The sequence below is a fragment of the Typopeltis vanoorti genome, chromosome 17 (assembly GCF_054136105.1).
Source record: "Typopeltis vanoorti isolate ZY-2024b chromosome 17, IOZ_Tvanoo_1.0, whole genome shotgun sequence".
Classification (NCBI taxonomy): Eukaryota; Metazoa; Arthropoda; class Arachnida; order Uropygi; family Thelyphonidae; genus Typopeltis; species Typopeltis vanoorti.
Genome location: NC_143565.1, coordinates 45,529,243 through 45,659,236, shown reverse-complemented (window position 1 = coordinate 45,659,236; position 129,994 = coordinate 45,529,243). Strand labels below are relative to the sequence as shown.

Genomic DNA, 129,994 nt, shown 5'->3' with positions numbered 1-129,994 from the left:
GATTTAACGGAACTACTGTTAATCGCGCTTCACTACTCTAAAAAAACACATCAATAAGGTACTGATATCTTTCCTTGTTTACTTTTCTCAAACTAGTTAATCTCAATATAATTCTTCTCAGGGCAACATAGAATTAAGACGTAATCCTAGACTAACTGGAACTAATCAGAATTTTGCATTGAATGTCCAGTTCTTTATTTATCCGGTTACGGCATTAATCTTCCTTTACAACACAGCTGACTTCACTTGCAGCTAAGTATGTGATTCACTATGTTCTGGCTCACTTCTAAACACTATTCTCATGAATTTCTGCCTAGAGAACTTATAATTTTCTTCCACTTCTTTTGCTTGTATCCTACCCTCCTTCCCGCTCCGCAAAAACTCCCTCTCTTTTTCTAATTAAAAATCTTCTATTGCCTCCTTTTCCCTTTCTCGTTCCAAGGTCACGCACTCTTCGACTCGTGCTTGTTTATTTCATGCGTCTCCATGACAACGCATGAACGTAAACATTTCACTAATGTAATACAACGCTCTACTCTTACATAACTGATTACATAACATTAAAATTTCACAAATAAGAATAAACAGAATATTCGAGCTACATAATCTGCTCTTTCATTACGTATACAATTATTTATAATAATACTTTTCGTTACATCATATATATATTTTAGTTATTATAAATTCTACACATATTGCCTAATAAATTAATAGTAGGTTAAGTTTAGAATAAATAATTAAATAGTAATCCTTAATTAAGGAATAATAAATAATTTTTATACAAATCATGATTAATATATAATAAGCAATGTTAAATGTGAATGAAAAAAAATAAATTACACAACATAGTTTCATTCACAATTTAACAAATAGAGTTGACAGAGACCAAAGAGCACAAGAAGGAGTCATGATTTGGATTCATAACTCCGTTTCAAAACAGTTAAAACATTATAAATTATGGAATGAAAGAATAATAGAAGCTAGAATAAAAATAGATAGAGGCTATTTAACAATAATTGATTTATATGCCCCAGAAGAGGGAAGAGAACAAGATATATTGATTTTTATAATCAGCTACAAAACACATACAATAAAATAAATAAAAATGATTACGTAATTTTAGCAGGAGACTTAAATGCAAGAATTGGAAACACGAAAATTAATAATAATATAGGAATACATGGAGAACATACTCTAAACAGGAATGGTAAAAAATTGATTGACTTTGTAGTTTATAATAACCTAAAAATAATGAATTCCTTCTATAAACATAAAGACATACATAAATATACTTGGGCAGCAAGAGGATGGAAATCAATATTAGATTATTTATACTAAATGAAAAGACATCAAAATTTTCACTTGATGTTAGAGTTCACAGAGGATATGAAATAAGCAGTGACCACTTCCTTGTTAAAATAAAATTAAGATTTCCACCTAAATGGCTACAAGTAACAAGAACAGAAAGAAAAATTGAAAAATTTGTTTATAAAACTAGACTATTGAATGACACAAATGTACAATGGCTATATGAACAAAGAATTAACCAATATCTAGACAAAATAAAACAAAATGAAGAAATAGAAATAGAATGGCTTAATATAAAAACGATACTAAATGCAGGAGCAAATGAAAGCTTAGGAAAGACCAAAAAATTCAATAAAAAGAAAAAACTGAAGATCTGGGATGATATAATGAAAGAAATAATCAAAAAGAAAAAAAAAAGCCTGTCACAAATGGTTAAGCAGAAAAAGATTAGAAGATGAAATAGAATATAAAAGAATAAGAGCCATAGCCAAAAGAGAAGTCAGAAAAAGACATACAGAATCATGGAACAAATTTATTTCTAATTTAGAACATGATTTATACAAAATAAGACCCAATGTATATAAAATTTTGAAACACTTAAGTGCAGATATCAAAGAAAACATAAAATTAAACACTGAATTGAAATTAGAAGAATTTCTAAATTACTACACAGAATTGTGGATAGACAAATATTTTAAAAAAGGCAACTGGCAAACAATTAACGAAAATGAAAAGGAAATAACTAAAGAAGAATTAGAAATCAGCCTGAAAGAAACAAGAAACGGAAAATCACCTGGAGAAGATAAACTAGGTTCAGAACTATATAAATATGCAGAAACTAGATTCAAAGAAAGACTCTTATTATTTTTAAATAAAATTTATTCAACTGGTATCCTCCCCCCAATAGAATGGAAAAAAGCAATTGTGATTCCTATCTTTAAAAAAGGTAATAGAGATGACCCTAAAAACTATAGAGGCATCAGTATACTAAATTCCTGTTACAAAATATATAGCAGAATCTTAAATAGCAAGCTAATGAAATATTCCGAAAACTTTATTTTAGAAGTACAGAATGGATTTAGAAAAGGACGATCATGTATAAACCCGGCCTTTTGCCTAAAATTAATAATAGAGAAAAGAAGAGAATACAATTTAGAAACATATATTGCATTTATTGAACTTTGAAAAAGCATTTGACAAAGTTAAAAGAAACATATTATTTAACATATTAAAAGAAAGACAAATACTAAATAATATCCTAAAAGCTATCACAAGTATATATGAAAATAATCAAATACAAATAAGATTTCACGAGCTATCATATACGAGAGAGATAAACCAAGGGGTCCGACAGGGATGTCCCCTCTCAGCAACTCTTTTTAATATCTACTTAAATGAAATAATAATAAAATGGAATAAAAATTTACATCAAGGAATTAAACTTTCTTCTACAGTAAACTTAAACACTCTCCTCTTTGCCGACGACCAAATAATAATTACAAATTATGAAGATAAACTACAGAAAGCTATTTTAGATCTAAATGAGATATCCAAAGATTATGGTATGATAATATCAACAGAAAAATCAAAAACTATGGCCTTTAAAGGACAAGATCCAGCAAGAACTAAAATAGTAATAGATAACAAGATCTTAGAACAAGTGAATTCATTTAATTACCTAGGATGTACGATCACATATGAAAATGAAAAATAAACGAAAATAATCTAAATATTATTTTATCGAACGAAAATCCTCAACCTGCGCTATTTAGTTCAGTTTCAGGCTTCTAATAAGCATGGAAGTGGTCTATTAGAAGTCTGAAACTGATTAAACTGAATAGCGCAGGTTGACAATTTTCTAATCATTACCACGCCTATATACAGGGGCATCGAGAGAAAACGCTGGGCTGGGGGAAAAAGTTCTTAGCAGGCCCTCAAAATAAATAAACAAATAAAACAATTATTTTTATATTCTCCTGTTTTTCAATACCAAAAAATTAATATGCAGTATTAAGCTAGAAAAATCAAAATCAAAATTGCACACACAAAACTTATAATAATATAATAGCAACAATTAATATTTATTTCTTACAAAAACTTTTGGCAACTTTACTATATAACAAATAATCGCATTTATATTAGAGCTTTCCTGACTTTATTACTTGTAATAGTATGATCATAATCTAACTGTTTGGCTAACACTGCTTCAATTACCAAAGTACCTAGACTATGAGACGATTTTGGCCATTACACTGAATGACCTTTCCGTCTGGACCAGAGTTATAGTGTGCAAAATATCCTGAGCGCAATGTAAATGTTAAGGACTTAATGTAAATTAGAATAACATTTAAATCAGTCCACATTTCCGCAGTTAAATTTGAAGATAAAATTTCTTCCACTGCTTTTTTTAATCCACCTAAATTATTTCTGAACACGACATCTATTCTTGCTGACTAACATGTGTTAAATAACCGTGCAGGGAACTTCCAATATTTTGTTTTTTAATAATCTAATCTTTGAGGGCTTGAAACTAAAAATATTGTACAATTTTTGGACTTTCCCGAAAAAACTAATTGCTTCAATACAAACTTCCGCAGCTTATATGTCACAAAGATTCATTGAATGACAAGCACAGAGAGAATATGTATTGCCAAAGAATTTGTTTTCAAAGTAAAACTTTGAACACCTTTATAAGAGTCACTTATATTGGCTTCATTGTCTTAACCCTGGCCATGGCAATCGGCGCTATTGGGATTTTGTGTTCTTCAAAAGTACTTAAAATTAAGTTGGCAATCGCTTCTCCCGTTTTCTGGTTACAATTCCAAAAACCGCCTCGTCCACTTGAAATGATGTACAATATTATTTCATTTATACCAATATCATGATTGTTTATTGTTCTTATTAAGTCTGAATGAGTATCTATCTTGCCGAGTCAACTGTTGTTCTGATTTTTTAGTGCATTGTTGTTTATTATCTTGACCTGATTTTGGCTCTTCGTTTTACAAATCAAAAATTGTTCATTTACTGTAATTGTACTTATGCTCTCTATAACTCCTAGGTTCTCCAGAGTTCTTTGATTCTTTTTTCTTTCTTGTTCTTTCCGTTTTGTAGTCCCTGATTGTGATGGTCGCTCATTCTTGAAAATTTAATTTTTATCAGATATGTGAAGAGCCAAAGGCTTCAATTCGGCGACATATGACTTGCTTAAGTTAAGGGATATTACATCCCATATCGTTTCTTAGCCGAATAAGAAACTCAAAGAGTTTCATGCCGAATATAGTAGAAACTATATAAAGTTCGGCGATTCCAAGCGTAAGCAAATACCTGAATAAGCAGCAACTGACCTTAAAGGTAGTGCAAGCTGAGGCAACTCATGTCTAAGGTGGAGCAAGCCATTTTATTTGATTTTTAAAAAAATAAATAAAAAAGTAGTATATACGGAAATCGAATAAACAGTAAATTTATATTTACATAATAAACTTCACCTAATGATCACGTGTTCTTCACATGTATTTATTTACATTGATAGTCTTACAAATGAACGGACTATCCACTGACCAAAGTCTAAACATACCTTTACTGTGAACAACTCTGGGAGCTCATGCTACAGGGAAAACAGAGGAAAGCATTTCGCCTAGTAACCAAGGACGCTGTTTATTACGATCCTTAAACACACTAAAATAGACAATCGAATAAATATTGCCGGGTATTTAAAATTATATATTTTGAATTCTCTCGGTAAATTGTTAATCGTTTAAGAATAGTGTAATGTTTTCTGTGAGCAATACTATATTAAAACATTATATTAATATATTAGTACTAACTTGGCACTTAGAAATTACGGGCCCCAGGGAATCTTATCCCCTCCCCCTTTCTCGACGTACCTGTAAATATATTATAGGTTTTCAAGCATTCATGGCTGGCATTCCCCTAAAATTAATCAAATTAATCAAAGAATTTTTATTTCCTACGATTTTCTACTTACCAATTTTAATATCCTGGAAATATCATTATTATTTGTGTTCGGTAATCCGCGTGGGGGGGGTGAAACAGTAATATTCTTTTGAGATAACGAAACAAAACAATTCACACTACTCCTGGAATAATTGTTTGATTCGTGGAGAAAGAAATATAAATCTACCACTGACTTTGAAACTGCCTAACACCGAAAATTTCACTCTGTCTCAAACAAATGTTCAGTCCTTCAGGTCCATTGTCAAAGCTATTAAGTAAGACTTGTTCTGCTTCATCTATCCATCCGTGCATCTCATCCATCTCTCTCTCTCTCTCTCTCTGTCTCTCTCTCTCACACACATAGTACATATAGCGTGACATCACTCAAAGATACAGTTGACTACCTGCCATCATTCTTTTCTTTTAGTTCCTACACAGATTGATTTTCTACACACACACACACACACACACACACACACACACACACACACACACACACACACACACACACACACACACACACACACACACACACACACACACACACACACACACACACACACACACACACACACACACACACACACAGTGAAAGAGAGAGAGAGAGAGAGAGAGAGATCTACTACCATCATTCATTTCTTCCAGTTCCTACATACATTGATTGATTTTTTTCCCTGGGGACTTCAAGGCCAATCCATTATTTTTTAAATTTGCCTCTCTTCTCTAATTCCGCTAATTAAACAGATCGGGATATAACTTCCTATTCACTGAATACTGGGTAATTCTCATTCCGTAACTCGACTTCTTAAGATGGTCTCCTTGGAAATAAACTGTAGTTTTTCAGTTCTCTTAAGGGTAACTCAGATCACTATATTATTTAACGTTTCTGCACCGACGACCATTCTTGATGCAGCATTCTCCAGTATCAAATCTTGTATTACAGGAGTGCAAAATATGATGATTACCATAACGTATTCTCCTCCTTTCCATAGTCCAATTACTGAATCAGTTCTCTTGATCAAAACGCCTCTTCAGACTGCATTAGAGAAATAGTTCTTACTGGAATGAAAGCCTTCATTTCCATCCGCAATACAATGTTCTATCACTGTCCTAGTCAGGATTCTCGAATAAGTATACTGTGGAAGTGGTTCGAGGCGAAAGGTCCATCATCGCATTAAGCCTACACTGCAGTTCGAAACAGATGCAAAAATAAATAAATCGCTTCTTCAAGCTTTTTTGTTCAACAGTCATTTATCCAATAACACAAAAAGAAGCCTACATTCTTCTTATTCACCCATAGTCTCTGTTGCCTTTTGGAGTACTGTAAAGGTGGCAGTCTTGATGTTGTCTCTCCAGTAGTTTCCGTCTTGAGATCTCTTTAACAGTGTGGAAAACTACGAATTTGTTCATAGTTTTCCACACTGTTAAAGAGATCATTATTTTAAGAATAAAGACGAGAAGACTAAAAGGACTACTAAAATAGTCTACTATTTATATTTTTAAATTCCATCGCATATCTTTTGACAGTTTTACGAATCAAAAAAGCAACCCCTTCCTTGCTGTGTTCCTGAATAAAGCAAAAGTTTACCCTCGTCTGTAATGGTTGTGACTATCTGCTATCACAAAAGTCCTATGGCATACCAATTGTAGTTGGGAGATTGGTAGTGGTAGCTTTAGTTGACCACTTTTTTTTTTAATTAGTCAACTCAAATTTAAGGGTAATTGCTCCTTACTTTCCAGGTGGCAATAATAAAACTTCTCCTGAACTGTAGTGAGTTCTTTTTTGTGGGTCCGTATACTACCAGCACAATTTTTCAACAGCATTTCTGGCAATCCTAAAAGGTGTTGCGGTCCTTATTTGTCTAGCGTTCGACCCTAGCATAGAATGCTGTAAAACCCACCCCATATTGTTAAATTGGTAGATATAGACAAGTGACAACAAGAAGAAAGAAGAGTAGGGACCAGTTTTCAGATAATATAGATGTCTATTACATGAAGTAAAGTATGATCCAGAATCAGGTTCCTCAGGCTCCCTGCTCCCATACTCACTAAGGTGAGCCGTTGAGGACGACCTGCATTTAGCACATTTAAAAAAAAAGTTTGATTAAATTAACAAACGATAATGCCTTTCAACTGGTCACATTTCATTTCTCTCATGAACACTGGATTAGGTCAGCAACGAAAGCTTCTTTGCCACTCAAGGGCTTACCATTATTTTACTTGTTATCAACAGCGTGGGTTCCGGGAGTCTCAATCTACACCAATTTTAGTCTTTGCTACCCACTATTGAACACAAGACAAGGAAATGTTTGGAGCAATTCACATGGTTCTTTTTGACATTTCTGGGACATTTAATAGACTGATACAGAGGTCTGTTCAGCTAACTACTGAACAGACTTTTACTTCTGTACTCCTTACATTAGTGTTACCATCTTTCTTTGCTCCTCTGATTATGATGGTCATTGACTTCAAGTCTTATTAATGGCTTTGCTGGATTGAACTAATATGCTCAATCCCTCTCCCTGATTTCACAAACCCTGCAGAGCACAATCACTACAAGCCTCAAGATCTTAAAAAATAACCAATGCCGTGTAAACTGAACTCATTGTTATTCTTTAGTGGGATTAGGATAAATTTTGAGCTTAGTGATATCAAAGCACTCTCATGTCTAACTTTGCATAAAGTATTATGCTAAGAATGATCACATATCATTCTTTGTATGTGAACTTCTTGGAATGAAGTTAGACAAGAAGATCACATGTTAATCTTACTTTGGTAATACCCGTATTTCCAGTAACACGATCAGATTTTCTTTCATCTTCAATCTTCAGTCTTCAATCTTACATCTTCAATCTTTCTTGGCACAAACACATCTTATCTTTAGCTTATGCAGCCGTCATAAAGCTAATTGTACTGTTTTACTCTAGATACTTCTTCCACAATACAATGTGCTATCACTATCCTAGTCACGATTCTCGAATAAGTATACTATGAAAGCACGCACACACACACACACACACACACACACACACACACACACACACACACACACACACACACACACACACACACACACACACACACACACACACACACACACACACACACACACACACACACACACACACACACACACACACACACACACACACACACAGTGGGAATATTATTATTATTATTTTATTATTATTACCTGACACCTTCAAGGAGTCCAAAGACTCATCGAGGTAGGGTACCTACTCCACCCATCTCCACCACTTAATCCACAGATTACAAATTATATATTTAGTTTAATCCTTTATCTAAGTGTAAGCAAACAAAGTTTGTACCTGAAGTATCTTCAGGACTGGGGCAACTCGTGTCATAGGTGGACTGAGTTCTCATCACTTTCCTTAGTATCCCATAATGCAAAGCACATCTCCTTGTGGACATGTATAATGCTATGCATCATGAGAAGGTCGAATAATGGTCGAAACCCAGTCCGGTTTCGACCTTCGTTGAGGTCTCTTCAGTCGGAGCCAGACCCAGAGGTGATACTAAGTTTGAAACAATGCAAGTCATATTTCCATATGCCAGTTGCCAAAAGGTGTCACACCTTATTATTAACTACATTGTATCACCTATGCCATCTACTGCCCACTGCCATCACTAGTATTTTTTGTCTATAAATTGAGTGTTGTCAAGGTCGATTTGTCTGTATAAAGGATGAAAAACCCGAGTTACCGGGAGGAAAAACCCTGCTACCGCCGTATGAGATTGGCTATCTCAGCTTTAATTGAAAAAAAAACCATATAAAGATTCCTCTCATCACGACTAGAATCGAACTTAGGCCTTTTCCAATCGAAGGGCGCAACTTATCGTCGTTCCATTTGCGTTACGGATTGAGTATTTGAGCTAAATGTATGTGTGTGTGTGTGTGTGTGTGTGTGTGTGTGTGTGTGTGTGTGTTTTCATTAACAACAACCAGTTTTGGATTCAGTGACCCCCCCCCCAAAAAAAAAAAGAAAGAAAGAAAGTCTTCTGAAAATGTTTCTTACACTAATAGGGCATTACATAATTCATGAATGGATCCTTATATTTATAAATAAATAACTAATTTACTTTCAATGTAAATCTTATAGTTTAGGTGGCGTTTTTTATGAAATGGAACGAACGTTGTGCATGTGCTTGTTGCTACTGTCATAAGGGTATTGGTATTTACGCTAAAAATAATTTTCGAATGGAGGGAGTTTTTAAAATTATCGATAGGTTTGTAATTTGATTAATAATTTATTATGTTGCATTCATAAGCAGATTTCATGTATGTTGGATTGATTACATAGATTTTCTTGTTTGTGTCAGCAATAGTATGAATTTGGCATGTATATTGATAATATTGGGGTAGTCGAGAGTGATATCCAGTTATATGACTTGAAAATAAGTTATTATTATTATTACTTGACACCTCCAATATTCATGCAAGTTGGTTGGCTGTTTTAGATTTACGGCAGAAGCAATTAACGCTATGAGCTGAGTGTATTATGTCAATAAATTGCGTTTTAGTCGATTTGCCGGAAGAAGACTATGTGTTTCTGGGGAAAAAAAAAAAAAAAATCCCGCCACTGCCTTGCAAGATTGGCTGTTCCCCATTCATTTGAAAAGCCCGTGTAAAGGTTTTTTATATCCTAAACGGGATTCGTTTCCAGGTCTTTCCAACCAAAGGGCATCGTTTATACTGGTTATGTGGGTGAGTGTCATTTCAATGTTGCCAAACGTAAGAGTTAAGCATTTTTGAGTTATTAGTGTCAAATAGCTATTGTTGTGATAACTGAGAAATCAACAAAGCTACATGAAATGCACCTTTCACTTGAGTAACAACACCAGAAGTAACGTCACCAAGCAAAATTCAGATAAAAAATGTCAAATTTCAGAAAACAATGTTAAACTACCACAAAACAAATGATATAATAAGAACTGTACACTGCAATGGATACCTTCTTCTTCTTTGAGTGCCATCTCCTATTGGAGGTCGGTGACTACCTTGGCAAATTTTGAGCGATCCTCAGCCACTCTAAATAGTCCCTCAGAGCTCATGCCAGTCTGATGTCTGCCAGCCAAGATTTTATTCATCTTCCTTGGCCTCTTCTTTCATTTATCTTCCCCTTTATAAGCAATTGAAGTATTTTATATTTTTCATTACGAAGTAGGTGACCAAGATATGCAGTTTTCCTTCTTTTTATGGTATCTAAAAGTTAACGTGATTTTCCCATTTATTCCAGTACTTCCTGATTGGACGTTTTTGCTGTCCACGGGATTTTTAACATTCGTCTGTTATAACCACATCTCAAAGGCTTCAAGTTTTTTTTTATTGATGTTGTCTTCAAGGTCCAAATTTCTGCACCGTACAGCAGTATAGACCATACATAGCATTTAACCATGCATGCTCTAAGTTTAAGTTGTGGTTACACAGTGTTGATTTCATCAGGAGAAAATATTTTCTTGCCATTTCAATTCTAACTTTTATTTCCATTTCTGAATTGCATTCATTTAACCAGCATCTGAGATATTTAAACTTTGTCACTCTTTCTATTTGTTTCCCATTTAAAGAAAGTGATGAATTAAGAATTGGTTTCTTGCTTATGACCATGTAGTTTTGGTGATATTTATTTTTAATCCCATTTTTTCACTCTCTTCATTCACTAGTTCCAGAAGATTTTGAAGATCCTGAATATTGTCAGCCAGGAGAGCTGTGTCATCAGCATATCGGATGTTACTGATGATTTCATCATTTACATTAATCCCTTCCTCTCTTCCTTTTAAGATTTTTTGAAATATGGCTTCTGAGTATATGTTAAAAAGAAGAGGTGACAGCACACATCGTTGCCTTACTCCTCGTTTGATGTTAATGGGGTCTGTAATAATGTCATCAACTTGAACAGATGCCTTTTGGTTCCAATATAAGTTTTGAATGATCCTGATGTCTTTACCATCTAATCCAATTCTCTTTAATAGTGCAATCATTTTATTATGTTGAACTTTATCAAATGCTTTCTCAAATTCAATGAAGCAAATGAATACTTCCTTGTTTTGATCAATACATTTTTGGAATAAGATTTGAGAGCAGAAAAGAGCCTCTCTTATTCCCAAACTGTTTCTAAAGCTGAACTGGGTATCACTGATGGTGTCTTCATATTTTCTGTATATTCTTTTTTGAATTATTTTCAGGAACATTTTGAGAACATGACTCATTAGGCTGATCATTCTATAGTCATTACAAGTTTTCGCATTTGCTTTTTTAGGTGGCATGATGAAGGTCGACTCTAACCAGTCTTGTGGGAATATGCCTTTATCGTAGACCTTATTAAATAGCTTTATTAATATAGCAATGTTGTCACCTTCTAATAACTTTACTATTTCTGCTGGTATTCTATCAGGGCCTAAGACTTTACCATTTTTAGCTGAGTTCAGCGCACATTCTACCTCTGATCTTAGAATGCATGGAGTGTCTGTCTATTCATAAGTATTTTCTGGGTTCTGTCTGTTATCAGAAAAGATATTATTTTTTGGATATTATTTCTCCCTTTTTGTTTCGAAGGACACATAGTTGTTTTTTGTTAAATATACCTGAGGTCTCCTTCATCTTTTTGTGTAGATTAATACTGTCATGCTTTTCTTGTAGAATTTCAATTTCTCTACATTTTTCATTCATCCAGATTTCTTTTTGCTTCTTTGATCTTGCCTTTAATAATTTTTGGAACCTCTTTATATTTTGTTGAACTATGATTTTTATATGATCTGCGTTGATCCATGAGAGAAAGAATTTTGTCAGTTATCCAATCTTTCTTTTTTACTGCTCTATCAGGACACAAGGTATTAGTACATTTCTCTATGAAGACAGATTTTAATTTGTCCCATGATTCATCAACCCTCATGATGTCATCATTATTGATAAGTGCTATCACTTGATTCAGATCGTGACTCAATTTGTTTCTTATCTCTGGATTTTTTAACTTTCCTAAATTGAACCTTTTTTTGTTGATGTTTCTGAAGTATTGCTTTCAGTCTAATTTTTAACACTGTCACCAGTAGATTATGATCAGAAGCAATATCCGCACTAGGATAGGTTTTTGTGCTCTTTATGGAACTTTGAAATTGTTGATTAATTAGCAAGTAATCAATATGGTTTCTGACTATATTTGTATTATTATCTTGTGGTGATCGCCAAGTATATAGCCTTCGGGATGGTAGCTAAAACCGTGTTTGTGACTATTAGCTCCTCTTCTTGGCAGAATTGAATAAGACTGTCTCCTCTTTTTTTTTTGTGTTTTTCATTAGTTCTTTTAATTGGTCATAAAATTCTTCGATCTCGGTATCACTCGTCAGCAGTAGGGGCATAGACCTGTATAAGATTAATATCTAGTGGTTGACCTTTTAGTTTTAATAACATCATCCTATCTAAGTAGGGGGTGAAGCTCAACAGTGACTTATTGGCATCTTTGTTTAATATTATTCCAACTCCATTTTGATGGTTGTTTTCACTACTTCCAGAGTGGTACATTGTCATGTCATTAACTTGAATGTTGCCTGATCCTGGCCACCTAACTTCACTCATTCCTAAAATCTCAATTCCAAGTCTTTTCATTTCCTGAATAGCATTTCTTAGCTTACCTGCTTTGTACAGGGTTCTGACATTCCAAGTTCCTAGTTTTAGTGAACGCATGATTTTGAGCCTGGAGATTCTTCCCAACCCTGTCCCAATTAAGGGACGCCGGGAACTCGTGGCCATTTGTGTAGATTTGCTTGCCATGGTGGTTAGTCTGGAGAGAATACAGCAGTAGTTTCTCCATTTGCTTTCTGCTCCACGGTATTACAGACGTACACAATAAACTGTATTGCCATCTGCAATTTTCTAATCACAAGCTTTACCACCATCATGAGACTTCAACCTTGTGTCATTACTGACAAAGCTGCTTCCCTTTGTCAGAGGATTGAATCCTTTAATTTTCCTTGTAACCCTAGGTAGGGGCCCTAACCAGGTACTGACAGCCGGAGCCAGCTGAGCCGGGTTGTATATAGTCTGCTCCTCTAAAGATTCTTCCGCACATTTCACCGTTGGGATATGAATCCTCCTCTGTTGTTCTTCACAGAGGTCCGTTAGCATCCTTGTAGGGAGTGTACCCTACGGAAGGTTCCAGGGAGCATGATGGGGATGTGGACTTGCCTCATTCCCCGAACATCACCAGAAGTAATGTCACCAAGCAAAATTCAGATAAAAAATGTCAAATTTCAGAAAACAATGTTAAACTACAACAAAACAAATGATATAATAAGAACTGTACACTGCAATGGATACCAGCTCATGTAAATATTGAAAGTAATGAAAGAGCAGACAAACTAGCCAAAGAAGCAAGATACCGCAAAAATTACACCCACTATCTCTGATGATAACTCTGTCGCCAAGGAGCGATGAAACATGCATGAATTGTCCAGGAGTTGAGCTAACACCTGCCCATATCTATTTTTGTCCAGCAATTGCTGCTGCTTCTCTACAGAAAATTGACAATAACCCTAGAGAAAAGCTCTACTCCATCAAAGTTCAATAGATTGCCAAAGCAGTTCTACAGATCCACGATCATATCTAGAAACCCTTCAATGGACTCGACAACAACAAACAAACGATGTAAAAATATTAACAATAATACCAAGAACAAAATAAATCACATATAAGATCTGATAATGTTGGAGTCTTGACAAGTAACAGACTGATTTGGAGGAAAATTGTAGATAGGAAGTTAATAATGTTGTAAATTTTTCATGTAGTACTATCATGATAAATTTAGTTATCTTACACTTGTAGATAGGAAGTTAATAATGTTGTAAATTTTTCATGTAGTACTATCATGATAAATTTAGTTATCTTACACTTGGATAAAGTGTAACTTTATCCAAGTGTAAGCAAACAAAGTTTGCACCTGAAAATATCTTCAGGACTGAGGTAAGGTGGTGCAACTCATGGCAAAGGTGGACCAAGCTCTCATCACTCCTTGTCTCAGTATCTCCCATAATGCAAAGCACATCTCCTTGTGGACATGTATACTGCTATGCATTAACGGAATCTTAGACAAGTATAAAATTCTTTATACTTGTCTAAGGCAAAAGATCTGATTTCTGGTATCTTTACCTTTCCTAAAACCTGCTTCTTCCTCAGGCAGCTTTGGCCTCAATCCTTTTAGAATGATCTTTAATAAAATCTTGCTTGCATGAGAGATTAAACTAATAGTTCTTGCAATCCTTCACATTTCCTTTCTTGTGCAGTGGTATGAAAACTAGCTGCTTCTAATCTCTAGGCCATGATCTTGTCTCTATCATCCTTGTAATCAATCTATGAAACACTTATCCCTCCATCCCCTGTGGCCTTAACTCTGTTGGGATTTCATCTGTGCCCGGAGCCTTATTATTGTTGGTAAACTGTTTAATTGCTCTTTCAACCTCATGCCTAAGTGGAGGAGGTTCAAGATCAAAATTTTCTTGGTAAGAGGGCTCCAAATTTTCCTTATCTTTTCTGCTGTACAAACTCTTTCCAGTTCTTCTGTTATTACTACTCCATTCCTGTCTTTGATGATATTCAATTTGGGCTTAAACTTGTGCTTTAGGTCACAAACTAAACGAAACAATCTTTTATAATTGTGCCTCTTCATCTGTAATTCTATCTCACTATCATAAAATTTCTGACATGTACCCTCAAGAGGTGTACAGGATATTATGATAGTACTACATGAAGCTTGGGGGAGACTAGACTCCTGTCAGGTGCGTCCCTTGGGTGGCAGATGAGGAAAGCCACAACAGGTTGCTCTGAATAAAGAATAAGGAGCCGTGGACCAATGAGTGTGGCAGAGGAATGGCAAGCCTCACATAGTGTTGGTGAGAAATCTTCTATGTGGTCAGCAAAATATGATAAGTATATAGCTACTGTAAATATCAGATCTCTATACAAAGCAGGAGAACTCCAAATTCTACAAGAGAATCTGGGATATTATAGGAATCTCAGAAACTCACTGGACAGGAGAAGAATGCCTAAACATACCAGAAGGCAAATTATTCTATTTGGGAAGAAGAGTGTACATAGAGAAGGAATTGCAATTCTAATAAAACAAAATCTTACCAAGTATAACAGATATTAAACCAATCTCATCCAGAATAATAGGAATTAGACTAAATGCCAAAGAAAAAGGATTACACATAAAGGTTATTCAGATTTATGCACCAGATACAATTTACAATGAAGAAGACATCGAACTGTTCTACAATGATCTCCAAAAAGAAATAGATAATACTAACTCCAGAAACATCTTTTTCATAATCAGAGATTTTAATGCTAAGATAGGAACTTTCAGAGAACAGCTAAAAGATGTAATGGGGAAATTTGGAATTGGAACCAAAAATAAAGGGGAGAAACTATGCTCAATTTCTGCAAAGAAAACAACCTTGTCATCTCAAACACAGTGTTTTACCATAGACCTAGTTTTTAAATACACCTGGACCTCACCAGATAGAGAAATACAAAATTATGCAGATTATATCCTAATTAAAAATAAATGGAAAACCTCAATCAAAAACGTTAGAACACCCAAAAGCCTAGAGCTGGATACAGACCATGAACTCCTCTCTGCAACAATACGGATAAAATTCAAAGTCAACTATAAAAGAAATAGAATTGATAAACTCCACATGGAAAAGTTAAAAAAATAACCAAATAAGATTAGACTATAGTAGGAAAATTGAAGAAAGAAATAGGACTCAAACAGATGAAACCAAAAACTTTTGGAAAACAGGAAAAGAAATATTAATTAACTTTGCAAGGGAAAACTTTAGGAATTTATAAGAGACCAATAATAAATGGATAATATCTGAAATTTTAGAAAAATGTGAAGAAAAAAGAAAACTAAAAACAAAAATGAAAAGGCATACCTCAGAAGAAAACAAGAAGAAATATAAACAATTCAGAAATGAAATTGATAAACTCTGCAGACAGGCTGAAGAAAACTGGCAATGAAGCATATGAACACCTTAACTCCAAAACATTACATAATACAAAGAAATTACAAAAAACTTCTCACCACTACTTCTAACAATAATTAACCATCATGGGGAGGAAACAGGAAATCCAAATGCGATAAAAAGCAATATGGATGGAACACTACCAAGAAACCTTTAAGAATGAAGGCAATAACTACCTAATAACAGTCCCACAGTAACTTAGTGGTAACCACAGTAACATTCTCATTGGAAATGGAGAATGCTCTAAAGCAGATGAAATCTTGAAAACAAAGCACCAGGGATAGACCAAATTCCATCAGAACTCTGAAAGAAGGAAAGCAAACAACTTTAAAATTCCTTACCACACTTTTCAGTGAAATCATTAAATCAAGAAAAATACCAGAAGATTGGAGAACAGGAATTATCATACCAATTTACAATGAAGGTGATAAGAAAAATTGTAAAAATTACAGACCATTCACATTACTCAGCCATGCTTACAAACTATTTACAAGAGTATTACATAACAGAATAAAGAGCATATATGAGATCATTCTTGGCGATGAACAGGCAGGCTTCAGAAAGAATCACTCCCCATTGGATCAGATCTTTGTAATACAAAGACTAGCAGAATTATACTGGGAACATAACAAATATCTATTACTGTTTTATAGATTTTAAACAGGCATTCGACTCAATAAACAGAGTCACTTTATTAAGAATATTAAAACAGAAACAAATCGATGAAGATACCCTAGCCTTCTTAGAAAAATATTATAGTCTCACAGAAGCAATAATTAAATTCAACAGTATAACAACAGATAAAATAGAAATAAAATAGTCAGTAAAGGAGTATGCCAAGGATGTCCCATATCTCCATACCTTTTTAACATCTACCTAGAGGATATGGTTAACCAAGCCTTGAAAGGAGAAAAAGGGGTCAACCTAAATGGTTATAACCTTAATAATATGAAATATGCAGATGACATTGTAATGATAGTGGACACAAAAGAAAAAATGGTGAACCTAATAACCAAACGAAACAATATGGCTAAAGAATACAGCATAACCATAAATACAGACAAAACAAAAATTTTGATAATTGGAAAAAACGAAGAAAAAGTAAATTTCTCCTTGAATGGATCAACATTAGACCATTACAAACAGCCTTGCAATGGCAGGATTTGAACATGCACCATTGGCTAACCAGGCTGGCAAAAACAGTATAGATGAATGTTGGGAATCTGTAAAGATGGTTTTTCCAATGAAAGTAGTCTTCTTGTAAACTGAAAACTTGATCTTTGTGGAATATTATGTATAAATTGAAAAATTATTATTTTTTCATGTAATGAATTATAGTGAATCAGTATCGTGAAAAATATTGTGACAAAGAAGAATGAAGATGAATGATTGTAATGGAAGGTCAGACAATGGTATAATGTATGGGAACTCAGTGATGAGTGTTTATACAGAGTAGGTGATGGTTTGCTTGAGAGGGGAACAGTAAGAAGTGTTATGGAGGCTGTGCAAAGAGAAGAAAGTGCAGAAGTGAACTGTTGGTTGGAACAAATAATTTATGATGTGTGAGAAGCCCTGAGAATATGAATATATAGGATAAATTTGAAGATGAGAGAAAATGTTTTTGTTAGAGATGATCAGCATTTGAGTGAGTGGCAACATGAAGTAGAGTAAATTGCTGTTGAGAAAAGAAGAGTTTGGAAATCAGAATAATAGTTGCTAGGCTATGAATGCAACCTACCAGGATTGCTGTGGGATGAATGATGGTGGTACGAGAAGCTTAGAGGTCTCATTGGAAGTAACATAGGTAGAGACTGATTTCAGTTGCTGAGATAACACGCAAGTTATCTGCTGAAGTTATAGTAGACATGTTCATTTAATATTTTCTTAGTCTATTTGATTATGTGGGGATTGGGAGTAGTGTTGATAGTGAAAGAGGAGAAACAGGTATTTCAGGAACACGAAGTGTTGGAAATTTTAAGTAATCTTGTTGATGTTAATGAGGTTCTGAGACTATCTCATTATATAAGGGAATGTGCAAAGGAGCTGACCTTTTGCTCTTGACTTGGTTGTTCAGCAGGAGTGTTCTTGCTTGCAGTAGGAAAACAGTTTCAGAAAAGTTGGAAGAAAAAATAGTGCTACTGCATAAGGGAGAATCTAAATCATTGGTGTCAAACTATAGTCCACTTTGGCAATTAGGTGTAGTGAAAATGTTAGAGGAAGCTGATTAAAAATTTAAATCATTTAAAGAATTAAATTTTAAATAATGATTAAAGGTTAGAGTGCAAAGTTGGATTTAGAGAGCATGGTTTGTTAAGAGAAGGCCTTGTTTCAGTAACCTGGTTATATCTCATTAGTGACAAGTATATTAGACTAGAGATTTATACAATATTCAGAAGAATACCTCTGAATTCTTCTAGAAAGGTATTCAAGGAATTAGTAATGTGGGATTTATATTGTGATGTGAGGTGATTCCAGCTTCTCAACACTATATCTTTTTATCTGGTTTTGGTTACCTTTTATTTGTTTTTAGATTCAAGGTAGCGATGACCATCTTATGGTCACTACCAGTATGTACTCTTGGGAAAGATCTAGTCTTAGGAAGGTTAACTGATACTTTGTGTTGTCCAAGCAAATATATAATCAATTAAATTGTGAGTGAATCCATTAGGTGAAGTCCATGTCCATTTTCTTGATGGTTTATGAAGATATAAAGTATTAATAATTGTTAAATCATTTTGAATGGCAAATCAGATAAGTTTGTATCCTCTTTCATTGGTTTTACCAAAACCAAATTCTTCACAATGAAGGAGAAAATTCCTTTCAGTATCTGTACCAATTTTTGTATTCCAGTCTCCTTCGACAATGAGATAGTCTTTGTGTGGAATTTCTTTTATTATTGATTTTATTTGTTCATAGAAGTCATTAATATATTCTTCATTGTATAATGATGTAGGTGCACAGACCTGTATTATATTGATACATTTATTGTTTTTTTTCTTTAAGTCTGACAAGATCTATTCTGCTATTTATAGATTTTGCGAATCTACAGATAATGTTACATGAAGTAAGGCATAGTCCAGCATCAGGCACCTTGGTTTCGCACTCCTGTACTCACTAAAATGAGTCTTAGGAAATGATAGTTCCACTGTAATGCTAATCAGGCTACATCTTGATTTCTGTACACAGATCTGGTCACCTGGGTATCTGTGATCAGGAAATTTTTAAGAGTACAGAGCCAAGTGACTAAGCTGTCTCAGCACTGGATTGTTTATCATAAGGATATGTAACAACTTTGCAACTTTAAGCAAATATGCTCTGTAGAGCTTGGCTGATAGGCGGAGATGATATGAGGTAAGGAAATGAAAAGGTTTTTTTGAATGGTGAGTTAGGAAAATGTTTTGCCAGTGTGAATGATTCATTGCTGGATGTTTTCAAGACTAGGTATTATGATGTATACTGTAATCTGTTAGATTTTTTCCTTAAGTAATCAGTTTTCTGACAGAGGTCAAGAATAAATTTTAATACCAGAAATAATACTATTTTTTATATATTTTATATTGTCATATCTTGTTTGACAGTATAGTATGGTACGAATACTGATAGGTGGATTATTATGAATATTTTATTTTTTTTAGTGCTTTCACTTTAATACAGACAGTTCAACAATCATGTGATGAACAGAGGAGAAAAGTTGAATTAGCTTGTAGAGAATATCAGACATTTCTTAATAGATGGTAAGTTTTACTAATTTAATTGCAGTATCTTGATTTCCTGACATAATTTTTATAACATTTTTTATTCACCTTCAAAGTTGCTTACATTTCTATATTTGTATTTTGTCAATGTTTTGAAATTTTTAAAATGTATTCTCTTATTGTTTCTTGATAATAGTTTATGCAGCTGATTAGATTAGATAAGTAAAATTTTATTGCAAAATAATGAAGCTATGTAATGATTGCAATAAATATAATGTTATTTGTTATTTTATACATCAGTTTGTTTCTTTTAAGTGTAATATAATAATATTATTATATGACTATAAATCAAGAGAATCGAAACAGCCACATGTAATCAACATTTTTATTGCACTTAGCTGCTGAGAGGCAATTTTCATTCACAGAATTACCCCTCTTATCAGGCTGTTCCTTAGTTATACAAAAACATATTTTAGTATATGTTGTCATTTCCTAAAAAATTTAAAGTCATGTGTGACCAATGTATAAGTTTATCTACAAGAATATACAAAAACCAAATATCACTATCAAGTAGCAAATGGGTTTTCATGTTGTAATGCATGACAGTTTTTTTTATTTTTTATTATTACATTTGATAACATGTTGGCAAGATAAAAATTATTTTATAATTTTGATTTTTCTTAACTTCATATTTTAATATTTTTAGCTTAATTTCAAAATAAAATAAATCAATCCAAAGTTTTGAGATATGCCAAAAAAGTGCAAAAATGAGGAAGTAGCAATTATTGTTCAAAGCAGATTTCATATAGGATATCAGATGCTTGTAGACTGATGAGGAATTTAGAAAGTATACATGAATCACATTTTAAAAGAAGCGCTGAGGAAAATACTCTACCTTCAGGTAGCTCAAACATAATCAAGGTTGATAACTCAATTTTAAAGTGTTCTAAAACAAGAAAATTAAATGAGATTGTATCTAGATTGGTCCTGAAGATAGAAAATTAAAAATGAATTTCATATGGATTAGACCAGGATTTTGTAGAAAGATTTTTATAGAAAAGGTGATGTTTTATTTTTTAAATCAAATTAATTCTTCCTCCCTTATTATTTTAGTATCTAAAAAAAGTTTAAAATTTCTTTACAGGAACTCTCCAACAAGAAAATGTAGTCTACCATCACAGCAAAGCACTATAAATCCAAAGGGTAAGGTATATTTTATTAAATTTGCAAAATTACATTAGTCAAGAAATTGCCCATCCCTCCTCCCCAACCGAAATTAATTTAGGTGATCTTAATATATTTTGAGCAACTGAATTCAAATCTGCAATCCAAAAAATTCCATCACATAAGGATGATTTTTTTCTATTTTTTAAAATTATTATTATTTTTATAGATACATATAACTTTTCATAGGTTTTGGGGATATTTTACTGTGAATTAATTATACTAGCATTTTATTTTCACTTGATTGCCCTTTAGTTAATGTTATGATTCTTGAGGCTTGCGATTCTATGAGTCTTGAGACACTGCTCCTAAGTAGTACTGTGGAAGAGAAACTTCAGAAGAACAAGCTCGAATTTTTCCTTTACAAAAAATAGTTGAGAACTCATGGGAATATAACAAGGATCTCTACTTTTGTGGATCTGGCAAAAGTATAAGACAAAGTGTGCAGAGAAAACCTTTTCAAAATGTTACAATTATATGGGGAAATGAAATGTTACACAGAACAATACATACTCTACATTTAAGTTGTAAGTCAGCAATTTTGAATTGAAGGAAATATAGGAAGATAGTTTGATGTGAAATCAGTTATAAGAGTGCACATAATCTCCACTCTTATTCATCATCTATATGGATCATATTATGAAAGAAAATAATATTAAACTTGATATTAGAATTACAGATGTCAAACTTAGATATTTGCTTTATACAGATGATGTATTCCTGAACACATCTGCTGCAGGTCTCCAGGATTTGCTAACTAAAATTGAATAACAGCTTTAACAAATTTGACATGAAAATCAGCAATAAAAAGACAAAGACAGTGGAAATAGGCAGAAACATATTGAAAAGATCAACTGTATTCTGAATGGAGAACCTATAAAACAAGTAAAACATTTATGCTATTTAGGCACAATGTTTCGTGAAGATGGCAAATGAAATATAGAAATAGACAGCAGAATTAGCAAATCTTGTATATGGTAGAGGGGTGCTTAAGGGTCAAAGCTGTATAACTGAGAGGAGACCTCCACATAGCCTATAAAGGAATGCGGAGAACTGACCAGGGCTTCTGACCTAATGTCCAATCCTCACCTTCTCGTGGTGCACCCTGTTGGGTATCTACCCGGATACTGAACGAATGAGGATGGGCTGGAAATTTGGGATTTATCCGACCAAATTGTATTCTTATTGGCTTAAACAAATATAGAAAATGATGGTACAACATGACAAAATTTCATGCTGGCTGGGGCGTCACCCGATTAAACAAGGCCCCCATTGTTTTCGCCAGGGAACCAGGACGAACAGCGAAAAGTCAGCTACTGGAACAAATCCTAAAACACATCCCAACTCAACATCCCCCAGAGTTAAAGATTGGTACTATCAACATAAGAAGCCTGAATGGCAAAGAAATGGAGCTAGCTGAAGAATTAGATAAGTACCAGATCGACATAATAGGGGTGACTGAAACAAAAAAGACAAAAACTGGTGAGATCTTTCTGAGCAATAAATACAAAATGTTATATTCAGAAAATGACAATCAAGGAAATGAAGTAGTAGCCATAGTATTCAACACAAAATACGAGGCTAATCTTCTGGCAGGCAGTCTCAAGGTAGAAGTAGAACCTTCTACTAAGGTACTACTTCTACTAAAGAAGTGTTACGTATATTATGGAGGAATTTTTTGATGCTTTAGAAAAAGAAACTGACACAATGAAAAAGGAAAAGTTGGTCCTTGTTGGGGATCTAAATAGTAGAGTAGGAAATGATTGTCAGACATACAAAAATATTTTGGGAAAATTTGGAGTAAAGAGCAAAGCCAATAATAATGGCAAATACCTGTTGGATTTCTGCTCAGGACATGGACTGGTTATTACTAACACCTTTGTTGTGTCTCATTTCTTTTAAATCATATATTTTATGTGTTTCCTTAAAGCCTTGCCTATGTGAGGCACGTGGTATCTCTGGGACACAAAGGAATAGGGTCGAGCCAAAGCCTATGTGTAGACACTTCGTTACCAACCTCTCGTTTAGTCCTAAGAAAATTTATTTATTGAAGCTGCACCACTTAGGACTATTAGATTAATTAGAATGTTAATCAAGAAGTTGGTATGAAGTGAACAAAGGTAACACGAGATATATGCAATCGTGACCGTATATAATTATTTTCTATTCGTATTCTATTCGTAACTAATTTTACAAGTGGTGCATCGAATTCCATAAAGAGACAAAGTAGGTTAAAGAATAGCAAGGTTTATTTAAGTAAATGTACATACTACTAATAATACAAAATAAAAGGTTTCATTCAAACTTAGTTAAAGAATATATCAAATCTGATAACGCCAACACTTTCCACAGAAAAGCACATTAAATTTTTAGCAACTTTAATTACCATACACAAAGCATAAATCCTACACCATAATCTTAAATTTTTGGAATCTCCGTTAACAATCACTCCTTGGGTCAAATCCTCTTAAACATATTTTAGACATACTCAATATTCAAACTCTTATTATACTTATTCCACTTATAATATTCTACACAATAACTCTCTTTCCTATAGTCCTTTCTAAGAAATCTCTCTGAGTCCTTCGTTTTTAAGTTTACATACATTAATTCCATGGATTACACACAAGAACAAATAACAAATTATCTACTTATCTATTCACGACGGCTCCGTTCCTTTGTTACACTAAACTCCTACTTCACTGCCTTGTTTTTATAACATGGTTTAGGCTTCCGATCATCGATATGCTAACGTGATCTTCTATTTGACCTCTTTTGTTACAGCTTTCCGGACACATACTTTCCTAGACGTTCCATGTGGCATAGCCTGCTGCAGTATCTCGTGATTAGACTTCCTGCTGAAAACAGTCCAATCGCATGCCAGCGTTGGACCTCCTACCACAGAGCTCTGATCATCACGAGGTGAAAACTAAGAAACAAGAGAGGGGGGGGTTCTAACCCTTTTATACTTTCTCCCTACTGGCCATCACTGTAACTTTGGCCGTTCACCCAGCACGTAGAATTTGTAGTCACGTGCATCTGACCTCATACTGTCCGATTCTCTCCCGCCACTTCTAGTTACGTTCTGCGAGCACGAGACTGCTTGGGGCAGCTGTCTGCTTTGTCCCCCGAACTTCGAGCTTACGTTTACACAGATTATGTTGGTCTGGCCTTGCATGTTATTTCACAATAAAGGTTATTTTACACTAAAGGTAATGTTAATCTTAACTCAGTATTAAATTATACAACTAATATTGGCACTCTTTTCCTACATATTCCTTTTTTTTATATCCAGTAAGTAACATCTCATTATTCTACAATTCTTTCTTTTCTTTTCTTATTAATGCATTCAAAACTATTCATACCTAGATAACAGGCATAATCTTATGTTTCTTATTGGGTGTTTGCTCTGTTAGACACTGATGAGGTAAATTTCAATATTCTAACTTATCAGGGTATAACACCATGTCCCAACATAAAAATGTGCAAAAATTCACATGGAGAGAAGAGGCAAGGAATAAGAAAAGTCTCATTGACTATGTTATTGTTGATAGTGATGTTTTCTCCCTGGTGCAGGACACCAGAGTGTACAGAGGATTTGAAATTGGAAGCGATCACTATTTAGTATTGAGCAGGATAAAATTGAATTTCATATTGAAAAGAATAACATGTAAGAAAGTTTTAAAGCGAATAAAAGTTGAGCAGCTCTCAGGTGTGAACTGTAGAGTAAAATACACAAAGATTATTGAAGAAAAACTGAAAGAGCTTGAGAACAGGAACCAAACCTTGGAGATGAGTGGCAAGCCTTGAAGAAAACCCTGATTGATTCAGCCAGAGAGGCATGTGGTGAGGTTGTCTGCAAGGATAGAAAAATTAGATCTCCATGGTGGACACAAGAAGTTAAAGAGGCAGTGAAGAAAAAGAAGAAAGCATAACAAAAGTTCCTGGCAAATAAAGTCAACTTATGATCTTAGAGAATACAGAGACAAATGTAAGAAAGCTAAACACTGTGTAAAACTAGTTAAACAAAAGTCATGGGAGGACTTTGGCAAGAACATAGAAAATAAATATCAAGAAGGTGGTAACATATTCTGGAGGTTGTTGAAGAAGCTTAGAAATGGAGGAAAGAGTGCTGTAAAAGGAGTTAGAGATGATAAAGGTGACATGAAAATGGGAGAAAAAGATAACCTTGAAGTATGGAGTAATTACTTTGAAAAAGTGCTAAATGAAACAAGCAGTGATAGCACAGTGGTAAAAAACACTCAACAGGCATACAGTCAAGAATACATATCCATACTTGAAGTAGAAAAAGCCATTAAAGGTCTGAAATGTAGAAAGGCAGCAGGAGTAGATGATATTCGACTAGAAATGCTGAAGTATGGTGGTATAAAAGTCTTACAGTGGATGCACTGCATAGTTCAAAAGGTCTGGACAGAGGAACAAATTCCCGATGATTGGAGTAGAGCTCTCATAGTACCCATATATAAAAAGGGAAATAAAACTGAATGTGAGAATTACAAAGGTATTTCTCTAATGAGTGTTCCTGGCAAGATTTATGCACGTATACTTGAGAAACGGTTGAGAAGAATTGTGGAAGAAAAGCTTGGTGAAGAACAAGCTGGATTCAGGTCAAATAGAGGCTGTCAGGATCAGTTCTTTACTTTACGACAAATAGTTGAGAAAGCATGGGAAAATAACAAAGATCTGTATTTAAGTTTTCTCTTTCTGGAAAAGGCATATGACAAGGTGCCAAGAGAGAAGCTATTCAATACGCTACAGTTATATGGTGTCAATGGGACATTATATCAAGCAATACTTAGTCTTTATTTGAGTTGTAAGTCAGCAGTTAGAATTGAAGGAAGTACAGGAAGATGGTTTAATGTTAAATCTGGTGTGAGACAAGGATGTACATTATCCCCTCTGTTTTTCATTATCTATATGGATCACATTATGAAGGAAAGTGGTATTAAACATGATATCAGAATTGGAGATGTTAATGTCAGCTCTTTGCTTTATGTGTGAGAGACAATGTTATACTTCTAAATAAATCTGCTACAAGTTTGCAAGACTAAATTGAATAACTGTTGTAACAGATATGGTATGAAGGTCAGCATGACAAAGACAATGAAAATAGGTAGAATTGTTGAAAATGTCAAATATGTTGTGAACGGGGATCCTGTGGAACAAGTAAAACATTTCAGCTACTTAGGCATGATTTTTACTGAAGATGGTATATTAAATATGGAAATAGACAACAGAGTCAACAAAGCTGGTATGGTAGACAATCGAATAAATTCATATGGAATAAGAGAGAAATTAGTCGGAACACTAAACTAGCTGTATACAAGACAGTGTTCACACCAGTTTTAACTTATGGATCTGAGAGCTGGGTCAGAAGTAAAACACTTGACCAAAGACTAGAGACCACAGATATGAGAGTCCTGAGAAAGATTAGAGGCATGAAGAGATGGCATCAATGGCAATATCAGATTAAAAACAAGGACATTAGGAAAGAACTTGACATTGTCAGCATCCAGGAATGCGTTAGCAGAGCTTATCTCATGTGGTATGGTAACTTTGGGCGAGGAAAGATTAGCAAAACAAGTGTTCTCTGCCAGGTTGGCAGGAAAACGACCCAGAGGAAGACCAAGATATAGGTGGATGGATACGGTACTATGTGCCTTAGGCAATAGAAATATAAGATCTGATAATGTTGGAGTCTTGACAAGTAACAGACTGATTTGGAGGAAAATTGTAGATAGGAAGTTAATAATGATGTAAATTTTTCATGTAGTACTATCATATCCTGTACACCCCTTGAGGGTACATGTCAGGAATTTAATGATGATGTATATGGTGGAGAGCCAGTTAAATAATTTTTTATGGAATAAGAAAGCAATTATTCAAAGCTATGAACTATCTATCTGCTAAACAGTGTTTAGTATTTAGCTATATACTGAACCAATTTTAACTTATGGATACGGGAGCTGAGTTAGAAATGAAACATTTGATCAATGATTGGAGATCACGGATATGAGAGTTATGAGCAAGATTAGGAAGTGAACAGATGTCATCAATGGCATTATCATATTAAAAGTGAGAATATTAGAAAAACTTGCCATTCTTTGCATTCACAAATGTGTTAGCAGAGCTAATTTCAGGTGGAATGATCATTTAAACAGAATGGAAGAGGAAAGGTTAGCAGATGTCTTTGTCAGGATAGTAGGAAAAAGACCAAGATGTAGGTTGGATTGATATAGTAGCCAAAAGTGCCTTAGAAGAGAAAAAATGTAGGATCTGATAATATTGAAGTCTTGACAGATAGGAGATTAATGAAGTAACTTTTTCATATAGTAATAATCTACTCTTTATTGTAACTCAAAACAGAGAGTCTTCAATTAACCAACCCGTGCATGTCAGGTAATTCTAGTAATTTTTTTTTATAATTTGACTCCAATTATTTAACCCTTCAATTATCAGAACTTGCTGTTTTGATAATTGAAGAGTCAGATATCCTGTATACCCCCCCCCCCCCAAAGGGCACATGTCAGGAATTTGGTGGTGATAAAACTTCAAGAAATTCCTAATGAGACTGAGGAGACAGACAATAAAAACCCATTTTAGGTGGTCAAGCAATGTCATTATATCTTATATTGAGAACTAATAACTCTCCAGATCCTCATAAATGGTCTAACAATACTAAATCTGAGTTTACGTAATGTAATGTGAGAAAAATTTACACTTAAGTGTTATAATTGCAACAAGTTACAATACCTATCTAAAGACTATAACTCAGGATAAGATAGTTTATTATTCACAAATTGATATTACTACATTGCCACATACCAGTGATGAATCTTGGATAGTATTAGAGTTTTATTGAAAAACATACCTTGTAATTTATTAGATACAGCAGCACACATTTTTCTTCTTTCTTTGACACTTTTTAATAAAATTGAAGTATTGACTCCAGATGATAGAATATTAAGATATCAAATTAAGTTGACAGGTATCTTTGAAGCTTGAATTTCTACTTCTAAAACAGATTAATGTATTTCTTTTTATTTCTTGTTTTACTTTGCAGGTTTCTACAGAAAAGAAAATCAAGAACACACAAATAACCCTTTTTTTTTTTTCAGAAACTTCTAATCATAAAATATGGGTTATTCGTGTTCTTGATTTTCTAAAGGGGTATTGGTTTATCTGCAATCTCTTGGATAACACCATTTCTTTTTTTGTGTGGACTGGAATACAGTTTTAATAAATAATCTGTTTCCAAGATGCAAGATTTAGATGTTTACTTTGAAGTTTCTGATGTCAAACAAGATGAAATGGTCAAAATTGAAGCATTAATTCAGGTGAGAAAGAAAATTTACAGACAATAACAGAAAGACTAGTAGAAAATGCAATATAATTTTCACACCAATGAAAAGAAGCTTTTTTTTTTACCTTTTTTAGTTTTACTTTTTTTTTTTTTTTTTACAAGATAACAAGATTGGCCAGCCTGGCTGGCCGAGTGGTTAGTGTATCTGCTGTCCAGCCAAAAGGCTGCGGGTTCGAATCCCACCATGGGCATGGATGTTTGTGATTGTATGTGGAAATACTAGTAGTAGTCGCGGTAGATGGCGTTGGTGTAGTTGCGATCAGTTGGTGGAGACAGAGTTGTAGATGAGTCCTCCCACAATGAGTCTTTGGACTCCCTGGAGGTGTGAAATAATAATAATTATGAAAAAGCTGGAATAATAGAGACGCATAGTCCAAAATCCTTTTATTCTTATAGAAAAACTTAATGGAAGTTTAAGATTTTTCGATCTGAGAGAAATCAGTCTTTTAAAACCTATTGATTTCCCTCTTAGTAATTAAAGAATTACTAATTGATTCAAAGGAGCAAAATATTTCACTAAGATAGATTTGAACTCTGTTCTGTCAGATATGTTAGATAAAGGAGTTGCTTGTTTCCTAGATAATTTGCTTATATACTCAAAGGAATATCTCATAGAAATATCTTATTGAAAGTTCTTTCAAGACCATCATCATCAAATTCCTGCCATGTACGTACAGGATATGATATTACTACATGAAAAAATTACATCATTACTAACTTCCTATCTACAATTTTCCTCCAAATCAGTCTGTTACTTGTCAAGATTCCAACATTATCAGATCTTATATTTCTATCGTCTAAGGCACTTTGTACCGTATCAATCCACCTATATTTTGGTCTTCCTCTGGGTCGTTTTCCTGCCAACCTGGCAGAGAACACTTATTTTTCCTAATCTTTTCTCTCCCATTCTATTTAAGTGACCATACCACATGAGATTAGCTCTGCTAACACATTCCTGGATGCTGACAATGTCAAGTTCTTTCCTAATATCCTTATTTTTAATCTGATATTTCTATTGATGCCATCTGTTCACGCCTCTAATCTTTCTCAGGACTCTCATATATGCAGTCTCTAGTCTTTGGTCAAGTGTTTTACTTCTGACCCAGCTCTCAGATCCATAAGTTAAAACTGGTTTGAACACTGTCTTGTATACAGCTAATTTAGTGTTCTGACTAATTTCTCTCTTATTCCATATGAATTTATTCAATTGGCTTCCCACCATACCAGCTTTCCTGATTCTGTTGTCTATTTCTATATTGAATTTATCATATTCAGTAAACCATCTTTGACATTTTCAATGATTCTGCCTATTTTTATTGTCTTTGTCTTTTTATTGCTGACCTTCATACCATATCTATTACAACAGTTATTCAATTTAGTCAGAGAATCTTGCAGACTTGTAGCAGATTTATTTAGAAGTATAACATCATCTGCATAAGGCAAAGAGCTGACATTAACCTCTCCAATTTTGATATCATGTTTAATACCACTTTCCTTCATAATGTGATCCATATAGATAATGAATAACTTAGGGGATAATGTACATCCTTGTCTCACACCAGATTTAATATTAAACCATCTTCCTGTACTTCCTTCAATTCTAACAGCTGACTTACAACTCAAATAAAAACTAAGTATTGCTTGATATAATGCCCCATTGACAGCATATAACTGTAGCATATTGAATAGCTTCTCTCTTGGCACCTTGTCATATGCTTTTTCCAAATCGACAAAACTTAAATACAGATCTTTGTTATATTCCCATGCTTTCTCGACTATGTCATAAAGTGAAGATCTAATCCTGACAGCCTCTATTTGGCCTGAATCCAGCTTGTTCTTCACCAAGCTTTTCTTCCACAAATCTTCTGAACTTTTTCTCAAGTATACTTGCATAGATCTTGCCAGGAACACTTAGTAGGGAAATACCTCTGTAATTCTCACATTCAGTTTTATTTCCCTTTTTATATATGGGTACTATGAGAGCTCTACTCCAATCATCGGGAATTCGTCCCTTTGTCCAGGCTTTCTGAACTATGCAGTGCAGCCACTGTAAGACTTTTATACCACCATACTTCAGCATTTCTAGTCGAATATCATCTACTCCTGCTGCCTTTCCACATTTTAAGCTTTTGATGGCTTTTTCTACTTCAAGTATGGATATGTATTCCTGACTGCATGCCTGGTCATTGTTTTTTACCACTGTGCTGTCATCACTGCTTGTTGAATTTAGCAGTTTTTCAAAGTAATTACTCCATACTTCAAGGATATCTTTTTCTCCCATTTTCATGTCACCTTTATCATCTCTAACTCCTTTTACAGCACTCTTTCCTCCATTCCTACGCTTCTTCAACAACCTCCAGAATATTTTGCCACCTTCTTGATATTTGTTTTCTATATTCTTGCCAATGTCCTCCCATGACTTTTGTTTAGCTAGTTTTACACAGTATTTAGCATTCCTGCATTTGTCTCTGTATTCTCTAAGAGCACAAGCTGACTTATTTGCCAAGAACTTTTGATATGCTTTCTTCTTTTCCTTCACTGCCTCTTTAACTTCCTGCGTCCACCATGGACTTCTAATTTTTCTATTCTTGCAGACAACTTCACCACATGCCTCTCTGGCAGAATCAATCATTGTTTTTTTTCAGAGTTTGCCACTGAATCTCCAAGGTTTGATTCCCGTTCTCAAACTCTTTAATTGTTTCTTCATTAATCTTTGTGTATATTAGTCTACAGTTCACATCTGAGAGTTGCTCAACTTTTATTTGCTTTAAAACTTTCTTACATGTTATTCTTTTCAATATGAAATTCAATTTTATCCTGCTCAATACTAAATAGTGATCGCTTCCAATTTCAAATTCTCTGTACACTCTGGTGTCCTGCACCAGGGAGAAAACATCACTATCAACAATAACATAGTCAATGAGACTTTTCTTATTCCTTGCCTCTTCTCTCCATGTGAATTTGTGCACATTTTTATGTTGGAACATGGTGTTAGTAATAACCAGTCCATGTCCTGTTCAGAAATCCAACAGATATTTGCTATTATTATTAGCTTTTCTTTTCTCCAAAATATTTTTGTATGTCTCACTATCATTTCCTACTCTGCTATTTAGATCTCCAACAAGGACCAACTTTTCCTTTTTCATTGTGTCAGTTGCTTTTTCTAAAGCATCAAAAAATTCCTCCACTTCTACCTTAGTAGAACCTTGTGTGGAACCATAGGCACAAATAAGTCTCATTGTCCACTTCCCCATTCTCATATTTGCCCACATTACTCTACTTGAGACTGCCTGCCATTCAAGAAGATTAGCCTCGTATTTTGTGTTGAATACTATGGCTACTCCTTCTTTTCCTTGATTGTCATTGCCTGAATATAACATTTTGTATTTATTGCTCAGAAAGATCTCGCCAGTTTTTGTCTTTTTTGTTTCAGTCACCTTTATTATGTCGATCTGGTACTTATCTAATTTCTCAGCTAGCTCCATTTCTTTACCATTCAGGCTTCTTATGTTGATAGTACCAATCTTTAACTCTGGTGATGTTGAGTTGGGGTGTGTGTTTTCAGATTTGTTCCAATAGCTGACTTTTCGCTGTTCGCCCTGGTTCCCTGGCGAAAACAATGGGGGCCTTGTTTAACCGGGTGATGCCCCAGCCGGCATGAAATTTTGTCATGTTGTGCCATCATTTTTTATTTTTGGTTTAACCAATAAGAATACAATTTGGTCCGCTAAATCCCAAATTGCCAGCCCATCCTCGTTCATTCAGTATCAAAGTAGATACCCAACAGGGTGCACCACGAGAAGGTGAGGATTGGACATTAGGTCAGAAGCCCTGGTAGGTTCTCCGCATTCCTTTAATGGCTATGTGGAGGTCTCCTCTCAGTTATACAGCTTTGATCCTTGTTCAAAATGTCATTTCTTTTTAAGAGGTTGAATATTTAGCTCATCAATTTAGTAAAGCAGGAATTCTTACTCAATCTAATATAAATGTTATTATCTGCTAAACCTCCCAAAACAGTAAGTCTGTAGATACGTTGGCAGGATTAATTTTTATTTTGAGTTTATTCCAAATTGTTCTGAAATGCTATTACCTTTGGTAATTTAATAAAGAATGGAATTAAATTTAGATAGAAGATGAACAAAAAAGTGTATGATTCCTTGAATTTAGCACACTAATCAAAGTATGTTAAATCTATTCAAAATTTGGAGAAACATTTTCTCCTTTCTGCAGATGCTTTTAATGATTGCATTGCTTCCATATTAGAACAAAAAGAAGGAAGAGATCATTTTAAACCTGTTGCCTTTTTTTTAAGTAGAAAATGTTCAGCTAATATAAATTATTCTGTTCCAGAGAAACAGGTACCAGCAGTTGTCTTTTTTCTAAGAAAATTTTGAAATTTTTTTTGCTAGGTCAAACATATTATTCATAGATCTGATCAGCAGCCACTTTAATTTTTATCCTCAATGAAAGATAAAAACCAGTGTATAATTAGTTGGGCTCTAGAACTGCAAGAATGACATTTTTATTATGTTCCAGGTAAGAAAAATGTGGCAGATTATCTGTGTAGATCTTTAGAGTCAGATACTAAAGAACAGTTTTAATAATGAGGATTTTCAGATTAACAAGAAAGATGAGTTGTTGAGAGATTAAGATTAAATGAAGATTAAGGATAAATTGTCCTAACTTTCAAATTTGGGAAAAATCTGTTAAAGTTGAAGCACAGGAGGAGAATCTCATGTTGAAAAATGCATATGAAAAAATTTAAAAGGGTAAATGTACAGAGGAATTTTCTTTCCTTGAATAGCTGGCCTGTTTGGTCAGGTAGATAGCATACCTGCTCTCCAACCAGTAGATTGTGGATTCAAATCCCATTTTGGGCATGGATGTTTGTAAAAGCTTGCTCTGGATGAGATTGTACAGCTCTTTGAGTTTATAAGACCTGTAACAAAAAAATTGCTCTATTTAGGTGTAGATGGTTTATTCTTATCAAGACAGATTGATGAGGATAGAATTAAAGTGAGAATTATAATTACAGTTATGATGCAACCTTGAAGTCTCTATACTTTTCTTCAGCTATTTATGATTCTGATCTAGCTGTTCATCAATTATTTGAGAGAACCTGGAAGAAATAAGGATAAGTATTTTGGAGAGTTACGAGGAGTGATACTAATTCATATGTAATATCCTGTCACCTATCAAAGTAGATCAACCTTTAGAGATAAGACACCTCTACAACCCTTTCCTATACTAGTTAGATATTTCAAGTTGTAGTTGTTGATATAATGGGACCCTTACCCACAATAAAGAGAGGAAATAAATGCATGCAGCTATTGGTATGCCATGATGCTTGCAAAATGCACTGTGAAGGATCAAACTGCTAAAGCTGTAGCTAATTCATTTTTGAAGCTGATAATTTCAAAGTATGGCCTTCTCAAGCACTTTTATCTGAACAAGAAGCAAACTTTATAGCAGAACTTTTGCTGTAATTGTATATGTTTGCTGTGAGCAATTAAATATGAAGTTTTTTTACTACATCTCACCACCCTCAAAGTAATGAAATGTGTGAAAAGCTAAATAAGATTAAAACAGACATTTTCCAAGCTAACTAGTGATGTCTGTTTGAGACTCTTACTTGCCAACAGCTTTATTTGCATGTTGAACAGCAGTTCATTCTGCTATAAAGGAAAAACCTGCTTTTTAATTATGTGATTTTGATCGTAACTTTTCAAATGAGTTAACATGTTTACATATTTACTCAGGATTCTCAGATATTGATGCATATCTTGAGGTAGTAGAAGGAAAGAAACCTCAGTTGTTCATGAACTTGTTTGAGACTCTTACTTGCCAACAGCTTTATTTGCATGTTGAACAGCAGTTCATTCTGCTATTTACACACACACACACATATATATATATATGTGTGTGTGTGTGTGTGTGTGTGTGTATATATGTGTGTGTATATATATATGTGTGTGTATGTAGAAAGTATTTTACCTTGGGTATGATAAATGTTAAAAATACCAAGCAATTTTAAACCTGGTTTTACTCCATTTCCCAAGTAAGCAAACAGACAAACAAGTCAATTTTGCGCCTGCAAGTGATGCAAGTCTAGCTGATCCTACAAGTCAGTCTTGCACTACCTGTAGGATCAGCTAGACTTGCATCACTTGCAGGCGCAAACTTGACTTGTTTGTCTGTTTGCTTACTTTGGAAATGGAGTAAAACCAGGTTTAAAATTGCTTGGTATTTTTAACACACACACACACACACACACACACACACATATATATATATATATATATATATATATATGAATCTGATGTTTGCTGATATTAGAAAACTTGTCTCCAGTTAATTTTAAAATACAGTCGTCAATGTAGACGTCTGACCACTCGAAACTTATTTTATCGTGCTGAAGGGTGAATGCTGGCTGTATCCTGTGTGGTGCATTATTATGAACAGGTTTTCTGCAGCTTCTATGGGTCCCCTATATCTTAATATTATACCTCGATTTATATGCCTGTCTTTATGAGGGTCGGATTTTTCATCAGGTTCGGCCAATGGGTTATGTTATCTGTTTTTGGTTTCTTTTTATCTTCTTCCTCTGGGCTTATGGGATGCTTTTCTGTGGCATTAGTAGCCTCTATTTCCTCTGCGTCTTCTTCCTTTTTTTTAGTTTCCCGGTTATTACACTTCTTTTTTTCTTGTTTTTCTGTGCCGAAAATTCTGTAGTGGCGACTGTAGAGATTTCCATTCCTTCCTCTTTTTTGTCTTCTTTGATGTTTTCTGCATTAGAATCTTCTCTTATGTTGTGGTCATTCTTTTTCTTTACCTCTGCTGAGGTTTCTATGGCGGCGGCTGGGTTTTCTGTCATCGTGACAGTTCCGCCGTTTAGTACGGGGAACTCCTCTTCATTTGCCGATTCTGATTTCTCCTGTTCTGGTTCTCCTATTTCCCTAGATTTGGCAGGTATGACAGTGCCTCCTATTCTTTCGGCATGCGTAGTGTTGGCACAAGCGTTTATCTTGTGTGTTAGTTCCACATTTCAGGCAAGGTGCCTGGCACTCATCTAGGTTATGTCCTGCCACCATGCAGTTCCTGCATTTGTTCTTGTGGCAGTCTTTACCTAGATGCTCCAGAGAACCACACTTATAACACTGTTTCTTAACTCTAGGGTAGTTAACTACTATCCTGGCAGAGCCTAGAAAGACAAAATTGGGGATTTTGGCCTTCATTTCCATACGGAAAGTTACCTCACCAGTCTTCCCGTTGGAGAAGTGTGTATCGTTGGCGATTTTTACATCGCATACGACTCCCCATTTCGAAAACACTTTGTTGATTATTTCGGTCCCCCCCCCTCCCCCCAAATATTCTACAGGGAACCTCTCTATCCTTATTGTCTTAGAACACTCCCTGCTACAAAGAGGAAAAATTTTTTCCCTTGACATTCTAGTCCTTTGGTTAACTTGTTCCTGGTTTCCACATTTGATACTACTACTACCTGGAACCTGCTTACCCCATAAAGGGTAAAGCCAACTATATTTTCTGCCCCTACTGCTTCGCTAAGAGCTTTCGCCAACATCCTCTTCGGTATGTCGGCGTCCGCTTCGATGCCAAGGGACCTGACTAGCGGTGAAAACAAAGTCATGACTTAGAGAGAAAAAAAACTAAGTCCCAGAAAGGAAGGACCTTCAGAACCAGGGCCAAGCGTTCCCTGTTTGCCGAAATCTCCTGCTAGACTAGCTAGAGGCGGAAGACTGCAAAACAGGCTCCAGGCAAAATTAGACAAATTAGACAAAATTAGAAAAAAATAGATTGCAAACAATCTTACCACCAGGATCAGAGACTGGATTCTGGAACATGGAGCTCTCTCTCAGGGTCGCTGGAAACAGGAACTTCTGGCAATTAGTGAGTAGGTAGACCTAGTTTTTTAGGACACCTTCTTGGCAATTTTCATAGCAGGGATGTAAGTTCTGTTCACTACAAACTTGGTATTAACTAGGTTTACCTACTCACTGATGAGACCTCAATAAAGGTTGAAACCGGTTTGGGTAGTGACCTTCTCTCATAATGTAGAACAGTAATACAGCTCCTAGTAGCTAAGTTCACATTATGGGTAAATACCAAGAATAGTGATCAGAGCTTGCTCCCCTTACTATGAGTTGCCTCAGTTTGCACTACTAAATGGGTCAGGTGTTGCACTATCCAGGTATTTGCTTACGCTTGGAATCGCCGAACTTTATATAGTTTCTATATTCGGCATGAAACTCTTCAAGTTTCTTATTCAGTTAAGAAACAATATGGGATATAATATCCCTTAACTTAAATAAGTTCATGTCGCCGAATTGAAGCCTTTGGCTCTTCATATAATTAGTTATTCAGTTGATTTTCTACCATCTCAACTTTGTTAATTCTGCTGTTTATTTCCATATTTGATTTGCTATCGTCACTAAAAATTGTGCCTAAATAGCTGAAATGTTTTGCTTGTTCTATAGATTCTTCATTCAGGATATCAATTTTTCCGTATTTTCTTTTGTCTTTTTATTATTAGTTTAATGCCAAATTTATTATAGCAGTTATTCAGTTTAGTCATGGAATCTTGTACTGGATTTATTTAGAAGTATAACATTATCTGCATAAAGTAAAGAGCTGAGATTAACATTTACGATTTTAATATCAGGTTTAATACCAGTTTCTTCATAATGTGGTCCATATAAATGATGAATAACAGTGAGAATGAAGTACACTCTTGTCTCACATCTGATTTAATATCAAGCCAACTTCCTGTACTTTCTTCAGTTCAAAACTGCTGACATATTTCTTGATATAATGTTCCATTTACACCATGAACAGCTTTTCTGTTGGCACTTTGTCATATACCTTTTCCAGATCTACAAAACTTAGATACAGAACCTTATATTCCCATGATCTCTCAACTATTTGTCTTAAAGTGAAAATTTGAAAAAAGGAAAAATTTTATAACATTAAAACAAGATATCAATCTAAATTTTCAGAAAATTCATGCCAACAAATCCATAACAATAACTGTAAGAGATCATTTAGGTAATTACCTAAATGATCTCTTAAATAATTTCACTAAATATAAATCTAATGAAAAAAATTGTAATTTAGGTGTGTTGATGTCAGAATATCATAAATGTGTATACCAAGATTCAGAAAGTTCAAAGGAACCCACATCATCTTATAACTTAGATACTAATGATCAAGATATCCACCCTTCTAAAATTGTTAGTGAAGGGTTTACGCTAATTCATAATTCCACAGAATTGAATAAACTATTGGAAAGGTATGAAAAGGATATGAATAATTTTGCTCATATTCACAATAGGGATTTGCATCTTGGATTTATTTCACCTTGATTAAGATGATTTTCAAGAAAGTGATAATTCACACAAGTTATAGCTGATAAATTTCATGAAAATAGTCTACAAAAGCAATATAATTTGAAGCCAAAATCACATTCATAAGAAGTAGTGTGATTTTTTGTTAAAATTAAAAGTATATTTATTTTCATTGATTTTTTTTTTCTCTCAAAGAAATACTAAGTGAATGTAAAAATTTCACTTAATTGTGATTTAAGTGAAATTTTTTCTTTGTTCTTTTTTTACAGAATTTTATGTACTGAGTATAAATGTCATAACTAGAATTTAAGTCTTGTTACATGATAAAAAAATTTAAAATTAAAACTTTGTGTTTATTGACATTAATTATATGCCTTAGCATTATCAGAACTGCCATGTGTTTAAGTGGGGTGAAATAATAGTCAGCTTGCCTACTTTTATGTTGTAATCCTAAGGAAGTTGCATAGAAATAATGTTGTATGTGTATATTATGTTGTGTCTCTGTTTAGTAGTGTTCCTGTGCTATACTGTTAACATGTAATCACAGTATTAACAGTAGATATGTCACTTCAGAGTTTCACTTTGTATCTTGGTAATGGTGATGACTGACTCGACATAATAAGTTGGATGTAGAGAAAAGTGTGTGTGTGTGGGAGGGAGTTAACAGTTATACTAAATTCATTATTATGGATAACAGAATCCACAGAAATTTGTCAAAGATGTTTCTGATATTAATCCTTTATTCATGTCATATATGGATTAATATCAGAATGTTTATGCTGTGCAAAGTATTGAGAAAGCAAATGATATTTAATTTGGGATTAATGTTATGCTTCATATTCTGCCTTTTTGCTTAATTTTAATATTAAACTTTTCTAAATAGGTAATGAATCAAGCAAGGATTCTGAAGAGATTTTATTAGCTGTATGCTTATTAGAAAAGGCAAGAAAAATGAAAGAGAGGTATCAGGTACTATTTCTAATTGCATCTTTTTTTTATTTTTATTTTTTTATTTTATTAGATTTCTGCAAAAAATAAATAGATTTACAGGAAGTGCCTCCATAGTATAGTCAGACATTCACTGTGTTTGAATCCCACTATGATGTGGGATTCAAACACAGTGAATGATGACAGATGATTTTCGTTGCCTGAGGTAAGACAAACACCACTATCCTGCTTATTGACCTGAGCATGAAAGTACTGCCATACTTGGCCTCCAGAAGATTAATGAGCTCCTGGATTAACTAGCCTTAACCTATCCTCAGCTCAGCGAAATGTGTGATAGGTTTACATCCTCTCTTGGGTGGGATTTACATAAGGAAGAAACATATATAAAAGGCTTAAATATAAAGAGCTAATAAGCTTCATTTCGGCAATATAAACATTATTTAAATTAAGGGGATATTAAATCCCACATTGTTTTAAAACCGAATAAGAAACTCAAAGATTGGAATCAGAGAGTTTCATGCCGAATATAGTAAACTATAAAGTATCAGCGACCACTAGTGTGAGCTAATGCAAGTGACCCTAGTACATAATACAATACCGGAGAACTCGCAGCAAAGTCAGTAAAGTTCTGATCGCTATTCTTAGGTATTTTCCATAATGTAAAAACACATTTCCTAGGAAATGTATGCTGTTATTACATTATGGTGGGAGGTCACTACCCAGACTGGTTTCAGCCTTTTTTGAGGCTTCATCATACCCTTGTACTACGTACTAGGGTCACTTGCATTAGCTCATGCTAGTGGTTGCCGATACTTTATAGTTTACTATATTCGGCATGAAACTCTCTGATTCCAATCTTTGAGTTTCTTATTCGGTTTTAAAACAATGTGGGATTTAATATCCCCTTAATTTAAATAATGTTTATATCGCCGAAATGAAGCTTATTAGCTCTTTATATTTAAGTAACTTAATGGTTGCACCTGTTTGGAAACTCATATAGCAGAGTATATAAGTTCTTTTCGCTATACACTTTGGTATTAATTTGGTCTAGCTACTCACTGATGAAGCCTCAAAAAAGGCTGAAACCGGTCTGGGTAGTGACCTCCCACCATAATGTAATAACAGCATACATTTCCTAGGAAATGTGTTTTTACATTATGGAAAATATCTAAGAATAGCGATCAGTACTTTACTGACTTTGCTGCGAGTTCTCCGGTATTGTACTACGTACTAGAGTCACTTGCATTAGCTCACGCTAGTAATCGCCGATACTTTTATAGTTTACTATATTCGGCATAAAACTCTCTGATTCCAATCTTTGAGTTTCTTATTCGGTTTTAAAACAATGTGGGATTGAATATCCCCTTAATTTAAATAATGTTTATATCCGAAATGAAGCCTATTGGCTCTTTATATTTAAATAAATATCCTATTTCACACCTCCACTCGTCCAGAAAAGCATGGTAGAAGCTATTCATACCTAGATAACAGGCATAATCTTATGTTTCTTATTGGGTGTTTGCTCTGTTAGACACTGATAAGGTAAATTTCAATATTCTAACTTATCAGGGTATAACACCATGTTCCAACATAAAAATGTGCAAAAATTCACATGGAGAGAAGAGGCAAGGAATAAGAAAAGTCTCATTGACTATGTTATTGTTGATAGTGATGTTTTCTCCCTGGTGCAGGACACCAGAGTGTACAGAGGATTTGAAATTGGAAGCGATCACTATTTAGTCTTGAGCAGGATAAAATTGAATTTCATATTGAAAAGAATAACATGTAAGAAAGTTTTAAAGCGAATAAAAGTTGAGCAGCTCTCAGATGTGTACTGCAGACTAAAATACACAAAGCTTATTGAAAAAAAATGAAAGAGTTTGAGAACAGGAACCAAACCTTGAAGATTCAGTTTCAAGACTTAAAGAAAACCCTGATTGATTCAGCCAGAGAGGCATGTGGTGAGGTTATCTGCTAGGATAGAAAAATCAGAACTCCATAGTGGACACAGGAAGTTAAAGAGGCAGTGAAGGAAAAGAAGAAAGCATATCAAAAGTTCCTGTCATATAAGTCAGCTTGTGCTCTTAGAGAATACAGAGACAAATGTAAGAAAGCCAAACACTGTAAAACTAGCTAAACAAAAGTCATGGAAGGACTTTGGCAAGAACATAGAAAATAAATATCAAGAAGGTGGCAAAATATTCTGGAGGTTGTTGAAGCGTAGGAATGGAGGAAAGAGTGCTGTAAAAGGAGTTAGAGATGATAAAGGTGACATGAAAATGGGAGAAAAAGATAACCTTGAAGTATGGAGTAATTACTTTTGAAAAATTGCAAAATGAAACAAGCATTGATAGCACAGTGGTAAAAAAACACTCAACAGGCATACAGTCAAGAATACATATCCATACTTGAAGTAGAAAAAGCCATTAAAGGTCTGAAATGTAGAAAGGCAGCAGGAGTAGATGATATTCGACTAGAAATGCTGAAGTATGATGGTATAAAAGTCTTACAGTGGCTGCACTGCATAGTTCAAAAGGCCTGGACAGAGGAATAAATTCCCGATGATTGGAGTAGAGCTCATAGTACCCATATATGAAAAGGGAAATAAAATCGAATGTGAGAATTACAGAGGTATTTCCCTAATGAGTGTTCCTGGCAAGATTTATGCAAGTATACTTGAGAAACAGTTGAGAAGAATTGTGGAAGAAAAGCTTGGTGAAGAACAAGCTGGATTCAGGCCAAATAGAGGCTGTCAGGATCAGTTCTTCACTTTACGACAAATAGTTGAGAAAGCATGGGAATATAACAAAGATCTGTATTTAAGTTTTCTCTTTCTGGAAAAGGCATATGACAAGGTGCCAAGAAAGAAGCTATTCAATACACTACAGTTATATGGTGTTGAATGGAAAATTATATCAAGCAATACTTAGTTTTTATTTGAGTTTAAGTCAGCTGTTAGAATTGAAGGAAGTACAGGAAGATGGTTTAATATTAAATCTGGTGTGAGACAAGGATGTACATTATCCCCTAAGTTATTCATTATCTATATGGATCACATTATGAAGGAAAGTGGTATTAAACATGATATCAAAATTGGAGAGCTCTTTGCCTTATGCGGATGATGTTATACTTCTAAATAAATCCACTACAAGTTTGCAAGATTCCCTGACTAAATTGAATAACTGTTGTAATAGATATGGTATGAAGGTCAGCAATAAAAAGACAAAGACGAAGAAAATAGGTTGAATCGTTGAAAATGTCAACTGTGTTGTGAATGGAGAACCTGTGGAACAAGTAAAACAGTTCAGCTACTTAGGCACGATTTTTAGTGAAGATGGTAAAATAAATATGGAAATAGACAACAGAATCCACAAAGCTGGTATGGTATGAAGTCAACTGAATGAATTCATATGGAATAAGAGAGAAATTAATCGGAACACTAAATTAGCTGTATACAAGATATTGTTCAAACCAGTTTAACTTATGGATCTGAGAGCTAGTTCAGAAGTAAAACACTTGACCAAAGACTAGAGACTGCAGATATGAGAGTCCTGAGAAAGATTAGAGGCATGAACAGATGGCATCAATGGCAATATCATATTAAAAACGAGGATATTAGGAAAGAACTTGACATTATCAGCATCGAGAAATGCGTTAGAAGAGCTAATCTCAGGTGATATGATCACTTAAACAGAATGGGTGAGGAAAGATTAGCAAAACTAGTGTTCTCATGTTTGCAGGAAAACGACCCAGAGGAAGACCAAGATATAGGTGGATTAATACGGTACAAAGTGCCTTAGTTGATAGAAATATAAGATCTGATAATGTTGGAGCCTTGAAAAGTAACAGACTGATTTGGGAGAAAATTGTAGATAGGAAGTTAGCAATGTACAACCTGTACACCCATTGAGGGTACATGTTAGGATGATGATGATTATGATGATTTTATTTTTGTGATAGCTGGATCATTTTTTTTTTTTATAAACTAATTTCTGTGGTGGCAAAGTGCCATTAATAGATAATAAACTTTATCTTGTAGTTCTGGTGATGAGAGTTAGTATTAATGATAGCATATTTAGATATAGTTCATGTTACAAAATCTAAGCCACAACCTTCTGTCGTATCTTTAGTAGGGGAAAAATACTTTTTGTCAACTTTAATATCATGAAAAGTATTAAATAATTATAGCATGGTGGGTTATGTCCTTAAAGAAATCCGAATGGACAGATTTAACTCTAGAAAAAGATTAAAAGAAAAGTGCTGTGATGAAAACAGTCAAAGGTTAAAATGTGAGTGGAAAAAAACACATTTACATGAAAATAAAATGTTTGTGTCATAACTAAGCAGTTTTCTCAAAATTGCAGTATTTCTTAGTATATATATATATATATATATATATATATATATATATATATATATATATATATATATATATATATATAAATGGAGATGCTATTGAACAAAGAAATTTTAATCAGTTTGCTCTTTTTAATACATATTTTGAGTTTGTGTGTGTGTGAATTCTTGAACAATGTGATTCATTGTAATATACATTTGCTCACAAAATATAAAAGTTTAAAATCTGCATTTTTTTAAAATTTCTCTAGGATTCGTTGACTTTTGTAAATGACAATCTACAAACTAAAATTGCTGTCCAAGAACCACCACTCAAAAATGAAATTCATTCTGAGAATCAGAACTCTATGTCCATATCATCTAATAAAAGGAAGATATCTACTAGAAGTGGTTTAACTATGAAGAGTGCTACACAGAGACTGAAAAACAGTTCTCAAAACTTGAGATACAAAATTCAAAGTGGTTCAAGGGATGTGTTTGATAGATCTAAAAAAATAACTGTCCCTGTTGTAGGAGATAGATGTAGTTATTCCCAGTCATTATTTAAAAAAGTACCAAATGAAACTTCTAGGAAATGTACTGCAGTTTGTCACACATCAACTTCAGTCATATCACATTATGAATTGGAATCATTTAAAAATCTTCAGTTACATAGTGAAAATGAAATACCAAAAAATATTGCAGAAGCAAATGAAAACTTGGATAGCAGTTCCCTTAGATTATGTCCTGGTGATGGCAATCTCATGCCACTTAAAGATCTGAGTTTCACAAGTAGTTCTGACAGTGGAGCAGAAAATGATAATATACCACCATTGGATAATTTGAGGTTAGTTTATTTAAACTTTTATTTGTTCTTTATATTATTTATAAAGATGATCACTCATCTTTACAAAAAACTGTTCAACATTTAATCTGAGTAAGTTTTTACTCTTACTCACTTTAAAGAAAGCACAAAAACTTCAGTCTTGTACTTTCACAAAGCACTTATCCAACCCACAGGAGTTGCATAATTAGTAATTGGAGAGTTAAATTTAGAAAGTCTTCATTACACTGATGATGCTTGTAATTTGAAAAACCTTGGTTCAAAGCTCATCTAGGACATAAAGACCTTTTCTATAATAACTTTTTACTGAAGCTGAGTTAGCTTCTCATCTGGAGGTGGTAGTGCTTTTCCTCCCAGAAACTCAGCTTTATCATCTCACAAAATAGCCAAACTAGCCAAAGTATACACACAATTGAGTTCTGAAACAAACCAGCCAATATTTTTTCACAATTGACAGTCATAATGAAGCTAAGTTATTTAACTGTGAGGCCTTTGAGTCTAACATAAAGGAAAGATGAGATTTAAATTTAGGTAAATAAATAGTAAAGATTATTTTGGTAGAAAATGTGAACCAAGTAGAAAATTATGATAACCAAGATATTTTTGCTATGCAAAAGGTATTAGCAAAATGATTTTTATTTTAATGTGACTCTCATGCACGAAAGGTTGTAAACTGTGGGCAGGTTATGTTAGAATCTTGAACTTATGCTCTTTTGACCAAAAATTGAACTTCTTTTTCAATCCTCCAAGAAGTAGGGTGGTGAGCTTACATCACTCACAAACAAAGTTTGCATGTGAAACGCAAGCTTATGCTGGTGGCGTTGCAGAGTTTGTAGACCTGTGAACTGAATATAAATGAATGAAATGACTTATATAATGCTTATGGACTGCACTTAAATAGATTTGGGATGGGGACCAATCGTTCGATGCTGTTGGCACACTCTCCCTCGATGATTCTTTGGACTCCCTGGAGGTGTCAAATAATAATAATAATAATAATAATAATAATCCATTTAAGTGCAGTCCAGTTCTATTCCTTTCTTGGAAATGGAATGGGGCATGGATCAATATTTTTTAACTAAATTCACTTGTGCTATAACAAACTGTTCTTCTGATCCTTAGGAATGTACTATAGTAAACATGACTACATAAAAAATTGTGAAGATATATAATTCTTGAAAAAGGAGGAGGAAGCAGTAGTTGTTAGTAGCTATATAGACTGAATTTGACAGACAGAAGGACTTATATAATGTTGGACTGCATATAAATGGATTCAGATCTAGATTCAGATAGGGATCCCGGATACATTGGAAAAAATACGGGACACTTATGACTGAGGGTGAAAGTTTAGTATGCGCATCCATCACATATGCCAGTCTTACAAAATTATTCTAACTTTCCAAGTGTATGTGTGTGGTAAGGTTTACTATGCACACACTTTACTAAGTATAAGTAAACAAATAGTAAATCCAATTGTTAGGCTGCATATTTTCATTAAGCCATTTTAAGTTGCCTTCAAATGGTTTTTTACTTACTATTATTGATACAAAATAGATTGTTAATACAGTAATGCTCTTCTCACCTGACAATATTCTTATTAATCAATCGGTCTTGATCACTCTTGCAATACTTTTCTGAAGAATGAATTTCACTTAACAATTGTTTGTTTTTAAGAATCATGTCATGAAAAGCTACACAATCCTTTTTAAAGTGTCGGTATAATCACACTTCCTTTTTGGCATTTTCAACGTTCAACAGGGCCACAGGAGAATTGAAAAAACCATACATTTTAACAGCAGCCGTACAGTAATTAATACTCTGCAAGCATCAACCTGTTTCTCTTGGAGCAAGCTTCTAAAATGGTGTGGGCCAAGCAGACCATTCCATGCTATTTAAAGCTGAGCCAATATCACGGCACACGCCAAAATGTCAATGCACATGTACACTGTTCTAACGAACTTATCATTGTTGCATTGTTGCCATCACTCGCCTTGAGAAAATAACAACGCGCCTACAGTTCCCTGTATTGATGGAGAGCAATGTTTGTAATAAAATAGTAATCATAACTCATTGATTTTGTTATTCAGTCTTGAACTCTAAAATAAGGACAAAAAGCTGTCCCGAAGAGTTTTCTCGGGACAACAGGACACATTAGCCAAAAACGGGGCGATCCCATATTTTACGGGACATCTGGGATCCCTATATCTAGAGAAAGCTATGCTCACTGAGAATGTGGAAGTGCAAAGTGAAGAAAAGTGAAGCTGTTAGGTTGGTTTGTAAAATTCAATGTAGCTTAAAAATACCAAAGCACTTTACATTGATTTTTACATAGGTCAAGTTTCATGAGAACTGTAAATAACCTTATTTGTTTCTATTGCTAAATATTAATGTAGTTAACCCTATGGGAAGTGACTGTATTTACTGTTTTAACATCAAAAACAAAGGCAATGCTTTGCCATTGGAACTTTGTATAATAACTCTATATAAGAGCATAAGAAAGTTGTTTACAGTTGTCTGTATGAGAAAGTTGTTTGTGAGTTCTGTGTATAACACCTTTAAAGTTAGTATATAAGAGTGCCGCTAGGTTCAGACAAGTTTCTGCTGACCGGCAAGATAAAAAAAAAAAGGGGGGGGAGTGCTCGGAGGAGAACAAAGAGCTGGTCGAACTTAAAAGAAGATGAAAGCGTCATGCCAAATTCTTCGGGGACTTCAAAGGGGACTGAGCCGATCATCGAGAGGAGAAGCAGTCGGAACCAGAGCAGTGGTGGCAGAGAGGCAAGGCCCCATTTACGAGAGAGGATTGTCCAGATCCAGTTGCCAACAGAGGAGAGCCGAGATCCAGTTGCCGAGAGAGCAAGGCGAAGCGCTGTTATCGAAGAGAGCCAGTCGGTGGCAGTTATCATCAGTGGTCGGCAGTTAGAGGCACAGTCATCCGCAATTAGTAGCAGAAGTTCCCGAAGTAGGATCCAGAGGAGAATTTGCTCGTATGCTGAAACCTCTTGCATGTGCTATTCGAGTACTGCAGATTGCAGTCCAAAAGCCCACCGTGATACTGCTGAAGCAAGACACTCCTGAAGGAAGCCTAAAACTTGAGTTGAAAGAAAAGCCATAGAGACTTTAGTGCAAGACCCTTGACTGAATGTGCCATACAGAGCCTCTGTAAGCTCTATCCTTTTGTACAATTTCTCTTATTATTATTATTATTATTATTATTGTTCCGACAACTCCTAGGAGTTGACAGACTCATCGAGGGAGGCCCTAACATCATGTCAAGAACAACTATTCGACATTCACACAGTATCTATCATACTTTGCCTTGAACTCATTCATGGTCATAGTACCCACAACAGACTCTGGCAGCTTATTCCACTCATTCACCACTCTCCAAGTAAAAAACCTAGATCTATCACCCTTGTCAACCACGCTCTTGCCCAGCTTCCATTCATGGCCCCTAGTCCTCCCACCACCAGTCATATTTTCAAAAATATCTTCTGGATCAATCTTATAGAAACCCTTCAGTAATTTGAATGTCTCAATCATATCACCCCTCCTTCGCCTATCGACCAATTTCTGCAACCCACAAATCTTCAACCTATTCTCATAAGGTTCATTCCAGAGACCTGCTATCATCTTGGTCACTCGTCTCTGGATCCTCTCCACTTCCTCCCCATCACGAAGAAACCCTGGTGCCCATAACTGGGCACAGTAGTCCAGATGGGGTCTTATCAAGGCTCGATACAGAGGAACAACAACTTGTTTGTCTCTGCATGTTAAAGTATTTTTCAGAAGCCAAGTGATTTGGTGAGCTGTTTTAGTCACTTTTGCAATGTGCCACCTAAACTTCAATTCCCTATCCACCAACACTCCCAAATCTCTGGCCTCATCAATCTCCTGGAGTACGGTTCCACCAATGTGATATACTGCTGCTATTCTTTTCACCCCAAAGTGCATAACCTTACACTTTGGCACATTAAATTGACATCCATTTTTCCTAGCCCAGTCCTCCAAACTATCCAAATCATCATGTAAAATTTTGACATCCTGTGCACTCATAATTGCTCTACTCAACTTTACATCATCAGCAAACAAGTGAACACTTCCTCTCAAATCCTTTCCTATATCATTGATGAACAAATTGAAAGGCAGTGGTCCATGAGCAGAGCCCTGTGGCACTCCACTAGTCACAAGCCGTCTTTTAGACTCCACTCCTGAATAAAGCACTCTGAATCAACCACCCTCCTATCCATCTCGCCAACCCTATATCTATCCCCATCTGCTCCAGTTTACTGATTATGGTTCTATGTGGTATCCTATCAAAAGCCTTGGCAAGGTCCAGTAGTATTATTGTAAACCCATTACCCCTAACCAGTTCAGCCGTCACTGTGTTATAAAACGTGAGCAAGTTACTGAGGCATGATCTACCCTTCACAAAACCATGTTGTCCCCCATACAATATCCCATTTTCATCTATCCAATCCTGTATTCTTTTCTTGACTAATTTCTCTAAGACCTTGACAATGATTCCTGATATGCTAATCGGTCAGTAATTTACAACAACAGTCTTGGAACCACCTTTATGCAGTGGAACTATTTTCCCCTCTTTCCACCCCCTCGGGACTAACCCAGACCCGAGACTCAAATTAAACAAAATGGTCAAGGATACTGACAATTTTTTAGGTGCTTCTTGTACAACACGAGCTGGTATACCATCCAATCCCACAGATGTATTGACATTGAGGTTATGCAATAGACTACTCACCTCCACTTCATTCACCACAATTCCCATATAATCTACTGGTACATTCATTTCTGCAATGTCACCACCTGGATGATATATTCTTGCAAAGTTCTCACTCAGTAACTCAACTATATCAACTGATTCAGTTACCTCCCTACCATCGGCATTCTTTAAAATCATTCTGCCATGTACATTTTTCCTTTTACTTGCTACATATCTAAAAAACTGTTTAGGATTCTCTTTAGCCTGCATGGCCAATGTTCTTTCGGAATCCTTTTTTGCTTTTCTTACCACACTCGTTACCCTTCTGGCCTGCACTTTATACCGTTCATGTGCCTGCCGGTCACCTTTCTCCTTAAATTCCCTCCATAGTTGTTTCTTTTTTTGCAGCTCAAGCTTAATGGTGTTATTTATCCATTTAACCCCTAGTTGATTTATTATTCGGACTCTAGGTATACAGTCAGCTATTGTTTCATGCAAACACTTCTTAACTACCTCCCATGCACTATCGTCTTCTAGTCCTTGCAGTTGTACATGCCATGGCACTGAACCAATCAAACTCCTAAGCTTGTCATACTTTCCAGCCCGATAATTTCACATGTACCCTGTCTTAATTGAAAATTCTACACCTTTAGCCACCTCCCAAGTCAAGACCCTATGATCACTCTCACCGATTGGTGAGAGTGATCATAGGAGAGCAATGTGGTCATATTTGTTACAGCCAAATCCTCAGATGTAATTACTAGGTCAAGCACTCTCTGATCCCTAGTATTTTCCATTACATGCTGTCGCAGATAGTTATCCCTTAATAACTGCATGAAATCCAATTCCTTCCTCCCGTGTGTCCTCTCCTCACTCCAATCAATGCGACCATAGTTGAAATCTCCCATAATAATCACCCTCCTTCCACTCATTTCTTCTATTTGCTTGTGCATACTGTCATCACCATCTTTTCCATCACCTGGTCTATAGCAGCACCCAATTGTATATTTAGTTCTGCTAGCCACAATCTCACACCAAATGGCCTCAAATGTGTTCTTTTCTCTATCCTGCAATTCAACTTCTATTCTCCTTGGCTGCAGCTCATCAGCTATCATCAACAATACTCCTCCCCCCATTTTATTTTCCCTGTCATTCCTGAACACACTATACCCATCGCATTCAATCCCACTAACTATATCATCTAGTCAGCCATGTTTCACTAATGCCAATAACCTGTGGTCTGGAAGTGCCAACCATGGCCAAAAACTCTTCCTTCTTGTTCCTAATACTCCTAGCATTAGTGTACATGAATTTAAGACCCCCATTAGCCCCAACCCTACCTTGATGCCTTATATTAACTATCCCCTTCTGATTTGTTGTCCTTATTTGCTCGGGCATATTATATTCATTCTTACATTCAACTGCCTCCCTAAGGACTGTATATCTACTCCCCCCCCCCCTTAATAAATCTAGTTTCCCTGAATTTGTACATCCACCACATTCAGCAACACTTTCTCAAGTCTTCTTACACCATAACCATTCAAATGCAAGCCATCCATCTTATATAGATCCTTTCGCCCATCGAACTCACTCCACACGTCCACAAATTCCACACCACTTGTCATACATAACACACGCATAAAGTCATTCGCAATTATGGCCTTTCTTTTAAACATTTCACTGTCATACCGTGGCAAAAGACTAATTATTCTAACTCTCTCACTCTTTTCTTTTGCTACCTCAAACAATTCATTCAGGTCTTCTATCATTTCCATTTTGTCTCCTTTCAAATCATTCGTACCTGCCACAACAATCATTTCTTTCACGCTTTCCTTTTGCTCTCTAATAGACTCAGTTACATCCTTTATGGTCGCACCAGGTTGGTACGATTTTGTCAAATCCTCTACTATCACACCTCGTACTAACGAGTCTCCATACAGCACTCTATCCTTCATTTTGTTCATGTTCACACTCATACGTCTATTTTTCCTGTCATACTTTTTATTATTGGCTGGTTCATTCAGTCGACTTTTGCTCATACGCTCTAGCTGGTGTTTTGCCCTTTGTATCGCACCATTCAACAACGCGATCTCACTCATTGCGTCTATCTCATCTTTTTTATTGTCAGTAAAACCATTAATACTATCATTTACACTTTCTACATTCACACTCTCACAATTCTCTGGTACAACCTCGCCGTTTCTTGTCCTATCCCTATTTTCTTCATTCTGAAGTTTGACAAAAATATCACACTCACGATCCGAAATACTCTTCAATTTCTCATTCTCCCTACATTTTCTACACGCATTCACTCCTTTATTATCATCTAACCACACTCCGACCGCACTCCACAAAGCATACATTTCGCAGCTAGTACACTGAATCATCTCTTTTATACTACCGTTCTTTGATAAAGATGGCGAACCATCATTACTGGCCACCATTTTCCTTCGTACTGGAGCCATACTTACTTGCAACGTATTTTATCAAATTATAAATTATAACACACAAAAAAGATGCACTAAGAGACGCAAGGCAAACAAAACTACGCAATATTAAATAAATTTATCAATGATAACTGAAAATAATACTTATCTTATCCGGAGCTTTCACAAACACTACACACTACGAATCCCTCTAGCGGCGACAGCCCCAATAAAATATGTTATAAAGACACACAAAATACTCTAAAAACACGAAAATCGTTCTAATATACTATAAAACCAATTTTCTAAGGAATAACACACACAAAAAACACCAAAAATCACCAATTTTACACGAGCGCTAAATTACACCGACCACTCACCATATAACCTCGATGATAGAAATCAAAATTAATTAATTTTGATTTCTTGATTTTTGATTTGAGTCCATCTATAACATATCTCCTTATAAATTAGGAGATATGTTATAGATGGACTGTTAAGAATTAGTTTAATAGTAATAAGAAGTGTCCATAAGAGAGTCAATTGGCATGTTAGAAGTTGATACCTAATCTGTAAAAAATAACTTAATAGAGAGTTAGCTAACCTCTTTGCGAGTGAACTAGAAGTTTAAGTTGAATTTTTAAGCAGAGAGTAAATAAGTTTTTGAGTTAAAGAGATTATTTAGTGTTGAAGTAAAAGGGTTCTAATTTTATGCTAAAGATTTTATAGATGGGTAGAGAAAGCAATCTCCCTATCATTTGATTCATGTATATTTCATACTAATTTAATAAATGTGTTTTAATTATTTGTTAAAAGAGTGCTGCCTGATCTTTTATTTTACAATGCACCGTTTCTAAAAATAATCAGACTTGTGACTGGGAAACAACTAAGGCATTAAAAGCACAGTTTTACGACTGTTTATATAAATTTGTTGAAGGAATTTATGCTAGTAAGAGAGAGAGAAATCTACCGGATGTTTTACTGAGTCTTATGCCGATATTGAAATACCGGATGGTGCAGTCTTAACAAATAAATTTTCCAGTGTTCGTAGGCATACGACTAGTAAAATACAAAAGGTGGATAAACATAATATGCAGTAGAGTAAGTGAGAAAGGTTACGAGAGGAAAAACGCGCACTGCTAATTAGTAATAAAGAATAAAAGAAGATATTACAATAACGCAGCAGACATATGTTACAGGTGTGCTTGCATGGATGCATACATACATGCAGATACTCATATGAGTGTGAGAGTAACCAAAAAATGTGGAATCTGGTCCCTCAAGTGAAAAAAATGAAATCAGATAGAGAATACCAAGTGTAAAGGTGGTTGGGGGGCTAAGAGGATGCTCCAGTTTATGTATACTTTTGCCAGCCTTGTTGGCCAAGTGGTTATCATATCTGCTCTCCAGCTAAAAGGCTGTGGGTATGGATGTTTGTGACTGTCTGTTGAAATGCTAGCGGGCGGTAGATGCCATTGTGGTTGGTGGAGTTGGTGGAGACAGAGATTGTTGTAGTTGCCCTCCCTTGATGAGTCTTTGGACTCCCTGGAGGTGTCACATAATAATAATAATATACTAATGCCTGAAGTATCAGGAATGTGAGAGAGAGAGAGAGAGAGAGGAGTTTTCCACATTGATTGGTGCACCCTGGTAAAAACTTATAAGCATTAGTAAGATTTGTCTGATAGCAGATGATGTACTTACAGGGATAGAATTTGATATAGTATTTTAGGGAAGATGGAGCAAGTAGATGGGGAAGGGGAGGTGCAATTCATCTGATGATAGCAGATGAATCGCCCAAAAAGAGTGGGAGATCAGGAAGACAGGCATGTAAATGGCAATTCATTTGAAGCATTCTGATGTGAGGCAAGCGCCAACAGGATAAATTATATAATTGGTTGCACGAGGAGGAGGAAACCTTGCACATGGGAATGATGTGGAAGACATGTATCAGCAAATTAGCACAATGAGTGCAGGTTGAGTAATTATTATGGGGTGGGGCAGCTTCAACTATCGAGACACAGATTGGAAAGAGGAAAGATCACATCATCAGATGGAAATGAAATTTATTCACCTAATAAGAGATAATTATTTGAAACAGCATGTGTTGGATCTAGTAGTATCATCAGAAGATCTGTCAGTAACCAAGTTCCGTATTATGTCTGATTAGGGAGGGTGATTGCACAATCTTTACTTGGGAGGTTGCGAAATGTGAAATTTTCATTTAAGAAAATTTCACATTTCACTACAAGGCAGGTGATTATGATAGGCTTTAAGCAGTGCAGTGTCACAACATTATCTGCAAGAGAAAGATGTTAGCAGCATATACCCAATGTCAGGAGGATAAATCATTTGGGTGAGTAGTATCATTAAGCAGGAGCCTCAACAAAAAATGTTGTGAAGGGTAAATAAGGAAAAGGTGATTAGTAAACTCACAAGCAGTACAAGGTTCAGGCAAAAAAAGGCAACCAGCATGATAAAGAAGGACATGTTAAATTATGAGAGGTAATTAGCCAAGCAGGCCGAAGGAAATCCCAGAATTCTTTTTCTATGTGGCAACTTAAGGAAGAATGATTATGGAAGGATAATTCTGAAATAAAATTTTGTTGCTAGAGGTATGATAACCTTATAAGATGTAAAAAGAAAAAAGGAGAAATTATTAACTCTTCTTTAGATTTAATGAAGTATACAGTATAAAATAAAAATAAATAACATTCAGTGCTATCTCAACCTGAAAATGTTTCTTCTTAGTGATGATATTAGCGCAAAGTTAATTTAGGACTTCAGTATGTATATAGAATTTGTATAAGTGAAGATTATTATTGGAAGCCTGATAAGGCAGTGGAAGAGATTCTTTATCTAGGAAAAAACAATATTGTTTGCCTTGTTTTTGGTTAGATCGAATATTATTAACGATAAGGATTAACTGTGTAATGGGGATGAAACATATCTAGGAATTAAATTAAACACTGGTTTAATGATGCCAGTATTTTATTCCCATTTCAGAGACATCGTCAAGGATACAATACAAAAGTAATGTGCAATCAGGCAACAGGTATCATAAAGGAAGTTGAAATGAATAGAAAGTCTTAAATGGATGGCTTTTGGAATAATCATCATTATTAGAAAAACTCAATGAATTAAATGCTAATTAGAGGATATGGACCTAATTGTATGTGTGTTTCCCAATTCACATTTCTGTATATCCAAGAGCAAATTTGATATAAAGTAGTACAGAATAAGCAGAAAAAATAGAACAGTAAAAAAATGTTCAAGTGAAAGATGATATGAAAGAGGTAAAGAATGACTCCAGATTTACAATGTATAGGGATTCCATTTAATAATGGAAGATAGGAAACAGGAAATTTGATATAGTAAAGAATAAACAGTGGAAGTGGACCAGTAAAAAAGGATTAGGTGAAAGATAATATGGTGGGGAAAAAAATGGTTCAAGAAAAACAATGTTGACATTTCATGATTAGAGGGTAGTGAATGGGAAGGTACACAAGATATATTTCCTGGATGAAAGGGTGAATTGGTAATAAAGCTTTGGATATGAGATCTATATGAGCTAGTGTTAGTGATGAGCATAGAAACAATTGAGTTGACTGGCAAGAAACAGAACATTATTTGGATATAAAAAAAATTGTCGAGGAGATTAAAATATAGTAGTAGTAGGAAAAGTGGTTAGTGTGTTACTTGGATATTGTAAAGATGATGAAATGATTAAGATTTTTCTTTTTTGGTATTCATCTAAAATTTGAAATGCTATTACTGATCTTCGACTCAAGTTCATCTGATTACAAAGAAACCTTATCTTAATTCTTCTAGCTTGAAATTGCTCCAAGTGTATCAAAATAAATAATTTAATCAATGAAATCTTATTTATAGTAATCATATGCAACTCACTGAACTTAAATTAATAACTCGAACACACTTTCTCTCACTTTAAACTGTGCATTTAAATAAATCTGTACCTTTAGCACAACTGAATTAAACAGATTCATAATGAGAAGCATATAGGCAAAAAGTAACATCACAGTAATGCATCAAACTGCATTACTGTGATGTTACTGCTCCAAGAAAAAATTCTAGTAAATTTTCACTGTTAGTTCTGTTAGTTTTCTGTGAATGGACTAAGCGGAGTCGATTATGTTAATCCTTGAACTGAATTATCAGTTTTTCTCGGTCATTTCCTTTTTAACAAGAGAGAGAATTTAATAGGAGAAACAAAATAGACCTACCTTCCAGTAATAGGTGGCGCATAGATTAAAATAATTTCTTCTCTTTCAGTTACTAATTACAGAAATATCAAGTTACTTTGCTTCCTATAAGAAAGCAAATGTATGTTGTTAATGTATGTTTATGAATTTCTTGATAATACTTCTCTTTTATAATTTAATTAATTTTATGGAAAGTTTCAGTCCATATTATTGCATGATTTGCAGTTTTCCACCACTAGTCTTTCTTTCTCTGTTTTCTCTTCATCTATTATTTTTTAGTGTCTTCCCCCCCCCTCGCTGGTCAATATCTGCTTCATGATGTCATATGAATTTATGTCACTCACTCTGCACTCCTATGTTTGCTGATATCATTGTCGCTATGTGCCTTTTAACTTCTTATAACTTCACTAAAACATATTATTCACACTTTTCTTCAGTATTTTCTTAAGCCATGTGTCCAGAAATCCTCCATGTACCAAAGAAATTAGTTTCTGTTTTGGAATTGCTCTGCTATGTTAACTGATGCTAACACTTACTGTAAAAACAGTCGCATGCAAGCAAAGATACCGAATGGTATGATGGTGAAAATGTGTGTGGGGAAGAGACTGTAGTATGTGAATGTTATTTAAATTAAGGGGGATATCAAATCCCACATTGTTTTTATTTTAAATGGCTCTCTATTTTAATTAGTATGTGAATGTGTTTATGGGTCAATTTGAAGGGCAAGTAGAACTATGTTAAACTAATGGTTTGCATGCAAATACATTTGTTGTGAAGCATCTGGAGGGTCTCTTGTTGGGGTAATGGGAGAGAAAGAGTAATGGGAAAACTGATTGCAAATGAGAAATATCAAAAGCAGGCGAGCAAGAGCAAGCATATCGGGAGAGAGAAAGAAAGAGTTCATTGGAATGACAGGGTGGATTTAGAGTGCAACAACAGGCGTGCAAGATGGACAGGTAAATAATGGCAATCAGGGTGGAGAGGAAGATATTAGCATGGAGTGTATGGAGACTGTAAGTAGGAGTGATTGTGTGTCTCAGCTGTCAAAGGGGAGTGGGATGGCCTTAGTTGCATGAAGATCATTTAGGTCTTGTGAAAGCAGGATAGGTTGTTGTAGTGAGTCAATGTTTAGTGGGGAGTTAGTATAGAAATAGTACAGATTTTGGTAGTTATGGTCCTAAGTTGTTTGTTTATAAATGCCAAGAATATTAGGAATAATGGAAAGAATTTGTAGTACTAACTTAGTTTGTGCAAAATATTGTTAGCATAAGCATATGACGGATTGATATGAATAGAAATAGAAAGGTATGGCGTTTTCTCTTAGGAGAGATAGTGTTGTTGATGATAGCAGAAGTGTGAAGTCCACTCAAGATATGTAAGTTGGGAATGGAATAGCAGTGTTTCTGAGTCTTGGGAAGATGGAGATAGGATAAGAAAATTAATTGGATATTGTAATAGTCTGGAAATGTGGAGGATGATTACAGTGATATGTTTAGGCAAATTTGTATAGCAAATTAAAAAAAAAATACTATTATGAATGATTTTAATTGAGAATATAGCTTGGAAGGAACAGATAACATTTGGGGTGGGAAACAAGTTTCTGATTAACTACTGTTAGTATTAAACCTTAAGCTGCCTTAGTATGTAAGTGAGGGTGTATGAAGATTAGGAGTCTTTGATTTCCTTATTATAACATCAGAGATTGTTTTGCTGAGAATGAGATCATCTCTGTCTTTCTTCCCATAATGCAATGATGCAAAGTTGGGGAGAATTATAAGTAGCACTTCTGATGTTAATTCTCTTCAGGAAGATTTGAATGGATTTTTGTCTTGGACAAAGGAGTAGAGTTGTAGTTTTAATATTAATAAGCTCAGGGTGTTGCATTTTGAAGTGCAGAAATATCAAGCTGTGTGCCATATTGATGGCACTATACTGTGTGGAAGTGGATGAGATTCAGAATCTGGGAGTGATGGTTGACATTAGACTGAAGTTTAGAGGGCATATTGCAAGTGTTGCAAAGACTGCATATTATACTAACCCTATGATAAAGAAGTACACTAACATAAGGAGGTGGTTGTGGGCTCCCACTGATGAGACCTCAGTAAAGGTCTAAACCAGTCTGGATAGTGACCCTTCCCTTAATATATAGCATTACATGTCTGCAAGGAGATGTGCTTTGCATTATGGGAGATACTAAGGCAAGCAATGAGAACTTATACCACCTTTACCATGAGTTGCCCCAGTCCTGAAAGTACTTCAGATGCAATAAATTGCATCTGAAGTACTTTCAGGACTTGGGGCAATTTTCAGTACTAAAGTACTTCAGATGCAATTTATTGCATCTGAAGTACTTTATAGTGTAAACAATTTATTGCTTACACTATAAAGGATAAAACCAAATATATAATTAATAGCATAGCCAAGTGAAAAAACTTCCATAAACTTATCTCTAATCCAGAGAATTTTAATATTAGGGTGTAATACCCTTTTGGCAACTCGTATAGGTAAATATGACTTCTCCGTTACTTCCACCTTAGTATCATCACCTCTGGGTCTGGCTCCCACTGACGAGACCCTTAAGGGTCAAAACCGGTTGGAAGCTTGGGTGATGGATGGCAATGCTATAGCCAATGAAGTTCTACCTGAGGCTTGGCTGTTGCTGTTACCTGGGTTGAGGGGTAATGGATGGCAATGCTGTAGCCCATGAAGTTAACTGAGGCGCAGCTGTTGCTGTTAACAGGGTGAGCCTGTTACTGACCAGTAAAATGCCTAAAACAATTCTACAGACCACTAAGTTACAGAGGCGTAGATGGGGGTGGGACTGCCCCGGGTGGCACTTTTTTTGCCGTTTAAGAAATCTTGTCATACTGTCTATAAAACAACAGCTGAGTGATGAAATAGACTTCGACAATGTCATTGACGATTTTGTGAACAGAAAAGCAAGAAAAATAACATTTTAGAATGTTGGAATTAAAGTTTTACTTCAAAAACGATACTAGTGGTGGTGGTCGGCGGTAGATGGTGTTGATGTAGTTGCGGTCAGTTTGTGGATTGAGTTGTGGAGACAGAGTTGCAGAGCAAGTGCCCTCCATCGATGAGTCCTTGGACTCCCTGGAGGTGTCAAAATAATATTTAAAAAAAATATATAAAAAAAATAAACATAGTGTTTTTAATTTATTTCTGGATACGTCGTTTTGACTTTTTGTAATTTTTTTAAAAACCTATGTAGGAATTACCAACATTTCAGAAAAACTGTGCCATTTATAACATAATAAATCTAAAAGCATGTTTTGAATACATATGGAAACATAATTAAATTGGAAGTGAATGATTAAAAGTGATCATCATTGAACAAATTTTTAAATTTTATTAAACAAATAAATAATATGATATAATTATGTTACTACTTACTTTTAATGAGATGGTTGAGTTTCTCAGCCTTTGCAGAGTTGCTGAATATGTCTCAATCTTGGTCAACTTCAGTCAAAGATCGGCGCACACACACTAAGACAATTTCTGTATTTTGTTTTTATTTGAAGGAGCGATGAAAATCCTTTCTCACAAAGATAGGTTGTAAAAAAACTGCATGATGATTTTCAATGTTTCTTCAGATAATTCGAGAAATTCACTTCTCACTGAAGGCAGGATCCAAAATCGAGCCAAACCAAGATCACGGAATTGCATTTTAAGTTCTCTGTCACTTAAAAGCTCAATTAGCTGTTCTTTTTTCGATAATGAAAGGTTGTTCTCATGACTGCAAGCCTGAAATGGATCGTGAACCCACAGAAATTTCTTATAAAAGTTATTCGGAAATATGTTTCAAAATTCCGTTTCAGATTTTTGAGGTGATCACAAACCCTCTCCAGAAACTCAGAATCAACAAAAATATCATTTTCCACTAAAAAGGATTCCAATATTTTGAAAGGTGCATATTGTCTGTCTGTCCATAAAACTAGTTTTTTCTCGAATGCCTTTATTTTGTTGTAGGCATCAAGAATGAGATGTTAAAGAATTTCCCTGAAGGGAGAGATTTAGTTCATTTAATTTTGAAAAAATGTCTGAAAGATAGGATAGTGTTGATAGCCATGCTTTGTCAACAAGGAGTGATGCAAAATCAGAATTACGTTCATTTACAAATAATAAAACTTCGTGCCTTGATTGAAATAACCTTGTTAGTACTTTGCCCCTGGAAAGCCAGCGAATTTCAGAATGAAGCAAAAGTTGTATATATTCACTGCTCATTTCATCGCAGATTATTGAAAATTAACTTGCTATTTAACTTTCGAGCTTTAATAAAATTAACTAGCTTTACAGCGTTGTATAGTACAGTTTTAAATTCTGGTGGCATTCCTTTGGAGGCTAATGCTCCCCTATGTATGAAACAATGTACCCAATTCATATCTGGAGCTACTTCCTTGACCATAGAAACACCCCCACTATGCCTGCCTGTAAGTGCACGAGCTCCATCGGAACAGAAGCCTATACATTTTTCCCACTGGATCCCTTTGTGTGTTATGTAATTATTGAGAGTGTGAAATATTTCTTCTCCAGTTGTTCGGGATGGCAAAGTTCTATGAAACAGAATATCATCATGAATGTTGTTATCATGCGTATATCTTACATAGCATATTAACTGTGCATCATTTGTAACATCAGTAGTCTCATCTATTTGTAACACATAATAAGGGCTCTTCTTAACTCTTTCGATTAATTGAGATTCTACATCACCTGCCATATCATTAATTCTGTGATCGACAGTGTCATTTGAAAGAGGAATCAAATCAACATCTTTTAGCAACTTGTTGCCAAACAGTTTTTACCACATCTTTTATAGCTGGAAGTAGTAAATTTTCCCCGATACAATGAGGTTTCCCTGTTTTCACTGTGTGCAAACTTAAGAGATAGGATGCTTCCAGTGCCTTGCTATTAATGGAACCCATGGTCGAAACTATATCTTTCCTATGATTTAATGTCCCTGAGTGTTGCTGAAAAAATTCAGTTGGCGTATTTTTCACATCACAATGTTTAGTTTCTAAATGTCGTTGGAGTTTCGCAGGTTTCATGCACTCGTTCGACAACACTTCATAACACAAAACACATTGAGGTTTCTGTTCACTTTCATCTCCACACCAAGTAAATCTGAATTCCAAATATGAACTGTTATATTTCGTACTGTATTTTTTCTTTGAACTGCTTGTTTCTTCTACTTTAATAGTATCAGATTTACTTGCTGCTACAACATGTGTATCACAATTAGGGTTAGTATCAGCTGTTTCATTTGCTCTTCTTTTGAGAGTTCTAGTTCTAAGCCACTTTTCTGTTATTAAAAAACGTTTCCAAAAAATATATAAATACTGGGGTTAACTCACGACACACTTTGTCCAAGTATCACTTAGCACTTCTGAAGATATACTGAATATTGGTTGAAGGAGGGAAACCTTCAATAATAAAAATCAATAAACAAGCAATTGGTTGAAATGTGGATAACACGTTCACTTCAAATCTCACAAAACAGCAAGGAAAGGTGGAAGCAATAAAACTATATTGTTGTTCACTTCACCCCTCTTTTATTATTCGTCATTCTGCCGCTACAAATTTAGCGGCAGAATGACGAATAATAAAAGAGGGTGTGAAGTGAACAACAATATTGTTTTATTGCTTCCGCGTTTGAACATTCTGATGCTATTTGTTGATTTTTTTTTTACGTCTCCATTTGATTTCAATAATTTTTACTTACTTATTCAATTTTAATTTGTTTTGTTTGGATAATTAAAAAATATATATTTATTTAATTTAAGTCTGCCTGCAGACCACCTGTCCCTTTATCCCAGACCACCTGTGGTCCGTGGACCACAAGTTGAGAAACACTGAGATAGAGGAAGTACAGTATGGGCACTGCATGCTTAAACGTGTGGACAGACTTATGTGTTCGTCGAACATGTTGTTTATTATTTTAACGGTATAATAGAACACAGAAACTAAGTAAATAATTAATTTATTCACTTGATGGGCAGATACTTACACAAACAATCACACCATCATCCTTCTCAACAATATGGCATTTTAAAAACGCTAACCCATAGAGCGAGAGCAATCTGTTCAAATGACAAGGCTCTTACTGCTGAACTGACTCACTTAGGCCACACCTTCTTGGCCAACGGCTACAATCCACAAAAAATAAACAAAATACTAAACACTCCTAAGAAACCCCTCCCACCATCCACCACAGAGAACTACAACAAAACAGTCACCATCCCTTACATTAAAGGCACATCCGAAAAGATCTCAAGAATTCTCATTAAACATAAACTACGCACTACATTCAGACCATGTAGCAAATTAGCCACCCTCATCCGCTCACCCAAGGACAGCATTCCTCCTTTATCACATCCAGGAGTCTACCAAGTACCCTGCTCATGCAATCAAGCCTACTACGGTCAAACAGGAAGAACTGTGAATATCCGCATCAGCGAACATAAACGATACGTCCGGAAATATCATTATGGGAAGTCGGGCCTAGCAGACCATGCTCTGGATACCCCTGCACACAGGATCAACTGGAAAAACACAAAAGTACTACACAGAAACCCATATAAATCAGAGAGATTGTTCTTAGAGGCGACAGAAGCCCTAAAACACACCCCAAATCTCAACAAATATGGCTGTATTAACTTGCCGAAGATTTGGGAGACAGTCATATTAAGGAAAAACTAGCACTTTTCTAGGACTCTAGCAATATATGATAGCGTTTTTTTTTTTTTTTTTTTTTTTTTTTTTTTTTTTTTTTTTCAGATAGAGGGCACCAAAATCAGGACTCTAGTCTTTGTGTTGCTGCTACAATTTTGTTAATGTACACCATGTTGTTTTAGTCTCGCGTATTGTGACAAACAGTGTTTTTGTGCTCTGAAGATGCTGGTTATAATACCAGCAAAATATCAGCATCAAGTGAATAAATTAATTATTTACTTAGTTTCTGTGTTCTATTATACCGTTAAAATAATAAACAACTGCATGCTTAGCCAATCAGGCTAAGTATTTATATCAAACAAAGAACAAAAATTTTGCATCTAATTATATGATGTCATACCCATTATTAACATAAAATTGTAATTGAAAGTTTATTTTTCACTTAGTTAGACTTTAATGAATTTAGTTTAATTCTTTATCCAAGTGTGAGCAAACAAAGTTTGCGCCTGAAAGTATCTTCAGGACTGTGGTAAGGTAGTACAACACCAGGCAACTTGTTGCAAAGGTGGACCAAGCTACCATCACTCCTATCTCAGTATCTTCCATACTGCAAAACACATCTCCTTGCAGGTATGTATAATGTTATGCATTAAGGGAAGGACCACTACTCATACTAGTTTCGACCTTTATTGAGGTCTCTTCAGTGGGAGCCAGGCCCAGATGTGGAGATACCAGGCAGAAGCAATAGCGAGGTCATCTTTACCTATAGGAGTTGCCAAAAGGTGTGCCACCTTTTTTTTATTAAATTACTCTGGATTTAGAGAAAGATGTTGAAAGTTTATTTTTCACTTGGTTAGACTATAATGAATTTGGTTTAACCTTTTATCCAAGTGTGAGCAAACAAAGTTTGTGCCTGAAAGTATCTTCAGGACTGGGGCAAGGTAACCTTTGCAACGAGTTGCCTGGTGTTGTACTACCTTACCCCAGTCCTGAAGATACTTTCAGGCACAAACTTTGTTTGCTCACACTTGGATAAAGGATTAAACTAAATTCATTATAAAATTGTAATATTCTGTCATGCAATAAATTTGTCTTTTCTTGCTTAAACTTTATAAGTCTAAATATTTATAGTCTTAAGGAGCAAAAATATCACTATACTATGAATATTGTGATACAGCTTTGCACATCATATAGAAAAAAAAATGTACTTACTATATTTTATTTTATTACTTATTATATTTTACATGTTTATTTCAATTTCAGTACTAATTAAGATATATATAATGAAACTGCAGCTTATTCATTTATATAATACATTTCTATGTACTATACAAATTGTAATATGATCTATTATACTCCAAAGTATTCAAATATTCAAATTCAGATTTATTTGTTGATGATATATCATAAAACCATACTCTTCAGAAAAATATGAAATATGCACTTCAAAAGAATAATTAAATAAAAAATAAAAGTGAAGATTTGCTTACAATAATGACTCATCTTTAAAAAAAATCAAAAAACTGTGGTTTTCCAGACATTGTTTCTGTTACTAATATTTTTTTACTCCTCTCCTTTAAATCAGTTGTTCTGGTATTTAATAGATACCAGTCAAGATTGTAATTATATTACAAATAATTTAATGAATTTAAATTTAAAAAATAAATAAAGAGCCACCTTGATGGTTTTTGAATTATTGTTAATAGATAAGTTTGTATATGTAGTCATACCAAATATACAAATATCAGTGATATATTATGTGGATAATATCAATATAGAGGGGCAGAATTGATCATTTGCAAATGTAGTGAAAGTGGTGCTTTTCATTATAATTAATTTTGAGATGAGTTCTTGTTTTGCAAAAGTATATCCTGTTCATACAGGAAGAACTTAGGACTGTAAGGGGGGGGGTAAAAATCCATTTTAAAATTAAAATAATTATTTTAGTTATTTCTCTTATAGTCCACCAAGTAGATCTTGTACATCTTTGTACAATAGATGTCTTTTGTAAAATGCAGTCATTGCAACAAAAATGTAACAAGGGAGGTGGGGGAGAAGGGTGCTCTCTTCTTTAATTAATATAATTTGTACTGGGGTGGGCTATGCCCCCTGGCACCTACAGCCCCCCCCCCCATCCCGTGTTCCTGACTGGCAGGCGATTCTCCTAGAATTCTGACTTGAATTTTGAAGACTCGGAAAGGGGGGTCGACCCCCCCCACCCCCCGGCACCTACGGTGCCCAACCTGCGACTGGTAGGCTGGTTCTCCTTGAATTCTGATCACTCGAATTTTGAAGGCTCGACACTCAAAACATTTCAAAAAACATGACATAAAAAGGCTTATCATTTTATATATATAGTGTAGATTTTATTTGTGATATTGATTATGAAACTAAATCATACACATTGGAGATATAGAATAGTAATATTAATTCTTTAATGTGTTAATTCCCAGTGGCTATATGTTTGTCTCCCGAGTAATGCTATGGAACTGCAGAAATGTAAAGCAGTATTTCACAGAAAAACAATGCTTCAATGAATTTCCTTTTGCAATTCACATATATTTTTCTCTAGATTGTTTTTTGGTGAATTGTTTCAACTAATTCTTGTCATTTAGTTGTCATTCAACTAATTCTGTTCAGTAAGCCTTTTAGTGAATTATCTGGGAACCATTAAACTGTAATGTGATACTTATAAAATGTGCAGAAGTGTCAAGTAATGAGACTAATGAATAATAATGAATAATCAAGTAAAGCTGTGCGACTTAAAATTGACACTTGGTTTTGAATTTTTGCAAAAGTATTGCACGTGCAACTTAAAAAAAATCAGGTAGCACAGTTGTGCAGAGAAATGGACAAAGAAACTAATATACACATTATTATTTATTAGGTATTATTTCTGGGAAAATTCCAATGTTACTCCTCTTAAAAACTATTATTATTATGGCTATTTTTCCTGCTTTCGTTTAGGAGTGACCCTTTTTTTAATGTCATTGGCTTTTTACTCAAGAATTCTTAGGGCATTGCAGATGTATTTTAGAGACAAATATATGTAGCATAATAGAACAAAATTTGCACATACCTTTTCTTGGATGTAGTTGCCTGTCTTCTTTTTGTGGTGTGCATGCTTCTGCTGTTATGGTGTTCAAAGGGAAGCTGTGGAAGGTGGGGGAAATGTGTGTTGGCAATGTGGGAGAATTATGTAAAAACCGTTTTTTTTTAATATATATATATATAACATATTCTTTTTAAGGGCTTTTTTTGTAGGGTGGGAAAAATGATGAAAAAGGGGACTGAAAATAGAAACTGTTTTTTAGAGGAAGGGGAAGGATTTATGGGAAAAGGAGAGCAGGGGAGAGGGATGACGAGGTGCGAACCGTTTCGATTGTGTGGGTCATCATCTTAACTCATGGAGGAAGTGGATGCTATATCGTGTCGACTTGGTGTTTCTGCCTTTGAAGTGTTTGTGTTATCGCCTATTGGTCACAGTTGTGACTTAATTTTTATGTTGTGGAGCTTCCAACACTCGGAGATGATGTAGGATTGGTGGGCGTTGGTTGAGTTCTCATCACATTTTATGGCTATCATTTCCAATATTCTAAGCATTGTTTCGTTGTCTTGTCTGTATATTATAGCCTTGTCGATTTGTGGGGTATGCTTTTATTCAAGGGCATGAACTGCTATTTCTGTTTTTCCTGTACTTTGTATTCTATTTTTCTTTTTGATGTTGCATTTTTTTTAGTGTTTAAATGTTCTGGAATAGGGATGTTACAGTCATGTAAGTGTTCTTGTAATCTTGCCCATAAAGACCTGATGGTAGAACCTGTGTAGGTGATATCACAGTCTTTTTGGCAGGGAAATTTGTAGACTGTGTTGTGGTGTTCTAATATTTCTTTGTGTGTATGTGAGATTTAGTGGATTTTAGATTTGTCAATTTTTGGTTTGTGGTGAATGTCAGTTTGTAGTCAGTATATTTGAAAATGTATTTGTAGGCTTTTTATGTGTTCTGAATGTATGGCAGTTTGATAACTTTTTGTGTTGGGAAGTTTGTTTTGGTTATTTTGATGGGTTTTTGCTCTCCTGTTTGCATAATTCATTAGTTGTGTGGGATAATTGCAATTTTTAAAAATCTGTGTTAGTTTTTTTATTTCTGTGTTGAAATAATTATGGTTAGTTGAAAACTTGTAAGCATTTCTGAATTGTGATAGGATGACCGATTTTTTAACAGAACATGGATGGTATGAGTAGAAATGGAGGTAGTTTCCGATATGCGTGGGTTTTTGGTATATTTTCATGGCTATTTTGTTTTTGTTTTTTTATTAATGTCAAGTTTAAGAAATTGATGGATTTGTTCTGTTCGGTTTCCATGGTGAATTTTAATCTGTTGCTGTAACTATTAAAGGACGCTTGTAAGGTGGTGATGTGTGTTGGTTTTCCAATGCACAGAATATTGTCTACGTATCTGCCATAAAAGGTGATGCCGGAGGGCTGGGAAGGGTGGAGTAGGAGTGATTCTATGTGTGCTAGGAATAATCCGCTAGTTGTCCACTGATGTTTTGGCCCATAGGGAGTCTGAAAATTTGAATAAACATGTCGTTGTTGAACTTGAAGAAGTTTGCTGAGATTATTAGTGTGATCAAGTTTATAATATTATTAGGTGTTAATTTTGTACGAGAGTGTAGGGAGGTGGTCTTCTGTGAGTAGTGTGTACGATGTCTAATGTCCTGCGAATGTCCAACATTAGTGTATAATGAAGCTGCATCCAATGAAGTAAGGATGTCTTCCTAGGATAGGGTTATGTTATTTATTTCAGAACAAATTCATCAATTTCTTAAACTTGACATTAATAAAAAAAAAAAATAAAAATAGCCACAAAAATATACCACAAACCCATGCATATTGGAAACTACCTCCATTTCTTCTCATACCATCCATATTCTGAACACAAAAAGTTATCAAACTGCCATACACATACAAAGCCTACAAATACATTTTCAGACATACTGACTACAAACTGGTATTCACCACAAACCAAAAATTGACAAATCTTCTGAAATCCACTAAATCACTCACTCACTCACTCATTCATTCACTCACACACACACACACACACACACACACACACAAAGAAATATTAGAACACTACAACATAGTCTACAAATTTCCCTCCCAAAAAGATTGTGATATCACCTACATAGGTTCTACCATCAGGTCTTTATGGGCAAGACTACAAGAACACTTACCTGACTGTAACATCCTTATTCCAGAACATTTAAACACTAAAAAATGCAACATCAAAAAGAAAAATAGAATACAAAGTACAGGGAAAACAGAAATAGCAGTTCACGCCCTTGAATAAAAACATACCCCATAAATCGACAAGGCCATCATAATAGACAGACAAGACAATGAAACAATGCTCAGAATATCGGAAACAATAGCCATAAAATGTGATGAGAACTCAATCAACGTCCACAAACCCTGCATAATCTCCAAGTGTTGGAAGCTCCACAACATAAAAATTAAGTCACGACTCCGACCAATAGGCGATAACACAAACACTTCAAAGGCAGAAACACCTAGCTGACATGACATAGCATTCACTTCCTCCATGAGTTCAGACGACTACCCACACAGTCGAACTGACTGACACCCCATGAACCCTCTCCCCGGTCCCCTTTTCCCCATAAACCCTTCCTCTTCCTCTAAAAAACAGTTTCTGTTTTCAGCCCCCTTTTTCATCATTTTTTGCCGCCCTACAAAAAGAGCGTTCCGTCCACCCTTAAAAATAATATATGTATATATTATATATATAAAAAAAAAAAAAAAATGGGTTTTATCAAATTAATTCTCCCACATTGCCAACTCCTCTCCCCCAGCTTCCCTTTGAACACCATAACAGCAGAAGTATTGCAGAAAGAAGACAGGCAACTACATCCAAGAAAAGGTATGTGTGAATTTTGTTCTATTATGCTACATATATTTGTCTCTAAAATACATCTGCAATGCTCTAAGAATTCTCGAGTAAAAAGCCAATGACATCAAAAAAAAAAGGGGGGGGCACTCCTAAATGAAAGCAGGCAAAATAGCCGTAATAATAATATTATTTCGTATTCTGTTATTTAGGACTTCCATGGAGTTGTAAAACTCATTGTGGGATGTCCATATGAAATGTCTCCTCTGCAAACATAAGCAGACTGTGTTCTCTACAAAGTAAACTAACTTCATAAACTTGTACTTTTCATTTTCTATCCAAATTAAGGTTCCTAATGTGAATTTACAAAAATATGAGGCTTTTAAACAAGTTTTACTTGAACAAATGCATGCCTGAGTGCAGCTCAGGAAGGATTTTTTTTTTTTTTCAGATTTAATAAAATTCTATTAAAGAACAGACTGAATCTTCACGAGAAGATTCAGTCTGTTCTGAACATCCTTAAATTTCTGCTTGATTGAATGGATAGCATCTCTGTTTTCAAACTAACAGGTTTCAGTTTTTCTTTGGTATAGATGTTTGTGAAATTCTTTGATAGATATTTTCATTGAATACCCTGTTTAGTCTCCAGAAAAGAGTTCCTAGATTGTCTAACTCTTAATCTACCCATGGTGCTAAATGTGCAATGATTTTTATTATTTGATTGTAAATCTAAAACTAGGATTTACATAAAAAAAAAGTTTTAAATCTACTGATTTGTGCACATTTCCCAAAGAAAAATTTCATATGTAGTTTGGAAGTCAGTAGCCTAGACTTAACAAGTCTAATAAGATATTCAAGTCACTAGACAAATGTCTTGCTTAACTACTGTACTTGTAATTAATATTACTCAGTTTTGCAAAATCACATGCTACTTGTTTTTTTTTATATTTTTGTTTTTGTTTTTTTTATTTATTTATTTTGTATTCTGTGTTTTTATTAATTCTGGTTGCTGGATGCTTTCAAATTGGAACTGAAATGTAATTTCGTTTAACCAGTACTCAAATTAGAATAATATTATATATATGTGTGTGTATATATTTATATATATATATATTTATTTATTTATTGAAGCAACTATTCTCCTGAATTGATCGAGAAATGGAATAAGGTTGTTACCAAAAATACAGTTTTAAAAAATAAAGCTGATGTTCTTTCATCGAAAGCAAATCATTCTTGTACCAGTTTTTTGGCAAAATTGGATATGGTTGTATCCTTGCATTGTTAATTTTTTCCCATTGTTTAAAATTTTGAACAGAACTTAAATTATTCTTATTAATAATTTTCTTATTAAGTTATGCTATTAATGTTATAAAGTGAGATGTGGCATTCTGCTTTCTCAGCAGCTAATTTTCTTGCCTTCTGAGCAGACTTAATTCCACTTTTGATTTTCAACTGCACTTAAATTTTTTTTGAGCTTCACTTTTTCTACTGTTTGAGTAATATCTTTAAGTGGGAGAGGAATTTCAAAGTCCAGCATGAGACCATTGACCCACTTATTGAAGACCTAAAGTTGCTTGAAAAAGTTTCATGTTTGGTCTGTGGGGTAGGGCTTCCAGATTATGCGAAAAAAAAATTTTTTTTTTTTAAAAAAGTGATAAAAAATGATTAGCCTGTCGCAGTAATATAGGTTTATAAAATCTTTCATGGGAAAAATCTTTTATGAAAAATGCATATTTTTTTTTAACTTATTGTTTTGTTGTTAGCAAAGGATTTCTTTTAACATCTAGATTCAAAATAAATTCTAAAACTGATGAACAGTGGATGAGCTATACCAACCTCGCTTAACAAGCTCCATTCTAAATTGGTGAGTGTAAGGGGAGAGACATCCACCTGGTTCTCTCCCCTTAGCACCATGAATTCTTCTACATTGCTTGGAATTGTATGTTCATGTTAATTATTTTATGTTTGTGATTTAAGAGAATTCCCCCCAAGGAACTGCTGAACTATTTAATATAGAAAAATAGTGGTTTAAGGTACATGAAACGCTCGTAGATTTGTGTAAAAATTATTAATGAGTTTAACGTGAGCGTAGTTAATTTCCCTAAGAAAGATTGGGCTAATTAAGATTTTCTTTGATTAATGTGTATTGATTAATTGCTTATTATCACATCATACAGCTGTTTTGATCAAAGGGAATGAAATATGCCAATGTGATTATCAGTCAATTAACTAAGTCTTTAAGATGAGAATCTAAGAGTCATATAATGTGTGTGTGTGATGCATGGTTGATGACTAATTATGATTGTTAATGCACACCTAGAAATTTCTTGTTCTGTGTGAATAATATTTAGTGTTTGTGATATAGAATGCATTATCTGAGATTTAATTAGAAAAAAATAAGAGTTCACTAAGTATTATATTTGAGTAATTATTCAAGATCAATGAATTTCTTGTATGAATGAAGTTTTGATTTCGTGTATTGTATAGTAACTATTTGATCAGTAATTAAATTTTGTTTATTTATTAGTACATAATGGTTTGGTCTCATTTTCTTGTCTTTTGCAATGCACTGATTCAAAAAAAATAAAAATCGAACCTAAGCGGGAAACGTTGATATAAATAGTAAGTGAGAAAAGAGTCAGGACTGCAAAGCAAATTGATAACTTGGGGGTGATAAAGAGATTTTGTTGTGAAAGATTTAATAACCTACTGGAAGTACTATATTTCTTGCACCTTATCGAGGCATCGACGGCACAGTCAAAAATCTAAATAAATATTTCCATTGCTCTCGGGTAGAAGGAGTATAAAATGCAGACGGTAGGAATCTAGAGTATAAAAAGGGAATGTAAAAAAATTAAGTGACGATATATTACACTGTCGCAGCATCACCTGGATATATAAGTAAAGAAATAACACTTATAAGTGTTATTTCTTTACGGTCACTACCCAGACCGGTTGAAACCGGTCTGGGTAGTGACCTCTCCTCATAATGTAAAGCAGTACTACATCTCTTAAGAGCTGTGTTTTACATTATGAGAAGAGGTCACTACCCAGACCGGTTTCAACCTTTTTTGAGGTCTCATCAGTGAGTGGCTAGACCTAGTTAATATCAGAGTTTAAGTGAAGAAAACTTACATACTTTTGCTATACGATTGACCGAAAGGTGTGTCTCTATATCGGTCAATCGTATAGCAAAAGTATGTAAGTTTTCTTCACTTAAACTCTGATATTAACTAGGTCTAGCTACTTACTGATGAGACCTCAAAAAAAAAAAGGTTGAAACCGGTCTGGGTAGTGACCTCTCCTCATAATGTAAAACAGTACTACATCTCTTAAGAGCTGTGTTTTACATTATCAGAAAATATCAAGAACAGTGAGGAAGCTTGCTTCACCTTTGCAACGAGTTGCCGTGGTGTGGCACTACCAAGTGGTCACTTACGCTTGGATACGCTGACAGTTCGTCGGCATGAAACGTTACAGATCGTAGTGTTTGATCTTAGTTTCGCTTACTGGCTGAAAAAACAATAAGGGATTTTTATCCCCTTAACTTATATCAACCTCGCCAGAAAAAAATAGCCTTTTGGCTTTTCATCTTAGAAATAACACTTAGTTTACAACAGCACAGTGGTAAAAAACACTGACCAGGCATGCAGTCAGGAATACATATCCATACTTGAAGTAGAAAAAGCCATCAAAGGCTTGAAATGTGGAAAGGCAGCAGGAGTAGATGATATTCGACTAGAAATGCTGAGGTATAGTGGTATAAAAGTCTTACAGCAGCTGCACTGCATAGTTCAGAATGCCTGGACAGAGGGACGAATTCCCAATGATTGGAGTAGAGCTCTCATAGTGCCCATATATAGAAAGGGAAATAAAGCTGAATGTGAGAATTACAGAAGTATTTCCCTACTGAGTGTTCCTGGTAAGATATATGCAAGTATACTTGAGAAACAGTTCAGAAGAATTGTGGAAGAAAAGCTTGGTGAAGAACAAGCTGGATTCAGGTCAAATAGAGGCTGTCAGGATCAGATCTTCACTTTACGACAAATAGTGGAGAAATCATGGGAATATAACAAAGATCTGTATTTAAGATTTGGAAAAAGCATGAGACAAGGTGCCAAGAGAAAAGCTATTCAATACGCTACAGTTATATGGTGTCAATGGGGCATTATATCAAGCAATTCTTAGTCTTTATTTGAGCTGTAAGTCAGCAGTTAGAATTGAAGGAAGTACAGGAAGATGGTTTAATGTTAAATCTGGTGTGAGACAAGGATGTACATTATCCCCTCTGTTATTCATTATCTATATGGATCACATTATGAAGGAAAGTGGTATTAAGCATTATATCAAAATTGGAGATATTAATGTCAGCTCTTTGCTTTATGCGGATGATGTTATACTTCTGAATAAATCCGCTACAAGTCTGCAAGATTCTCTGACTAAATTGAATAGCTGTTGTAATAGATATGGTATGAAGGTCAGCAATAAAAAGACAAAGACAATGAAAATAGGCAGAACCATTGAAAATGTCAACTGTGTTGTGAATGGAGAACCTGTGGAACAAGTAAAACATTTCAGCTACTTAGGCACAATTTTTAGTGATGATGGCAAATTAAATATAGAAATAGACAACAGAATCAACAAAGCTAGTATGGTAGGAAGTCAATTGAATAAATTCATATGGAGTAAGAGAGAAATTAGTTGGAACACTAAATTAGCTGTATACAAGACAGTGTTCAAACCAGTTTTAACTTATGGATCTGAGAGCTGGATCAGAAGTAAAACACTTGACCAAAGACTAGAGACTACAGATATGAGAGTCCTGAGAAAGATTAGAGGCATGAACAGATGGCATCAATGGCAATATCATATTAAAAAGAAGGATATTAGGAAAGAACTTGACATTATCAGCATCCAGGAATGCGTTAGCAGAGCTAATCTCAGGTGGTATGGTCACTTAAACAGAATGGGTGAGGAAAGATTAGCAAAACAAGTGTTCTCTGTCAGGTGGGCAGGAAAACGACCCAGAGGAGGACCAAGATATGGGTGGATCGATACGGTACATAGTGCCTTAGACGATAGAAATATAAGATCTCATAATGTTGGAGTCTTGGACTGATTTGGAGGAAAATTGTAGATAGGAAGTTAGTAATGATGTAAATTTTTCATGTAGTACTATCATATCCTGTACACCCCTTGAGGGTACATGGCAGGAATTTGATGAATATGAAACAATTATGAAATCTTTGCAAAGGTCATAAAGGTTTGTTAAGAGCCATTTATATTTCAAAATAAAAGTTTATTTTTTAGAACTTCACCATGCATAATGTGCTGTGGTGAAGATCACAGCAAATTATGCGTGGTGAACAACTTTAGACTTTTGCTGGCCTGGTTGGCTGAGTGGTTAGTGTATCTGCTCTCCAGCCAAAAGGCTGCGGGTTTGAATCCCACCATGGGCATGGATGTTTGTGATTGTCTGTGAAAATACTAGTAGTGGTGATCGGCGATAGATTGCATTGGTGTAGATGAAGGTAGTTGTGATTGGTGGAGACGGAGAGTTGTAGAGTAGATGCCCTCTCTCGATGAGTCTTTGGATTCCCTGGAGGAGTTAAGTAATAATAAGTACTGCATTATAACGCGGTACTTATGCAACGCAGTTCCGATATAATGCGGTCTACAATTGTAAATTTTGTTTAACGTGGTACTTATACAATGCGGTTTCGATATAACACGGTCTACAAATTGTAGAAACCCTTTATCTTTTCATACATTTTTCAGCACGAGACTTAAAAATCAAATTTTATCTTCGTTAAATTTGTATCTGCCCATGTCGCACATGTAGTTAGAAGTATCGAATTCATATTAGGGGAAATACCCTTTAGCACACATGTACCTCAATTGTTTACCGTATAAAGTGTTTATTGTTGAAAATTGTCTTCGTTTGCAGCCAGGAAAGTGCATTAAAAATCATAAGTGTGTTAATCTCAAGCTGAGCACTTTATTTTCTGGTGAGTTGCATACAATATGTAATGCTTTTTTATGTAAAAAAATTATTTTTATAGTAATGGGCACTTAGAGGGCTTTTGATGTATGGTTGAAAACGAAATTAGTGAATTAATTGATGGAGAAATAGATTTAAATTAAGAGGAACTGGTACAGTTAATAGATGCCTTCGAACCAAATGGCGAAGATTCTGATTGTGATGAATCCCTTAAGGAATTCAGTTTAAAGAAATTAGCAGAAAGATTGGACTTGTCAAGAAAGTTAGGAAGTTATTTTACAGATGATGATTCCTCAGTGGAATGCTCCGGAAAATTCACGAGACAATTGGATATTTGTTTAACTCCATGTTATGAACTTAACAAAAAATTGCAGCATACTGGTAAGCAAGGTCTTATTACTGATTTCTTGATAACTAAACCAGCCAAAAGTATGCAATGAGAATTATACAAATGATGTCCAAGAGATTTCAAGTGATGACAACTTCCGGCGACTCGTTAAATAAAGAACATATATGAAATGTTCATTTTGAAGAGAGTGATGACGATTAAAATTTGCACTTTATTTTATTATTATTATTATGTGACACCTCCAGGGAGTCCAAAGACTCATTAAGGGAGAGTGTGCCAACAGCATCAAAAGATTGATTCCCTTCCAACTACTAACTGGACTCAATTAACTTTTTGCGTGCGCCAGTAGTAGGAGACTCTACCAGTCGACCAACCTTTGCCAGCAAAGGTTGGTCGATTGGTAGAGTATTATTTTGCCTAAACCATTCATGCATTATGTGCAATGAAGTTTATGTGCAATTTGTAATTTTATAAGTTTATACTATGTATTTGTTTCATAGTTTATATGTTTTCTAAACTTACATGAATTACCTGAATTAAATAAAATATGTTTTGTTGAGTATGTCATGTTTATATAATTTAAAAAAAAAACGATTTCGGAACATAACCCTACTGTTTCTATGTGATCTAAGTCTCGCATAACCCTCCATTTCTATGGAACCTAATATCTGCATTATATGAGAGTTGCCTTGTTATTTTTGAAAACTTGTAGATTCAGATCTGATCCTGACTCATGAAAACAAATTAGATCATGATTTGATTTCTTTTCATGCCTCGGCCAAATCAATTTTTTTTTTTAACTTTGCTAATGAGACTCAAAGGTTTGGATCTTGTTTCAAAAGTTAATTTTTTTCTTAAATACTGTTTGTATAGTTGACTCTACAATGTGCTGTAAAACTTGCTCAGTCTTCCATATTTTCTTTTCAATATAATATTAATTTTTATCATCAGTTTCCTGATATATGTCCTCAAGGGACATTTGGGCTACATGATTACTGTATATGTCGGCGTATAAGATGACTGACATATAAGACAAGGTCTAAATTTTAGGTTTTAAGCTTATGTCGGTTGTATAAGACAACCAGAATTTCTTCTTTCGTGTTATGTTATTGTTATTTATATCGTTAGTTATTGTTGTTATATCCGTTATTTTTATATCTATGCTTATCGTTATTTTTTTGCATAGCGTAGATTTAGTATTTACGCGAATTACCCTAATTAAAGGTGATTAGCCTCAATTTTAATTAATTATTAATTTACATTTTTTTAAAATTTTAAGATTATTAAAATTATCATTTAAAATCATGGAACCAGCAGCAAAATGAAGAAAGTATGAAACTCGATTTAAAATAAGGGTAATTGAAATGGCTAAGCAAACTAATAACTGTGCTGCTGCAGGAAAGTTTGACATAATCGAGAAGATAGTAAGAGAATGGAGGAAGAAAGAAGGTATTTTAAAAAAATTGCCAAAGAAAAAATATGTGATGAGAACGGGGATCACCTGATGGCTGCAACAGGAAAATCGCGTTGCAGAATGGGTATTCGAATAAAGGCAGAATGGTTATCTTGTTACAAGAAATATGATTAGAGCATATGCACTAAAATGGTCAAGATTGAATCCCGATGCATTAAAATGGTCAAGATTTAAAATCATGGAACCAGCAGCAAAATGAAGAAAGTATGAAACTCGATTTAAAATAAGGGTAATTGAAATGGCTAAGCAAACTAATAACTGTGCTGCTGCAGGAAAGTTTGACATAATCGAGAAGATAGTAAGAGAATGGAGGAAGAAAGAAGGTATTTTAAAAAAATTGCCAAAGAAAAAATATGTGATGAGAACGGGGATCACCTGATGGCTGCAACAGGAAAATCGCGTTGCAGAATGGGTATTCGAATAAAGGCAGAATGGTTATCTTGTTACAAGAAATATGATTAGAGCATATGCACTAAAATGGTCAAGATTGAATCCCGATGAAAGTATAGAATTTCAAGCTACTTCAGGATGGTGTAATCGTTTTATGAACAGACAAAATCTGGTAATACAACAAAAAACGAAAATTGCTCAAAAACTTATTTGTTTTTTAACCACCTCACCAGCCGTTATGCATCAAATATGCATCCTCATATGCTTCGTATCCATCATGTATTACAATTTTAATATGCACTTCACATCCATGCTAACTTTGACGTCTATAGATGTCTTGGCTGGTAGCGTGGTTAAGACTTACATCTATTGTAATATTTTAAATAAATTTACATAACAAAAAATTAATCTGATTTGTTTATAAACACTGCCTATTTTCTTATATAACAATATATTGAACATTGTTATATAAGAACTATCTAAATGTTCATCCAAGAAATTAAGCTTCCCTTTTTATACTCACCGTATAAGATGATCCATGATTTCGAGGAATTTTCTGTAGTATTTGAGGCATCTTATATGCCGACATATACCGTAAGTTTGCATTATTATTAATCTCTTATGAAAAATTATCCTCCAAATCAATCTGTTTTTGGCACTCCAATATTGTCATATTTAACAATTTGTTCTAAAGCACTTCTGACTGAATTAATCCACCTAGACCTTTGTCTTCCTCTGGGTCTTTTTCCAGCTATCAAATACCTATTTTGCTAACCTTTTTTTTCCATTCTGTTTAATTGACCATACTGAGATTAGTTCTGCTCATGTTCTTGAATGCAAATATAGAGTTTATTCATAGTGTCTTCATTTTTAATGTGTTCTGGTACTTCTCAGTACTATATTTTGACCACTTTATATGTTTTAATTCCTCTGTATAATCTTGTGACCTAAACTGGTGTGAATATATCACTATCAACAATAACACAAACAATAAGAATTTTCTTATTTTTTGCATCTTCATGTGAATTTGTTCTCATTTTTATGTTGAAAGATGGTTTAATGACTCCTAGTCCTGAGCAGACATCCAACAGCACCTGCCATCATTATTAGCATTGCTCTTGTTTAAAAAATTTTTCCAAACCATTTCAGTATGCTCGGTATTCGTTTTCTACCCTGCTATTTAGATCTCCAGCAAGAACTAGCTTTTCTGTTTACATTATGTCAGCTGCCTTTTCCAAGGCTTGAAAAGTTTCTCCCACTCTTCTTCTTTAGTAGAACTTTCTGTGGGACCATAAGCACAAATAAGTTTCATTGTCCAATTCCACATTTTAAAATTTGCCCTCATAACCCTACTTGAAATTATCTGCCAATCAAGAATTCTTTCTTTGTGTTTGGTGTCGAATGCTATCACTACTCCTTCCTTTCTCTGATCACTGTTACTTGAATATAACATCCTGTATTTATTATTTAGAAGGATTTGACCTGTTTTTATCCTGCTTCTTATGAGTAACACCAATTATATTCATGTGATATTTCTAGTTCTTCTGCTAGATCTTCTTTCCTATTGATATTTCTCATGTTGATGGCGCCTGTTCTGACTTCTGCCTAGTGTTGAGTTTGTTGACTTTTACTTTACTTTTAGCTGACTTTTACTAGTCGCCCTAGTTCCCCAGTGAAAATAGTGGAGCATTGTTTAGCCAGTGCCTCAGCTGGCATAAAATCTCATCATATTTTACCATCATGTTTGTCTAGTTTGATCACCTTGATGACAAATGGCTTCTATGACTATCAATAATTACTGAAAATGCTAATGATGAATAAATGCTTGAGTTAATATAATTATTAAATATTGACCAATGCTTAGAACAGCTTTTAGTATTAAAGAACTATTTGTTTGTTCTGGCTGAAAAGTGTTAGTTCGCTGCCACAGTAGCATATTGTGAGCTGTTGTTGTTGAAATTGAAAGCCATTAACTGATGAAATTCTTTATCATCAGTTAATGGCTTTTGCTCAGGTTATGATATCCGGACATAAGAACATAAGATAGTTGAATATATAGAACTGGTAATGGAAATTCAGCACAGTGATGAAATTTGTCAAGTGATAAATAATTTTTGTTGAACTGATGTTTCTATGTGAATTGGTATTTATTGGTATTTACTAGATATATTTTTATTCTTGTTTTTATCTATCAGTGTGATTACTTATTAATTATTTATTTTAATAGCAATTAGTTGCTTGTGCAAAGCCAGTCATAATGTTGCAATTTTTACAGAACAGACATACAGACATAGCCTGTGCTCGCATGATCAGTCTCTCTCTCCCCCCCCATTGGGGATTTCAACATATGCCTACATTTTTGTCCCAAGAGAAAGGTCTTTGACTGGCATGATTAATTTATTATGGATTTGAGGATGTTTGTACCATCTCCATTTAGCATAAGGTTGACCATTTCACACTGTTATGTTTTCAAGTTATGTACTGCCATCATTAATTTTGACTGGTTAAGCTAACTTTATTGTTAGCATTTAGTATGTGCCAAAATTCCAAATTCTGGAATTTGTTAAATGATCAACTTTTTTCCTCCCCTATTTTGCTCAAAATCAGTTAAGATTTTGGAATTAATATTATTATTTTTTCATGAAGAACACCTATGAAATATTGCAACTATAGCATATCATTATTCTTACTCTTAGAGTATGATCAAACATAATCTTAGAGTAAAGATCAAACAGAATTTTTTCAAGCCACTTCTAATCTCCAGTAAGCAGAGCAGTGGTCTCACAGCAGGTAATGAAATTCATCTGTTGCCTAAAGCCATTCACAGACATGTATACATGTCAGGGATTTTAATCTGCAGCCTGTTGGTTGGAGAATTTGGTACCTTTTCTACATGGGCAACCAGACCAGCAAATTATCAGGTTTATAAGGTATAGCAAACTGAGTTTAACTGGTCTATAAACCAAGTTCCGTTAAATGCATCAGTGTCTAATTCTATTGACTTTCATCATGTTATCTTATTTATTAATTTATGTAATTTTTCATTATATAGTTTTATTTTATCGGTATGGGCAGAAAAAGAAGGTAGAGATTTTGAGGAAGCTAGCTACAAAATACTTGATTTTTCTCTTGAACAGCCTTAGTATACCTTGGTGAACCCAGGATTAGTTAAAGGTTGAGAATTTAAAGTGAAATGTGGAATAAATGTTTCCATCTCATTCCATTCTATAAGAATTATTTCAGTGATGTGTTAAATGTAAACATTTGAATCAGAAGATACTTTCAAGGATATGGAGCATAGAAATCATGAAGGTCATCTCTTTACATGGCAATGTTTAACACATTGACTGCCAACTACGAGTTATTTCGCAGTTGCTGGACTTGCCTTTTTCGTGCAGCTGCGAGTATATATACGTAGTATAACTAAGCATAACTAAGAATAGTTGGCTTCTGGGAAGAGAACAAAAAATCAACACTGGCATACATGAACAGAAAATTTATTCATTGGTCATTTATTCATATATTTATTGGTCTTTTCTTATCCATATTGTGGGGTTATAAATATATATTATAATAATAATTATAAAACAAAATACTCAAGAAAGAAGTAAATGTAACATACTTGACTAAGTTTGATTCACTACTGACGAATTTACAAACATATCACTAGCTCTGCTTTAGCGAAACAACGACAAATTGAAGCGTGTCTGAGTACGAATTAACTCGTAGTTGCTACTGCGAAGAACTTTCTGTTACATATGTCAACTACGAGATAACTTGTGAGACCTTTTTTTCCAAAAAAACACATTCTGTATGTTTTTTTTTTGGTGATTGTTATGCATTATAATTAGGGTTTTGAATAATATGATATGATTAAATCAAATTGCTTCTGAGACATGAATCCTGAAAACTGCCGTGGCAGTCAACGTGTTAAACTTTAACTTGTAAGGATCAATCAAACTGTTAACTTGTAAGTATAGATTGCCATACTAAGCAAAATTTCAAAGCTGGAAAATTGCAGCTAAAAATCAAAGGTGGAACTTGAGTCCTATTGAGTAGGTTGATTAATAAGAAGCCAGATCTTATGTAATTTGCAATATTTGCTTGAACAAAAAATTTCTCTTGTATCATTCTCTGAACTGTTATTTAAATTTTAACTTAATGCAGAATGCAAAAGACATAAATTCGAATGTGGACAGTGACCAAAATTGTAATACTTCTTACCTGTCAGTTAAAGGTAAGCCAAAAGTTATGAATTTCAAATATTTTCTTTTTATTTTGAATAGAGTAAAAAAAAAAAAAAGTGAAGCTTACTTCATAGTCATCTCTCACTATAGCAAAGAACAGCTATAACAAATTCGCTCATTGTAACAAACTACTGAAAAGTCCAACTAAGATCCCATAGGTGCAGTGCTATGCTAAAAGAAATTCACTATAACAAACTATTCATGTGGTTCTTACGAGTTTTGCTGTAGTGAGAGTCAACTGTACTAAAACTTTAGTTGAATGTTTTTTACTGGTTTTTATTAATTATCCTATTTTCTTCTAAGGTGTACCACAAAACTTGCATTTAGGAAGTGAGAAAAATGTAGCAGAATTTCAGCAGATCCCAGATTGGATGTGGTATCCATATTTACAGCTTGAAAGTAAGTATCCCTAAGTATCTGTTTTAGAATGTAGAAACTGAAAACTGGTTAGACCAAAAGTTTTATAGAATGAATATTAATTGAGAACAACATTTTTTTTTATTCCATATCTCCTAGATATTTGGTCAAATCTGTGTACAGTAATCTAGGTAAAGTGTAATTAGTGACATCCTTACATCGTACTCTATTTGTCATGTCTTTCTCAGTATGGCAGCAGTCCTCTGGGTTAGTTTCACAGGTGTTGCAGCATATTCCTTAAAACTTGTTTATCCATCATTATCCTCAGATCTCTCATCATTGTAATTCCAATACAGCACATTGCATTCCATTCCCTAAACTGAAATTCTCACTCATTAGCCAACTGAACCAGCCTATTCAAATTTGTTTTTTTTTAATATCAGCTTGCACAGGTTTCACCTATTATGAATTAGTGCCTTATGTAGGCAATTCATTAGTTGATTAGAGAAATCTGCTCCTACTTCAAGACTGGGAGGTTGTATACACTGGATATGGAGGATAAAGGATTTCAAAGGATAAAGATATAGGGAATGAATGAATGAAGCAGATGAGAAGTTGTCACTGTGATTCCAGAGCTGAACGGTATATAGATGTAAAGCAGCTGCCCATGTTGGTACATGATTAAAGGGAAGTGAAGGAATAGTGATAGCCAGTTCAGCGGAGCATCATCCATGGAAATACCTATAGAAAAGACAATACAGAAACAAAGCATCTATGAAAAAGTGATTTGAAATAGTCAATGAGAAAGGGAGAGAGAGAGTGGTCATCTGTTAAGTGAAATAGCTCTTCTGGGTACATTAAAGCATTTTGAGAATGGTTTCTGGTGTGTGTGTGTGTGTAGTCTTCCCCTCCCCCCACTCCAAAAAATACCAAATGTGAGAATCGTATTACATGGTTGGATGGATTTGGGAATGAATTCAGCAGAAGAGAAGTGTAATTTTTGGATGAAAAGAATACGTTTTGGAGGCTGTGGACATAATGTGTTTATGTCAGGATAAGCTAGATGTTGAAAGTGAGCCCAAGAAGGGAAAACTGTTCCTGGTTGGTGAGCAGAGTGCTACAAAAGTGAGGCATGACCTTTCTTCCAGGAAACAAAATGCAATAGTAAGATTATGTTTTGTAAGATAAAATTCACTAAATTATCTTCACTCCTGCTTGAGAATGGCCAGAAGATCAATGTTTAATAGATTATCTTAGCTTGAGTCATCTGAGTACTACATGGTTTGTGAATGCCAAAGAGGAATGAAATGCACTGTCATTAGTGAAGTTATCGGTAGAATTGTATAGGAGAAAGGGTGTAGGTGAAAGCATGGAGCCTTGAGGTTCTAAGGAACCATCCACCATGATACTCAATAAATGACCAGAGAGGAAGTTGGCACTCCACTCACAGAGGGTAAAAGGGAAATATAAGATGGCAGCTTGAAAAAAAGGCCATGATTCTAAATGCCTTGGAAATATCAAGAACAGCTATATGAGATTCTCCAGATCTTTCCCTTGCCTGTGTCCAAATAAATGGCCAAAGTTGGTAAGGTTAGTGAGCAGATCTACTGTAGAACAGGAATGACGAAATCCATATTGGTGATCATTAATTAACCAATTGGGCTTTAGGTAGATGGTTGATGACTTTCTCTATCACATTTGAAAGTATTGAGGAAAGGGCAACTGGATGATTGTTTGATGGCTGACTTTTATCTCCTAGTTTGGATAAAAGCTTGCTTCTATGCTGTTGGATAGATGCTAGATGAGTAGGACACTTCATAAAGGCCATACAGGATAAGTGTTAGTTCTGAAGCACAAGCTCGTAGTATAATCACAGGGATATGACCATCTGGGTTGAGAGAGATATTAGTATCAAGGCTGCTGAGTATTTTTCTGATGTCCTTCTGACAAACTATCAAGGAGGCATGCTGAAGGTGGTTTATAGAAGGAGGAGGGGATTTGCTTTGGTTGTCTGAATAAGAGTTGGAAGAGACAACTGATGCCAAGAGATCAGTCTTATATTTTGCAAGTGTTGGTATTGTTCCATCTAGTTGACAGAAAGAGAGAGGTGGAAACATAGTAGTGCAAAAGTTTGGTCTAATAGCCTTTGCACCAAACCAGAAGCCTTGACTGCCATTTGAGTAGGTAACTAGCTTAATGCATCTGGCCCTAACAAAGTCTGCCTTTAGGTTTGCTGATGATTTTTTTTTTTTTTTTTGCAGTGGATACGGAGCTGTAGTGTGAGCTGAGTAAGAGGCAGCACTTTTAAGCTTGAGCTACTGAGTGTATTCTGCATTTTTAGCTTAGACTGATTTGGCACATTTGTTGAAAAATGAAGACTTGGATTAGGGTCAGTGATTTTGAGTGGAATGTGGAATAAAGGTACTCATCCACAAGAATAATTTCAGTTATTAGATAGATCGCAGCTATGTGCTTGAATTGGGAGGGTGGAAGCAATAATCAGACCATGGAAAAGAGTCATGAAAATCCAAAGCTGATATGTTTGCTATCAGTCATGTTATAACACAAATTGTTCATAATCCCTATCACCATGTTAATTAGGATGACTTTTGGGATTTTTATGACTAACACATTTGTAATGCCATAGGATATGAGGCTGAGATTGGCTGGGAGGACAAACTGTCCCCCCTTTGTTTCTGAAAAAAGAAACAAAGGCCAAGTTATGGTCAGAGTTGCCAAGAGGAGAGCTAGTGGCATATCTGTGAGAAATGGGGAGCTATTTAAGAAAAGGTCTAGGAAGAATGATGGGATTATCTGAAATTCTGGTAGGCAGGTATGTAACAATTTGTATTATAACATGACTGATAGCAAACACATCGACTTATATTCTGGCTTGGTCTGTGAAGTTAGTGAATGGAAGCCAGGCAGAATTATGGATGAAATCTCCAAGAAAAATTACCTCACTGTTTGGGTGATACTGTATCAACTTTCAGAGATATATAATCAAATTACTTAATATTAACATTAGCATTAGTTAGGGCTCGACAAACTCACTCCTTTCCAGTGAGTAGATTTTGCTAGGTGGTAAGTAGCAACAGACTGGACCAAGTCCATTTAATAAAAGAAAATTAACTTTCTAAACAAAATCTTTTTTAAGGAAAGATGCTACACAGATATAGCACCATTAATCACTTGATGGAACTTCTATTGACTTACTGGACATATCATTAAAAAATGGGAAGATCTTAGGCAAGTACATTTTTTTCATGGTGAGCAAGGTTCTACATGATTTGTCGACTCCTGGCATTAGGTGAACTGTAAAAGCAGCAAGCGAAGGCAACAAAATCTTCTACCAAAGCAGATCCTATGAAGGAGATTCCAGTCTGATAACCTTTGGCATGAAATATCAGACCTAACAAAAGTGAACGTTCTGCCCTCTTATTGAAGAGCAGAATCGTTCAGATCTTCATCTTCTGCCTTAGGTCTTGTTCCTGTTGTGATAATGTTTATTGCAATCCATCTTTATGCTGTTGTCATGTTTTCAACTGACTTTCTAGTACCATTTCTGTTTTTCTATTCCTCTAATTATCTTTTCTTTTGTATTCTGTTTGCATGCTTTTATGATTCCTTTTTCCTGTTTGTTATCCATTCATTTACTAGTTGTAAAAAAAAAAAAAAAAAAAAAAAAAAAAAAAAAGCACACTTTTTATTTATTTATTTATTTATTTTTTTAATTTCTGATATATAAAATTTTGTTTCTCCAACAATCCAACAATTTCCTCAATTGTTTTCATTTCTGTAGTAGTGTTTAACTGTTTCAGCTCAGATGCATCAGTTAAAATTGGTCTTATTATACTTTTGTTTTGAAATACTTATCTTTGAACAGTTTAAACTTTTATATTTTCCATATTTTTCAGTTTAAACATCCAGAAATCTTGTTTGCTTTAAACATTTGCCCTTTTATGTCATTTTCTGTTATTCCTTCTGAGTTAATATGAATTTTTACTGTTTAAAATTCATCACTTGTTCATTATTTTTCTGTTTATTCCTAGTTTATGTCTTCTAAACATAATGTTTAGGTTTTTTTTTTCTATGATATTATGCTTTTGGCATATCTGTGTGAAACGAACTATTTCTCTTTGTAAATTATCTTTTGTCTACCACTATTACTACATTATCTGTTTAGTAGATTATATTTACTCTATTGGTATCAGTTTTTTTCTCTCTCCATATCTTTGTTGAAAATCAAACAATCAGTGACAGCACAGTGGTAAAAAACATTCAACAGGCATGCAATCAGGAATACATATCCATCCATACTTGAAGTAGGAAAAAACATCAAAAGCCTGAAATCTGGAAAGGCAGCTGGAGTAGATGATATTCAACCAGAAATGCTCAAGTATGGAGATATTAAAGTCTTGCAGTGGCTGCACTGCATAATTCAGAAGGGCTGGACAGAGGGACGAATTCCAGATGATTGGAGTAGAGCTCTCAGTACCCATATATAAAAATGGAAATAAAACTGAATGTGAGAATTACAGAAGTATTTCCCTACTGAGTGTTCCTGGTAAAATTTATGCAAGTATACTTGAGAAATGGTTGAGAATAGTGTTTCCAAATTCCCGACATTTTGTAACCTTCAGGAATCGAGAACGGAAAATCATATTTCCTGAGAATTCTCGAGAATTCCAGAAATAATCTTTTTTATTTAATTTTCATTGATCATCTGTAATAATGGCTATAACAGTAAATGTTAATAAACAGAAGAGCCGTAGAGAAGGTGGGGCAACCAGGGTTCATGGCCCCGGCGCAGTCTTTCAGAGGTTTCAAGACACTCCTATATGTAAAAGGTTGAAGCAAAAATGAGTAAATGAAATTTCCTAAATGGAGGTCAACCGGTATTTCATGACTAGTGCATCTCTTGCCCTGAGCGCTAAACAGGGGTCACTACGGTATTATTTTGGCTAGGTTTCTGTTATATTTCAGGTTTTCTCAAAATATAAACAATGTAATTAATGCAAACTTTATTTAACCAAACCTTATAGTATACAGTGAGTTTTTACATATATCACACAATCTATTAACATTCCCAATCTCATTTAAATATTTTATTTATTAAATTAAACATTAATATAAAACAAATGCAAATATTATTTGTTTGAAAATTAAAAAATACTTCAAATAGTTTTTATTTGTCATTTTTAAAATGAAACTAAGAAACATAGAGCATTAATTGCCCGATCAGACAATCGTGATCTTCGCTTTGTAACAGATATACTTGATGTGGAAAAATTTCTTTCATTTTCTTTAGACGTTGGTTGAATTGTTAAGAGTTCGTCTAAAAGCATCTTCGAGTTGGGAGTGAGAGAATGCGTTGCTTCATATAAGCTCATTTCCTTCCTTAGAGAAGCAAATATTTTGTCTGCATGCATGGGGCTAGGTTTTGATGTCAAAATTGATATTGCTTTAGTCAAATCACTCTTCAGATCAGATTCTGATTTAATGTCAGAACTCTCTGTAAGGACATCCTTTATTTCTTGTATTGGAACTTCTTCTGATGTAAATGTTCCTTTAAAAAGTCTTTCCATTAATGACTTTGCCAATCATGCAATTTCATTCTTACTTGACATGGCAAAAAATTCATCCTCTTCCATCTCACATAAACAACTAACATTGCTCAAGTACTTTGTGAGAGACACAAGATCTCTATTGCTACGTTTAACCAATTCAAATTTTATTTCCTTTAACACATTCGCTGCCAACTACAAGTATACTCGTAGTTCGTATATGAGCTACACAAGCCAGCTACGAGTATACTGGTATGACGCTTACTGCCAGCAACGAGATTACCATACTGGCCTTGAAGAAGTGAAAATGCTTGGCTTGTGGAGCTGGCAGCAAAACTGTGTATAGTCATAGATGGTATATGCTCTGCACAAGCCAACTACGAGTATACTCGTATGATGCTTACCGCCGGCAACGAGATTACTGTACTGACCTTGAAGAAGTGAAATTGCTCGGTGTACAGGAAGAGACTATGCCAAAGTAGCATGGCAGCGAACGTGTTAAAAGCATTTGGCTTATTGAAGAATTCTGTTTTTCTAAATTACTGAACAGGAACTTAAAAAAAATTCCTTCACTTGTGAGAATATTAGCTTCTCTATTGCTTAAGGCTTCAACTGCTAATCTTACAGGTTGTAAGCAATTCAACATACCTCTCAATATTTCATAATACTCTTCTTTCCATAAGTGATCGAGTTTCAGCTCTCGTAAAACAGTCTTAATCGGATTTACGATCTTTAAAAATCTCTCTATCATTCTCTCCAGTGTGTTCCAGCATGTTTTACAGTCCAAAATGACTTCTAGTTCTCTCTTTTCACTCTTTGTTATTTCTTGCTGCAGAAGAGAATTTTTTACTGGAGAATATTTAAATATTTTCATAATTCTTCGTAAGCTGCTAATTGCCGAAGATAGATCATCTCGCAAATCATACTGATCAGCTCAGGCCACACCATCTAACTCAGAATCACTGTTATCATCTTTATCTTATTCAGAATCTGTATTGAATTCACTATCACTGCTACAAGTCACTGATGCTTCACCTTTCAACTTTTTAACATAAAATACTTTTGTTACAGCTAGATGTAGTGCATGGCTGTAGCAGTACTGTTGAATAGTCGGTGATAATTTTCTGGATTTTTCCATAACAGCTGCACCGTCACTTGTAATTGCAATTGCATCACTTTCAAGTTTTAACTGAAAGTTTTCTAATGTTTCCTGAAGCAAGGATAACACTTTTTCCCGCAGGGCAGTTCCCATGTATTCTTGTTGAACCAAGGTTCATAGAGGTCTCGTTGCAGTATACGTGAACATTCATGTATCTGCAATTCTTGCAACTGGTCCACTCGTCTATTGAAATACTCAGTTTTTTATTATCCCATTTGAATACTTCCAATTTCTGGATGTACAGTTGTTTCACTTTACTATAATAATTATGTATTAGTGTCATAACTGAAGAACTTCTTGGCAACTGCATTCCTTTGCTTGTGAAACTTTCCATAATAAACTCACTTTTTGTGATGGTGTTGACTGATATCCCATCCAAAGCTGCTAATTTGCTTATGGTTTCTTCTAAATCCAGTCCCTTGACATAATGTAAAATTGTCATTTGTCTCTTAGAAGATGAAGACATTGGCTCATCATTATTCAATTCAGACTGTTTTTTTCCTTTTCATTCCATGAATGTGTACTTAGGTGCCTATGTAGACCGCTGGGTGATAATGCTTTGCATTGCAAAGTTTTGGAGCATATCTGGCAATGAGCTGATTCGTTATGTTTATCTTTTCTAAAATATTCTTTATACTCTTTACTCATTGGGATGGCAATCTATAAAAATATTAAAATATGATTTATGATTTAATAAAAAATAATTTAATAAAAATTTTCCTGAATTCCCAACTAAATTTTCTCGTGATTCGGGAATGGGAAAACGAAAAAAATTCCCAGAAACCCTAGTTGAGAATGATTGTGGAAGGGAATCTTTGAAGAACAAGCTGAATTCAGACCAAATAGAGGCTGTGAGGATCTGTATTTAAGTTTTAAGTTTTGTAGATCTGGGAAAAAGCATATGACAAGGTGCCAAGAGAGAAGCTATTCAAAATGCTACAGTTGTATGGTGTCAGTGGGATATTATATCAAGCAAAACTTAGTCTTTATTTGAACTGTAAGTAATAGTTAGAATTGAAGGAAGTACAGGAAGATGGTTTCATGTTAAATCTGGTGTCAGACAAGGATGTACGTTATCCCATCTGCAATTCATTATCTATATAGACCACATTATGAAGGAAAGTGGTATTAAACCTCGTATCAAAATTGGAGTAGTTAATGCAACTGCATAAATTTATATGGAATAAGAGAAATTAGTCAAAACACTAAATTAGCTATATACAAGACAGTGTTCAAACCAATTTTAACTTATAGATCTCAGAGCTGGGTTAGAAATAAAACACTTGACCAAAGACTAATGACCACAGATATGAGAGTCCTGAGAAAGATTGGAGGCATGAACAGATGGTATCAATGACAATAATATATTAAAAACGAGGATATTAGATAAGAACCTGACATTGTTAGCATCCAGGAATGTGTTAGCGGAGCTAATCTCAGGTGGTATGGTCACTTAAACAGGATGGGAGAAGAAAGATTAGCAAACAAGTGTTCTCTGCCAGGTTGGAAGGAAAAAGACCCAGAGGAAGACCAAGATGTAGGTGGTTGATACAGTAAAAAGTGCCTTAGAACAGTGGTGGCAAACCTTTTTATGTGCTCGTGCCAAAAGTTTACAAATAGAGTTGCTGACGTGCCGGTTCGTGCCAAAAATTTGCAAATCAAGTTGCTGACGTGCTGGGCAGTTTTTAATAGAGGAAAAATTAATAGAAAATTAATTAATTGATTAATTTATAATATATATATATGATATTTTATGAGTAATTTAATTATTTATAATTTTATAATATTTATTTATATATAAATTTATAATATTTTCAGTGTAAAATTGATTATTGTATAATTAAATTGATTTTAACGATATTGGTTTTGGAAAAAAAACGTAGTGAGAAAAATATTTATGCATTTTAACTCACCATAGACATCAGCCAAGCAGGGAAAGCAGCAGAAGGATGTCAACTTGTGGACGAAATGCTTACCGTATTTACTCGAATATAACTTGCCCTCGCATATAACTCGCACTCCTGGTTTTACTTTACGAAAAAAGACATTAAAAAGTTTTGCATATACCTTGCACACGAAAAATGTTTAAACATGTTCATGTCGAGGCGATAGTAACTCGCTCCCCGTGGTAACAAACGCCCTCCCCAACTGCCATTATACTGTAGATGCAAGAAAAATAAGTAGTTTTATTGTATCCCTGAATAAGGTATAGATGCTTATGCAGTCTATGTAATATATTTCTCAACAAATAGTGCAATTAGAGATAGCTGGAATAAAAATGGTGCTAACTAATGAATCACGTCCCGTCTCACAGAAACTAAGCTGTATAGACTCAAGCAAAACCATATGCTGCACAGAAATATAGTATCTAACTAAAAACTCTTGTCCAATTTTTCAATTATGTGAAATAAGTGTTTGTTTTATTGCATTTGAAATTCTCGATATCATTATGACAGATCACAAAGGCTAACTTCAAACAAAATTCTACCACGAATTGAAACATGCCATATAATGCTTGTGTGAGTTCCCCTGCATGCTCAAACGCAAACAAGCAGCAATAAAAATCAACCAAGGGTTGAAACTTTGTGTGAGTTGAGCCTGCCGGTAACGAGAAGTTCCATCAGAATGATAAACGACATCCCATCATGAATGTGTTAAAACTAAGAAATATATAGTGAGTGTTGTTATGATAGTTGCAGATGTTATGGGATTCAGTTGAAGAGAATTAGCATTTCAATTCAAAAATTGTCGGCTTGCTTTTATCTTTGAGTCGCACGATCTTTTGTTAATACTGCACCAATCATATGTACGTCTTCATAGCTGTTCTATGTATACTGGCCTACCATTGCTATCTGTTTCGGGGTATGCTTTCACTTCTCATTAGTCATTCGTGAAGGATTGTTCTTTATGTATCTCAAGTCTTGTAAATTAATGTTAATTTTTGCTTGGAATAATGGGAAGGAAGATTTCACTGTTTGGGTTTCTGAAAATCTCCACATATATCTCGCGCTACAAATTATTAGCCTTAATTATGGGGAAAAAAAGTGAGAATTATATTCGAATAAATACGGTATTATTACATACACATGCCCAATATTTATATATGCAAAGTATGTAATTTAATAAATAAAAATGTATGAATCTCTCAATTTTAAACACTAATTCCAACACTAATTCGTATTTTGAATTTAAAAACACATCACTTTAGCGCAGCAATTAAAATGTATTGAAAAAGTTAAACTTAGTTTCTTTTACTACAACTGAGTTTTTGAAAGTTTTAGTTAATGTAGTGAGAATTTTGTTGCTGTTTTCTGTCCGTTGGCTTATTAATTCTTGGATGAATTGAAGTGAAAGACAAACAGAGCGGTTCGTTTGTTTCTTTATAAGGACAGTCATGACAGAAAATACAGTTTCACAAATATATGTGGTGAAAAAACAAAGAAGAAATCTCATTGATATTTCATATAAATTTGGATATTCATTTTTCATTCTTATCCAGAATTTCGAATTACTCGTAGAATTAAAAGTACTTTCTAGTCCTGTGTCCGATGATAATTCAAAAGTTGAAGGATTTCTTCGTGGGAAAGAACTGTCTCTTTGTGTTCAACAAAGGTTCGCATATTTTGCCTCTGGGGATCTTCATGTTTGGGATAAAACTTTTCAAGTGAAAACAACATCTTCAAGTGGGCTGCAATAATAAATGAAACTGAATTCTGTGAAATTCAGTTTCATTTATTATTGTGAAATTATCTGTTTCCATAATATAATCTTAGACTGAAACATTTCATTATTTCTTTCTGCAATCATATTAAACAAGAGTTTGAGTTTCTTTTTGAATGATTTGACCTTGTTCCAAGCATTACATTGTTGTATCTGGACCTTGAAGTTTTAATTCAACTCGTTTATGTAAGAAAATATATCACTGAGATATGCCAGCCTGGCTACCCATTTCTTATCCTGGAAATAATGGGACATGTCACTTTTCTTATTAATTAGAAATAGCTCAGCTTCCTTTCGGAGTTCATATAACCTCTCGTGAACTTCACCGCAGAACATCCAACGAATTTCCGAATGTATGTTGAAATATTTCGATATCTGAAAATTCCTGATTACTCATGAATATCAGCATAGAAAACATGATGTTGATATCAGCATAGAAAATCAAAATGAAGATAATCTAGGACCCCCAATAATGCGAGAAGAATTTGATAAAGCACTGTCCGAAATGAGTAAGGGAAAAAGTCCAGGTGTAGACAATATTCCTACAGAACTGCTACAAAATCTAGGTGATGAGATAAAAACCTTACTCTATCAATTAATAGCCCAAATCTATGATAGAGGAGAAATACCAAAGGAGTTTATGAAATCAACTATAATACCAATACCAAAAACGAATAATGTAAACAAATGCAGCCAATTTAGAACAATAGCTTTAATCCCACATGTTAGCAAAATTCTGCTAAAAATTATTCAAAATAGAATTTATTCAAAAATAGATTGTCTATTGGATGAAGACCAATTTGGATTCAGAAAGAATAAAGGAACAAGAAAGGCAATACTCTGTTTAAGAACAATAATAGAGAGAAGATTGGCCCTTAGTAAAAATACTTACATTTGCTTCCTTGATTTAGAAAAAGCGTTTGATAAAGTAAACCAGCAAATACTCCTAAATTGTCTAATTAATATCGGCATAGATTTGAGGGACAGGAAAATAATTCATCAAATTTACAAAAATCAAAATGGACTGATTAAAATAAATGATAAGGAGAAAATAATAAATATAAGGAGTGGAGTAAGACAAGGATGTATACTTTCACCACTTTTATTTAATTTATATATTGAAAAGGCCATTCAGGAAACTAAAGATAAAATAAATAGTGGCATAAAGATAAATGGTGAGCAAGTCATGTATATAAGATTTGCTGATGAATAGCCCTCGTAGCAGAAAACAGAAGAACGTTAAAAACAATGCTAGAATCACTAAATAATAACCTTGAAAAATATAAAATGAAAATCAACACAGATAAGACTAACAGGCAAAATCCCTATCAATATAGAGCATATAGACATCAGCAGGAAATAAAACAAGTGAAAAGCTTTAAATATTTAGGAAGCCTAATAACAGAAGATGGTAGAACAAGAGAAAACATAAGATCAAGAATAAACAATGCAAAAGCCCATTTCTCTAAGATGAAAAGCATTTTAACAGGAAACCTCAACCTACAATTGAAAAAAAGATTAGTAAAGACATTGATATGGAGCATTGCACTGTATGGATGTGAAATCTAGATTCTAGGCAGAGAAGATGTAAGAAGATTGGAGGCTTTTGAAATATGGTGCTGGTGCCGCATGAACAAAATAAAATGGATAGAAAAAAAATCAAACCAACAATCCTGAGAGAGAGAGAGAGATAAACGAAACAAGAACTCTAATTAAATCAATCAAAATTAGAAGGGATAGATGGTTTGGACATATACTTTGACATGATGGACTTCTGAAAAGAATAATAACTGAAGGCAAAATAGAGGGTGAAAGAAGAAGAGGCAGACCAAGGAAAAGCTTTCTTGACCAAGTCAAAGACAGCACGGGTTTGAGGAGTTACCAGGAGGTTAAGAAGAAAGCCAATGACAGAGCGGAATGGAGGAAATTGCTGCTGAGCTACCAGTCCCAAGACTGATGCAACTGATGACGATGACTCATGAATACTTCCTTGTTTAAAAATACGCTGCTTCGTCACTGACATTTCCTACATAGATGTTATTTAGGTGTTCTGGGTTTGAACTTTTTGTTACATTCATGAATATTATATTCTCCTCAGAATATTTCTACTATAAAATATTTATTCATGAAAAATGACAAATTTCAAAAGAATGTCTCGTGGCCCGGTATAATTAATGCCAAGGCCCGGCAGTTGGGAGACCCAGATCTACAATGAGTCAACTGAGCCAAAAAAAAAAAAAAAAAAATTGTATTTGTTCACAGCCCACTGTAGGATGATGCCTGGCAGATATGACAGATACTACCGCCATGTTACTCTTAATATCATACATTCAGAAGACACGTGTTTTGACAAAGTTGCAGCTGGTGACTTTTCATATGGTAAAAATATTAAAAATAGTAAACTTGAGTTAATTAATAAACTTTTAAATAATGAAAAGTTTTGGCGACTAAACACAGTTCTTTTCTATCAGCTGAGTCATGTTATTATGCCCCTCAGCCAGTGGCTAGTGGTTCTTTATGTCAGCTTTAGTTTTCAGCTGCAAGGCCTTGTTCCTACAGTAGGTTTTGTGTTTGTTGGTTAGCTTCTTTCGTGTAAAACAAAATTTAACTTGTACGTATTGTAACAATTAAAAAAAAGGTTGAATAATTTATAAGTATATAAAAGGATATCACCTGTAAATCGTTGACGTGCCAGCAAAATTCTTGGACGTGCCATAGGTTCGCCATCTATGCCTTAGAAGATAGAAATTTAAGATATGATAATGTTGGAGTCTTGATAGGTAACAGATTGATTTGGAGGAAAATTGTTGATAGGATATTAGTAATGATGTAAGTTTTTCATGTAGTACTATCATATCCTGTACTTCCTTTGAGTATATATGTCAGGAATTTGATGATGTGTATACTGTAACATTTTCATACCTTCATATTTCTCTAATAGATTTAGTTTAATCCTTCATCCCAGTGAGAGCAAACAAAGTTTGCGCCTGAAAATATCTTCAGGACTAAATATAGTGTTGTACTATCTTATCCAGTAAGTAGTGCAACACCAAGGCAACTCGTGGCAAAGGTGGAGCAAGCTACCAGGCACTTCTAACCCAGTATCTCCCATAATGCAAAACACATTTCCTATGTGGATATGTATACTGTTATGCATTAAAGGGATTGGCCATCTACCCAGACTAGTTTCGACCTTTATTGAGGTCTCTTCAGTGGGAGCCAGGCCCAGAGCTGGAGATACCAGGCAGAAGCAGTAGCAAGTCTGCCTGGTATCTCCAGCTCTGGGCCTGGCTCCCACTGAAGAGACCTCAATAAAGGTCGAAACTAGTCTGGGTAGATGGCCAATCCCTTTAATGCATAACAGTATACATATCCACATAGGAAATGTGTTTTGCATTATGGGAGATACTGGGTTAGAAGTGCCTGGTAGCTTGCTCCACCTTTGCCACGAGTTGCCTTGGTGTTGCACTACTTACTGGATAAGATAGTACAACACTATATTTAGTCCTGAAGATATTTTCAGGCGCAAACTTTGTTTGCTCTCACTGGGATGAAGGATTAAACTAAATCTATTATAGTCTAACCTAGTGATAAATAAATTTTCAACTTCATATTTCTCGTTTAATTTATCATGTACTTCAACTGTTTTTCACATTTTTTCTATTTGCATTTTTCCTCCCTTCCCCAGTACTGAAATGTGTGTTCATATTGCATTCTTCCTGGTTATTTGCTGCAAATGTTCCATTGTCAGTGTTCATTTAATTATTTTTCAAAGTAATTTACTTGATTCATTCAGAATATTCTTTTTTGTCACTTTATAGGTTCAATGTGAACTTCATTATCTCTGTTTTTTTTTTTTTTCTTTTTCATTATCTTCTGGAACATTTTGCCTCCTTCGTGATATTTATGTGCAAGCTAAAGTTGTGTTTGACTTCTGTTACACATAAAAGTAAAAAGAAGAATGAGGATTATATGAAAGTGTCAGAGCCACTAGAAATATCTGAGTTGTTGAGTGATCACTTTAATAACTTGTACATTTCAGAGCCAATGCTAGAGTTTATGCCGCCTGGGGCAAGACATGCATTTGATGTCCCTTATCCCCCCCCCCACTACATAAAATGGGAAAAAAAAATTTTTTTTTGAAATGCCTTACCTATTAGAAGTGGGAAGAAATTTTCCAATGTTTTTAAATTTTAATTTTATTTAAAATATTTTAATTTCACTTACATTACTACAATAGTTTCATTGTTCGTTATTTTCACTCACAAAAATGAAAAGGCACTGCTAAGAAATGTTAAAAATGTACTTTACGAGCTTTCTGGGCTGCAAATTCTTTAACAATTTCCTTGAAATCTAAATTTGTGCCAAGCTTATGTTCGATGGAAATAGATGCCAAATCACCAAGTCGTTTTTCAGGCATCGACGATCGACGATGATTTTTAATTAATTTTAATTTGGAGATGCTTCTTTCAGAGCTCGCAACACTTACTGGTAATGTTATTAATATTCTCAAAACCACTGCCACGTTAAGGAATAAATCATGTTGCCTTACATAACTTAATTCTTCTAAGGGTGTACTTCCTTTCTTAACAGAGCTAGATAAAACATCCAATTCATCTGCCAGTTCTATTGTATCTATGTCTTTTACATTTTTGGTGTGATCAGATAAGGCACTTTATAAATTTTTATATTTTAAAACAAGATCACTTTTCTCAATTTCTTGTAATTTGTGAATGTCATATAAAAATGAAAAATATGTACTATGTGTTTGAAGTTGTTGAAATTTCTCTTTTACTGAATTTAACACTATGTCAAGCACATTGAAAAAAAAATCCACTTTTAAATTTTGTTGTGGGATCTTGTATTGGCATATCTTTTGATTCATAGTTAAATTGTGTTCTGGCTTTCTTTTGTATCGCAAATGGAGTAATTGCAAATTCTCTTACAATATCCAAGTGATCTGCCAACACTTTTGCTTATTTCAAGGTATTTTCAAAACCTTCGTCTGAATAGTGCCTTTCTAAATAAAGTATAACTTGTTCTAACTCACATGCAGTTGCCGAAATATCTATATTAATTTCTTGTAGCATTTTTCTGGCAGAATTAATACAGTTTAAAATGTTATGCCAAGTGACAATAGAACAGAGAAATTGAAAATTCTGCACTTTCAATGCTAGGCATTCAGCTTCATGTCTAGCCATTTTATCCATACACTCGTTAACAGCGATTTCCAATAAAGAGTCATAAATATCTTCTGGTTGATGGCGAATGGGAGGAATGGCTTCTATACGGCTTTCCCGCCGTGTAGCAGATATTGGTTTCAATGTTAATTTAGTATGCTTTAATACATCCCATCTGTGTGTAGAACCAGAAAAAAAAAAAAAAATTTTTGTATGAGATCAAAATGTGAATTCGCTTCTTTTGATGACATTACTGCGTCATTTATCATCAGGTTAAGAGAATGGCAACTGCATGGAATAAAAAATGGCTCGAGAATTAATATCAACAATGCGTTTTTGAATGCCAGAATTTTTCCCTTTCATGTTTGAGCCATTGTCATAACCCTGTCCTCTTAAATTATCATTTGACAAGCCATTTACTTCCAGTTGTTCGATTATTACTTGAAATAATGCAGCTCCAGTGGTAGTACTAACTGGTACAAATCCCAAAAAACTCACAAATTTACTTTTTTTTGCTCATTTTCCTTATTTATAGAGATGTATTCCAAAATGATAGACATTTGTTCCAGATGACTAATATCACTTGTACAGTCTACAATCGTCGTCGTCATCCAGTAGCATCCTCTAGCAAGAGGGTTGCAGCAGATGAGCAGCTCTTCTCCATTTCTCTCTGTCTGTCGCTTCCATCATTCTTAAACCAGTCCATTCCACGATGTCATTAAACCACTCTCTAGTTGGTCTTCCACATCTTCTCTTCCCCTCAACTTTCCCTTGTAATATAGTTCTTGTCAGGTGTCCAGAAGAACCTCTCAGAAGATGTCCTGCAAATCTAGTCTTTCTTTGCATAATATTCTTTAACAGTGTTCTTTCCATCCCAACTCGTCTTAAAACCTCTTGATTCGATATTCTTTCTGTATAGCTAATCTTTTCCATCTTTCTATAACACCACATTTCCAATGCATTAATTCTCTCCATATCTCTCGTTCTTAGTGTCCATGACTCACTTCCATAACTTGCAATACTCCAAACTGTTGCTTTAACTATTCCAATTCTAATGCCTATTTTAGTGTTCTTGTTTATTAAAATTCTCTTCATTTCCGTAAATGCCGATTTAGCTTTGCCTATTCTATTTCTAATGTCCAACTCTCAAGTTCCTTTCTCTGAGATCCAGCTACCTAAATATTGAAATCTTTCCACTTCTTCTAAAATCTTTCCTCCACATCTTATTTTTACATTATTTCCTATTTTTCTACCCATTATCATTATCTTGGTCTTTTTTGTGTTAATTCTTAGTCCATACTCTTTACAAGAGTTTTCAATTCTTTGAATAATTTGTTGTAACCCATTTTCACTTTCTGTCATCACTACTACATCATCCACAGTCTACAATAATATTATAATATTTTGAGTTTCTTACCCTACGTAATATATTCTGTTTTACGTTCTTTCCTAGCAAATGAATCGAGTTCATTTTGTATATCTTTGCCCAAATAATGTTGAATGAATTGTTTGTCTTGAATTCTCAATATATGTTCGGACAGTATTGAATCAAATTTTGCTATTAATTCCAGTTTTAAAAAATTACCGTTGTTGTGTTCATAGAGTTTACCTGATGATCCGCGAAAGGATAAACACTGCTGTCCTAAAAATTACAGTTGCCAAAAGCCATTCCAATGCATTTTGCCAGTGGTGCACTTCTTCATTCAGGATTCTCTGTTGGGTCGCATAGTCAATAGTGGTTTCGGACTTTAATCTAACTTCTAATTATATCCATTTGTTATGAGCTATTAAATGACTCTTGCTGTTTTCATGGTGAGTTAAAATTTCTGTAAATGTTTCCAGTCATTACCTACTGTTTTCAATGCAATTTGAATAGTCGAAAAAAAGCTTACAACAAAAGCAAAGCACAGTGTTGTTTTTACAGGAATATATTAACCACGACCTTCCCACTATTTCAACATTATGTAATTGTCTTTTGTAATATGAGGTTTGAAACGCCGGCCACGACTATCTTGCGGAAAATTAAATTTATTTTCTTCATCAGAGTTACCAATTTGTACAGGTCCTTTCTCTACCATGAACAATGTAAATGAATCATTAATTATCTGAGACCATTCTGCAGGATCGTACAAAATTTCACTTCTTTGAGTTTTGCTAGCGGCCTTAGTGCTTGTAAATTCTTGTGATTCTGTATTTTCAGAGATCAGTTCTTCCGTAATTTCTAACGTTACTTTCTCTACTTTGTGAAGTTGAAGTAACTATTTCACCAACACTATCATTAGAATTATATGATTTTAAGAATTTACTCAAGGAACCACTCATTTTTTAATATTTGTGTCTTTTCCACTTCTCTTTTATGGTATTGAGCCCCAATAACTGTTTTCTTCTGTATCCCAACATAATTAATAAGATTTGTCAAATGCTTCCCTATGAAGTTAGTCACACCACGGCATTGCATGCCACCTAATATAAAGATAAACTATAAATATAAATAGTTAAAATATATAAATATAAATTTATATAATATAAACTCGCACCATGTAATATAAATAAAAATATTAAAAAAATAATACTCCTGAAAATTTTGTATCAATTTATGAAAATTTTGCTTCCCTTGCCATTTGCCGCCCTGGGCAAATGCCCAGTTTGTCCATGCGGTAGTGCTGGCCTTGAGCTCTCTGGATGTTGAAGGGAGGGGACTATACAAAACCTTAGAGTTCGTTCTTTTTAGAGAAACTTATGCCATAGTTACATTACTTATTTACACAAAACACAAGTCATAAGTAATATTATGTATTTATTTAGAAGGTCAAATATTTTGGTCTGTAAGTTTCAGACCAAAATATTTGGCCTTCTAAATAAATAGTATTACCTATGCCTTGTGTTTTCGTGTAAATAAGTAATGTAAAAGAGTAGAGGCAGATGAGTTAGGGGTATTGCTGGAGCTTGATTTGCTCATCCCCTCAGCACTTGTGCTGTGAAGGCTTACACAAGAGAATTAGCAGTACAAGGTTCTGACCTGGTTGTTAGCATGATTCTTAATGTTTAGAAGGAGTGTAAGATAATTCCATTATACTGGGGTGGAGCTGGGACTGGTAGATTTAGTTATAGAGGGTAATATCCAGTCAGTATCAGCAGAATAGTCATTGAGGTGGCCCTACATCCAGAGGTGACAGATAGCGATGTGAACTTCTGTGTAATTTGACAGGATTCCACACAAGAAGTTATGAATTTAAAAAGGATGAGGAGTGCTTGTGTAATGAATAGGAGAAATGTTAATTGACAGGTATTATAAAGTGATCTGTGGAGGTGCTGCATCTAGGAGGAGGGGGATAGCACAAGATTGTGTACTTGAGCCATTATTGTTTAACTTGTATGCATCAATGACATTGGGGATGGTCAAGAAGGTTATATCCAGTTATTTGCTGATGATATAAATTGGGGAGAACAATAAGTAACATATCAAATTCCGGCATGCTGATTTGAACTGGCTGGTTCTGTGGGCAGATAACAGTGAATCAGTTCAGTGTATGTAAGGTTATGCACTTTGAACTGAGGACATTTTAGGCCGAGCATTATATTGATAGGAATTTGCTATAAGTAATTACTGAAGCTAGAGGGGATAATGATGGACCAAGAGTTCCATTTCAGCACTCTTGAAGAGAACATTAAATTGTAGGAAGAAGGAAGTTACTCTTCCACTTGGATAATATACAGCTGCTGTAGCTCAGTTCAGTAGCAATTCCCTTCTAACAAATTAGATTAAATTTGTCAAGAAATTATATTTTCATTTTATCCTTTATCCAAACATAAGCAAACAAAGTTTACATGTGAATACCTTCACAACCAGGCTACTTATATACAGAGGCTGATGAAATCACATCAATTGCCTTGGCATCCCATAATGCAAAACGCACATCTTTTCAGTATGCATATTGTTATGCATTTTGTGAAGAGTCACTACCCAGACCAGTTTTGACCTTTATTGAGGTTTCACCTGTGGGAGCCAGACCTAGAAGAGATACCAAGGTTGAATTAATGCAGACCTCATTATGAACTCAAAAAGGTAATACTCCTTTCTGCTATTTGTATATGGAAATATATCAGTTCTGCATTAATTCAACCTTGGTATCTCTTCTGGGTTTGACTCCCACTGATGAGGCCTCAATAAAGGTCAAAAGCAAGTCTGGGTAGTGACCCTTCTTTGGATATGCATAATGCATAACATTATGTACATCGAAAAGGATGTGTGCTTTGCATTATGGGATACCAAGGCAATTGATGTGAAGTCAGCTTATATATGCAAGTAGCCTAGTTGTGATGATACTTCACATGCAAACTTTGTTTACACTTGGATAAAGGATAAAACAATAATATAATTTCTTGGCAAGTTTAATGTAATTTGCAACCAAGTGAAAAAACTTTATGTGCTTGGAACAACTTAGGTTTCAATCTCTGAGAAGAATCTTTATAAAGTCTTCAGCCAAAGGTGAGTTAGCCAGTTTCATATGGAGGAAGCAGGGTTTTCATCCCACAATATAGACAAACTAGATAGAGAATAAATGCATTTGGCATCCATGGTAGACTATGGATAGGAATAACTGTCCTATCTTAACATTAATTAGGATTTTTAGAAGCCAGTTTACTGGTGTGTTACATTGAGCCCAACACAAGGGCATGTGAGATCATATTGTGCCATATCTGGACTACTGTGGGGGGAAATGTGGTCTTCTGATTTTCAAGGAGATGAGAAAACAGTTAAAATATTTCTTGGCAGGAACCAAGATATCTGGTATACATAATTGTGGATTTGAGGGCATGTTGAGGAAATTTGGTAGCTTCAGAGTTTGAGAAATTGATAGAAGAAAGAAGATATAATTGAAACGTGCAAGTTGGTAAGTGGATCTTATAGATATAAGTGAGATTTTGCAGTTTATGGCAGGTGGGAAAAAACTCAGATTCATTTCTGGATTTGGTTTTTATTTTTACCTGGAGGCTGAGTATCATTGCGATTAGGAAAGCATGTGACCTGACTGTACAACCATGAGAATAACCAAGTGATACATTGAGCCATATTCACTATAATGTGTCTTATATAGTCAAGGGTTACTCAAATTTCACATTCTCATAACTAATCCTCTGTACTCCCAAATTTATACATAAATTTCATAAAATATGCATAACTTAATATATTCTGTTATGGTTCTTGAATAATAAACTTCATATTCTGTGTATTTATTTAATTATTTATGTGGTCATTGTTTCTGTTTGCAGGCTATAGTCATTTCCCTGAAACATTTTATTACAGCAGCATGCAAGAATTACAGGACATTTTTTCACTTTTGCATGAAATACAAGAAATTCAGCTTTGGTTAGATCTTATTAAGCTTCTAAAGAACCAGATATTTCCACTGCTCAGATATCTTGATAAAAATGATAAGTAAGTCACTGTATTTTTCTTTCTTTCTTCTTCACACATATATCCATTTTGATGCTCAAAAAGCATTTTGTAAGTCAAAGTAATTTTTTTTTTAATACAACTGCAAAGTTCAATTTATAACTAATTTACATAATTAGTGCATAAGTATGCTCTTCACATGAATCAGTACTGCTTTCTTGTTTGTTTTGTGAAGATAGTATAGTCACTCATTAATAATTTGAACATTTAAAGAATAAAAGTGGTTTATTTCTAAAGAAACGCAATATGGAAAATTAAGTTTAGAACACTGGTTTTTTAGTTATGACAGTAACTACCAGTCATTATGAACTGGCAGGGAAAGTATATCAAAATTAGATAGCTTGAATTAGGCCAAAGAAATCAAAAGAACATATTAAAAGATAATGGCAATTAGATGTTGCTAAATATATAACATCATGCAATGCATGATGTAAGAACTGAAGAACCGTTGTCATAAAATGAATTATTTTCATCATCATCATCAGATTCCTGATATATATACCCTCAAGGGATGTACAGAATACTATAATAGTACAGCATCTGGCTGTACTATTATAGTATTCTATATAGTATGTATGATTTTACATCTGGCTTCCTGTCTGCAGTTTTCTTCCAAAGTCATCTCTCATTTGTTTATTTATTTATTCATATGGAGTTTCCTCCCTTTTCTCTCCCGTCCATATTGGAGTGAATTGAGCCCCCACATGGGGAGTTAAGTATTTATGGCTGTAGATCTGTGTGTGTTCATGGGGTCAGTTTGCTTGCTTGCGGGATGAAAACCCCCAGATAAACTGGGGGAGAAAACCCTGCTGTCCACGCCCAAGACCAGCTAACTTGGCTATGGCTGAGGAAGATCCTTAAGCTCCTCACGTCGGCGATGGGAATCGAACCCAGGACACTCCTTCCCCAGGCATATGGTTGCAAAGCGCAAAGCCACTAGGCTAACCATGCGGACTCTCATTTGTTAAGATGCCAGTATTGTCAGATGTTACATTTTGTTTAAATGACCATACTACCTGAGATTAGCTCTGCTCATACATTCCTGAATGTAGTTCCCTTCTATTATTTTAATTTTTCACGGTATTCTGCCATTGATACAATTTTTTTGTGGTCTCTAGTATTTGACTAACTTTTTTTATTTTTACCCAACTCTCATACCCATATGTTAAAACTGATTTGAACACTGTCTTGTATATTGCTAGTTTAGACTAATTTCTCTCTTCATTTAAATGCATTTATCTTCTCTACACCAGACTAGCTTTGTTTATTCTATTATCTGTTTTCAAATTGAATTTGTCTTCACTGACCTAAATTGCTGAAATATTTAAGAAATATTTTATTTTATAAATTTTTTTGATGTTTTCTATATTCCTACCTATTTTCATAGTTTTTGTATATTCATATTGCTGATTTTCATGCAAGTTTGTTAAAGCAGTTAATTAAAGAGTCCTATAGACTTGTATCTGATTTATTTTGGAGTATAACATCATCTGTATAAAATGAAGAGCTGAGTTGAATATTTCTAATTTTGATATCAGGTTAAATACTACTTTTCTTAATAATGTGATCCATGTAGATGATGAATGAGAATGGAGATAATGTGAATCCTTGTCTTATGCCTTATTTTCCATCAAATGAAGTTAATATATCTTGCTTGATGGCCACTATCACATGACACACAAATGATAGTAACTTACTTCAGTATATAAGCTCTACTCTTATTAAGTACTCAACACTTTTCAGTGGCACTTGGTTTGTTATTATGTAACAAACATAGTAAAATAAATACATGTGGACTCGAGGTTTAATAACACTAATAAATGAAATATTTTGATATAGAAGTAGCTGATCATCAACAATGAAACAGACTATTCACCCAGATAAACAGAGAATTTCAAAAGATACAAGCTACATATGCTAAAGTAATACAGTACAATAGATTGCAAGGCATAATAAAAAAAACAAAAGTAATAATTACTTCTTGCAACTAATAAGAATTAAGATTCCCAAATGTAGGGTAAAGAAAGATACTCATTATTGTTTAAGTTGGTTGTTGTAGAAGTGCTTCAGCACTTTCTTTGAATAATCACTCAAATTTAAAATGGCAAGAATGTAACAGACTTGTATTAGACCAAACTTCCCAGGCTTTTTATAGATAATATAAAATGAATGTTCTGTAGTCTTTTTTTCCCTTTTTTTTTTAACAGAATATCCTCTCTCAATCTCTAAAGTGATTTGGAGAGGTAGGTGGGGATCACAAAGAACTTGTTAAACACCTTATTGGGACAGGGTGACCATTTATCCTTGTCTGAAAGTAATCAGGAAGTGAGTTTGTCAAAAAAAAATGTAGGCACCAAATTATATTTCTTGGATCTTCAAAGTTGGCTGAGAAATTCCATCAACTTAAAGAATTAGAACTTTATACAGGCATAGGGTTTTTAAGGAATAGACTTGTGAGAGTCAAGGATACACTGAATCTTCTGTGCAAATAAGCCATTCTGTTGCTGCATAAAACACTGGACATTATCAAGTTCTAATTTTAAGTTATGGTAGTTGGAGCAAATGACTGGATATCTATTAATGCAGCAGTTTTGATGATATGCCATTAATAGCCATCCTTTTCTGTATAGTTGACACAGGAGATTTTCATTAGGAATGCAGATAGAGCCTCTCTAGAGTGAAGCTATATGGCAAAAAACATCATCTGCATATCATATCCAAAATGATGGTTCAGGATGTATGGAGGAGAATAAGGAGTCTTCTAGATCAGTGCTTCCCAAACTTTTGGATGTAAAGGCCCCCGTCGGAAAAAAAAATGGTATTACAGACATATTATAATATTTGTTGTATTTATATTCAATACAAAACATACACAGTGAATATTGTAAAAAATCAAATGCAAATATTACATTTTTAGCATCTTACATACACATTTGACATGGCACACTTAGTCTTAAAACATTTTAAATTTGTTTTCATTATTTCACAGCCCCCTCAACAAAACTAACCAAACTGTGGGCCGTGGCCCCAAGGGGGCCATGGCTCACAGTTTGGGAAGCGCTGTTCTAGATGCTCAAGGTAGCAATTTGCAAAGGCAGGAGTGAGAGGACTCCCTACCGGTTTCTTTGATCTGCTTGTAAAGTTTGTTGTTACAGTCAAAATGGCCTAAGCAAAATGATGAAATCACACAATTTGACTACACGTGGAAGTATCCTTGTAACAACAACTGAAGAGTTTCAGAAAGTTTCTATACCAATTTCATAAATGAGAAAGTTTTTTATTTTGGTGAAGAAATCCTAAGGAGACTCTTGCAGAAGAGTGGAAATGTCAATATGATCACTTAAGAGATGAGAAGGATTTTGCTCAGTAGTAAGTAGGAGTCAGTACAAATATAATAGGTCTAAGAGGAACACCATCTTTACGGAGTTTAAGCAGACCATAGAAAAAGGCATTCTACCAAAATGAGTCTTCAGTTTTTTGATAGTATTCCTGTCCCAGCCAATTTCATCCAGTAGAGAGAATTCAGTTCGTTGATTTGGCTATTAGTGGGGTTGTGATCAATCTCTTGATAAGTGGTTTTATCACTAACAGAACCACTCAACTAATTGAGAGAGGGAGCCACCTAACCTGGAGAGAGAGAGAGAGAGAGAAAGAAAGGCCACGGAGTCCAGAGACTCATCACAGGAAATCCAAACTCTCCACATAGTAATGAATTAAGTTTACCTCCTATTTTTTTTAAATTCTCAATAAGAAATATATCAATAAAAAAATGTATTAGAGAGAAATATACTTGTATAAACTACAACACACTTAATATTAAACACAATTTCAACTGTCTTTTTAAAAACCCACATATCAATATGTCAGTTTTTAAATTGATTCAGCCAACTATTACATAAAAAATCCTCACATACAAATTGTTTAGCACATTTTTCCCCTTAAAACCTTCAAGATTGAACCGTCTATTGAGAATTAGGTACTTTATTTGTGTAATGAACCATTGAAGCAATGCTTCATCGATGTTTGTAAGCTCACACTTCTAAATTATTTTGTGGGTTTTGATTATGTTGTTTTCCAGTGCTGATATGTAAGCATCTTTATCCTTCCACAATGTTGATACTCTTGAAGAGGACAAAGAAAACTTTTTCCACACTTCAGCATTTCTCACACCACATTCTAACTCCAAATAATTTCAACTTTTTCATAAGCTAAGAGACACTTTCTTTTAGTAGACATGTTTCTGGTGGAAGAATTTGTTTTGGTACTGATTTTACAATCACAGCATTTGAGTAAAGTAAGGGAGGAAGGCCAGTGGCTAGACACTGGAGGGAGATAGGTAGTGAGGGTTTGGTCCCCAAGGACATGATTAGATTAGTAACTGGCCCATAATCCAATGCGGATAGTCATAAAAGCTGAGTCACTTCTTTCATTTTTTAGTATTCCCAGAACTACCCAAGTATGGTATATCTGTGTTGTATGTTCATTATAAAAGTGAGCAATTATATGGGCATATGCATAATTAAAATCATTATTGCTTTTTGCTTATTATAGCCATGATCTCATTTCCATTCTTGTTACAACGAAGTGCAACTGTATATATCATAACTCTCCTTAAATTGAACTCAATGACAGAGAGAGAGCACTCACAACAGACTCTAACCATCCATTCCATTCATCACCACTGTCTAAGTGAAATTTCTAGTCCTCACATCCTTGCTAATCATATTCTTGCCCAGTTTCCTTAGAGTCAACTCACTTTTGCCTCTCTAGCCAAGTGTAAATATTTCCTCTGCATCAGTCCTATAAAATCCTTTTAGTAACTTAAAAGTTTCTATCATATCCCTTCTTTTTCACATATCAGCCAACTTCTGCACCCTTCAATCTATCATCATAGTGAACATTCTAATGACCACTCACCTCTAGATCCACTTCATCTTCAAGAAACCTAGGTGACCAAACCTGGGCACAATAGTTATCCAGATGCGACCTTAACAAAGTCTTATAAAGAGGAATGATAACTTCTTTATATCTACTTATTAGTGTGTTCTTCAATAATCAAGTAATGATGTGAGCTACCTTGGCAATCTTATCAGTATGTCCTTTGAACTTTAACTCTCTACCTACCTTTATAGACTTTTCTGCATTAAACTTCATCTGTTATCTTTTCCCCCATACTGTCAGCCTATTTAAATTATCCTGCAAAATATCTACTTCACCTTGATGAACCCTTATGATCCTGTCGACTGTGCCATTTTGTTTTTTTTATCATACTTCTTCCTTGTGTTCGATCCACCATCTTGTTTTAGCTTAGTTCTTAAACAAGTAATTAGTTGCTGGTTGATTACTAATTTTAATATAGAGAAATTTATATTTTTAGACTGCGCCACTCTATATCTAGATTAGTCTATTGGAATATAGTGAAACCAACCAATAACTAATTTTTTATAGTAACTTTATTTCTTATACAGGCTGAGTTTATCTCTTAATTTTAAGCTCCCGCTAGGTCCAATAATTTTATGAACGGCAATAAACAAGATTCAGGCAAACACAAATTTAAAATCAATAAAACAAAACATTTAATTCAGGGTCATATAATATACACTTAAGCTCAACTCTGACAAGAAAATAATATAAATATCTTAGCATACAGGTCACAACATCTTATAGATTCAATCTGCTGTCAAACTTACAGCTTTCACAACATTGAATTAACTTCTAATAGAGATCAATATCACAATCTCTTAATAACAATTTTTACTATTATCACACAGTCAGCAAAGTCTCAATACATTAATGGTGGCAACAACTGCTTCACAAGTATTCACTTTCATACTTCTTACTCCGGCTGATTTCAGCAAAAAATGTTATAGTTAATGTGGGAAATAACAGGAGGAATCGCACATATATTTCTGCACTGAAGTAACATAAATGGACAGTTCTTACTGGGTAAATCCTTTGCTCATCAATTTCACTATGATCACACTTAATAACTGTATTTATTTCGCACACTATGGCAGCACTGATTAGAGTAAATCTTCTCAATGATAACTGAACTTTTAATGGATGCACTTTACATGTATGGACGTATTTGGATAAAGGAAAATGCTCATTCCTTCCTTAACACTATTTGATTAATTCAGCACTCTGTTAAAGTTCCATGAAACTAATGGAACATGCAGCAATTCTTTAACTTCTAGAATTATTCTCAGTTGCCTAATACTTTCCCGGTAATTTAATAGCTTAATTACAGCACTGATTACAGGTTCTAGTTACAGCTATCCTTTGCATTCCTTTTCTGTTACTCCGTATTTTCCTCGTCTGCCTGTGCTATACTAAAATGCTCTCCTATCCCTGAGTGGTCCATCCTGATAAAGAAAAGAGCCTCGGTTTTCTCTGCTCTTAGCTTATATACCTCCCTTCTATTTTCCCGCCAAAAATGTTTCTCGTGCTCTGTTTATGTCAATTTCTTCTCTCCGTTCAATACAATATCTTGCCATTCACGCACGTGCCAGCTATTTCTCGCCCATCTCCATAGTAACAAACAAAATAAAATAAAAACAGAAGTATTGCATAACATTATACCTTTACACAGTGGTAATAAATAAAAACTAAAATATTATATTTCACATAAGGCATATTAAATTTACATATACAGTTTCTCATAATATTAAATCAGAAATAAACAAAATAAACAGAGTGATATTTCAATATACAGAGTTCTATTATTGCTAACACATTTTAGATTAATTAATAAATAAACTCAAGGCAATTACATGAATAATAATTTATAACAAGAGATTTACATAAAATAATATTTACAAATGTATTCATTGCCATGGTGGATTATGTTGGATTCTGAAAGGAATATTAATAATCTATATTTCTTTTCATTCAGAATCCAACAAAGGCTTGCTCTTCCTCTGAAAAATTTTTCTTTTAAGAAAGATTTTTCACACTAGGTCCTGTGATAGAGGAATCAGACTGCTCTTTTTTTTTTTTTTTTTTTTTTTTTTTTTTTTTGAATACTTAAACAGTTCCTAGTTTGAATCAAGTCTGAATTGCTTTCATGTTTTATACATTTCTTTCTTTCTGTACTTGTTCTTAAAATAAGGAAACAATTGTTTCCTAAGCCTATAGTGTGGTAATTTTCTTTCAGGGTAGAAACTCTGTTCTTTGTCACTAATATCCAACGTAAGTTGTCTTCCATCTTGGTAATCCATTCTTTTAGTTTTCCTTCTGCGATCACTCAAACCCTTGTAATTCTTTCCTCTTCTTATTATTTCAGTTGTGATATGTAAAGCAGATATCTTAGTAAAATTAATTTTAACTGGCATTTGATTCTTAGCACAAATTTCTTGCTCAGACACTTGAAGTTTTGATGTCAAGTCAGTGTCAAGTTGTGTAACAGGCTGATCAAGTATAGTAGAGCTTGAATCAGTATCTTTCTCAGTTAGAATATTTACAGATGATTGCACTTTATCAAGTGGTTCTTCCTCATTAGGTACAAAAAATCTTCTTGTTACTTGCTTTGTTCTTGTGCATGCAGACTTATTGTTTCTTTTAACTTGTATCCTTCTGTTTCTTAAGGATATTTCACCTCTAGAAAAGTCACAAGAGAAGTGATGCTTCTCCATAAAATTTGTTCCTAATATTATGTGAGAGTCCAAGCTAGGAGAGAAAGGAACTATAAATAGATCTTGATATACACACAGTTTGATGTCTGGTATATAAATTTTTGTGCGAACTTTCTCATATGCTGTAGATTTTGAATCAGAGAGAGTGGAAATTCTTACAGGTCTCCTTAAATTGGTAACATTTTTCCATAATTTATCTCTTATTCTTAGGAAATAATGCTTATTGATGGTTGAAGCATTACAACCTGTGTCAAATAGAATGTTACATTTATGACCTTGGACATTTCCTTTAATTCTCATCATTGATTCTCTTAATCTAGGGAAATTTTGAGACTTATTATACGCTCTGTGAGGAATATGTCCAAAACTAGAGTTCCATCTGCTGTCAGTGTAGTTTCTTTTATTAAAGTAGCAATTCCTAGCAATGTGACCAATTTTGTTGCAATTAAAACACTTAGGAGGATCTCCACCATCTGTGAGAATTTTCCTCCTTGTCTGAGGTTGAGAACTAATGGGCATTTGCTGTTTAGCATTCTCTAGGGCTTCCACCACTCTATCCAATTTAGTCAAAATGGGTTTATTTTGCCTCTCAACTTCCAGTTTGACTACTTTGCTAACATAATCTGCTGTGGGATTGAAGTTTTCTTGAAATATTATAGTTATTTCTGTCAATTTTTTCATTACTTCATCTAAATTATTTTTCATTGGCTGTTGCAACTTCTCTACTTCTTGGTGAACAAATTCTTGTACTTCCTTGAATAACTTCTTGTTGGTTTGCTCATTACTCTCAGACATGCAGTTATAATTTATCGAATTCTCTTTAATAATTTTCTTTTCATCTTCTTTCCTTCTATTCTCTTTTGAGGATTTATTTAAAACTAGGGAACAATCAGTTCTTTTTACTATGTTTACAAGGCCTATATTGGATGAGGGACAAAAGTCTCCAATCATCTGTTCTTTTTCCTTGACAGCTTCAAGGCATTCCTCTAGTGAGGTTATCTTCTTCTTATAGGCTGTTTCTCTCAGTTCTTGTCTAAACTGTCCAATCCAAATGAGGTTTGTCTTCATTGGATACATTCAAACTATTAGAGAGAGAGAGAGTGTTAGTAAACTATTGTAGAAATCAGCAACACTTTCTTCTTCACTTTGTCCTTCTGTGTAATCCTCTGTAGCTTCCATAAATTTGGTCCAACACTTCTCCGTTTACAAAATTGAGATAGTAAAGCTTCTTTAAATTTCTTGTACTCAAAAGTTTCTCTTAGTATAGGAGATGAGAAAAAATATGTTTTAGCTTTGCCAATTAACTTGTTTCTGAGTAAAATCAACAACTGAAAGTCCGTCCAACCTGCTGTTTCTCTGAGCCTCTCAATAAAATTAAAAAATGATAACGCATCATCAGAGTCTTCTCCTGAAAATTGGGGAACTACCTGTTGGGGATTCACACTTCTGAAAAATTCACTGTCTTCCATCTCTGAACTAGATGAAACTGCCATTTTTATTTTATCAGCTTACAAACTTAATCTAAAAAAAAAAAAATTCAGAATCCTGAAACAATTTCTTTCTTTGCCTGAATCTAGTTTACAACCTGTCCACTTTGATTCCTTTAAATTACTTTTAAAGTTTCTGGGATCACTTTTTCTAATACTATCTTAAAATTAATATTCAATATCTTAACTTATATTTGTGGAATCAAATCCTGTCGACTGCTGCGCCATTTTGTTGGATCATACTTCTTCCTTGTATTCGATCCGCCATCTTGTTTTAACTTAGTTTTTAAACAAGTAAATAGTTGCTGGTTGATTACTAATTTTAATATAGAGAAATTTATATTTTTAGACTGTGCCACTCTATATCTAGATTAGTCTATTGGAATATAGTGGAACCAACCAATAACTAATTTTTTTATAGTAACTTTACTTCTTATACAGGCCGAGTTTATCTCTTAATTTTAAGGCTCCCGCTAGGTCCGATAATTTTATGAATGGTGCAATAAGCTCAACTCTGACAAGAAAATAATATAAATATCTTAGCATACAGGTCACAACATCTTATAGATTCAATCTATGAACATCCTGCTGTCAAACTTACGGCTTTCACAACATTGAATTAACTTCTAATAGAGTTCAATATCACAAAATCTCTTAGTAACAATTTTTACTATTATCACACAGTCAGCAAAGTCTCAATACATTAATGGTGGCAACAACTGCTTCATAAGTATACACTTTCATACTTCTTACTCCGGCTGATTTCAGCAAAAAAAAAAACGTTATAGTTAATGTGGGAAATAACAGGAGGAATCGCACATATATTTCTGCACTGAAGTGACATATAAATGGACAGTTCTTACCGTGTAAATTCTTTGCTCATCAACTTCACTATGGGCTCACTTAATAACTGTATTTATTTAGCACACTATGGCAGCACTGATTAGAGTAAATCTTCTCAATGATAACTGAACTTTTAATGGTTGCACTTTACATGTATGGACGTATTTGGATAAAGGAAAATGCTCATTTCTTCCTTAACACTATTTGATTAATTCAGCACTCTGTTAAAATTCCATGAAACTAATGGAACATGCAGTAATTCTTTAACTTCTAGAATTATTCTCAGTTGCCTAATACTTTCTGCTAGTTTAATAGCTTAATTACCGCACTAAGGCTCTAGTTACGACAATCCTTTGCATTCCTTTTCTGCTACTCCGTATTTTCCTCGTCTGCCTGTGCTATACTGAAATGCTCTCATGTTCCTGAATGGTCGATCCTGTTAAAGAAAAGAGCCCCGGTTTTCTCAGGTCTTAGCTTATATACCTCCCTTCTATTTTCCCGCCAAAAATGTTTCTCGTGCTCTGTTTATGTCAATTCCTTCTCTCCGTTCAATACAATATCTTGCCATTCACGCACGCGCCAGCTGTTTCTCGCCCGTCTCCATAGTAACAAACAAAATAAAATAAAAACAGAAGTATTGCATAACGTTATACCTTTACACACTGGTAATAATAAATAAAACTTAAATATTATAATTCACATCAGGTATATTAAGCTTATATATACAGTTTCTCATAATATTAAATTAGGAATAATCAGAATAAATAGAATAATATCTCAATACAAGGTCCTATCATTGCTAACACATATTTTAGATTAATTAATAAAACTTAATAAATAAACTCAAGGCAATTACATGAATAATAATTTATAACAAGAGATTTTCATCAAATAATATTTACAAATGTAGCCTTTGCCATGGTGGATTATGTTGGATTCTGAAAGGAATATTAATAATCTAAATTTCTCTTCATTCAGAATCCAACACTACCCAATTTTGCATCATCAGCAAATGACTGAATATTTCCCTTCAGATCAATCGCTATATCATTTATGAACAAATTAAACAGTAGTACTCCAAGCACAGAACCTTACAGCATACTGTTAGTCACCTGCTTTTTCCTGGATTCTGCACCTCTATATATATACTACTCTTTAGCCACCTTCGTATCAATATCACCAGTTTCATATACATCCCTGTTTATTCCATTTTGCATAACAGAGTTCCATGTAGTAGATATTCGTACCATGTCTACATGAACTTCATTCTCCCACACAGATGTCCATTTGGAAAATGGATTAGGCTGATCACAATACTCCTATCTTGCAAAATTTAATGCTGAAGCAGTCTATCGAACATCTATTTAGTGAAGCAATAAAGAAGTATGTCACAGATTGTATTGTCCATGCAGCAACAGCCACAATTCCAAAAACATCATCTCAATTTCCATCCTATCCTTGGTGGAACCCAGAGTGCCAATGTTAGATTACTCTTATGCCAGCCATTTGTGAATATCCTAGCTTTTAAACATGCTCAGGCCAAAGCACATTATGTGAGACATCAGAGTTAAAAACGGTCTTGGATCCAATTTATGTCATTGATTAAACCAACAACCAGTGCAATAATTCTATAGTTTAAAAAATTTGGAAAATGGAAGGTAGATATAGAAAGCACAGTTTGTCTACCATGGAACATAATGGATGTGTTGTTGCTAATCCCAAAGATGTTACAGATTTATGTTGGGAGGAAATTTTGCTAGAATCTCAGCAACAGCTTCATATCCTCCTGAATTCTTGATGCAAAAAGAACAACAAGAAAAACAGCAGTGCTTAAGGGTCAAAGCTGTATAACTGAGAGGAGACCTCCACATAGCCTTTAAAGGAATGCGGAGAACCGACCAGGGCTTCTGACCTAATGTCCAATCCTCACCTTCTCGTGGTGCACCCTGTTGGGTATCTACTTTGATACTGAACGAACGAGGATGGGCTGGCAATTTGGGATTTAGCTGACCAAATTGTATTCTTATTGGTTAAACCAAAATAAAAAATGATGGTACAACATGACAAAATTTCATGCCGGCTGGGGCGTCACCCGGTTAAACAAGGCCCCCGTTGTTTTTGCCAGGGAACCAGGGCGAACAGCGAAAAGTCAGCTACTGGAACAAATCTGAAAACAAACCCCAACTCAACATCACCAGAGTTAAAGATCGGTACTATCAACGTAAGAAGCCTGAATGGCAAAGAAATGGAGCTAGCTGAGGAATTAGATAAGTACCAGATCGACATAATAGGGGTGACTGAAACAAAAAAGACCAAAACTGGTGAGATCTTTCTGAGCAATAAATACAAAATGTTATATTCAGGCAATGACAATCAAGGAAAAGAAGGAGTAGCCATAGTATTCAACACAAAATACGAGGCTAATCTTCTTGAATGGCAGTCAGTCTCAAGTAGAGTAATGTGGGCAAATATGAGAATGGGGAAGTGGACAATGAGACTTATTTGTGCCTATGGTCCCACAGAAGGTTCTACTAAGGTAGAAGTGGAGGAATTTTTTGAGGCTTTAGAAAAAGCAACTGACACAGTGAAAAAGGAAAAGTTGGTCCTTGTTGGGGATCTAAATAGTAGAGTAGGAAATGATTGTGAGACATACAAAAATATTTTGGGAAAATTTGGAGAAAAGAGCAAAGCTAATAATAATGGCAAATATCTGTTGGATTTCTGCTCAGGACATGGACTGGTTATTACTAACACCATGTTCCAACATAAAAATGTGCACAAATTCACATGGAGAGAAGAGGCTGGGAATAAGAAAAGTCTCATTGACTATGTTATTGTTGATAGTCATGTTTTCTCCCTGGTGCAGGACACCAGAGTGTACAGAGGATTTGAAATTGGAAGTGATCACTATTTAGTGTTGAGCAGGATAAAATGAATTTCATATTGAAAAGAATAACTTGTAAGAAAGTTTTAAAGCGAATAAAAGTTGAGCAGCTCTCAGATGTGAACTGTAGACTAAAATACAGAAAGATGATTGAAAAGAAAATGAAAGAGTTTGAGAACAGGAATCAAACCTTGGAGATTCAGTGGCAAACTCTGAAGGAAACATTGATTGATTCTGCCAGAGAGGAATGTGGTGAGGTTGTGTGCAAGGATAAAAAAATCAGAACTCCCTGGTGGACACAGGAAGTTAAAGAGGCAGTGAAGGAAAAGAAGAAAGCATATCAAAAGTTCCTGGCAAATAAGTCAGCTTTTACTCTTACAGAATACAGAGACAAATGTAAGAAAGCTAAACAGTGTGTAAAACTAGCTAAACAAAAGTCATGGGAGGACTTTGGCAAGAATATAGAAAATAAATATCAAGAAGGTGGCAAAATATTCTGGAGGTTGTTGAAGAAGCTTAGGAATGGAGGAAAGTGTGCTGTAAAAGGAATTAGAGATCATAAAGGTGAAATGAAAACAGGAGAAAAAGATATCCTTGAAGAATGGAGTAATTACTTTGAAAAACTGCTAAATGAAACAAGCAGTGATGACAGCACAGTGATAAAAAACACTGACCAGGCATGCAGTCAGGAATACATATCCATACTTGAAGTAGAAAAAGCCATCAAAGGCTTGAAATGTGGAAAGGCAGCAGGAGTAGATGATATTCGACCAGAAATGCTGAAGTATGGTGGTATAAGAGTCTTACAGTGGCTGCACTGCATAGTTCAGAAAGCCTGGACAGAGGGACGAATTCCCGATGATTGGAGTAGAGCTCTCATAGTACCCATATATAAAAAGGGAAATAAAATTGAATGTGAGAATTACAGAGGTATTTCCCTACTGAGTGTTCCTGGCAAGATCTATGCAAGTATACTTGAGAAACGGTTGAGAAGAATTGTGGAAGAAAAGCTTGGTGAAAAACAAGCTGGATTCAGGCCAAATAGAGGCTGTCAGTATCAGATCTTCACTTTACGACAAATAGTCGAGAAAGCATGGGAATATAACAAAGATCTGTATTTAAGTTTTGTCGATTTGGAAAAGGCATATGACAAGGTGCCAAGAGAGAAGCTATTCAATACGCTGCAGTTATATGGTGTCAATGGGGCATTATATCAAGCAATACTTAGTCTTTATTTGAGTTGTGAGTCAGCAGTTAGAATTGAATGAAGTACAGGAAGATGGTTTAATGTTAAATCTGGTGTGAGACAAGGATGTACATTATCCCCTCTGTTATTCATTATCTATATGGATCACATTATGAAGGAATGTGGTATTAAACCTGATATCAAAATTGAAGATGTTAATGTCAGCTCTTTGCTTTATGCGGATGATGTTATACTTCTAAATAAATCCGCTACAAGTCTGCAAGATTCTCTGACTAAATTGAATAGCTGTTGTAATAGATATGGTATGAAGGTCAGCAATAAAAAGACAAAGACAATGAAAATAGGCAGAATCATTGAAAATGTCAACTGTGTTGTGAATGGAGAACCTGTGGAACAAGTAAAACATTTCAGCTACTTAGGCACAATTTTTACTGAAGATGGTAAACTAAATATAGAAATAGACAACAGAATCAGCAAAGCTGGTGTGGTAGGAAGTCAATTGAATAAATTCATATGGAATAAGAGAGAAATTAGTCGGAACACTATATTAGCTGTATACAAGACAGTGTTCAAACCAGTTTTAACTTATGGATCTGAGAGCTGGGTCAGAAGTAAAACACTTGACCAAAGACTAGAGACCGCAGATATGAGAGTCCTGAGAAAGATTAGAGGCATGAACAGATGGCATCAATGGCAATATCATATTAAAAATGAGGATATTAGGAAAGAACTTGACATTGTCAGCATCCAGGAATGCGTTAGTAGAGCTAATCTCAGTTGGTATGGTCACTTAAATAGAATGGGAGAAGAGAGATTAGCAAAACAAGTGTTCTCTGCCAGGTTGGCAGGAAAACGACCCAGAGGAAGACCAAGATATAGGTGGATTGATATGGTACAAAGTGCCTTAGACGATAGAAATATAAGATCTGATAATGTTGGAGTCTTGACAAGTAACAGACTGATTTGGAGGAAAATTGTAGATAGGAAGTTAGTAATGATGTAATTTTTTCATGTAGTACTGTCATATCGTGTACACCCCTTGAGGGTACATGGCAGGAATTTGATGATGATGATGATGGCTATGCAATCATCAATTTGTTATGGAGGAACTAAAAAACTACTATTTCTTACCAGTGCAGTAAGTCCTCATGACATCCATTATGAGATGATAAAACATCTTATGTCTTCTGTGGATTTCCTTCTCTTACTATACAAGAATACCTACAGAAGAAGAGTTCCAGATTCTTGGCATAAGTCATTTGTCATCTCAATAGGAGAAGGAGGAAAAGTGGGAAATGTATTTTATTTATTTTGTAGAAGCTGTAGCTATTAGCCAATGGTTACAATTTGTAGCTGGCTCATAATGTGGTAGATGAAGTGTGGCAAAGATAGTTTCTGTGGAAAGGGCTACATCACTAGAAGAATAGCCCTGGCTCTTTGAGTCAGTTTTTTGAGGATTTCATACCGTTGAACTTGGATGATGATATGATTGTTTATGCAGATATCTTCCAGTGTGTGTGTATTGGCTTTCTAAATGGAATAAGATAGTGAACCTTCTGAAAGGCAAGTGAGAGTGTTAAAAAAAAAAGATAAACAGTTATTTGATTCTTTTTCTAATGTGAAATGAATTTTAGAGTATTAGCTATTGAAGTAAGCTACAAAGGAATCCAAAGTGTCTTGCCCATAGGCTTAAATGGCAAATAGATCATCAACATTTTTTTATTGTTGTTATTGACACTTTGGGGATATCATAGGACAGTCTACAGTTCCAGCTTTTTAAAATAAAATGGTTCTCCATGTAGAGCAGCTTCATGTTGTTTAATGTAGTAAGCTCTATGTGAGTAGTAACAATTTGCTCATGGGAGTGCTAAACTCATCTGTTAGTAAATATGATGTGCTTTGGCCATATGGAACTTTTCCTTGGATTTGAGAAAAACAGGAATTCTACAATGGGTCTCCCATTCCCCACCCCGCTCCTCTACCATTGACCAGCTTTTACATGGAGCATTTTGAGAACAAAGTATTCATCACGCTACTTTCAAACTTTTAGCCTAGTTATGTTATGTTGACATGCTTGCTATTTGGCCCCATGGACAAGATACTTTGGATTTCAAATAGTTTACTGTCTTTTTCCATTTATAGAATGCCAACACACACTGGAAGATACCTACATAAACAATTCCCATCATCATCTAGCCTAACAGGAATGAACAGTTTACATCAGTACTAACTTTCTGTCAACAACTTTCTTATATATCTATTATTTGGGATTCTTTATCCATAAGATAAAAAGTATTGTAATATAGAATTATTATTTTGAACTTAATTTTTGATTTTAATGGTATAGTCTACATACAAGATGCTACCCAAAAAGTTTTTTATGTCTGTCATTATTGCTTGTATTTTATTATATCTTCTTTCTTTTATGTTAATTTATTGTTCTTATTATGTAAGGTATTGCTTTTACCTGTATGTCTTGTTCACTCTAAAATGCGAGACTGATTTAAGGTCGTTCTTCACTACTTGTGGTAGAAGAGCTATCTATGCATTTGACTGACCCTGTGATTGATCACTTGTATTAATTAATTAAACAAAGGGTTTGTCTCAGGTTAGAGCCAAATCCTTTGTAACGACTATCTGGAGAGCTAAAGCAAAATTTATTTGTTTTAGCTGCGCAGGCCAATACCTTTAGGTTAGAAGAACTCTTAACAAAGCAACAACTCCCAGAGAATATACAAGACTGATCAATCTATCAAATACACTTAATATCAAATTACCTAAATCACTTATGCTAATTTTCGTTTGCAGTCGTGGTCTCAATTAAGCAAATCTATTCTGCTCAGGTTCAGATTAAAATGAGTGGTGCATTGGATTCATTCTCAGCCACAAGTCAAGTTAAAATACAAAAATACATTTATTGAATTCTTAGAATACATATCCAAAATTATACACATGACTTCTTTAACTATTAATTTAGCTGAGGCTAAATTAATGGCATTCTAGGTTATAAAGCTAATTATGGCAACTAAAATCGATACAACTGAATCTTATCATGAATTATTGCTACTAGAATAATTCTTAGCTCTCATCAATACACCGATCTATAATTTCCTCCAAAACAGTTATTCTATTAACTTTGTTAACTATTTCACATAACATGCATAACATAACTTATCTATACAATCACTCAATATGTTCATGGAGCTATGACACTGCTACTAAATAATCACTAAGAGTTCTATATTAGAATGTTCCTGCTTACTAATTCACAACATTTCTTCTCTTTCTGAACAAAAGAAACACTAAAGGTTGTGTACCTTACCAACTCTCAGGAAATTCATCAGGTCCGTCACTCAATCTTCAACTATTCTTACAAAATGCTTGTTCTTTGTCTGGACGATTATCTCACATGGCTTGACTTGGAACCCATTATTAGGTCTCTTCCTCCAAAGTGGACTAGAAACAGCTCAACGTGAGACGATCTCCTTTGCAGCGTCTTTCGGGAATTACCAGCGTGCGCCGCTCCCCGTGCATACTCGATTGCCGCAGGTCAAACATTTATCCGAAAGTTTCGCCAGTGAACTTTGAACTCTTATTCTTACATCGTAATAAACAATTTTCATAGAATATTTCTTTCATTGTTAAACTTTACAAAACAGATTGCATTTAATTTTTCTATAGAGTAATTCTACATTAAAGGTATTCATTTATAAATCCTTGAACAATCTGCATCTTTACTTATGTACAAGTATATCTTTGTTGATTTGTTAAATCCTGAATGAAGTATAAAAAAAAATTCCTTATTCAAGATGTAACAAAGGTTTCCCCTTTCTTTTAAAATTTTTTACGAAAAAAATTTTTCTTCAAGTTATCCCTCAAGTCTCTGGGAAAGACCTGCCCATTTTGCCTGGGTCTCAGATCATATCTTGACTGGGCTAAACCCCCACTCCCATCACCAATCATATTCCTTTCTCCTCTCTCATCCTTTTGAGCTTGCTCATCCCTATTGTTTGTGCCAGAGTAACTTCTATCTCTGTTGTAGTTGGGGAATTGGTCATTTGCGGCGTGATGTTCTTCCTCCTCTTGGTTGTCGCCTTTCCTCCACCTGTACGCCTTGGACTCCACTTCGTCATTATTTCTCCGGTAATTATCCACTACACGAGAGCTTCCCCTTTTTCCCCACACTCTTTCTAATGAAGCTCCCAAACACACCAGCCTGTCTGATGTACATTTGTACAACTTTAACCGGTTCAAGTGCACAACCATAGTCATTCCTCGATGTGACCTCTCTTATATCTTGAAGGTCACCGGAGGCAACTTTTCTAGGATCTCCAATGTCCTGTGGCACCCCTTCCAAATCCCCCCCCCCTTCTTGTTGCTGGAGTTTTGTTCCAGGAGGACCAGGTTCCCTGGTTTCAGGTCCTTAGCTACCAATTCATATGCCACCTTGTTCTCTCTGATTAAGTTGTTTAGATAGTCATCTATGTCAGGGAAACCTGTACTGACTCGGGAACTTCTGAAATCATTTGGGAACAGTGGCTCGAAACCATAAAGTATGACTGCAGGGGCCTCCTTAATGGCAGCATGAAGAGCAGTCCTGCATGTAAACAGGGTGTGTGCTAAATGAGTGTCCTAGTCCGATATTCGACTATCCACCAGTTTGGAAAGAGTGTTTCAATGTTCTGTTCATCCTCTCACACATTCCATTTCCCTGTGGGTGATAGGGAATAGTGAACAATTTTTTTTATCTTTAACAGTTTACAAAGCTGTAACATGACCTCAGCTGTGAAGTTAGAGCCTTGGTCTGATAGGAGAGTCTGAGGTGTTCCATATCTGGAAAAAATGAATTTAAACAGCTTACCTGTCACAGTCTTTGCAGTTTGATCCTTCATGACTGTGGCTTCTGAAAACCTCGAGGACATATCTATTATTACAAGTATGTACTTGTTGCCCTTTTGAGGTGGTGGGAAGTGCACCTACAATATCCATGGCCACAGCCTGAAAGAGACGTAAGGGGATTGGGAAGGGCTGGAGAGGAGCCTTTCCTATGATGTTTGATTTCTGTTGGCATAAGTGGCATGAGGATACATAAGATTCAACATCCCCTCTCATTCCTTTCCATACATACCTGTCCATTACTCTTTTCCACGTTCTATAAAACCTTTGGTGACCTGCCAGATCCAAGTCATGAAACGTGTAGAGCACCCATGGAATCATGACTTTCGGAACCAGGATTTTGTCATTCCATCTCGCCGTAACATCTTGTTTCGACAACAAAAGACCATCCTTATATATGTACAAGGTGTCATAGAACAAATGCTTGTGCGAGAGCTTCTCACCATTCGATAATTTCTAGTATAACCCCCCCCCACACACACACACACATTGGATCCATTTTCTGAGCCTCAATTATAACAGGTTTCTCCCAGATTTGAAATTGGGGAGGTGTAAGTTCTCTCTCTCCCTCTTCTCATCGGCCTTAAGTATGGAGCCGATAATTTCCTTATCTGGGCAGGTATTCTCCACTGGTTCAGAATCTAGAGACCTTGACTGGTAGTCTGCCACAACATTTGCCTTCCCAGGGATGTAATTTACCTCTATATCGAATTCCTGCATTTCGAGAGACCAACGTATAATCCTCTGATTTTTATCCTTCATGGATGAGATGAAGGACAGAGGCTTGTGGTCTGATCTCAGGATGACATGTTGCCCCAATAATATATACCTGAACTTCCTGATGGCATAGATAATGGCCAGAGCCTCTTTTCCTATCACGAAGTAGTTCCTTTCGGAAGAGGAGAGCTTTCTGCTAATGAAAACAATGGGTCTGAAATCCTCTCCTTCCTTTTGTTCCACTATCGAAGCAATTGTATCATTGGAGGCATCGGCTGAAATAAAAAAAAGTTTGTCCAAGCCTGGGATAAGTGAGAACAGGTGACTTAGTCAAAGCTAAGTTTAAGGATTGGTGGGCATGCTGTTGTTCCTCCCCCCCCCCACGTGAATTTCACCCCCTTCTTTGTCAGTCTCACTATAGGCTCCATTAGCTTAGAACACCCGGGAATGAATTTACGATAGAAGTTGACCATACCTAGGTATCTTTGAACCTGCCTCACGGTGGTGGGGACTCTGACTTTCAATATGGCTGTTACATTACTTTTAGTGGGAATTATTCCCGCCTTATTCACTACGTGTCCTAGATACTCCACCTTCCTTAGGAAGAATTGACACTTTGAACATTTCAGCGATAAACGGACTCCATTTAATCTATCCAGGATTTCCCTGTATTCTCTTAAGTTAGACGAGTAGACTAGCAGATCGTCCTGGAATCATATGACTCCCTTACTCAACATATCAGAAAGAATAGAGTTCATTAGACACTGAAAACTCATAGCTGAGTTTCTGGCTCCCTTAGGAAGTTGGCAAAGTTGATACTTTTGCCATCTGGTGGTGAAGGCAAAGTATTTCCTATCCTCCTTCCTGAGGGGAATCTGAAAATAGCCAGAGTTCAGGTCTAATTTTGAAAAATAATTTGCTCCTTCCAGGCTCATCAACAAGTCTTCGATCTTGCACACAGGGAAATCTATGGGCTTGGTGACTTTGTTAACCTCCCGTAAGTCTAAAACAAACCTCAGGCTACTATTCGGCTTCTCTACGAGGATAAAAGGACTGTTCCACCGAGAGTCAGATCTCTCGATAATCCCCGCACTTTCATATTCCTGCAATAACTTTTCTAGTTTGCCTAGGTGCTTGAGGGGGGTTTGATATTGTTTGACATATATGGGAGATTCCGTTGTGATCTGCATAGCATGCTCAACCTTATTTGTGCAGCATAGGGCCAATCTCTTCTGTAAATGCATTGGGAAATTGATCGAACACAGACGGAAAAAATTTCTTGATCTCCATTCTTTCATGCTCCGAGCTAGATAAACTTACAGCATCATGCACCAACTTTCCCTTCCATTCAATTGAATCTTGTTCTAAGTTATTTAATTCAATTTTCATAACTTCATGTGCTTCCCATTCGTTTCCTGTCTTAAACCTTGGTCGGAATTTTTTTTCCACAAAGAGATAATGTTTCACTAGCAAAGTCACACATGAAGTGATGTTTTTCTAAGAAGTCAAGGCCTAATATGACCTGATTGCTTGTCTGCAAGCTCAGGGAGGATTAGCACTTCATGTGTGAGACTCACTGGGAAACACGGTATGGAAAGTCTTATAACAACCTTGGTTGTTGAGAGGAGTTCAACCATGGCAATTCCCATGATTCTAACTGGCTTCTGTAATTCAACGAGGCTATCAGGAGCCAAAGCATTGAATCTCTTAACCAATGACATGGGAATCACAGATACATGAGCCCCAGTGTCGAACAGGAAACTACATGGGATCTCCTCAATAAACCCTTCCACCAGGGACAGTGGTATCCTTCCTTGTACCTCTGCTAATGCTACACTCTGCATTCTTCAAGTGTTGAATTCACTCGAATCGCCCTTGCCGACTGACTCACTATGGTGTGTACTGAGGTTCCCTCTTTTCCTACCCACATCTCGTTTCTCCGTACTTTCCTTGTACTGATGTTCTAGAAACTTCAGATGATCTGAGCCCTTATCAGAATCAGACTTGCTTTCGTATTTTAAGTGGAGAGGGATCTGAGCACCTGGCTCTTCCAGTAGTAATGCTCTCATGGAAGAGGCGTGGGCCATCTCCTTCAAGACTCTCTCTCTCTCTCTCTCTGGCTAATTTATAATGTCCATCAAGACTTTTCGCATTTTTTTTGTAAATAACCTCTTTTAGCTCGCTACATAGACCCGACCTAAATTGGTGAAAGGCCATCCTCTCAAGGTGGGTCCTTTCCTCTGCCGATGCTCTCACGGATTGGGTGATAGACAATAATTTGTTTAAGTAACTGGATACCCTTTCCCCTTTCTTCTGTATGCACCTGTACAGTTTCTCGAGGATTTGGACAAGCCCTCTCTTACTGGAAAACTTGGAAATTAGCACTTCTTTAAATTTGGTATACTCTAGGGCTCTTTCAGGACTGGTGATGAGTAGAGGAGGCTTTTCGCTTTCCCTACTAGCTTACTACACAGCAGTATAAGAAGCTGAAAATCAGTCCATCGGCCAACTTTTCTCAATTCTTCGACGTAGCAAAAGAATGCAATGGCATCAACTGTCTTTTCCCCTGAGAATTGTGGGAACATTTGTTGCAGGTTTACGGTTCTGAAGAACTCTGAGTCATTCATCTCAGAACTTCTGGGTAGAGACATACTTGCACTTAAGTTCACAATGAAATTCTTTTAAAATCACAAATTTTTCTATTAAACTCTATTGCACCTTGACTGCCTGACTTGAATCCAAAATCTACTCACTGCGATCGATCGATTAATTTTATTTTAACCATCAAATCGCATCCTGTCAGATGTGCCATTGTTATATCTTCTTCCTTTTATGTGAATTTATTGTTCTTATTATGTAAGGTGGTGCTTTTACCTGTATGTCTTGTTCACTCTAAAATGCGAGACTAACTTGAGATCGTTCTTCGCTACTTATGGTAGAAGAGCTATCTACACATTTGACCAACCCTATGATTGATCACTTTTATTAATTAATTAAACAAAGGGTTTGTCTCAGGTTTGAGCGTGATCCTTTGTAACGACTATCTGGAGTTACTCCTCAATTAGGTACTGGCAAATTTATTTGTTTTAGCTGTGCCAGCCAATACCTTTAGGTTAGAAGAACTCTTAACCAAGCAACAACTCCCAGTGAATATACAAGACTGATCAATCTATCAAATACACTTAATATCAAATTACCTAAATCACTTATGCTAATTTTCGTTTGCAGTCGTGGTCTCAATTAAGCAAATCTATTCTGCTCAGGTTCAGATTAAAATGAGTGGTGCATTGGATTCATTCTCAGCCCACAAGTCAGGTTAAAATACAAAAATACGTTTATTGAATTCTTAGAATACATATCCAAAATTATACACATGACTTCTTTAACTATTAATTTAGCTGAGGCTAAATTAATGGCATTCTAGGTTATAAAGCTAATTATGGCAACTAAAATCGATACAACTGAATCTTATCATGAATTATTGCTACTAGAATAATTCTTAGCTCTCATCAATACACCGATCTATAATTTCCTCCAAAACAATTATTCTATTAACTTTGTTAACTATTTCACATAACATGCATAACATAACTTATCTATACAATCACTCAATATGTTCATGGAGCTATGACACTGCTACTAAATAATCACTAAGAGTTCTATATTAGAATGTTCCTGCTTACTAATTCACAACATTTCTTCTCTTTCTGAACAAAAGAAACACTAAAGGTTGTGTACCTTACCAACTCTCAGGAAATTCATCAGGTCCGTCACTCAATCTTCAACTATTCTTACAAAATGCTTGTTCTTTGTCTGGACGATTATCTCACATGGCTTGACTTGGAACCCATTATTAGGTCTCTTCCTCCAAAGTGGACTAGAAACAGCTCAGCTTAATTTTGATACACATGGTCGTTCATGGCGATCATCGGGTACAGATCTCTACGGAAGGCCGACCATGTGTCCATGCTTGGCCTTCTCCTTCACTGCTTGTCTCCGTCTGACATGCCGTTCCGACGGTCGCATTCAGCTACTCATCTCCGAAGATGTTTCGAGCTAGGACTCTGGAACCACAGGTGTCGATGCCGAGCAGCAGAGGACTATCCGGAACCCAAAAAGAGGCGAGAAGAAAAAGAGCCTCGAGAAAGGGGAGCAGACTCCTTTTATGTTACCTCTTTTCCCCCTTCTCACTGTGTCACGTTTTCTCCCCGATACCGATCTCCTTTGCAGCATCTTCCGGGAATTACCAGCGTGCGCCGCTCCCCGTGCATACTCGATTGCCGCAGGCAGGTCAAACATTTATCCGAAAGTTTTGCCAGTGAACTTTGAACTCAACTCTTCTTACATCATAATAAACAATTTTCATAGAATATTTCTTTCATTGTTAAACTTTACAAAACAGATTGCATTTAATTTTTCTATAGAGTAATTCTACATTAAAGGTATTCATTTATAAATCCTTGAACAATCTGCATCTTTACTTATGTAGAAGTATATCTTTGTTGATTTATTAAACTTGTTAAATCCTGAATGAAGTATAAAAAAAATTCTTCATTCAAGATCTAATAATTTGTACTTTTTCATATTTTGTGTTCTTCATATCTGGTTCATACTCATCCTTTGTGTTCTGTTGTAAATGTATGATTTCCTGCTGTCTATTTTCTTTATTTATGTGTGGTTCCTGCTATACATAAACATTGTTTTGTCCCCATTACAAGTTCATGCCATTTCCTTTATCAACTGATTGTGATGTCCTTTGCTAGGAAATTCAGTTTGCTATTTGTGAAAGTTTTGTGCTTTAATTGTTTGTAATAGAGATCTAAAATAGACTCATTTATCTCATAAATTGTTTAATTTTATAAACTTACAACCTCGAACTGTTATAATTAAAGTTTGCATTTATGTATCTTTTCAGGAATTTTATTGCTGTGTACCACTGTTTGTATAGTATAATGTGTGAAGAAGGACAGAAAGTCCCAGTTCTTGTTCGAAATATATAACTTAAATTCGTACTGGTTGGACTTAATTTAATTCAGTGATATATATTTAACTGAACTTTTTTTGACAAAAAAGGTAGACTTTTGCAAATAACTCTTGTCAAGAACTTTTATTGTATGATATGTTTATGATGTTTATATTTAATGACTTTATATGCAGTGGACAAACCTCTTTGTGGTGTTTGAGATTTTAACTTCATATAACAGAATAATTGGTAGAGAGATTTATCAGTAATAAATAGCATCATGCAATTATACAGTTACAGTATGTATTGGAAAAAAAATTTTTTACTTGATATAATCTCTACATTTTGTAACTCTCGTGCTCAGATTTTGATACTGTATTAATAATGCAATCTGACCAGCCATCCTAATTAGAAAGCTAAGAAACAGTAATTGGTACCTTAATTACATCATTAAAGCAGTTGCAAAATATTGCTTTAACAAAATGAATGATAATTTGAGGACCCACAAAGAGCTTCCTCAGTTTGATCATCCAATAAAAATTAAGTATATTTAATATACTTAATTTTTATTGTTTGAATTAAAAATATACTACACTCTACCATTTAGTTTTAATTAATTTTAAGTTCGCAACAGCACAGCCACTTATAAAAAAGTAAAAATTTTTCCTGTCTGAATTATTCTATCTCTTTTAGTGTATAAAATACTTTGCATTTTTCAGAAGTTAACATGAATTTTTTTATTTTTGACCACTGCTGTTAATTACTTGCAACTGAACAAGTGATATCAACATATCTTTAGCTGGTAATATTTTATAATCAAATTGCTAAGGAAGCAAGGTTCTCTACATTGGCTATCAATTCTTACAGTGAGCTATACAGGCACATAATGGTCCAGTTGTAAGCAGAGGACTGTTTGGTACGTATAATCCTGAAACATGAAGCATTTCATAAGGCTTTCAGTTTGAGACCATGAATAGTCCCAACATATTGTCAGGAGATAGTGAGGATTGGATTAGGTTGGTGCATCATTTTAGATTAGTATCTCGTTTTAGTATGTCAATTGTAATGCATAATCTATAGTGAATAATAAGCAAATCCATATATATATATATATATGGATTTGCTTATTAATGCTGGCCTGAGTGGATAATATCTGTACTCTTCAGCTATCAGACTGTGGATTTAAATTCCAGTTTTATTGGAATCTGAATTGAATTGATGGCTGATAGACAATGATCATAGTAATCAAAAATAATCACCATTGAGATGACTGTTGTGAGACCATCACTTTAATGTATTTTCAGTTGGCAGGAACATGACGACAGCATTTGGTGCACATTTGTTTGTTATAATGCATTGAACTCTGCCACAAATTTAGTTAATTACTTGAGAGTGGGATCTGCTTTAGCTTAGAATTAACATTTGGTTCTAATAACCAATTGTTAATTTTGTAAGGTGCAAAAAAAATTTAGAGGGAAAAATTTAATTTGATAAGCGTGTGTGGTAAGTTACAGGACATCTGACCTCTCACCAACCAACTTTTCAGTTATCCGATCTAAAGCTTAGTTTTGTTTTCTTGATGGCCTCGTTAATTCTGCCTTTACTTTAAATATGCTGTTCTTAATATATGTCTTTGGTCCCAACATACTGTTATGCCAAATAATCAGTCCTCTTCTAAAGCAATGACATTTCATGCTGTTAAGTATATATGCATATAGGCATATTTAAAAAATTGCAGAAAGAGTAGCACAGTTGCTCCTTTTTCTAACTTTAATCTTGAGAACATTCTCTTCATCATCCGCTCCTTGTATTCCACTGATTCACATTAGTGACTTCATTCTTCCACCACTTATCTATCTGATAGGCTCCTCTCCCTAACTTATATTTCAGTCATATCACTATCTTATGTTAAAATTTTCTCTTTCCATCTACCAAGCTCTGCAGAACACATTCCCTCAGTCTGTGCTTGTATTGAATTCCAAAGTCCTGAGACAGTTTTGATTCAATTACCTCGACACTTTGTAATGTTTCCCTTTTACCAGGAACCAGTGTCACTGTCATACAGTTGTTATACATGTTATATTGATGTTATGCAGTGTCACTGTCACATCTTTACTTGTAAAGTCAACACCATTTGCACTGTCCTGTGCAGATGCAAAGTCACAGTAGAAATACATTTTTATTCATAATAGAAATCAAAAAATATTTTGGACTAAATACTAACAGTTCATCCTTGATGTTAAAAAAATAAAATAAAAACCATTCAAACAAGATAGAACATACAACAATCGATTAACTGTTCAAGGTTAGTGCAGCATGCTAAATAGACAAAATCATAAAGATGAAACTGAAATAGCTACTGTATAGTTATAAACTGAAAACAAAAATAATACTAAATTTTAGACATGAACCATCATTTAGACTCAAATTAGAAATTGTGTAACAAGTGCTTGGAGCTCTTGGAGTAAGTCATGCTTATAACACTTTCTGTGAACAAGGCACAAGGCAGATTCTTTGTTCTATGCTGTGCAAAACCGGACTAATAATAACTTTCAGTATTGGCTGTTCACTACTTCTTTTCACTAAGGATTAAAATAGAATTTAATTTTTTTTTTTTTTTACTTAATTTCCTATTTATATTTCCTATATTTTGTCCTAGTCACTAGGACATCTACGGGGATTACAAAAACAACTAATGTAACATGAACACAAATATCATACAATACTAAGCCCAACCACATGGGTGACACTAAAGTCCTATCTAGGTGGAGCACGCTCTAAGGATGGTTGTAGGTGGCCTGGAATGTAAGGTGGGACCTCTGGTTTTTGTAATCCCCGTATATATCCTAGTGACTAGAACGAATTATAGGAAGTATTAAATTCTATTTTAATGGTTGGGCTTAGTATTGTATGATATTTGTGTTCATGTTACATTAGTTGTTTTTGTAATCCCCGTAGATGTCCTAGTGACTAGGATGAAATATAGGAAGTATTAAATTCTATTTTAATCCTTTTTGAGTGTTGTAAAAAATCCATTAAGCCTCCAACATGATGTCCTCACAGCACTTAAGCCTCTACACACGAATTATTTTCACTAAGATCTGGTTTGTCCACAATGTGAAATATGGTATTCACACAGCTCCTGATAAATGTCAGGTAGAAACAAAAGAGAGAGTTCTTCTTGGCTATTGACAGTAAACTATGAAGTTGTTGATATGGGAGGGGGAGAAAGTCTAGGATGATAAAATTTTAGCAACCAGTTCAGGCATGCTAGAAATGCAAGGATGAGGACTTTTCATTCTCCATTGTGGTATCCCAGGGCTTCAGATTGTGTGAATGAATGAATGATCTGCTCAGTTTCTTGGGGTTATATTTCCATTTAATTTCATAACTGGTTTAACTC

At 34.8% G+C, this 129,994-nt stretch overlaps 1 protein-coding gene across 2 annotated transcripts; it reads left to right on the top strand.

The window, feature by feature from the left end:
• The first annotated feature begins 9,418 nt into the window (after positions 1–9,418).
• On the top strand, positions 9,419–126,888 carry LOC150097352 (uncharacterized). Of its 2 annotated transcripts, XM_090407426.1 has the most exons (11): positions 9,540–9,988; positions 19,935–20,033; positions 21,139–21,197; positions 28,358–28,576; positions 38,848–38,933; positions 43,520–44,094; positions 69,190–69,325; positions 80,440–80,509; positions 80,823–80,918; positions 101,777–101,942; positions 126,544–126,888. In XM_090407426.1, exons 5-11 carry the CDS (start codon positions 38,916–38,918, stop codon positions 126,626–126,628), a joined length of 1,146 nt encoding a protein of 381 aa, XP_090263552.1. In that variant the 5' UTR covers positions 9,540–9,988; positions 19,935–20,033; positions 21,139–21,197; positions 28,358–28,576; positions 38,848–38,915; the 3' UTR covers positions 126,629–126,888. The 2 variants fall into 2 exon arrangements, with proteins under 2 accessions (XP_090263550.1, XP_090263552.1); XM_090407424.1 differs by lacking the exons at positions 9,540–9,988; positions 28,358–28,576 and adding an exon at positions 9,419–9,510.
• Positions 126,889–129,994: the final 3,106 nt, after the last annotated feature.

Coding starts and splice junctions, on each gene's coding strand:
- LOC150097352 (XM_090407424.1), top strand. CDS start 9,482: ATGGAGGGAGTTTTTAAAATTATCGATAG. Junction 44,095..69,189: donor CCACCATTGGATAATTTGAG/GTTAGTTTATTT, acceptor TATTTATTGAAG/CAACTATTCTCCTGAATTGA. Junction 80,919..101,776: donor TCCATATTTACAGCTTGAAA/GTAAGTATCCCT, acceptor TTCTGTTTGCAG/GCTATAGTCATTTCCCTGAA.